The 135594-nt window shown below is 44.3% G+C and overlaps 22 protein-coding genes across 24 annotated transcripts in view; 8 read left to right on the top strand and 14 right to left on the bottom strand.

The window, feature by feature from the left end:
* Nucleotides 1–20965: 20965 nt before the first annotated feature.
* LOC131284620 (GATOR complex protein MIOS) lies at nucleotides 20966–24185 on the bottom strand. The gene is made up of 5 exons (XM_058313487.1): nucleotides 23925–24185; nucleotides 23659–23841; nucleotides 23445–23585; nucleotides 23259–23378; nucleotides 20966–23195 (listed from the first exon to the last, which is right to left on the bottom strand). The coding sequence occupies exons 1-5, from the start codon at nucleotides 24049–24051 to the stop codon at nucleotides 21199–21201; spliced, it is 2568 nt and encodes an 855-aa protein (XP_058169470.1). The 5' UTR covers nucleotides 24052–24185; the 3' UTR covers nucleotides 20966–21198.
* A 391-nt stretch (nucleotides 24186–24576) lies between these two features.
* Nucleotides 24577–27478, bottom strand: LOC131289253 (endoplasmic reticulum junction formation protein lunapark-B). Its single transcript, XM_058318473.1, has 5 exons — nucleotides 27440–27478; nucleotides 26366–26595; nucleotides 25715–26298; nucleotides 25386–25634; nucleotides 24577–25290 (listed from the first exon to the last, which is right to left on the bottom strand). The coding sequence occupies exons 1-5, from the start codon at nucleotides 27464–27466 to the stop codon at nucleotides 25079–25081; spliced, it is 1302 nt and encodes a 433-aa protein (XP_058174456.1). The 5' UTR covers nucleotides 27467–27478; the 3' UTR covers nucleotides 24577–25078.
* A 3048-nt stretch (nucleotides 27479–30526) lies between these two features.
* LOC131293514 (angiotensin-converting enzyme-like) lies at nucleotides 30527–33408 on the bottom strand. The gene is made up of 5 exons (XM_058321590.1): nucleotides 33328–33408; nucleotides 31305–32702; nucleotides 30947–31230; nucleotides 30735–30885; nucleotides 30527–30673 (listed from the first exon to the last, which is right to left on the bottom strand). The coding sequence occupies exons 1-5, from the start codon at nucleotides 33406–33408 to the stop codon at nucleotides 30527–30529; spliced, it is 2061 nt and encodes a 686-aa protein (XP_058177573.1).
* Nucleotides 33409–35849: 2441 nt separating this feature from the next.
* LOC131293513 (17-beta-hydroxysteroid dehydrogenase 13-like) lies at nucleotides 35850–39554 on the bottom strand. The gene is made up of 4 exons (XM_058321589.1): nucleotides 38979–39554; nucleotides 36190–36446; nucleotides 36006–36119; nucleotides 35850–35931 (listed from the first exon to the last, which is right to left on the bottom strand). Exons 1-4 carry the CDS (start codon nucleotides 39552–39554, stop codon nucleotides 35850–35852), a joined length of 1029 nt encoding a protein of 342 aa, XP_058177572.1.
* Nucleotides 39555–45940: 6386 nt separating this feature from the next.
* On the bottom strand, nucleotides 45941–46701 carry LOC131281789 (uncharacterized). The gene is made up of 3 exons (XM_058311140.1): nucleotides 46687–46701; nucleotides 46192–46532; nucleotides 45941–46103 (listed from the first exon to the last, which is right to left on the bottom strand). The coding sequence occupies exons 1-3, from the start codon at nucleotides 46699–46701 to the stop codon at nucleotides 45941–45943; spliced, it is 519 nt and encodes a 172-aa protein (XP_058167123.1).
* Nucleotides 46702–55157: 8456 nt separating this feature from the next.
* On the bottom strand, nucleotides 55158–56220 carry LOC131293512 (uncharacterized). The gene is made up of 3 exons (XM_058321588.1): nucleotides 55759–56220; nucleotides 55503–55651; nucleotides 55158–55410 (listed from the first exon to the last, which is right to left on the bottom strand). The coding sequence occupies exons 1-3, from the start codon at nucleotides 56218–56220 to the stop codon at nucleotides 55158–55160; spliced, it is 864 nt and encodes a 287-aa protein (XP_058177571.1).
* Nucleotides 56221–61030: 4810 nt separating this feature from the next.
* On the bottom strand, nucleotides 61031–62418 carry LOC131281903 (glucose-6-phosphatase 2). Its single transcript, XM_058311267.1, has 6 exons — nucleotides 62357–62418; nucleotides 62113–62277; nucleotides 61857–62042; nucleotides 61507–61801; nucleotides 61317–61432; nucleotides 61031–61250 (listed from the first exon to the last, which is right to left on the bottom strand). The coding sequence occupies exons 1-6, from the start codon at nucleotides 62416–62418 to the stop codon at nucleotides 61031–61033; spliced, it is 1044 nt and encodes a 347-aa protein (XP_058167250.1).
* A 912-nt stretch (nucleotides 62419–63330) lies between these two features.
* Nucleotides 63331–67739, top strand: LOC131293510 (histone-lysine N-methyltransferase eggless). The gene is made up of 8 exons (XM_058321587.1): nucleotides 63331–63511; nucleotides 63846–64213; nucleotides 64276–64405; nucleotides 64484–64627; nucleotides 64710–65005; nucleotides 65072–67130; nucleotides 67269–67390; nucleotides 67489–67739. The coding sequence occupies exons 1-8, from the start codon at nucleotides 63331–63333 to the stop codon at nucleotides 67693–67695; spliced, it is 3507 nt and encodes a 1168-aa protein (XP_058177570.1). The 3' UTR covers nucleotides 67696–67739.
* A 318-nt stretch (nucleotides 67740–68057) lies between these two features.
* LOC131294904 (MTRF1L release factor glutamine methyltransferase) lies at nucleotides 68058–69429 on the bottom strand. The gene is made up of 2 exons (XM_058322957.1): nucleotides 68715–69429; nucleotides 68058–68640 (listed from the first exon to the last, which is right to left on the bottom strand). The coding sequence occupies exons 1-2, from the start codon at nucleotides 69258–69260 to the stop codon at nucleotides 68179–68181; spliced, it is 1008 nt and encodes a 335-aa protein (XP_058178940.1). The 5' UTR covers nucleotides 69261–69429; the 3' UTR covers nucleotides 68058–68178.
* A 274-nt stretch (nucleotides 69430–69703) lies between these two features.
* On the top strand, nucleotides 69704–70398 carry LOC131281283 (protein C10). The gene has a single exon (XM_058310559.1). It carries the CDS (start codon nucleotides 69765–69767, stop codon nucleotides 70113–70115), a length of 351 nt encoding a protein of 116 aa, XP_058166542.1. The 5' UTR covers nucleotides 69704–69764; the 3' UTR covers nucleotides 70116–70398.
* A 1073-nt stretch (nucleotides 70399–71471) lies between these two features.
* Nucleotides 71472–73613, bottom strand: LOC131287001 (FAS-associated factor 2). Its single transcript, XM_058316018.1, has 3 exons — nucleotides 73486–73613; nucleotides 71792–73424; nucleotides 71472–71722 (listed from the first exon to the last, which is right to left on the bottom strand). The coding sequence occupies exons 2-3, from the start codon at nucleotides 72938–72940 to the stop codon at nucleotides 71540–71542; spliced, it is 1332 nt and encodes a 443-aa protein (XP_058172001.1). The 5' UTR covers nucleotides 72941–73424; nucleotides 73486–73613; the 3' UTR covers nucleotides 71472–71539.
* A 970-nt stretch (nucleotides 73614–74583) lies between these two features.
* LOC131289474 (mannose-P-dolichol utilization defect 1 protein homolog) lies at nucleotides 74584–75784 on the top strand. Its single transcript, XM_058318744.1, has 2 exons — nucleotides 74584–74742; nucleotides 74836–75784. The coding sequence occupies exons 1-2, from the start codon at nucleotides 74655–74657 to the stop codon at nucleotides 75516–75518; spliced, it is 771 nt and encodes a 256-aa protein (XP_058174727.1). The 5' UTR covers nucleotides 74584–74654; the 3' UTR covers nucleotides 75519–75784.
* A 28-nt stretch (nucleotides 75785–75812) lies between these two features.
* LOC131293509 (inosine triphosphate pyrophosphatase) lies at nucleotides 75813–76477 on the bottom strand. Its single transcript, XM_058321586.1, has 2 exons — nucleotides 76218–76477; nucleotides 75813–76141 (listed from the first exon to the last, which is right to left on the bottom strand). The coding sequence occupies exons 1-2, from the start codon at nucleotides 76453–76455 to the stop codon at nucleotides 75813–75815; spliced, it is 567 nt and encodes a 188-aa protein (XP_058177569.1). The 5' UTR covers nucleotides 76456–76477.
* Nucleotides 76478–77647: 1170 nt separating this feature from the next.
* Nucleotides 77648–87263, top strand: LOC131283058 (myosin-VIIa-like). 3 transcript variants are annotated; one of them, XM_058312619.1, is made up of 11 exons: nucleotides 77648–77668; nucleotides 78790–78927; nucleotides 79037–79159; nucleotides 79248–80366; nucleotides 80429–80944; nucleotides 81049–81934; nucleotides 83426–83610; nucleotides 83701–85488; nucleotides 85557–85672; nucleotides 85735–85897; nucleotides 85977–87263. In XM_058312619.1, the coding sequence occupies exons 1-11, from the start codon at nucleotides 77648–77650 to the stop codon at nucleotides 87261–87263; spliced, it is 6342 nt and encodes a 2113-aa protein (XP_058168602.1). The 3 variants fall into 3 exon arrangements, with proteins under 3 accessions (XP_058168602.1, XP_058168601.1, XP_058168603.1); XM_058312618.1 differs by having other exon boundaries at nucleotides 83423–83610; XM_058312620.1 differs by having other exon boundaries at nucleotides 81049–81955; nucleotides 83456–83610.
* A 76-nt stretch (nucleotides 87264–87339) lies between these two features.
* On the bottom strand, nucleotides 87340–91283 carry LOC131293508 (uncharacterized). The gene is made up of 11 exons (XM_058321585.1): nucleotides 91119–91283; nucleotides 90904–91052; nucleotides 90473–90854; nucleotides 90310–90397; nucleotides 89951–90241; nucleotides 89679–89868; nucleotides 88620–88916; nucleotides 88158–88539; nucleotides 88002–88089; nucleotides 87615–87905; nucleotides 87340–87533 (listed from the first exon to the last, which is right to left on the bottom strand). Exons 1-11 carry the CDS (start codon nucleotides 91281–91283, stop codon nucleotides 87340–87342), a joined length of 2517 nt encoding a protein of 838 aa, XP_058177568.1.
* A 224-nt stretch (nucleotides 91284–91507) lies between these two features.
* Nucleotides 91508–92943, bottom strand: LOC131281446 (zinc carboxypeptidase-like). Its single transcript, XM_058310778.1, has 3 exons — nucleotides 92791–92943; nucleotides 91820–92723; nucleotides 91508–91710 (listed from the first exon to the last, which is right to left on the bottom strand). Exons 1-3 carry the CDS (start codon nucleotides 92941–92943, stop codon nucleotides 91508–91510), a joined length of 1260 nt encoding a protein of 419 aa, XP_058166761.1.
* A 513-nt stretch (nucleotides 92944–93456) lies between these two features.
* LOC131281134 (zinc carboxypeptidase-like) lies at nucleotides 93457–94998 on the bottom strand. The gene is made up of 5 exons (XM_058310388.1): nucleotides 94843–94998; nucleotides 94627–94763; nucleotides 94093–94559; nucleotides 93728–94018; nucleotides 93457–93656 (listed from the first exon to the last, which is right to left on the bottom strand). The coding sequence occupies exons 1-5, from the start codon at nucleotides 94996–94998 to the stop codon at nucleotides 93457–93459; spliced, it is 1251 nt and encodes a 416-aa protein (XP_058166371.1).
* A 2393-nt stretch (nucleotides 94999–97391) lies between these two features.
* LOC131293507 (uncharacterized) lies at nucleotides 97392–102234 on the bottom strand. The gene is made up of 7 exons (XM_058321584.1): nucleotides 102216–102234; nucleotides 101965–102141; nucleotides 101215–101897; nucleotides 101002–101148; nucleotides 98031–100933; nucleotides 97766–97955; nucleotides 97392–97682 (listed from the first exon to the last, which is right to left on the bottom strand). The coding sequence occupies exons 1-7, from the start codon at nucleotides 102232–102234 to the stop codon at nucleotides 97392–97394; spliced, it is 4410 nt and encodes a 1469-aa protein (XP_058177567.1).
* A 1509-nt stretch (nucleotides 102235–103743) lies between these two features.
* On the top strand, nucleotides 103744–107929 carry LOC131293506 (murinoglobulin-1-like). Its single transcript, XM_058321583.1, has 11 exons — nucleotides 103744–103808; nucleotides 103881–104058; nucleotides 104134–104493; nucleotides 104578–105308; nucleotides 105372–105636; nucleotides 105704–105913; nucleotides 105975–106017; nucleotides 106076–106199; nucleotides 106288–106826; nucleotides 106892–107802; nucleotides 107891–107929. Exons 1-11 carry the CDS (start codon nucleotides 103744–103746, stop codon nucleotides 107927–107929), a joined length of 3465 nt encoding a protein of 1154 aa, XP_058177566.1.
* A 1855-nt stretch (nucleotides 107930–109784) lies between these two features.
* On the top strand, nucleotides 109785–115154 carry LOC131293505 (CD109 antigen-like). The gene is made up of 13 exons (XM_058321582.1): nucleotides 109785–109843; nucleotides 110235–110415; nucleotides 110489–110860; nucleotides 110924–111642; nucleotides 111703–111964; nucleotides 112046–112276; nucleotides 112381–112420; nucleotides 112494–112680; nucleotides 112743–113050; nucleotides 113111–114033; nucleotides 114109–114807; nucleotides 114886–115039; nucleotides 115117–115154. Exons 1-13 carry the CDS (start codon nucleotides 109785–109787, stop codon nucleotides 115152–115154), a joined length of 4173 nt encoding a protein of 1390 aa, XP_058177565.1.
* Nucleotides 115155–115584: 430 nt separating this feature from the next.
* On the top strand, nucleotides 115585–121751 carry LOC131293504 (thioester-containing protein 1 allele R1-like). Its single transcript, XM_058321581.1, has 13 exons — nucleotides 115585–115634; nucleotides 116882–117062; nucleotides 117136–117507; nucleotides 117567–118276; nucleotides 118337–118598; nucleotides 118668–118934; nucleotides 118978–119017; nucleotides 119090–119276; nucleotides 119339–119646; nucleotides 119707–120629; nucleotides 120705–121403; nucleotides 121482–121635; nucleotides 121714–121751. The coding sequence occupies exons 1-13, from the start codon at nucleotides 115585–115587 to the stop codon at nucleotides 121749–121751; spliced, it is 4191 nt and encodes a 1396-aa protein (XP_058177564.1).
* A 4709-nt stretch (nucleotides 121752–126460) lies between these two features.
* The window catches only part of LOC131283026 (thioester-containing protein 1 allele R1-like), a 21437-nt gene continuing 12303 nt past the window's right edge, over nucleotides 126461–135594 (top strand). Inside the window, exons 1-7 of the mRNA XM_058312584.1 lie at nucleotides 126461–126563; nucleotides 128680–128860; nucleotides 128983–129342; nucleotides 129418–130139; nucleotides 130205–130466; nucleotides 130541–130792; nucleotides 130893–130935. Coding sequence (XP_058168567.1) covers nucleotides 126496–126563; nucleotides 128680–128860; nucleotides 128983–129342; nucleotides 129418–130139; nucleotides 130205–130466; nucleotides 130541–130792; nucleotides 130893–130935 — 1888 coding nt within the window. The 5' untranslated portion in view covers nucleotides 126461–126495. The remainder of the gene's footprint in view (nucleotides 126564–128679; nucleotides 128861–128982; nucleotides 129343–129417; nucleotides 130140–130204; nucleotides 130467–130540; nucleotides 130793–130892; nucleotides 130936–135594) is intronic.

Below are 135594 nucleotides of genomic sequence, written 5' to 3'. Positions count from 1 at the left end.
GGGCAACGATCTTTTAATCAGCCTCGGGTTGGCCCGAGCCAGACGAATGTGAATCTTCTAATAATCCAATAAATTAACGATCAATCTGTGCGGAACCAAGCTTACAGCCTGGTGCTGGAGATCGTCGAGCGATGTTTGAGGAACGAGAAAAAAAGGAAATGTTTCATTACAAGGTGCGAAGTGATGATCGATGATTTATTAACGTCTTTAGAAGCTAGCCTTTTTCAGAATATTCGACTATACGAGTATCTAAAACGTTTCTTAACTGGAGGAAAATACTAACAAAAATTCAGGAATCACAAGATTCAAAAATATTTTCAAATCTTCCTTCAACTTTATACCAGAAAGCTGCATTAGTAAATAAAGAGTTTTGTTAGCAAAAGAATTTCGAAAAACTTCTCTAAAACCAGCCATACTCTGAATCAAATTTCTTAATCATTCGCCACTCATTTAATCTTTCTTACTTGTTTTGTCAATAGCTACTATCCATTACAACCGTTTGGTCAATTTTCCAGCCCCATCCTCGGATCGGGGTTTTTCTTGCGTTTGACGTTCGTGTTAGCGTCAACGAAAGAGATCGAACCGTCGATGATGAACGTACGAAATTCAAATTTCTCTTTTAATTACTCTCGAAGTCCACCCGCCCCCTTGCCCATGCGGCCTCTGACCCAAACTCCTGTTCCAGCTCGCTCGATCCAATTCCCCAACATGAGATGCAAAAAATCTGCTTCGATACGCTCCAGGTTTTGTTTGCTCGCCTTTTGCCCGGTGTATTTGTTCGGGTTGGGGCTTCGGTTTGTTTTTCGAAGTGAAACGAAGAGAAAGATGAAGCACCAACCGGGAAGAAGGGACCAGACGACACGGTGGGGAAGTAAATCCAATTAACATTATCTTATAATCTAATCAAAACAATGCCCAAGAGGAATCGACCTCTTTGGGACGGTCAAGAAGAACGCAAGGGAAAAGATCGGTCGTGACCGCCGGCGACCAACCGAAGTGATTCGAGGCACGGGGACGTGAAACGGTTTCCATTCCTGTTCCACGGAGCCCCCAAAGCAGCCGGTTTAAAAGCAAACAAACTTACTGACTCCTCCCAATTATTTTCGGTACCGAAATAGGAAAAAATAAATACTGGCACGTCGCCGAATTGATTATTCCGATTACGCTCGGCATCACTGTTAGCGGGGAAGGAAGGTCCGGCGGGGGAGGAGAACTTACGGAGCAAAAAGAGTTTACCCCAGAGAAGGAGCCTTCAATCGGGCCCAAAACGATTAACCGAGGGAAAAATCTAATAAAACCTTAATCTAATGTCTATCAAATTGCTTTAATGCGGCTTCGCTTTCGGAGTCTGGCATGAGATTAAAGAAAAACGGGGAGGGAAAAACACCAACGGGACGGAAAAGAGGTTTGCTACTGTTCGGGTCGCTTGCCCGTAAGACTCCGTAGCCATGGCTGTCCCCCAATACACAGGCACACTCTCACACACACAAACACACTAGACGAATCCTTTCAACCCCGGCCGATGCGGTAGATTAGAAGCTGTTGGCTGGCCCTCGAACTCCCGGCTTTCGGCAGCTCGCCAAGGGTATGGCAACGCGAATAAATAATAGAGCGGATTGATAAATTAAAAAATTCCACCGCCAAATTAATTGCCTCCGAAAACGGTGGCCAAATGAACACAATCAAACCCCCTGCCCGCCCCCGGGTCCTTGAGGTTGGTGGAACAACGGTTTCTTAACACGGTGGTGGAGTGGCCTCTCTTTTTCCTTTTTGGCCGTTTTCGATCAAGCCAGACGGACGAAGGGGCGTAGCGAAGTAGCCCGTTCGGTATCATTTGTCATCGTCGGCATTTGATCGTGAACGCACCGACTTACGGTTATGACTTATCTATGCTTTGATTAGCTTGTAATTTTTATTCAGGTCGTTTGATCGGATATTTCGCTTTGATCTCCAGGATAACCAAAGATCCTAAGATGGGGAATTTTTGAGGAGGTTAGCTAGCAATAGAACAAAACATTGTATGTATTTTAATTAACGATTCCTGAAAATGAAATTAGGGTTTGAAAAAAGTTCTACAACTAATACAAATATGATCGAGGTGCTAAGTAGCTGCTAGAGACTCATTTATAAAAGAGACTTAATTTCATTGGTTTGGGTGTTGGTACAAATGTATAACAAACACTGTTTTGGTTGGCATGAATTTACAATAAGCTATAATTAAAAGAGAACACTGCGTAAAAAAATAATTCGTCGCAGGTTTGTATTTCCAACCAACAAATAGTAACTTTTGAAATCTTTTAGCACATTGATTTAAATCTTGGTAGTATTCTTTTTATTAAGTAGTAATACGAAAAGAATATCGAAAAATGTGCAGAAATTTCTCAAAATGTAGCGATCGCCTTCATTTTGTTTGTGGTTTGATAGAAAAAAGCGCCATTTGTCGCAAATTCCAAAATTTGTCTTGTGAAATAAATACTTTACTATGATAAAATGTTTTTATTATTAAATTATACGTTATATGCAATCTGTTTTTACCAATTCAATTATGTTGTTAGTTATTGGTTAACTTCTAAAAGTGAAACAAAGTGAAGAAAAGTGAAAAGATATTTATACGAATATTATGACATGGTAAACGTGACTGCGATAATAACCTTAGCTCCGTTAACATGCATCTGAAAAAATCCTGTAAGTTTGACATAAAATAAACAAAATCAGCTGGGTGTATATTAAGATCCCTTTCTATAAATGTGAAGAAACTTTTTCGGTAAGCTTACGGCTAGGAAGCAGGCTGAATACAATTTTGGAAAGAGGTAGAGGCATTAAAAAAGAAATTTAAAAACTCTTTTCCACATTTCTAGCATTCTACATAAAACCTCTGGAAACACTCATGCTTCTTTGATTTATTCCGTAGTGATGACCCACGCACTAGCTGAACTATCAAAAAGCTGTTTAAAATGTGCCACTAAAACACACAGTTTGAAGCTGTGTGCTGTGGACCCCCTTCGGGTGTGAACATTCTTAATGTTTCTTCACTTCAGGCCCATAAACCACCCTCGAGGAACAAGTTTCAAGAGCTCCTAAAATGAATTATACTGCGCGAACAAAAAGGCCAGGGGACAGTTTTATTGCTGATTAAATCAATCACTCGTTTAAACTTTGTGGAAACAAAAAATGTAATTAAAAGGCGAAGTGAAAATTCCGAGGCTTTTCATTAAAATAAATTGGTATGCTCTGAGTTACCTTTGCTTTCAATGAAAAATATATACATTAGTAAATTAAATCATAAATATATCCGTTGTTCCCCGGCATTTTTAACTGCAAATGCTCATTACGGGGCACAAGCTTATTTGCTTCAGATTTTCCAAATGCCCATCTGGTGTGCGATAGCTGAATACGTTATTGCAACGAAGCGCTCGCCTGGGAAATCTCTACAATTGTGCAATTATCCCAGACAATGGGCGAACCGTGTATCCTTTCGTTAGCCTCAAACGCTACCATTTAGTCGACCCGATCGCTTCCTCCGGTTAAACGGTTTCCTTTTGTGTGTCTCGGCAGCGCAACATTACGAGCGCGCGGTAGGGGGTTTTCAATTAGCTTACCTTCAACAATCGATTCGGCCGGTGGGGCCGAGCCATTACCGGGCGCCGATGCATTTACGTGCATAATTTCATATCGTTCGCGGTTTCCTTGGCGAAAAAGCTCGTCCCCCTCCCCACCGGAGAAACTGCGTCCATCTCGGTGCTGCCATAAACGGAAGGTAGGCTTTTAGGTAGACTCGTTTCACGGTTTGCTGAAGCCACTCGGGATTCGAACGAAATAAAGCCTGAAAATGCATACAATATTGATGGGCCCGGTAAAGATGGTAATTAGACAACTTAACGAATGCCGTATTATCGGTTTCTCGTTGCAAAAGGTAGCTCAAGATAGAAGGATGCTTAACATTCGTCGAAAGAAAACCTCAGTAATATGCCTGTCCTAATGGACCATATGGTACCGAAGCATGTTCGCCAATCGGAGGAAGACATTTTTGTAGGGTATGGCCTGTGGGGCAAGTTGGTTGCGGTTGGTTTTTCATGCCGCAGTATCGAGCTACCACAACAATTCCACCTCTCAAACAACTGTTCTGCTACGAGGTCGAATCAGTTAAACAAACATTGCGGTAAGGGAAAGTCACATTTCGAATGTTTTAAATATATCAATTATCCAATCAGATGAATCTTCACAAAAATCTTCCCATGCAATGTTTATGTTCTCTGCCCCTGCTGCAATTTCGGATTGAGGTGGATCTGAAAGATTAAATGAGGTAGAAGTGGTTTGCTTTCCAGTTTGTTACTATTTACCTGTTAGGGTTATTTTGTTTTAATAATAATAATAAGTTTCTGCACACTCAGTATTTGCATACAAAAAATATAATTTAGCTGTTTATCACAAAGATTTAATGTTTCCACAGCTTTTCTTTGTCCAGCAATTATCAAAAAAGATATCGAACTATCTTATGCTTGTTTTGCGCAAAATTTGCTTGTCTCTGTGATTTATAGACGACCAATTACCCTCGTTTCGTGGCATTCCAAAACAAAATAAACCGTAAGCCATAACACTTCCTAACGGGTTACTAAACAAAGCACAAAAGGTAGCATTCTCGTAAGCAGAAATAAATCCGTCAGTGTTCCTGCAAACACATTTGCCACGGTAACAATGTGTGCTACGAAATGAAGGATAAATTATGGAGAAATAATATATGATTCGCCCAGTTTACCACCACCAGTTCCATCCCAACCCCCAATCCCTCCGGGGGGACGGACGACTGCAAGCAAGTGAGGCTCGATTAACGATGACAGATGAACGTGGCTGGACCGCAGCGTCGAACACTTAACCCATTTGAGGTCGCGATCGCACAAAACGAGATCATTATTGCCATTCCGGCCGCGTCGAATTTGTCCCGGTATGGTAATGGACCATGCAGCTGGACGTCCGGCAAAATCACGTCCCAGCCGCAAACAAGATGAAAATCACTTATCGATGTTTTATTGCGAACGTTTTCCCGGGACCTTTAGGGAGGACACAGGAGCATACTGTGGAGCGTGAATGCGGCGAGGAATGGAAATTTGATTATTTATAAAACAAATGACGAAATTATCGCTTATTACCATTACGAGTTTCACTGATTGACCACGATCGTACGAGGATCTCGTTTTCGTTCTCCACATCCGGCGCTGTTCTGCTTAAGGATTTTTTACCCACCGTGGGGCGAGAGGGCGAGGCGGGTGGTGAGCCAAATTGAACTATCGGACCAGGTGAGAAAAGAAAACCACACCGAACCGAAACGGTTTATGAACGATCTGATTCGCAAGCGATAGCGATCGAACAAGGGAGGTGGATGGAAAAACGTGAAAATCGAAACCTTATTGAATCCATCTGACGCCCTGGGTGTAGGAGAACAAGGTACATAGATAGTTGTTGTTTTTTTTTTATTTAAAAAAGAAACCTTTTGGAGAACTACAGAAAAATCAATTATGTGAATTACCATTCGAAGGGGGCACACAGCACACGAGCATTCTCGCCATGAGCGAATGGATCACGACCCAAATGTAAATATGAAAATATTACGATCAGTTTCATCACCAGCCCATCAGCGCAGAATCTCATTATACGAAAGAGCTTTCCCACCCGACAGGATCGGGCACCCTCTACCGGCATAGCGCCCCCCTGTGGTGTGAAAGTGTAATCGATTTTTCGGACATTCCACGCCGGGATGCCGGGATGCTGTTCTATGGATCACCCGCGCCTCCGGTCGCCGCTCCCGTGGTATGATAAATGATGAATGCTTCCCCATTAGGATTAATAAATGTCAAATTTCCCTGTCGAGCACGACGACTCAGGAACACACACACACACACACATCGGCTGTGTGTCACGCGCGGGAACGCCATCCCGAAACGTGAGAGCTCCGTTAGCCGTTTTCCTGCGCGATCCGGGCGAAGATAATTTCCATATCGCTTGCGAGGAGCGCCACCATTTTCGGGCCTGATTTTTCAACACGATCGCTCGATTCGTTAGGAACCGGGCGTTCGCGCGCGCGCGCGTTGTACAGGAATTCCTAATCAACCACGTGTTAACGGACGGGGCATGTCCGGGCGCGCGAGTCGAATCGCGGTGGCCGAAAGGAGCGCGTCATGCTGACGAGATGGGCCATTAAACGAGCTGACAACGGCCGTGGCCACTTTGCGGGATGGAATTCGAAAGTCATGCTCCGCTTCTCTATTTGCCCAAGAAGACGCGCTTGTAGGTTTGTTTTGTCAGTGGCTTTATTGTTCGAGACGTGTAGGATTGCCCGTTAATTAGGTGGATGATTCATTCCGCCGTCGAAATACTGTAGATTTTCTTCTTGCGAGAGAAAGTGCATCGAACGTGTCGAATTAGTTTGCAAACCAATGAGGCATTTAAATCGGAACAAACTGAATTGGGAAGTGCTCTACGAGCGATCAGCTTAAAGGGTTGGCTTGTTAATTTATGAATTCTCTACCGAGTGAAAAACTAATGTTAAACTAAACTACTATATTTTGAAATGTGCAGAACATTACTTTTCCATTAAATGTCCATTAGTCTCAAATTACTCTGAAAATATTCCTCGTGTTCAACAAAACAATTATTGTGATCTCTTTAATTCATATTAGTGCATCAATCTCATGTTTTTACCCTAAAAACACGGCACCACTGTATCAAAACACAAATCAGATCAGATGGATCATTCTCAAATTTCCATAACTAAAGATGCTTTCATTCAAAAGTAAATTCACAAACTAATCACGCATTTGATGAAACTACCAACTTTGTTGCAAAAACATAAAAATAATTCCATTCTAACATGGGCCGAAAGGACGGAACCCTTGAAAGCCCGGGGCCCAAGCTTTCCCTATGATTTTAGCTTACCCCATGATCCACTTTTATTCTTTGACTTAAAATCTAAATGAAAGCCTACAGGCGTGTTAAAGTACTGTTCTGTTTTCTTAAAGCAATAACATAAATTGAGTTAAGTATTCCGACGATTTTTGTAGTATTTAATATTCTTGTGTATTTATGATATTGTTAATAATTGTATGTGATTGAACAATAAATATACGAAGAGCATTTTTCCCATAGCTCCAGTTCATGTGATTTATGATGCAATTTTCCGTCGAATTTTTCTTTTATCAATGCCGCACTAATTATCCTTCAATTCCAAATCTACCTCCGCCCATCGCGTCGAGCTCATTTTAATTATTATTCCTTATGTAAACTCGCCGCCAGCGCAACTCAATTGCGCTCGAACTGGCCCGACACTGGACTAGAAACCAAACGCGACCACCGTTGCGTACATTCGAGTCTCTAATGGTTTAATTTGGCCACCCTGAATCATCAAAGTGACCTTCCTCGGGGGCAATGCTTCCCGGGCTTTTCGTAAGAATCAAAAGAAAGCCGACGCCCATTCGTGCCGAAAAGAGGAAGTGTTCGATAATAGCCGGTCGGTACCGGAAGCAGGTAAACGGGAAGCACCAAAGCCGAAGCGCCGTCACCGGCTTCAAAGCTCCCAAATCACCGAAGAAAGTTGTCTCGCTCCTTGTCGTCTTGCCGATGCGTCCGCATTTCCTGACAGCCAAGGTCTAGAATTATATCATCGCTTTGCTGGACCTTTTGGCGCCGACGGAGCGCCATAAGCGGAGCGCATATGCAACATCTCTCAACCATGTGATCGTCCGGCAGCTTCGTGGTGGGACCAGAGTTTATTGACTTGTGTTTAGTGCACGATCCGTCCCGCAGGACAGATGGTGCCAGGACCTGCCGAATGTTATAGACACCCGCCCCGAAACTCGCAAGGGATCAGCGGCAAGCATTTGACTAAGCAGAAGGATCTTTAATAATAACGGTACATCAGAACCAGATGGTTGACGATTTTTTTATATGGAACTACTTTACCCAAAATTTGAGCATGCAACTCGTGAAGGATAATATATTATTTGTATATATAGGGTAAGTGCTAGTACCTACAGTGGTTATAGTGGAACAAAATTCCAGCTCTAAGACGAAATAAATACAATGGAGATATTTTTTGTTTCGTATGAAATGTGCTTCGATCTTCTGCTGAGTGTTTGAAAGATAAACTTTCTCTTTCTGTAATAAATTAAGGCTCCAAAATTAATGTTTTCCAAACAGGTTGTAATATGCTGAATTTCCCAAGAATATATCATGAATGCCATGACTTTTTTAAGGCTATAAACCACTGCAAAATGCATCGGTTTATGATAAGTCTATGAGCACAATGCATTGGTGTATGACCAAGACAATGCATTGGTCTATGAGTAATTGTGCCGTTCTGTTTGAAATATGCTTCAAAAATAAGTTACAATCAAAAGCATTCAGTAATTTCCAATTACTACCACCACTATAGGAACACGATACCACAACTATAAGAACCATATATAGGAACACGATACCACAGCATTGTAAGAACAACCAACTCTGAAGAAATATACGCTTTTTTTCGTGTATTTTTTCGTGTATATTTTTCGGTACAAATTTTATATTTTGGTACAAATTGATACAAATATGTAAAATATTGTGTTCTTAACACTTATAAATTACATCATATTGTTAGTTACATTACTACTTGCATCACTATTGCTACCGTTCCCCTGTTGAATAGACCAAGTATTTATACTGATTGAAATGCAAAAAAATGAGTTTTCCACTGTAAAGTTATTTTTCATTTCAGATCCATGTAAATATTTGCTCTATATTACTCCTTCGGATATGCATGCATCAATCAATTTATAAAAAAAAAACAGATACAGAAAAAGAAAATGAGAAACACATACCTGTAACTATTGCTTTATCACTAAAATTGCGGCTGAGAAAATAATCAAAACCTCCCTGGCATCTTGCATGCATTTCACAATTGAATAACATCCGTCAATTACCTTATGAAAAGCATTAAATAGAGCACGATTCCGAACGAGTCAGCCTCAACAAATAGGACCGATCAACGTAAATCAAACCCCTAGTACCTTTCGAAACCATCTATTTAATGGTCGGACCGAGGAGTTTTTAGTGCCCCATCATTCACCGGTTACTGCCTATCATATTGCATTACATGGATCAAACAAATAATCCATCGACTGAAACACACGATTTCACAACATGATCAAACACAATCACACACACACAGCACAAACAAATATGATGAAAACCATTTTACGCTCTTCACTCGCTTCCAGGTTGGTTGAATTGATTTTGACTGGGTTTTTATTTGTTCAAACCGACGCGGGAAGCCGATAAATTGGAATGTGCGTGAAAAGATGCCACCATCGCCGATGGAAAGGCATCGGGTAGTGTGTTAACACACATTCCGTCACACTACATCATAAACCATATGATATTTGGTTTCGAAACGGACACGTATTAAAAAAAAACAATTCCATCATATTCTCTAGAAACGATTTACTCGTCGGTTATCAGGTAGTTTAAAGTTAGACCATGAGCGATTCGAATAAAAAATATTAGTATTGATTGATTTCAATCGATTTATTTCATCCATTCATTATTCGCTCATCAAATGTGATGCTCGGTTTCTTCGATTCCGACACACAGAAATTACACGTGCGTGATACACACAAGCCGTTCGCTTAATTCCCCCATTTCACCATTTGTAATTGAGCGCCTCACGCAGCCGGCATCAAACAGATTTATCGTGCAATTAAACTTCAATGCATAAATTGACGTGCATGTACGTGTGCTCTCGTACACGAATTCAATTAATTGACTCCGCAATTAATGTATTTGTATGAAGCCAAGCATTGCGCTAATTCAAACGACATCAGTTGTGGCTCGGACTCCCCTGCAAAGGCGAACGTGGAGTATTACCGCTGCCATTTCGCCAACACCAACATTGCGCCCTCACGATCGCGAGTGTCGAGCGCAAAAACGATGATGGCGTCTTGCTGTGATGCAGCCCGAATCGCACGCCTCGCGTCTCGCTGGAAGGGTCGTTCCCGTGCGATGATGTTAATTTCTACATTCACACTTGGCTAAAAGGCAAATCGTGCGCACGGCACTAGGATCGGCGGGGAACGTATTCGACAGGCCGGACAAACTCAGGACTCACGGGGTGTCCGTTAATTGGAATGGGGGGGAAATAAATAAATCCTCGTTCGCGGAGACCACTTTTGCGATCGGTTCAAGTCAACTGGTTTATACGTATTGAGAGTTGCTGAGAAGATCGAATTTAAATTTGGTTTGCATCATTAGTTTCAGCCTTATATTTGAAATCTTCGCTGTTCCTACCGTTGATCTATCTTCTCAATTGTTTTGCTTCAGTTAAACATGAGCAAAATTAAGTAAACCAGTAAAATTGACCTCCTCTTCTATTCTATGCAAAAATAATTAGAACCACGTTTAGGAAAAAAAGGCAGCCCGTACTTTTCCACTAACGAACCTTCTGTGACCTCAGGAGGGTACATACGGCATCGTTTTGAGCGTCCGTAACGATGGGTGACCGCTTTTTGTGTCGGCTCGCTCCCATCGTTTGACTTGTCAGTGTGAGGTTTATCAGTTGAGGTTGGATCGGCGAAAAAAACGACACCCGTAATACGCTGTTAACACGCTCGTAACGCAGTTCATTTACTTGCGATCCCTGGAAACAATCAGACATCGAAGGGGCGGCAACTTCGCTCCACTCCTTACTTGCCCCTGTCGCCCAAAGGTGAGTAAAAGGAACGGCTTAATTTGAACGGCACCAAAGTCCAATTCCGGTTGGCCGATATTCATTTGCCGCAAACTGGCTGCACGATCGCCCGGCGCAGCATAATCATCATAATCAAATGCATTAAACTCATTAAAGGAACGTGATTTGTCTGTCTTTTTTTTTTTTTTTGGTTCGCTCCCCCCGGTTCCAAGTGGGCCTAATTTGTTGATTAACAAACGAACGTCACGCCGTTGGGTTTTCGAGGGTGGATGAGAGAGAAAACTACTTTACCACGTAGCACGATTTGAAGTGAAACAACTAAGAGTGTCCTTTTTTCATTATATATCAGGATTAGCGAAAAAATAATCCTCTGACATGTAAGTGGATGATAAATGTGTTTACTTATGTTCGTCAAGATCAAGAACAGTCCTACCTAAGTCATGAGACCCGTAATAACATTTATTACCATTAAAAAATTGCGAGTTGGGATAAATCTCTATCATAAAACAATCTTCGGCTCTAAAAGCCATCTCCGTGCAAAACCGCGATCCACTAAAGTGCAAGATGTCATGAGAGGCATGTTTTATAGCCTACAGCCCCATTCAGGTGCACCGCACGATCCCGAGCCAGCATTTCCATCATTAATCTTGCCAACACCTTGACAGCGCAAAACTTTCGAAAAATTGTTGACGACGATCGCGGCCACGGTCACTCACAGGACGCAATCCTTCGGGGACTCCGGGGAACCGCTTTTCCGATCGTTAATTTCAACCGCGGTATCCGCGATCACTTTTCTAAACGGGCTTCTGTTCGTCGCGGGTCGGACCACGGGCGGCTTGCCAACCATTCCCGTGTTAAAGATAAAACTAAACACTAAACCCTGTGCTACCACTCTTTCCAATTCATCTTTTAATTAGATCCATCGTAGTACGCTCGCTTGATCTTATTACCGGCGTCCAAGGCGAAAGCAGGGAGGAGATTGCGGCTCGTCGAGTTCGTATAATCGAAAGCCCAAATATTTAAATTAGAAAACACCACGGACGGGAGCCGGGGTGCGGCGCCGGCGGGGGTTTGTTTGTTCCACACCGATGGTGCCCGGCAACAGCAGCAAGCCAATTGAGATGAAATACCACTTTTTAATTGCTTTAATGATCGTTCGATTCGATTGATCCGGCGTTACGAATGGTCGGTCTAATATGGCGTGCCTGCCAAAGTCGGAGGCAAGATTTTCCTACCCGCCCGCAGGCTCGGATGGGCTTCTTGGCTACGGTCCCGCAATGTCGGAGCATGATTTCCCGTTCTGCGATGCGCTCGGGACGCGTTCTGCTGATTATCGTCTCGATGAAACACCGATAAAAGTCCGTGGGTTTATCTCGACGGGTCGTTGCTTGACCGAGAATTTGATTAATGGACAGCTAATGATCAAACAGGAGCCACTTCAAGACGCCGCAAGTTTGTACACTTTGCCAACGTCGCGACAACGATCAGGATTGTTCATAGGGATTTTCCTTGGCGAAAGTATAAAAGACAGCTTATAGAAACTTCAATCCAAGATCAATTTAATGCTAGCTTATTTTAGGAAGCCGTTTCTATACAAAAATAAGTAATGATGAAATTGTAGGGAAAATTGCTTGTTTCTAAAAACCTTCTTGTCTAGGTAAATAAGAATTTTGAGAAATTATAACACCTGAAACCTGGATGATGGGTAAGTATTCCAAGGAATTGAAATTCGAGACAACAACACTATTCACAATAAAACCAATTTAACATAAAAACAGGAGAAACACATATTACCGGGTAGTTTTTGGTCTTTCGAAGCCATTGGAACAATAACAGATTTTAAGAGGACTAGGAAAAGACTATGCTCTAAAATGAAATAATATTCGCAAAAGGGATTTAAAAAGTTTGAATCCTTTTAAAATCATATTTTAAATCTTTCAGATACATTTTTGTTGCTCTGAACATTGATTTAACTGTAAAAGTGTATGTTGTGCATTTTCATAAACTAAGAAATTTGTCATCTTCATTTAATAAACTAGGAAGTTTGTGAATTTGTGATATTTAAATATGAACTTAAACTCGTAAAGCATTAAATGGAAACGAAAAAACGAAACACAAAAATTTTTATACTTGAATACTTTTAAATTTCATAATTATTCTCAAATTCTCAGCTGCAATGCCTGATAAAAACTTATGAGCAATCTTTAAAGGGCTGTTAGAAAATTAGTATACATATTTGAAGGAATTCTCGATAATTTAACAAGTATTCAAATCCTATGATTGATAATCGTGTGTTTTGGCTCGCCATTTGCCTAACAAAGACCACATGCTATAGTTACTCCACAAACAGTTTTATTAAATCGAACTTTTATAGTTTCGGATGGGTTTCATTGTAACCAACACTAGTCAAATTATGCGAGTTCACTACCGTAAGACTAATTTGCGTCATTCATACCCACGCGTTCTCATAATTAAAAAGCCATTCGTTTGTGTGTCTGAACGCGATCAATCTCGGTCGGCCGGATTATTAATGTCGCATGTAAATGGAACCACCAAACCTCCACCGACCTACGACATCCGAGGGGGTGATTCGGAGCGAAGTGATTATTTTGAAATTAACCCCTCACTTGAGCGCTTTATTTCGCGCACTCGAATTAACTCTACGCACACAAAACTTGAACCGGGTAGGCAAATCGTTTTCCGAGCGAGAGATCCCGAGGGGAAGCCTAGTTTTCGAAGCATTAAGACAATCGTGCTCAGCCAGGCTCGGGCAAGTTATTGGGTTAGAAAGGTGCCATTTGTCAACTTATCAGTGATCAGAAAGCAACCAACTGTTCACGATCGGGTCAACCGAGAGTGGTACACGGAAACCGGGGGACACTCCGGGTCAGAAACAAAGAAGCGACCTGCCATTTTCATTGTTTTCCATGCGAAGGCAGTCTCCCGTCGGCTGCCGGCTAATTATATTACAAGCGAACGATTAAATAATAATTTGCTTCCTGTTGACATTTCGGCCCAGATAACGCTCCGTCGTGTTGTTAGCCGACTGCACAGGTGCGCGTAGGACCCGATGGGTAAAGCTAGCCCGGGGAAAATGGGGAACGAAAATCCATCCAGGCGTATTTGTTCTGTGAACCACCACGGGGGGTGCAATTAGGCGACCTCATTATTTCGATGGTCGGATCAATTTCGGCGGTAACCATGCCTAATGACTTTTGATTATGATAGTTTCCCGGGACTTGCCAGCTTGGACGCGCACACAAACAAACACACAGGCAACCAACCCCAGTTGAAGTAGCTTTGTTTTCGGTGCCGTTCTTCTCTGATGTTGCCGATTGCCGAAGCGTCCAGGCACACCACTGATCGGAGCATAATTGATGGGCCCTTGAAAGGGCAAAAGGGCCGCATATTCCGCTAGATTAGACATTTGACGCGGCACGGAAGTTAATTACACCCGGATCAGCCGCACCACCGTTGGACAAAGGTTTCAACGGCACTGGGCGGTCGTAGGGTGCAGTACCGTTTTCGGTGACAAAACCCCATCGGAAAGCCGGAACTCACTAAAACCTCGGTTGATCGCATTTTCATCATCCGTATGGAGAGCTTTCGAACCGGACAACCTACCCCGGAGCGCCCGGATGGGTAGATGATTAAAATATCAATTTCCGATATTAGAACTAGTACCACCCAGGGCTCGTTCGGTACCTCCCCTCCGAGTACTCGTCAATTACGCGCTTCCACCTCATTTAATCGAGGCAATTACCACGGACCCGGGGCTCGCACTGGGCGGTGCTGAAATGAATCTTGGGAAACACGCTGCCGGTCAACTTTGTCCTCACGAGGCACTGGAAAAAAAGGCCGGGTGGGAAAACTGCGGCCGTTCTCACATTCTACTTTGCCGAACGTGCCCCTCGTACGGTTTGTATCTGGTTCACTACTTTCTAAAAGCAATTCACGCATCGTGCCCTGGCGCCTGGGAGAGTGGACCAGCTTATGGAAAAGTTTATGTTAGATTAAAGTCATCTAAGCTAGTCCAGCTGAGGCTTAATCGCCATAAAACTCGTGTGGAACTTATACCGAGATTCAACAAGATAATAAGCACAATTGTATTAAATCATTACGAAACATTACAGTTGTGTCCTATGAATCTTTCCATATTTTCAAGGACACATTGATGAACCTTTCATCGTATTTTCATGAATCCTAGTAAAATATTAAAATCTACATCCGAAAACAAAATCGTTTTCTCCACATAAAATTTTTACTAAAAGATTAATCATACCATACCTACAATAAAACTATTATTTTATAAAAAATATGTATCTTCCAAATCAAACATTTAAACCAATGTTTTGTAATGAGCAATGAGAAGCGAAAAGAGATAAACAAATTTGACAAAACTAAAGTTTTAGTAAAATTAATTTGAAATAGCAAAAAATACTTTAATTACTAGCCTTGATGAATAAGTAAATTTATGTTTGCATCGGTTTACAGTCTTTTTAGGATTTTCATTAAAATAAGGTGTAAAACTAGTCTTTGTCGAAATGTAAAGTATTCATTGGATAGCATATTGATTCTCTACAACATGTCTTTTTACGTTTTGTCGTATGTCGGTGCGATAGGTAGGGTTTAAATTAAACTTGATGGGGGTACGTATAATTTGTTCAATAACTATATTTTAATAAATGTTTTATAGAATATGTGGGATACAGCACACAAACAATAGGAGTGAAAATAATTGTTCATACAATTATTCAACTTAATCTGCGGCGCTCATACTTAAGCGCATGTTTGCTCCCAGTACGTTCTAAATTAAATTTACTCTTTGCGATCATATCATGAAATGAAATGGTTTATGTTCATGATATGAAAAATAAAAACAGTTTTGTTTTGTCACAGTTTCAAACAACCTCTTCATCGCCTTAATCTAATGGGATCTTCGTCCCTAAATCTTATGCTAGATCCTAAACCGTACCCTAGATCTTATGCTCAATAAATGGAGCACGTAATTGATCAAAGTAAATTTAAACTAAACTTCACCTGAGGGAAACAAGGACAGGTGGCTATTACTAAACGCAATAGCACTTTTTTCGACTTTTGATGGGATGATGCTCAGCGAGATAGATCAGACTCCACAAAACATTTCGCGGTGAGCAAGTAAAAAAACCATTAAATTTACGGTCGTTGGGTCACATTCCCCAGGGCGCACAAATCGTCGGGTGCAGTCACGTTTCGATGTCAGGTTTGAGATGGTTTGTCACGATAAGAATCACAAGGGGCTTAAACAAATTGCTTGCTAGGTACGCTAATGCTCTCATTTGCAATGCTTTTCCTTTTCGAAATGGGGCATTCGGGATGCGGATCTGACTGTTTACTTTGTCAGTAAATGTCTTCATTAGGTTAGAAAAGCTTAGTTTGATGGTTCTATGCATGAGTGATTACGAACGGGGCGAAGAAATACACACCCAAGCATTATTGTACATAACGGTTAACGAATTAAATGACGGCATGGAGAAAAACTTTGTAGTGAAAAGCATGAATCTTCAAATCGGTGAAGAAAAACACATTGCATATTAAAGCAAGGAGCAACTAAAAATTTAAACGAAAAGGAGATAATAACGTACCATTTAGTGCAATCAACAGCTTTAGGAATAGATTGCATTACCATCTCCTCCATAACCATTCATCCAGTTTCCCATTCTCTCGATAATGCAGTAATTTGTTTCCACGAGCGCCTATGATCTTCCGCCAAAAAAACCCAGCGCAAATTAATTTAGGTGTCGATTCAATTTAACAAAACAGGCTCCACCGGCTGCAACCGAAGACGAATCAATTTGCTGCTTAACACTTTAAAGCACCCAAAAATAATTTGCCATAATGGGCAAATCGGCTCCCTTTCGGGCTGCGGCTTTCCTCTTGTGGCTTTTTTTCCCTCCTGGCCCTCCCTCTTCCCGCCAGACGCTGCTTGTCTTCGAACCGAAAGAATTCGGTCCGCCGGTTAGAATCATTTCCGTTGCGCGCGTTTAACCCTTCCCAGCAAGTAACGTTCGTCAATTATGGTAAATATACTTCATGTCTTCCGTGGATGTGGCCAGAGTGGTTTCGGGCGGGTTTAAAACCCCACAAAACACACACACACACGCACATGCATGCTCGGTCGAAGTCATACACACCTTTGATTCTTAGGAAAGTTAATTTCCTCGAGGCCGCCGGATGAAACGGAAATTGACTTATCTTTGCTCAATTTGGCGGTTTAAATCGTAAGCTCGCGATGCGAGGGAAGCAGCCCGTGAGGGGATGGTTGGTAAGACTGGAAGCCTCTTAGTGGGGGGAAAACAAGGAGCTGAAAGTAATCAAACAACGTAAAAGGAAAAACGTTGACTTTTGCCATTCTGACGCACGACCCGTAGGGAATGGTCTCGGATGGGCAGGTTTCATGGGATGGCTCGGTAATGGGAAAGACGGAAACGCGGGAGGCAGAAAGAACGCCTGGAAAATGTAACCTCACCGGGAACTTGGGTCCGATCAAATTGAAGCGTTTATTTTACGACCCTTAAGTGCAGCGAGGGCAGCTTTTGATTGGGAGCCCAGGCCCGGTCGGGTTCGGGAAGCCTTTTGTTTGGTTGTTTATTCTTGCGAAGAGACAAAACGTCGACAAACTGTCGACAGGAGGGCAAGATGGCAAGCGATGGCTAATTGACTAACGAAATTGAATTCAATTTTAACCGAGTGCACCACCATCTCACCACAACCACCGGATACACCTTCCACCGCGGCGAGTGTGTGTGTGTGTCGAGGTCGTTACTTCTTCACACTCCGGACTGTAAAAAGGCTTACAAAAAAAACCAAAGCTGAACGGGTATGGCTAATGAAAATGGATCACCACTTTTTTCCTTCTTGCCTTAATAAACTTCCCGTTTCGTTCGCTCCAACGGGTTGCACTCGATCGGACGCTCGGTTTCCCATTGGATGGTGCGGAAAAATCGGTGCGCCACAGGATGCACCGTATGGGGAGGGCAGTAAGGGAGGGAGCAAGCAGCAGTTCCGCTCGGCTAAGCCGAGAGTTAATTGAAAAATGTGAACGGCTTCCATCGGCAACCGTCGATTCGAAGGGTTTCGGGCAGGGATGAAATTATTATTGACGATAATAAAGCTTCGCCCGTTTCGCGAACCCGGCCGGGGACAGTTTTGGAAGGTGGATCGAGAACAACGAAAGGAAGAAAAAAAACCTCGGAAAAACCGTGTGATCAACGCTGGGACGCGGATGGGTGCGAGTGTTCGTCGATCGGGTAACATAATTGATAATAAATGCTCGTAATGTTATACTCTACTCGCTGTTTTTCTTTTTTGTTCTCTTGCTGGAACCAAATCCCAGGCCAGATGGAGCGAAGAGTCTGTAATTTTCAGCAATTTAAATAATTCTAAACAATGTAATTTCCAGCACCGAGTGCTTCCCGATACCTGTGATAACGCTGATGGTAATGAAGGCAATTTCCCCGTTCGGTATTGAACTTAATAATCCTAGACTATCGTCAATTTGACGCAGATGTCGCATTTGATGTCTTGTGATTCGCTTGTCTTCTCACATAAATTTCATGAAAGTCATAAGTAACCAAACATTTTACTATGATTATTATCTTCATTCAACTTTACCGCTATTTTTAATTTTTTTTTTAAGCTTAATTGATTCCATTATTTTTCCATCAACCTTTTCGATGTTTTTCCTGAGAAAATGATCCGCTAAGACAATTACTCCACACGTTGGTGCTAAAAGCAGCTCTGGAAATGGTTTGAACAATGGTAAAATTTCTCCGAATTCATAAAACTAAAAACGGCCCAGGGCCCAGCCGAAGAAATCATTCTTCTGCGACTTCAAACTAATCATAACCAACGCCACGCATTCATTCTAGATTATGATTTTATGTTGCTCGACAACCCGGCCCGGCTGGTTTTATTCCCCATCGGCAGGAAAACCCCTCGCCCTGGGGGTGTTGTGGCACCTTCTGACGCCATTTTATTCGCACTCACCGACCAGTGTTGGGTTTGGAAGCCGCACGAACCCGTGGCGCACCCTTTCCATTAACGCGAGCCAGGGGAACAAACGATAAGCATTAATTTAATTTTTCCATACTTTAAAACAGCATAAAGATAAACAACGCTATTACGATTTCGTTTTCTTCCCTTCGTCATTCCAACGTTTGCGGCGAGCGGATGCGAAAGGCCACAACGAAAGGCTTGTGCCAGCGGATACCCCAGAGCGCCTATGTACATTCGTTTAATTTCTTCTTGGAATTACATAAAACGAAGCTCCCTCTCGGATGGGGCGCGGGTTTCCCATCCACCCCAAACGAAGAAACTGCCTCCAGAGCAAACCGAGGCCGTCGTTCCTGTCGAAACGAAATGTCGGCGTAATTACGTTAATGGCCGAGCGAACCTTCATAATATCGCCATTTGCATCAAACGCTCCCCGTCCATTGCGTACTGCAAGTCCGAGGACACCGAAGGAAAAGGGTTGCTGTGACTGTATGCGTATGTATGGATGTGTGAATGTGGAGCAGCAAATTGAATCTCGAGTCGGGTGGGAAACCGCTTCGCTCTTCTTTCTGAGCACAGCTTCATCCTGCGACCACGTGACATTTTAGCCGGGGCTCCAATTCCTTCGCCATTTGTCACCCCGACCGGCGAGACCGGGTTGCGGGAAAATTTAATAACGTATTGCCATTTCCATTACATGCGGTACGCTAATGAATGATAAATTTAAATTAATTACTCCCAATCTCAATCAACAGCACCAGGCGTGTCATTGCTCGGATTTCTGTCCCTGAAACGACCTTTCGTCGTTTCGCGCGCTGCTTCTGCTGCTCCCGTTGTGGCCATGATTAACCGGTTTTCCGGCACGATGGCAATTGATTTAACATGCTGTAGTTGCCATTATTATTGCCAACCTTGTTCTCTGTTTTCTTTACCTACAGTTCTACTCGTATACCATCAATTCTCTCCCTAGCGAGAAAAAAAATGCAGCAATGCAATGCAGCGAGAAAAAACAAGTGGTTTTACCGGTGTTTTTAGTTCACAAAGTAAAATTAACGTTTTGGGTGAGGAAAACGTGGTGGTATTTTTGACTTTATAAACGAAAACATGTTATATTTGATACAATTGCTAGAAAACATTTTCGATACTTGAAAACAGAAGTCGTTGAGGAATAATTGAGAACCACTGCTTCAATAAGTCCATCAATTAACCCGTAAAGCATGAAAATCTAATCACCGACGCTAAGCGATATAAATTGTACCCGTTCTTTACGCTACTCCCCCACCTTTTCTCTTCGTCTTCTTCTCATCCGCTAACCTGCACCCTGAACGGCCCTTACATAATTAAAACGCCAGAATATATGCAATTGCGAACACTTCCTCGTGCGCTAAGAAAGTAGGCGTGGTCTGCTAGTAGGCCATTTTTTATTTTTCTTCGCATTTCCTTGGAACAAAAAGATGGCGGTTGCCTGTCTGCATTCAAAAGCGTTTGTTTTCCCATAAATACTCGATGTTTTGAGGAAAAATCTGGGCCTTGATTGATTGATTGTACCATGTTGAATTAATTACCAATAGCTTAAAAGTTAGACTCAAAGAACACCACGTGCGAAACTCATTAAGTTGAAAAACTTGGTCAACGGAAACGTTCGACCAGAGCTATAGATCCAGAAACCACAATCATATAAAATTTGGTCGTGAAAACGACAGTAGCAAGCTGGATTCGGACAAGTGAAAACAGATGATTTGTCCGTATGAGCCGCTAGTGATTCCATGAAGTGCGTAAACTATTCAACACCAAGTTTATCCAACCTTGCTTGCATTGTGAATGCTAAAAATGTATTTTCTTGGAATCGTTCGTTAAGGATAATTTTAACATCAGTACACAGCCGAGCAGTAGAGCAGGTTTGAAAAAATGTTATCGTTGAAGATGAAGATAAAATTGAATCGTTCAAGTCGGTGAACATTGTAACATACTACTGAATATTCATATTTTAATATTTTACAGATACCAGGTTTCGCTGGATTGAATTAACTGTGAACAAAACGTACTATGAAAATGCAGCTGTGTACAAAAATATCACCATAGCTTATACAAAAATTGAACCGTTAGAAACGTTCTTGAAATAGGAGTACAAAATATCCCAAATCAAACATAACTATAATCACAAATGATGGCAAAATATTTCACTTACTGTATAAATTGTTTGATTTTATTAAAGACTTTTTTACAAATTGCATTCCCCATCAATGTATAAAATTTGTCTTTTACGTAGGAAACAAAGTGATTAAAGTAGAACGGACATTCACAAGCACCGTTTAAATTGAAGCAAAACAAAACAGACCATTAGCGACAGCACAAAAAAAAACAAACATATCCTTACGTTAAGAATAGGAACACCGACGATGACAAGAAAGTACTAGGGCTGCCTAGAACAGCGTCGACAGCTGGTGTCAGGAGACACTGTCTTTATCGCGTGGGAACTGCGGCATCGGCAGATCTTTGGCGAAACACTTGCAGTTGCAGGACGTCACCGGACACTCGGTGTTCTGGTTGAACCACTCGGTTAGGTGCTCGGTGTGGCCTCCGTGCCGACAGGTCTGGCACCAGCTGAACCACTTCGAAAACGGTTTCGATTGCCATCCGATCTGACCCTGGGCGACCTGGCTCGGCGAGATGGCGCCCATCGTGGTGCCCATGTGCAGCAGACAGAGTGCGCACCGTGGAAGCGGTTTGCGACAGTGGGGACAGGAGGACAGTTTATGCATACTGGTCGCGTTGGTGCGCATCCGTGCATCGTCTTGTAGCGCCATCGACACATTTTTGCCACAAAAGTTGCACAGCAGAAACACGGACCGGGAGCTACGTGGTGGAGACCGGATGCTACCCAGAGTGATGTCGAGCTGAGCGCGCTGCTCCCACAAGCCCCACACGTCCAGCATATCCCGGTAGGTGGCAATCCAGTACTGTACGCGGTAGTCGGAGAGAAGCTCCGAGGATAGGAACCGGGCGGCGATCAGTGCCACCGTCTGCACGTCCTCCGTCCGATCGAGGTGACTCTGCAGCAGGTTGATGCCATCGTTGGAAGCGCCCGTCAGCAGCAAACCGTTCAAGTCACCCGTTTCGATGCAGTTCGCCACCATGCCTTTGGTGTATTCTGCCAGCTTCACGTCCGAGAGGAAATTGCACGCGAATGCCATTCGATCGCTGAGCGAAATTTGCGTCTCATTAGTAACCGTCTCGAAGCCTTCTTTCTCGTGCGCAAGAAACGAAAACATACAGCGCAAGTAAGGATCGTCAATCTGCGTGCGTGCCGCACCACACTGCTTGCGCCACAGTTCCGAACGTTCGGCCGAAAATCCGGACAGTGCAATGGCTGCCACTCGCAACAGCGAGCTCGGATCGGACGCTTGGTCAGCACCCTTACCGAGAATATCAATCGCTAGACGAACGCGGAAGTGGAAACAGGCTAGTAACGCCGCTCGGGTGTACTCACGCTTGGCGCACAGGTCGTCCAGAAACGCCGTGAAGGAAGTCTCCTTGTCCCGCTCGAACGTCCACCCGCAGAGAAGCTGGGCAAAATCTCGCTGCTCGCTCCGGTACACGACAAGCCCGCTGCACATGCTAAAATCGTTCCATTTCGTATTGACCGGCTCCGACTGAGACATGGGAGGACCATCGAGCGCGCTGCTAACGCCAAGGATCGATTTTAATCCAAGTTTACAATCCTCCTTGACCATGTGACCCAACATTCGCCAGACCGACAGCAGCCCATCGTTCTTCTCCACCAGCTCACCGTTCCGCTGCAGGTCCGCCATCAGCCCGTAGTTCTTCAGAGCTCGATGCTGCATCGTTTCAGCGATGTCCTCCTCACTGCTGTCGATGTTCCACTGATTCAGCGAGTCGGTCGGGGTCGAGGAGCGAGTCGGTGTGGCGAACTGTCGCAACTCGGTGCCATTGTTACCGAACAGGTTGTTGTTGTTGTCCCACGAAACGGCCACCCGCTGGGGGATGCGATAGTCACAGATGTTACCGACGCTCGACAGTGCAAGCATCCGCTCCAGGTCATACGGATGCCACGACAGGTAAGCCATCGACGGTATGCGGGTTGTGGTAAGCGTGTTGGCGGTGGTTTGAAATGGAGAAACAAACCGCTTCACCGAATGTGGCTCACCACCGTCCATCTCCGAGCCGGGCCAGTGAAGGTCGATCAGGTTGATCAGTGGCGAGTCGCGCTGCAACGTGGACAAAACGGAGGATCGCGTCGGGCACCAGGAAAGCTGACTAATGCTTTTCTGCATCTGTATCTGACTGATCGGTTTCTCCAACGAACGGAGGTCCCAAAGATTAATGATGTTCTCGACATAACTAGCCAGGTAACGTCCATTTGGAGCAACGCAGACCCCATTCACCGTTCGGGTGTTTGCCACCGTTGTGATGGCAGGATTTTCTAAAAACAAAGCCAGAAATTACTAACTACGAAACCGACGTTGTGAAAAGTGCGAATACTTACGTCTGATGTCCATCATTTTGATATACTTGTGACTCATGCCTGCAATCAAGACCTGCGGGAATGTTTTGTCCCAGCACACCGAATGGGCCGTTTCCGAAAGGCCAACCATGCTTACGATTGCTTTGAAGGGAGGATACGTGAATTGAAATTACCTATAAATCAATAGCGAGAATGGTGTTTACTTACAAGATTGGTTTGGCACTCCTCGTTCCGTGTCCCAAATCGTGATACAGTTATCCGACCTGTTCCGGTCATGTCCCATGGCCAAGAAATTTGGTTCCAGTTCACTCCATGCCAGGCACGTGCACGCTCTTGATATTCTGGGTGCTATAAAGAACATATTAGAAATGACATTTAAAAACAGCCTTGCCAATGCAACTGAAAGGGGAGAAAAACTTACTGAACTCAACATTATTTTCGGCAACAAAGTTACATAACGCAACCTTCCCGTTAGGCAGGCCTGCGGCGAATAGAATATCGCCTCCGCCGTAGTACGATGGTGCCACCGTACGCACGAACTGATAGCGCGTCTCGAAGGCGATTAACGTGGCAGTGGTGCTCTTCGAGATGTCCAAATTGATGTCTATGGGAAGGAAGCAACAAAACGCAGATGGGTTTATTTTTCTGGTGCGGAATTTCGGAGCCAACCCGTACATTTACACTCACTCGATTTTTCTCCATTGTCGACAAGATCCGGTTTCACCTGGTAGAGATTGATTTCCGAGCTGGCCGCTGTGAGAAACCGGTCCGTGTACTTCGGAAACCAGTGCAATTCCACTACGGTTTGCGACATCGTCCGACCGTTTATACCTGGTGCATGGCAAACGAATTGAACACGGGTTTGTTTAAGTTTACGTCTGGCGCAAGACAGGTAGTAATAATCACTGGAGTCAAAATTGATAACAGCACGATGTTTGTTTTTGTTATTTGAACTGTTTCACGCGGCAGATGGAATAAAAACAACTTGTTTAGACGAGTGACAGCAACCTGCATGTTTATCAAAGCTAGTATATGTGCAGGTTTGGTGTGTGGTAAAGAACTGTCAAACTTTACCACTCATTTTTTCCGTTGCTTGTCGCAGCATTTAAAATTCTTATCAGTAATCACGAACAATAATAAAAGCATATTTAATAGAGAAAACTTCTTCAAATTCTTTTATTGCAATATCTTACAGTAGGATTTTAATTACAACAAGAGTTAAGAACCTTCAAAAACGAATCATTTCCTTTTCCTATAAATTCAACTTCCTTTCCAAGGTGGTGGTCATTCACCAAAATTCGCTCTATTCAATTTCAACCCCACAGGTTGTTCATAGTTCCTCGTTTCCTGCCCCAAAAAATGCTGCTTATACTATGCTCCTACTGCTTACCACCCTTTCAAACACACTAACAGGCACGGTTATTTCTGCGTTGGCAAACGTTTCACTTAAATTACAGTCGCAACTACTTTCACTCGTTTTATAATCGCTTTTTACATGCAAGCTAATCTCTACGACTTGCCCGAAGCAGGGTTAGCCAATTTTGACTAGTGAAACTGTATTCGCCCTCCGTGCTTGTTGCTTCCCTAAATGCTTCAACTAAATAACAGTATGAGTTTAAGTCCTGTGTGGCTATAAAAGCAAATGTATCAACTGGTCTATGAGTGAGTTCATTCTAGTTTCGAGCGTTTGTTGTAAAAGTATCCAAAAGATACGCGGATGAATGGATTGGGAATTGGTTAAGACAGAGCTAAAGAGTGATTAGATAAAAATTGAAATAATGAAAAAAATATCTAGCTTTACAAAACAAAACGTGATCCGACACGAATTGAACTAGTTGAATTCAGTCAATTTTTTTCGATCCCACAGTTTCCGGCCGGCTTGGCACTTCGGATACGGCTGTATCAGTGGGCGTTTTGGTGTCAGTCCTTTCTACCGACTCGTCGTTTGGAGTTGAATTTTCCACCGTTTCAGACCCACCTTCACCCGATTCACCCATAGGATTATCTAGTTGCATTCGTGCCTCATCCTGTGGGACCTCCAATTCAGATTCAACTATAAAGAGAAATACAGCGGTTATCAAAGGCCATTACTAAATTAATAAGAGAAATAAATAAGATAAAATTAAATATAAGATAAAACTTTTTCACCTGGCCCTTCCTCCCCAACACCAGGACTGCGTGGTTCGCCAGACTCGGACGACGCAGAAGAACGTTCTCCATCATCTCCCTCCACCTCCGAGGCCGTGCTTGATTCAGGCTTCTGAGAAAGCCTGTCAAACTGTGCCTGCTCGAAGGGCAGTCGGGGTGCCACAGGACGCTGCTTTTTCGCCGCATTAAATGTGCCACAGAAGGCACACCGGAAAGCAGTATACTCATACTCCTCCTTCAGGGCCATGCCTAGGAACAAGAATACCGAAACAAGCAAGGTAATAATTAATGTTTTATGCAACCTAGAAAGTCGGCCTTCTCATCTTTACCGTTGTGCATGAAACATTCGCTGCAAATCATCGCAAATCGATTCACGGGACCATCTCCGACCAAATAGTCCACCATTTTCTCCCAAACACCCTTCTGGTTGTGGTTAATGATGGGAAAAGGTGTCCTTCTGTACGCCGTTTGACCACCAGAGTGCATCATCTGGTGCTGTTGCTGATGTCGCATGATTAAACCAGGGGCTGTTTGGGGTGTCACAGGCATGGGGCGATTCGGTCGCATTTGCGGGGTGACCGGAGTCGGTGCACGAACCGCCACCGAGGGAGGAGAAAGCCGACTCTGGGGTATGCTCGGTACCGGCATTCGAGGCATCCCGGTGGAAATCGGTTTTGGTGAATTGATGGGAGCCCGCAAGGGCGTCAGGGAGGCATTGATTGCTTGCGTTTGCAGCCGATGCGATTTGTCACCGAATTTGTCCAATATTTCTACCGCCACCTTGTAGGTCTCCTTTTCCATCACCTTTTCGAGGATTTTCTTCTTTTCCGTGCGCAGGTCTTTTAGTTTGTTCGAGTTCCGGAGCACTTTCCGCTCATAGTGCCACGCTAGTAAGCGTTTTAGAACGAAAATACTGTAAATAAAGAATTGGAAAGAATGGTTACCTTAATCCGGAGCCACATGTGAACAAGAATACTCACATTATTGGGCATAGTAGCAACGGAACGGAATATACAATCCGCTCGTTCCATGTCGAAGGGAAGAAAGCGAAGTAGAAAATTAACGACGCTACCACGTACAGTCCGATTGAAGTGACCAAAAAACGTGCCACGAAACGTTTCCGCCGTTCCTGGGTACTAATTGTGTACGCTTCGATGTCTTTTATTTTTTCCTCCAGTGCCTCCAACAGCTGTAAGGTGGTTTTCTCTTTCTATGAACGAAGAAAGCCGGGGCAGAAGAAGAACGGAAAAACAAAATTTGATAGTAAATTTAAGTGCACTCTTGGGGCAACCGAAACGCCTTCTCCTCCATGCTTCGATGCGCGCCAAACCTGGCTGGCCGTCTGCAGTTTCGATTTCATTGCACTACAAGACGACGGTATCGGTGAAGTTTCGCTTTGTATTGATCAGCATCGGTAATGATGGTACCGTGAGCGTTTACCGTCGTTTCCACCAACCCGACGCCGAACTATCTAATTGAATATTTATTTTTGTCTGTAACATGCACACGCTTGGAAAAGGCCGCACGAAATGCCCGTTTGAAATTTACCTCATCCGGTTGTGTGTTTGTTCGACGTCTGCGGAATTCATGCGAATCGGACATTGAATGTCAACTAATCCTGGCCAACAGTAAATCGTAAAATGCCAACGAAGGGCAAACATTCTAACAGGAGTCCTTTAGACAAAAGGTCTTTTAATGTGTTAAGTTTAAGAAGCGAAAAGTCAAAGCTACTGTTATGTTAACAGTTCAAAACATCATATTTAAAACTCCCAGTATCAAAAAGGAGCCACGTAAACCTGCTCCACTTCTGAGTACAAGGTAGCTCAGTCATGTTCAGTCCAAATGCACTTTAATCGTTAAATCTTACTTAGCGAAATATGCTTATCTCCACAGTTTTTATTACCGTTACCACAAACACTGTGCGTCATCGTGCTCAGGTCAAACCGTGTTCAGTCAGTTCCTTGCCTTCTAACCTTCTTTTATCTCGGACTTTCTAGTGGGCCGGCGGGGAAAAGCAAATGCCCGCAAATCCAAAGGTTACTATGGATACTTACCCGAAATCTTGAAATAATAATCCCCATCGTGCAGTATCGGTCGTGCAGTTGTGGAGGGAAAGTAGACCGTCACAAACTGCGTTAAGCTGCGAGCAGATACCACGAGCGCCGTTTCGTTTGTATTCACCGTGCTGTAAGGAAAAGAGCAGGTATTCCAAAATGGTTAAACTCAAGGGTTATCAGGACAGCAAACAAATCAATCTTCACTAGCCATCCAACTGAACCGGCCGCGCTAAATTTAAAATCCATGAATCGGTAAAGACACCAAAAAAGAAAGGTGGGTGTAGGAAAAGAAAACATAGTCAAAAATAGATTGTGCTGTTTCGTGGTCACTTGAACGGAGCAACGTTTTATCCGTGCCGCGTTTACGTTGGATCGACCGCGCGGAAGAAAGATTGATACCGCGAGTTTTACTTTTATTTATGTTGTCCTTCGAAGGTACGCCATCGGATTATTCACCTATCGTCGTCACAAAGACGCCAAAAGATAACACACTTTCCTTACCTTGTCCTATCGACGTTAACGCGGTCAACTGGTAGAAGGATAGTTCATTGATGGCTGTTCCAAGCGTCGACGTAGCTAAATCCAAGCGACTCCTTTCCTTCCGTCTATTGTGCCACAAATGAATGTTTTGATTCGCGATCGACGAGGAACGAAGTTGCCACTTCGACGGTTCTAGCGTTTGTTAGTTGTTGCCAAAGCTAGCACACCAGGTGAACTCATTCCGATCAAATCCACAAATGACAAGCAAAAGTAAAATTTTTAACAATTTGTCTGCAAAATGTTTCAGTTTCCTGTGTATCGGTTGTTGTTGTTTCCGACAGTAGATTTATTTCGCAAAATGTAGAACAACTTTGACTAAAAAGTGGGTATTTTACTTCATAATGCCGTCACAGGTTATCTTGGGTGCTATCCCCGCTTATTATATTCACCTTGGTTCATGCTTTTTAGACAATTTGTCAAAATCAGCAATCCCCGCGTCATCCAAGGCTTGTACAAAGTAGGTTGATGCACTAAGGTTGTAGATGGATATTTTTGTACCAATTAACCGTCACTCGTTCAACCAAAACTACCAAAGTACACGATCCGTCCTATCCGGGTAGCACATACATTTTGTATGGGGGACTCCGTTTTCCTGTACTTAATGTGTACATACCAAATGTCTTTTTATCTAGATGTCGGATCGATTTGAAACTTTCAGTTAAGATACTTGAGGGTGTTTTCGAAGATATTGTATAAATTTAAAATTTAAAAAATTGATTGAGTATATTAATTTGAGGTTCTAGGAAGTTTCATCCTTCACATCTACAACCTAAACCTGTGTAGTCCCTACATTTGACATAGGAGTTTGCATTTTCTCTATTTCAGTATACATATCTTTGGTCGTTGAAATTAAATTACTTGAAATTTTCAGAAATTTATTCCAAATTTGTTTCAAAAATGTTGTACTAATGTTAAAAAAGCATCAAGCCTTTTAAAGTTTATTAGCTTTACAATATTTTATGTAACTTTCCCAAAAATTTCAAGTAGTTGAGTATTCACGACCAAAGATATCAGTACCAAATAAAAAAAAAGGCAATCCTTTGGGTAACATGTATGAACTATACAGGTGAATGGCTCTAGAATTGAAGGGGCTTAAGAAGTGAAGGGTTTTGGAACCTCAAATAAATATACTTAATGATTTTTTTAATGGGATTGCGACAGCCGAGCGGTAGCGCCGGTTAGAAAATCGGCCCATGAGCGCCGGGGCTCACCACCTCGACGGTGTGGGTTCGAATCCCAACCGAGACCGGACCCTCCCCTGTACGAGAGGACTGACTATCCACGTACACAAGGGAAACAGTCTTGTAATCCCTTAACGGGCTGGAATGACTAAGATGGTCGTTACGCCAAGAAGAAGAAGAATTTTTGAAATTATAAAAATTATACAATATTTTAGAAAACTCCCTCAAATATCTTCACTGCATATCGAACGTGCATCCAGATAAAAAGATATTTGGTCTGAAGTACAGAAAAACGGAATCTCCCATACAAAAGGTATGGTGTCAGAGCGGACAATCTGACGTAGGAGATGTGCGCCAGCAGAGAAAACTGGTAGGCGGTTAAGACAACGGCAAAAAATATCATGCGTCAGCTTCAGCGGAGAAGGAACGAAGAGCGGCCAGAACCTCCACCAAGCAGACGGCGGAACCGACGATCGTCAAATGTCGTCGGGATATCGTCGCAACCCTCATCAGGAACACAGTAGGAGCAGGAGGAGCTGTTGAGAGGGTAATGGCGAGATGCCCAACCGAGCAGCTTCCCCGCCCGCGCCAACGCACCGCAGCAAGGATATCTGAAGAGGGCCGAGGCCGGGTTGTACGCGTTCACGTAGAGAAGGTGTGCCACCACCCACCCACCCTTGGAGTAGTCTTTCTACGAAAGGAACCCAAGGAGCGGGATATCGTCTGGGGAGGTTTTAGTCCGGAACCCCATAATAAATAAATTAAAAATAAATACAAAAGGTATGGGCTACCCGTATCAACCGAAAAATGCAAAAAATATTATTTAAATTTGAACAATTTCTTTCTTCGGCAAAACAATAAGCAGTGAGTTTTTCTAGGCATTTTAAAAGTTGAATATATACGACAACCCAATCAAAAGTTATTTAAAAATAAAACTCCAAAAACTACCCAGGAATGCGGTTGAACGGGTGACGGTTATGTAATGTTAACAATATTAACGTGCTAGAGAATTCCCATGTTCGTTGTTAACTGCATGAGGATACACTTTCGATGCATATGAAATAAGAAATACAAATCAGGCACGCGCAATACTAAGCATAATCTTAAAACTCAGTTTCTAATTATGGTATTCACGTAATACTTGTAGAAGATCTTCAAAAATATTTTTCATAGATTTAAAATTAAGACGAAAGATTATTAGTTCATATTTTGAACTGCACAAGAACAGGAATGTGTCATAATTCATTTCGCTTGTTCATTAGCGATGCAAAGAACATTAAAAATAAAGTTCACAATTTATTGAATTAATTAAATTTTTATTATTTACAGTTTATTTTAAAAGCATTTAGGTGAAATAATATTTTCAAAAGTAGCTGTTGACTAACATCGACACGATCACTCCTAGTAGCAAATATCCGGGTACAATCACGGTGGTAGTTTGTGCGCCATTTCTTCCCACCAAAGGCTGGTAAAGCGCCACATCCTCCATCGTAGACCGCCATCCAACGAGCTACATTATAAGATAATGTTGTAATGTTATGAAAATCACGACACAAAAAAGCACAATGTACCTGTTCATCTCGATTTTGCAATTCCAACCAGGCTTCGAGCGGTCGGAAAAACTCCAAAAGTGCATCCACCGACATTCGCGATGTTCTTCCGCGGGTCATTAGCTTGATGAGCTGCTGAGGCGATAGCGATGCTCCCTGTTGCATAACATCGCTGGATAAAACATGCACAAGTTAAGGAAATGGTTTCTAAAGGCTTTCCACATTAAATATACCTCAAAATCCGTCCAGCTTCACGCGACCGGTAAAAGTCACAGGTATGCAGTGGCCCACTGTGTAACGCTGCCTGGCACAGTTCGGAGTAGATCTGGAACTGGAGCACGGTGGCGACGAAATACTTGATGTAGTCCTGATCGGAAATAACATGGTACTTGGCACCGGCATCAAAATGTTCGTATCCTCGAACGGCCGGTGGTATAAGTCCTTGATAGCGGAGTCGAAACTCCCACCAGCGTGCGTTCATCCCGACGGGTCCTTTATCGAAGATATACCAGCGCCACTGTTGGGGATCAGAAATGAGGTAAAGTTTCAATACAAATAGTACAAGTTAGGTGTATTGTGAATGAATTTTACCTTCTCCACAGCCAAGCTGAAGGCCATAAACGGAAGCTTATCTAGGGCCATGTTCAGCAGATATTCAATGTTGATGGCGGTGTTGCCGTTCGCTACCGAAACCGGGCTGTTCAGAAGGCCGATCTTCTGTAAGTGCGCTGGTCCGCCGACACTCAGTGCTACCGCATTGGCTAGCGCTTCGTGGAACGCAGGATTCGGACCCTCGCGGTAGAGGTACGGCAGGCTAGCGTACTGCATGTAGTACTGGATATGCGTCATCTCGTGGTGCGCGTTGACGAAGTCGTCCAATGTGACCTGCGTACACTGTTTGATGCGGAAGTCAATCTTGTTGCAGAAGTCCCAGGCGGATGCTCCACATTGGCCGCCGCCCCCACCATCGGCAGGGGTCTGCAGCATTGAGTTGCGCCAGAACTCGGGCGCCATCGGTGGCAATCCGATCGAGGTGAAAAATTCCTCGGCCGTCTGGAACATTTTCACTGGAGTGTAACCCTGCCGGACCATCTCTCCCGTCACGTCCGGGGTCTCGACGGGTCCGGGTTTCACCAGTCCATAGATGTGCCGCCAGTTCTGGGCCCACATGTTGCCCAGCAAATGGGCTGGCAGCGGACCGTCCGGACGGATGATGTACTCCCCGTACTGGCGCACAAGACCCCTACGTACGAACGTGAATAACTGCCTGTACAGTGGCTGCAGCTGAATCCAGAGGTCGTCGACGGTGAAGAAGAAGTCGCTATCCTCGTACACCGAGCGCATCTGCTCCCCGGCGTCCCGGAAGCCGTGCCGTTCGGCGGCCTGGTTGGCCAGGTGTAGATACCGCATGAACGTGTTACGCATCGGAGGACCCGTCTTCTCGCGCCACGCCACCCAATAGTAGCGCAACTCGGCCTCTGATCGGCTCGTCTCTATTATGCGCGTCAGATCCGGGCTTATCTTGAGGTCACAGTAGTCGGTGTAGCCTGTCACATAATTCGAACTCTTATAAGCTGCCGCCACCGCCCCCGGTGAAGAGAACGTACCGGCATACGATGGCTCACCACCGTGAAACGGACACACCCGCGCATCGTTGTACTTTTCCTTCAAATTGGCCAGGACACGCTGCAGCTCACCATAGCCCTCCTCGCCCAGACCACATCGGCCCTGCTGCACGATACGTCCCAGCTGGCGCCGGATGCTGGTGTCCACGATGCGGGTCGAGTCGAACGCGACCGCCCTTCGCCAGCTGATGCACTCGAACTTGGACGCCAGGTTTTGCTGCTCGCGCATACGCCGTTTGTTGAATTCGGTCGCGTTGGTTGAAAAGCGCCACTCCGCGTTCGCCACTCGGTTACACATTTCCGCCGCCTCACGGTCGAATTCGCGGAGGAACTGAATTGCCTCACCGATGCTATCATTATTCGTCTAAAGAAGAATTAGGACAACGCTTATTTATTAATTCAACAAAACGTGAAAGTTATTGCAAGAAACGAAAACGTGAAGATTCGATTATCCGCACTGTCATTTGCCACATGCACTTTGTAGTAATTAGCATCTTTACTATTTTGTATTATTTTTTCCGAAATTATTGCACTTTCGTGGTTGTTAAAAAAAAGACCTCAACAAATAATCACGTTCGCACCACGTCGCTTAGGGATAACTTTGAAAACAGTAAATGACCTCATCGTCTCTAGGTAGTACATGAATGAGTTTTAAATTATGTTGACAGCTTTTAAGAATTTCAAAAATAAAATTTCATAATAATGGACACCATAATGAAGGCAAATTTCCACAACGATTAAAATAAGGAGTAAAATTTTATAATTATGAACACCATAATGATGACAATTTTTATACGTCTATTTTCGAATAACTAACAGCAATGGATTGTGAGTGATTCGATCATTTCATACAAAAACAACAAACTGTTCAATCATACATTAACAAGAAATTATCTTTACATAAATTGCACTAGTTTTGGTCATTATTTCCATTTCATCTATTCATTTCATTGTAACAAAAACACTATAAGCGACTGTTGTACTTTTACCTCGGTGTACCGAAGATCACTGATCTGGCCACTCACTAGCACTCCCACAAAGATGCAGCTGAACAAAATGCGTTCTAGCATGGTAAGATGGTACGCATCACTGGTCACCCCTAAAACCAACTTATGCACGGACAACTTCAAGTTTTCGCTTGACTTTTCCCCTATTTCCACGGTTTAGCGGTGTGAAACTGTTCGCACGGATGTGTACTCTCCTCGGGTCGGCTGCGTCGGAACCACTAGAACCCGTGTTCACCGTCGACCGAATCCGGTGCTATACTGTTGGCCACATATCGTGTCGTCGAGCTTTGAGTCGACCGTTCGCCAACAACAGACCCTCGAAGGGATTCTCCGGCATTTCTTGGAGCCCGTCTCTTTCCTTCTCCTTCCGAGCAGCTTCTTCCTGGTTGAGGGCCGCCGCGACGGAGTACATTTGATTACGAGGCAGATGATTGTTTCGAAAATCACCCATCGTGACGACGACGATCATGGATTGCGAGTAGCGGATTGCGGTGCGTATGATCAGTGCGGCTAAACTCAAGCTTGGAGGGAAACTGTTGTTTACCCCCCGAGCAAAAAAAAAAACATTCTTCACTTACCTAGAAGAAAAAGGCCATTAGTAGATGCTACAGGGTTTTGTGTAATGATTTTTCCTATACGCATCAGGAAAACGCGAGATGGTAAGAGATGCATAAAAGTAAAATAAAACATGCCTGACACAGTTAAATCGATTAAATGATGTTTTTCTAATCTACAATGTGTATAACTTTTAGAAGTGACATGCATTCTTGTTTAAAATTGCATGTAAGCAATACTAATACCTCTAAAGTGCATTAGAATATGCGGATTTTTCATATGGTTCCACATCAGAACACGCAGTTCTAGTTCGGGAAAGCGGTACAAGCGATTAGGAAATTTACAGCAAGGCATTTTTCTTTCCCCTGTTCTTAGTTTTATTGCCAGGCTTGATGGCAAGAAGAAAGGAGGAAAGCGAAGTTGGAAAGCGCAACCTAGTTTATTTGTTTGATTTTCCCCATTCTATGTGGCCTACAGCGACGTTGTTCTTATGTTGGACTTTTCACACTCCGACTGCCAGCCGAAGCGGTTGGGTGCACTTTGCGCTGGAAAGCAGATTAAGTTTGTCACCATATTTTGGGAAGCAATTTTAACACTTTCTCAGTGTAGTGAATTAAATCCCGTTGTGGACATCAACAGATGAAGCTAAGTTGGAAGCTCAAAATGAAATATTTGATAAACACAAACAATATGTTTAAATAACATTAAAAAAGATCTTACTAATTGATTTTATTACGTTTTTTTCTTGATAATAAAAGTTACAGTACCTTTTACCATTATCTCAAGTTTAAACTTCATAAGAACGCGGTTTCCGAAGTTAGTAAGCAACAATTACACCGACGACTAATCATACTTCCTTCCTCATCCGCATTCCGCCCGATAATCTGTGTGCGACGAACAATGGATCAATTAGGGGTGCTTTTATAGTATTATTTTTTCCCCTTCCATTTGCCATTTCCATCCAACTTTAAGTAATCTACAGGTGACATCTTACGCTATTGACCTCATAAGTTTATCATTTTTGTGTCATACGGAACGCCTCACCGCGTCAGCCACAAATGGCAATGATTTTCTTTCAACAGTACGGTTTTTCTAGCGCACGTGTTGTTATGATAGAAGATTCCTTCTTGTTACAGTGCATGTTGTGACAGAGAAAGAAGCGAAGCTAGGCAGAAGGTCTGGGCGGCTCGATGCTTTGCAAAGCCATTTATGGTGCTGTCTTTGATCGATGGGATGTTACCTGAGCAGATAACTAGACCCATATCAGAGGGTTAATCAAACGTAACAAGGTGTAATACTGTTTAGAAGTGAAAATTGCAATAAAGTGTGGAATAAATTGTACTAAAGAAATATGTTATGCAACAGTATTTATTTCACTTAAATACAGAAAATAACAACGCATCGCTTGTTTGTATGACGTCCTAAATGGTTTCTATGTTTACAATTTGTTACCATGTGGTCGTGTTGTATGTGTCCCCTTTGTTCATTATACTAGCAGTCAAGGAACAAGTCTTTACGTTTACTTATGAATCGTTATGTTTGAGTTGCATTTAAATAGTTGTTTTAAATGACACAAACGAGGCGCTTTGAGCAACGATCGTTACAATTTCGACATATAGATGGCAGTATAGTCGCCGCAAAGAAATGGAATCGTGTGATCGAACGGAGATAATCGTTACTTAATATTTTGAAAGGAAGATCTTCAAGTGGAGTTATTTTAGGTTCTTATTCGTTGTCAACAGTTTTACTATTTTATTCTAATAATAATACATTTTATAGTAACATGAAACGATACTTCCTTATGGTCTATTTCTCTCAGTATAGCATTTTAGGTTTATTTTGAGGTCGAAGTATCGAAGAATATTTACTGGCTACCAAAGAATTCTATCTTATGATGAATCAATCCATCATGGCTCATGGCTATTTGTAAGTACACACAGCTTATCGAATCACGTGTGCAAGTTATTATTCAGCTCATATTCTCGTATAAGATAATCCCGAACGAGCTCCTGAACTGACACTGGGAAAAGTCTGAAACGACAAACAATGATAATGTAATGCACTTTTTTACCATTTATCGCCGACGTAGTGGCGTAGAATCTTACAGCATAAAACGGGTGAAAACTCCAAACAATCTCGGAACGGTAACGACAACGTCGTCCCTGAGTATTCCAGCAACGATTTCCCGTCCCGCCTGGTCAACCGTCAGTGGAGAGAAGCTGTACAGGAGATGGAAGCAGGAACAATCAGAGCAACTGTTTTAGCACCTCCCTCGTCGATCGCACTTACCGTGGTTTCTGCAGGAATTCGACCACATCCTTCCGGGTGGCCACATAGTAAGGATTCACGCAGGTGGTCTTCACGTACTTGGAGTGGCCCTGGATGCGAAGCTGCTCCGACAGAGAAGCCATTAAGCCGCACACGGCAAACTTTGTGGCGGAGTAGATGCCTCCCCAAGGAAAGGCGTACATGCCGGACATGGACGACACGCCAACGATGTGTCCGCGCTTCCGCTCGATCATACCGTCCAGGAACACTTTCGTCATCTGGAGGAACATGTAAATAAAAATGATTTTTGAGGTCCAGTTTGAAAATAATTTTTGCATCTAGAAAACATGTTAAGCATTCCTGTTTCATATAGCTAAATTATGTAATTTCACTTCATCACACTTCACTTTTCCACCCATAAGTAACTTTCTTCAAATGTACGGCATACCCTGATAGATATACGATAGAAAATCGTTTCTATTCTGTAAGTTCATCTTATGTAAAATGGAATTGATCGATATCAGATATCATAAGCAACGCATTATTTTAGTCCAATGCTTGATATTTTGCAGTTATGAAAATTAACTTGCAACCATATGATTCAGTTAGTGAACACCGTATTTTCATTTGGGGTTTACACCTATTAAATGATAATTTTGGCATGTTTCTCGACTGTTATTCGATAGACACATTAGTTGTATATCTTATTTTATTATCAATGTACTGCAGGGACTGGTTCCGGGCACTTATTTTCATGGGATGGAGCAAAATCAACACAAAGGTCCCTTGTGAGTATAAGTGACCCAGATTGCCATACCTCCTAAATTTGTGGCATTATTTTAAGACTCAAACGATTCATGTTTGATTTAAAGACAAAGAATCGATCAGTCCGCGCACCTTTAAACCGGCCACTGTCTATAATATTTATCTGATTCGAGCGGGTTGACTTTCCTAAGCTAGTTAAATGCTTAATCTCGCTGTTTTTTTTACGTATTTATTCCTTTAGTTCGCAATCCGTCGGAGATGTTTTGGCAGTTTTACCTTGTTGCCTTAGGCGGTTCAAGATTGCCGGTTAACAGTTGCGTAATTAACGTGAACCGGTTTTCTAACAAGCTACAAAAGCATTCAAATCCCGACCCCAGACACCGGCTGTGGTCATTTTGAGGTCCTTGAGCCAAAACAAAAATACGCTGTAAGATATTTCTATAGCACTTGATCGATGTAGTAGAATGACAGCCGGGTCGTAAAGTATTAATAATAGGAAGAAGAACAAATACTTGTTTGAACGATCTACACGTCTTTAAGCATGCTACATGCTACATTTGATTGATGTAAGCTGAAGAGCACAGAAGCAAGGCACGGAAGAGAAATATGTTCGTTGGAGAAAAAGGAAAACACCAATGCAAACTTCATCATTATATCAACAAAAATAGAACCTTCAGACTAAATTGGGCTAAAAGAAAATAAATCAAGGCCTCTCTTGTTTGCGTCGTTAGTTCTAACGATTTTTTTTTGTGTCGTTTACATATGAGAGAACAAATTGTATTTTTCTTCATTGCAAAGATCACATCCTCCGGCTGATGAGGAGTTGACGATGAGAAGTGAACAACTGAGTCATCTTCGGAGATTTATTGCCCGCTTAAATAGCCATCTTACGGTGATCGAGCTCTAGACCATGCTAAGGTCGGAAACCGCTTCTTTAACGTTTGAATTATATCGCATCGTGCGTCGTCATGCCAAGCATGAAGTGGCACGCTTTTCGAAGGAAAAACGCGATCGCGATGGTAATAACATTACGATGATTTGACGATTTGGTTTACGCCACACAGACGTTCGAGATGTTCACCAGCGAGGGACGAACGGATACGGACACGATAACGAATCTTTTGGCAAGACGCACTACTGCTTGAATTATAGTAGCCATTAGTATGACCTACGCACGGACGTCCACACCGAACCGAACTGATCGAAACACAGATAGATTTTCGCACACGTAAACCGCCCTGCCGGTGAAAATCTGCCCACCAGTTTTTCTCCTCACTTAGATCCGTTTTTCCGCTCGTGGCTTCGATCTCGCTGATAAATTATTAATTTTATTCGCTTTAGGCTGAATTATGTCACATTTTGTGCGTCACGCCGCAGACGCACTATGATGATGGTGATTGGTAGGTATAGCCATTTAAAACCAATACGTTAAACTTGTTTATTGTATTTAAACTTTCTTTAAAGAGTTATGCGATTTAAAGAAACGAATAAAGACACTCGTTACCCACTCTTTGTACCGTTCGCATCCACATTGTCTAAAATTTGCATTCGTAACTGGGGCTTCGATCCGCGGTTTAAAATTGTATCCATTTCCAACATTTAAATAACAAGAAATAGGCATTTAACGCTGGATTATGCAATCACGTTAGATATGCCACGCTGAGCGGCGCTGGATGGGAGTTGTCGAACATGCCTACGGCGTGCATTTGGGTGCTATTTATTTTCTCCCAGCGCAGCATCACGCAGCTGATCGAACACGCCAAACTGGGATTGGATAGGGCGGCATAAATGCATAAATTTATTCACGCGATTGGACGCTTCCCGACGCACAAAACCACACACACACGCACGCTGACACACCCGATTCCCAATGGGAGAAACCTTCGACAAGCGTAATGTAATGATGTTGACCGTTCGTCCACAACTTCCTCCTCGTGGCCAGCTTGAGAGACGTCTTAATCAAACAATGCAATGTACAGTTTTACGCTCGCGCTTCACTTCACAGAACGGGATGTAGTTGTATGCATGGCATCAGGTGTATTTACCCAGATGTGCGATTTCACGTTCACGTCCACCACGGTTGCCGCACGTTCCACCGAGCACTCGTTGATGAACCCGAACAGGATCAGGCCGGCGTTGTTGACGAGGATGTCCACCGGGCCGCACCCGTCCCGCTCGATGTGCTCCGCCAGCTGCCGACAGTCCTCGTACCGGGACACGTCGACCCGGTAGGCCCAGGCGGACACACCGTGCTGCTCCTTCAGCTCCTCGCAGACCCGCTCGGCCGCGGCCAGATCGATGTCAACCAGCACCAACCGGGCACCACGAGCCGCAAGCCGGTGCGCGATGGCCCGCCCTAGCCCATTCCCGCCACCGGTGATCAACACCAGCTGGCCGCGGACGTCCTTCTTGGCGTGTGGCACGAAAATGGAGTAGATTTCACTGGCCAACCGGGGCAAGCCAAGTGCCACAACCTTCACCAGGTCCACCACGATCAGTAGCACCGCCAGCAGAGGTTCGAGGGCGATCACGAGCTTCGTTTGGGTCCGCGGTTGGGCTAGCTCCTCCTCAGGACTTGGAGAAGTTGGCGCAGGCTTATCGCTGACGGTCCACGAGTTCATCTTCGACGCGAGGTGATAGCGGCGAGTTACAGAGAGAGACTGACTGCATGCGGTTCCCGCGAAACGCGAGGCCAACGTGATGACGGTTGTCCGGCGAAACGGAAGGGGGATCCATGCGGTCGGTGGGCGCCGGAGAGGAAGGCGATTCCGATCGTTTGGAGTTTAGCTAACGCCAGTCGAACCTCGGAACTATGAGCTGGAAGTGCACCATTGCTAATAAAAATCAATTTTCGAATTCTGAAAAATTTATTGACCTTGCGATTGGCCCGAGAAATGCGTATTGTGGAATGAAAAAAAAAAAAATTAAAAAAAAATTGGCATTCACTGTGTCTTTCATTCCATGTCCTTCTGATCCGAGACTAATGACGACAACATATATATCCATGAGAACAATTTACAATCAATTTAAGTATCTATGAATCAGTCAGTCGGCCATCGGCCGACTTAAATTAGAACATTCATATCCAATAATAATAACGGCTACGCCGGTTAGAAAACGAAAAAACAAGATTAAATGATAGTGGCCCACCTCATACCCCTGCACAGGATTGAAATGAGATGGATTATCTTTAAAATATACAGTATTAAACAAAAAATTATCATCAATTAATTATAAAATCAAAATAACATTGTTCGAATGGATGATTTGAGAATCACAAAAATCTTCAAAGTCCTCGTAAGGATGACAGGTTGCAAGATGAAAGAAGAAGAAATAGAAGTACAAGAAATATTATAGAACATAGAAGAAAACCATATCAAATTTATACATAGAGTCGAAGCTTGTATTCTTTTCGCCTTAAAGGAATTAATCAAGCAAACATGGTTTTGTATTTTGTTTGGTTGTGATATTATGTCTTATTTGATAGCATCTTTATTCGTTAGGCTTTTAGTAAATAAGTTTCATACTAAAAAAAAATTATTAATGAAAACAATTGTATTATTTATTTCGTTTAATCTGACCGATGCGTTTGAAAGCTGTTTGTCTTTTACAGGAACATCTGAAATAAAAAAAAACTGGTTAAAAACCTAGCTACCATTTTGACCATTAATCAGGCCATAGTGCAGACAAACCCACCAGACGAGCTTCTTCATAGTCATTTTCTACACCCTTTTTAACCGTGGTCGTCGATCGATGACGTCGCGGAATCGACCTGCCATGACCGTACAATAATTGAGCAAACAGCTCGAGTCCCCCCTCCACTATTAAAGCCGTGGCTTAGGTTCCCGTGGTTTTTTGTTTAGATAAGTTTTGTTTTGTTTGTTCGAAACGAAAAGAGAATCTCAAAACTGACTGGACGGCTGAGCGATACTTCGTCACGGCAGAGTAAATAAGACGCTGGTCCGTCTGATTCGGTTTCCATTTAACTTCCTCTGCGCCACATTCACCGGCAGCATCTTCATCGCCATTCCGCTGTACCGTTGGGGTTTTCGATTTAAGTCCCGTAATTAGCGTCCATTCTGCACCTGCAAACGGAACTGGGTGTGAACAATCATATCAATGTAGATAATTGAAGGTCGCAGAATGTGCCTTCCAAAATACTAATCTTTTGGTGCGTTTTTGTTCAAAAAACATGTGTAAGGCCAAACCAAAGTGTCTGCAGTAATCTTTTAAATCTACCTTCTTTCGGTTTTTGTACATGACCAATCAATGGAGCAGTATTCGAACATCATCAAAACTATCCAGTGACGTAGTTACAACCATGTGGGACATTTGTTTGGATATTCAATATTTACCGGTCGTTTTAAGGGTAGACAATAATTTCAAAGTCATTGACAGCCGAGACGGGGATTTCAATTGTGGTCGGAGACACCCACTTATTAGCATAACATTTCAACGGTCTGAGCATGTCCTCCGCAGGGTCGTTTTTCCACATCATTGCAAGTTATTTTTTATTTTAATTGTTTTGGCTAGCGACTTCTTCGCGCTGACGATTTCTCGCCACATTGGTCCAATTCCGTATTCCGACTATGTCTATCTAAGCCTAAAGCTGGATTTAAACGTTACATATTAATCTGTGCAGATCTTTGACGTCTACAGATTTCCTTTGTTCTCTCGTACCCATCGTCTGTCAAACATCCCTCGAGATATCCCGAATATCTCGGGGATGTTGGAAAGAGCTAAGGAAAAGCTGTAGACGTCAAAGATCTGCACAGATTAATATGTAACGTCTACGGCTTGCTTAAGATGTCTTCAAGGGCCCATCCTGACGGTTCGCTTTTTCACTGCACAATAGAGGGATCGCTCTACATTTCATTAATACCGTCGTTATAGCGGCCTACTCGACCAAAAATGCTCTTGAGCATCTTCCTCTTGAACAAGACTAACAGTTCTTAGTACTAACAATTTCCAGGCTAGTTTCAGCTATTCCCTCCTCTATTCCAGGTTCTCTCTTCCAAGTCGCCTTCAAAGTGGAGGGACTTCTGAATAAATACATATTAATTATAAATAATAATAATAATAAAAGATAGTTTTTCTCGTAACATTTGAATAAACAGAATTGGGGGTCCGCGACAGCCGAGCGGTAGCGCCGGTTAGAAAATCGGCCCATGAGGTTCACCACCTCGACGGCGTGGGTTCCCAACCGCGAATCCCAACCGAGAACGGACCCTCCCCTGTACGAGAGGACTGACTATCCACGTACAACAGGGAAACAAGTCTCGTAAGCCCTTAACGGGGCAGGCATGACCAACAAGGTCGTTACGCCAAGAAGAAGAAGAAGATTTGAAAGAACAATCTAGTTAAACAAAAAATATTCAAAAATATTGATTTTGTAACGGAAAATTCAAATCACCGAATGAAACATCCATCGGCTCCGAAAAGTGGCTGTCGCTAAAACGAAGCAGCAACCGTCCTAAAAGGTGCGGCTATTGCACTAAGCGTGTCCCGTTGGCAAAAAAAAAGGATCGGTCATCTTATTAATGCTTTGGACGTAGTCACGGACGGAGTAAGCATTTTTGCATGCAGAAAGAAAAAGAGGGTATAAGCACGCCGGCCAAACGCGAAGGGATTGGTGTAAGCGCACCTGTCGTTAAGCATTGTGATACCACGAATTGTGCACGGTTAAGTGCTAATAGGTTGGATGGATTCCTTAAAAGGTGTGGCCATCGCGTTAAAATGTGATAATAGGAGGTTCAAGAATTAAATTGGCGTAATCATCTGTAATTTTTTTTTTTATAATAATTTAATATTAAAAAATACTATAAAACAGTGCCACCTCAACTAACAAACATAACTCAAAGCAAGCAAAGTCAATAATTGGTTTTTAAAATAAACTCTCTAATTAAAATTTTATAATATTGAATAAACATGCGGCTGGTCATCAAATCAACTAGGAAATGATAAGAGTCTCTGTTGAATCCAATATAAATTCTGTCGTTTAAAAGAGTATCGCTTGACGTATTAAGAGAGGCATTATAAGATTGGTCACTACTTTATATACTTTTTAAGGTTTTGCTCCATACATAAGGCGCACTTTATAGGACTCCATTTTAATCGTTGTTAGGGGGTTTCGTTATCATTCAATCAATTTTCCGATCTTGTCTTTATAAAGGGTCCTTTCTGAGACCCCATTTTAATTGTAGTTTGAGGGTTTCGTTACCATTAAATCCATGTCGACGTTGTCTTCCCATGCAATAAACAAGCTCATAATGATCACGTACCGTTTCAAATGCAGACGATACTAAAAGCTTACAGAAAATCATCGGTGCATCCGATTGATGGGTTTCTAACAAACCATCCCTTATTTCGTCAATCGTATTCGAATAACAAGCGTTACGATGGACTCGGTCAACCATAACCATAACATTGAAAGAGAAATTTTATAATGCATTTTCCGTTTACTTTTTAAATTCACACTCCAATTGAACGGACTGTACTGTCTGTTTGGATGACCAGGGTGTACCCACAGGTGAAATCACTCTCGTTTTATCAACTTAGATGGCATAACGGAAGTATAGTGTTAAAAGCGAAAGAAAACAAGACCCTAGAAACCTCACACATTATTGGTCAGGAGGTATATTTACAAAAAATTTAGACGTGCTCAAACTACAGTACACTAGAGCAGAGATTGAAAGAATACATTAACTTTCGTTTGAATAGCAAAATTTGTTTTTGGTTATGTAGTTTCACGAACTATAAATTGTATACGAGCAAGAGGACTGAAGCACTGTCAATATAAACGATTTATATAAGAAAGTGATACCCATCATTCTTTTGCACAGGCTGTTTGAGACAAGTGGATGAATAGTGTTCATGGAAAACATACTTAACAAACTACAAGAGCAATGAAAATACAGCTGTGAAGCAACCAGTTATAGTAATTATACACTTTTACTTATCTAAACTCTCTATAAAAAAGCATAATAGCGATGAATTTCGTTAATATTTGAAAAACGATTTCATGTCTTCGATGCGGGAAGACGGAGTTTTTACTACTTACTGTTTCAAATAAGTGGAAATGCTGTCTAAGTCTAAACCAAATCCACCAAATCATAAGCTGGTTTAAGAACATGATATAAACAATCTTGTTCCGTATTATTATAATTCAACACACCTATCATTAGTGTTTTCCGTACAAGAGAGTAATCAAGATCAATAAACATTACATTATTTTACACAGACTCTGAAGATCTATAAAGGAAACAAATTTTAATTCAAAGTACTCGTAGTAAAATTAAACACATCAACTTATTTAAAAAATAAAAATACATAAAGAGATATGTCAATTGATATATACGCGTCCTTCTGCAATTTAGTTCAGATAATTATCAGGTTTGGACAATTCAAGAAACGTACTCTTGATCTCTTGATGGGGGTCCGCGACAGCCGAGCGGTAGCGCCGGTTAGAAAATCGGCCCATGAGCACGGGGGCTCACCACCTCGACGGCGTGGGTTCGAATCCCAACCTAGACCGGACCCTCCCCTGTACGAGAGGACTGACTATCGACGTACAACGGGGAAACAGGGAAGTCTCGTAAGCCCTTCACGGGCAGGCATGACCAAGAGGTCGTTACGCCAAGAAGAAGAAGGGATATTGAATCATTTTATATACCTTATTTTACAAGGTTCACAAGGTTCAAATTAGATGTTATTTTTCTCAAGAAAATTACATACAGCTAATACAAAGCTTGATTTGGTTGAATGCAAATTTGTAAGACGTAATATAATATTTTTAAATTGTAAAAGTCACGATTTATGATTGATTGGTAAATTAAAACCACAGTATACAAAAACCTATTATCATAGATACAACCAATACTACGTTTTGGCTTATTTTGAGAGTAAATGCGGCCCACGATGTCAAACGAGTCACAGACAACACTGCACTAGAGTTTAACTCGAACGTTTGAAACCCTATTTTTAAAAGTAAAAAAAAAAGAGCGCATCCGAGACTCATCACTGAGAGGCAAGAAAGTTCAGCGCCCAATGGTAGGGAAGAAGATTAAGCAAAAGAAATGCAAATTAGATTCCAAAGCATAACATATTCCGACGTCGACCATAACCTGAAATTGTGGAAAGTCGTTGAAACCTTGAAACCTGATTTAATAAGTCATGGATGACGCTATTATCAAATGATCAAAATATTGGAATAATTAAAAATAATAATTACATAAAATTTGAAGAAAAGAAGCTAGTAGAAAAAAACTGTTCATTTATCACAAGGAAATAAAATAACCAAAACCAAAAATCCATGTCTAACATAGTTAGAGCATGCGGCTGAGGCGAGGCAAACGCGAAGGCAGGACACATTTATACGTTACGCATCGTGTTCCAGGGCCACCATGTTGATTTTCACAGAGGATCATGAATTGTTTCATCCATGACAGATTAAACTCATTAATTCACTGCCAAAAATGGCAAAGAAAACGCCTCAGTGACCTTTACTGCCGGAGGTTACAGGGCGTTGGTTCGGAGCGGTAATATATAACACAAGACGAATCCACCAGGTATGATTCTTAAATCAATTGCATTTCAAATTTCTTTTGCGACGTGTGCGATTGAGCGCTGAGCTAACATATTCGGTAGAGATACAGTTTTGTTTGTTTTCAAACTCTCCCTCTGGTTCCTACATTTCCATTTGCCTTTCCATTCAGTTCTCCGGTGTGCACTTCAAAAAGAAACACATTTGCAGTTGCATGCACAATTTACAATAAAAAAAAACACAACACTAACGAAAACAAAACCAGTGCCAGTTATGTACAACCGTCGGGTCGAGGCCGCGCATCGAGTGGAAGGATTGGTAGGAGCGAAGGGAATGGCTGGGCAGCCCCATCCGAGGGGAAGGAAGGAAATGGAAGAGATGAAGATCATTTAGCGAAGTTATGATAGAGTGAACAAGGAACAGAGCGAACGGGAACGAGGAAAGGGTTCCGGTGGGGCGAGGTCCTTAGCAGTACGGGAAGTTCGGGCAGGTGTGCGGGGACACTCCGGCCGGGTACTGGCGGGAGGTGAAGCCTGGCAGCGGGGCAGCCTGGGGAGCGCCAGCCGGAGCCAGGTTGTCGCAGTACGGGTAGTTCGGGCAGGCCTGCGGGTCAACTCCAGCCGGGTAGCTGTGGGAGGCGAAAGGCGGAAAAGAGGACACACATCAGCTTCAGGTTCCCGGTTCTAGCTGATTCTTAGGCGAACTCCGTGACTTACCGGTCACCACCGGCGGTGGGGGCTGGGGCTCCGAGGTAGTTGTGGCTCGGGCCGGTCAGAGCCTGGTACGAGTGCGGGGCACCGTGGTAGTACGGAGCCGGAGCCGGGACGGGGGCCGGGGCCGCGTTCCAGCTGGGCTGCGCGTTCCAGTTCGGGTTCCAGTGGTTGGCGGCGTGGTTGGCGGCGTGGTTGTTGTACGCATGATTCGGGTTGTGCAGGGCCGCGTTGTCGCAGTTCGGGTACGACGGGCAGCGGGACGGATCGACTCCTGCCGGATATTGGGCGGCGGGCTGATGTTGGGGCTTGGCGGCTACCACGGCGGCAAAGGCCAAAACAGCGATCTACAAGCAAACGCACCACACCAAACTCGTTAGAACTCACTAACTCACGGACATCGCACCGATACGTCACACTTGCTCCAGGACTTCCCAAACACGACCATCAACCATCACTTCCCATCTCCCTGCCAGAACACTGCGCCACTAGCACACTTACCACTTTGGAGAACATTTTGCTTGGATGGTTGATTTCTTAGTCGCGCTCAATCAGCTCAAAGATAAAACCGGAAAATTGCACACGAGCAACGTTGGACTTTTATGTTACCGCAACAACGGGTTGATGTTCGCTTAACACAAAACTTCCAAACCGAGTACCGAATACTGATCTCCGAAAGGACAATACAACTCTTTTATAGCAAAAACACCACACCCCGAGCAGCGAGTGCCCGACGTTCGGGTGTTCTAGGGCGCGCATAGACACCCCCACCGCTCGCTAGCCTCCACCTCGTGTGGGCTATTTCCGAGAACCGAGGACTTCGAAGGAAGGAGCCGAACGACGGGCACGGGTATATGGACCGCGTGCACCAATACGGCCACCGGCAACCCACGGAGTGGTCCAATTAAAGGGAAGGGAACGTACTGCCCCTTGGTGAGGCTGGCGGGCTGTACGGCCGGCGGGTTTCTTTCTCCACCGAAATCGCGATCAAGTACCACGCGATCCTACACCCCGCCACCGTTGGTTGGTTTCGCGAATGGAACTCACCCGCTGCACTCACGACGGACACGAACATTCTCCCGCCGCCGGTTTGCTGATCGTGCACCGGTGAGGTTCTTTAGTCGATCGCACTAGCGAAGGCGGGCAGGTATATGCTTAGTGTACAACGCGCCCCGTGTCAACTTCCTTCAACGGCCGCCACACACACGCGCACGCACGCACGGTACACACGAATCATCGACATTCGCCGCGTTCGCGTTCTGTGCCCCCGGAGAGTACGGAAATTGAATCTTGTATCGCAACACCCGCCCACCGACCCATGTTTTGCTGCCCTATCCCCGAAAAAAAAACTCACTCACCCCCTCGTCGGACACCTTCACCCTGGCGTCAACATGCTGGGCCAAACGATACGCTTCCTCGCCGTCTTCAAGAGGTCACACCATTTGTAGGGTCAGCCGTCACCGAGCGGGGTAAGGTAGTGCGACCGGTGGTGGAAATATTAATAAAACGTGAAGCGAACACTTCGCGGTGTGAACAAAAGAGAATCGATGAACCATCCAAACCAGGCGAAAGGAAGATAAAGTTACAGTCTGTGACAAGGCGCGGCGGTTAGAAAACGAAAAAATAGCAGACCAGTTCATCATCATGCTCCAAGATGGTACGAGGCAACCAAAATTGGTTGACATTTGTGAATTTATCAGCATAGTGTAAACACGTCATAAATATTTCAAAATGTTTAAACTGAAAAATTGCTCGTTTTGCGCTATAAATATTAAAATCGAATTGGCGATACTGTGGACTGGATTGCATCTCAAAAGGTGATAATAAGATTGGAGTTGATGGAAAACAAATGCAATAAGTCGGAAATGAATATTCGGTCGACATTATGTTAAAAAAATACAGAAATCTGCAAAATCTGTTACACAAGAGCGTAATTAGTAAATTTGTGTTTAATAGTGAAAGCAAAGTAAATGGTAATAGTTTAAAAGTGATAGCATATTTTATTTTATTTTAAACACTGTTAAGCAAAATGAAAATATAAAAATTTGAAAATTATCATTTCCTACTTTATCTTCGAGTTACGATTAACGTCTTCAAACAGAGTATAGAATTGACACAGAGTAAAGCAACAAATTTAAGTTTCTGGTACAAAAGCGGTTGATTGAAGGTTTTAAGTTCAGCTTAAAATGTACGAAAAATAATATATATGTGACAGTTTACAAAAACAATGTTTCTGGTATCAAATATTGACAAAATCTTCAATTATATGAAATTAAAAAGAACCTTTAAAGAGATAATTAATTTTAATACAAACAAAATAAAAGATAATCTCTTGCATCCCATATTTTTGGAGCGTGTTGTTGCGTGTGGTTACAAAAAGACATAAAAATGTGATAATTTAGAAAAAAATGTTTCTGGTAACAAATATTGACAAAACGTTTAATTAAGTGAAAGAAAAAAGAACCTGTAAGAGAATAATACATTAAGTAAACAAAATAAAACATAATCTCTAGCATCCCATATTTTTGAAGCGTGTTGCCGTCGGCTGCAAAGCTCACGTCGCTCGGCACTTTCCCCCCTTCCACTAACACCATCACCCTTTCCCCATTCTGGGATCGGCGCCAACCCACCCCCACTCGTTTGCTCTGCGCAAGGGGCGGTGTAAATAATAACAACAAGTTGCCCTTGATTGCTGGTCCGGAAAAGTATGATTCTGCCGGTTCGCGCCACCACCTCACGGCAAAACGCGCGTGTGTGTGCTACAGTTTTCTTTATTATATTTTAGTGTGTCTTTCCGTCTCGGGCATCCCCCTTGCCTAGGGGTGCCGAGCCCCACAACACTTCCTTGGGCCCCAACCCGCAAGCCGAGCGGGCGAGTTTCGCTTAAAACAGCGAAAGTGAGCGCCACCGATTGCCAGTGGCCTGGGGAGGGAACCGGACAGATGGATGGGTATGCGGCCGGAGGGAGGAAGGACGGACGAAGGGGGTCCGGACCGAGGTGGTAGATGCAAACAAGATCTGGCGATTCTTTATTCGTACTCGGACTCGGAATGGTGGCACTTCCATTCTGACCCGCGAGGAGAATGGACGCCAAGAAGCGCACACCGCTTGACAGGAGACCCCCGTATGGATGGCAAAGGGCTATCATAGCGAACCCGGAGGGCCAGCGTCGTTCTGCCACGAGAGCAACCCAGCAACGCGGGAGTGTCGTGGAATTCTTTCCCACGACCGTCATTTCCCAGTCGCCGCACGCTTTGGTGGTTATGATCGCGTGCTTGCACATTCGTATGCGAACGAGGCACGCGGTCAGCATTGACACAATCAGTGGGCAAACCAATCCGCGTGCCAAAAACGCACCATCGGCAGACAATCGTTAAAAATTAAAACCGAGCCCATTTTAATGAAGACCAGCCACCCTAACGATATAGATGAGCCTAATGAGCTGCTGGATCAATTAACGGAAGTGAACGGACGGGCTGGCGAGTGCCACGAAAGAAGTGGAACCGTGGCCAGGGCTGCTCCGCTGGAGAAAAGCCATTCCACTTACGAATCGTTTCGCACATGGCGCTTTTCGTAACGGTTTTACTTTCGGTTTCCTTCGGCGCTTCGGGGTCTATTACTTTTACAATCTTTGGCGAACGTAGAAACGAGCTTGTGTAAGGAAGTGCGTGTCCCGTTCGCGAGCCATCGAATGCACCAAGGTGTAAAAGAAATCAGTAGCCATTCACCGGTTTGTCAATGGAAATCGAATCAAGTTTGCGAACTACCGAACGCGTTGAGTTTTAGTTTAACAGACACAAAAGATTTAATTAAACTGATCGAATAATCTCACTCAATTAAGAGCTATGAATTCCACAATCGCTAACAAATAAGTTGAGTCGAGTTTGACATTGAGTCGTGTGAGACATTATTTCGTACTATACGTACCATTAAGAAACCATAAGTAAAGATTACAGCTAAAAATCTTTCTATAATAAAAATGTATTACTTGAAAATCTATTTATGTACTGCAATGTACATTGTGTTTAATTCAATGTATTTTATGCAATGTACAAAAAACAATTCATTCGCTGTTTAGAACACATAATTAATCATTTCATTGCGTAATAAAACTGCCGAAAAGATTCAGACGTGTCGATTATGCTACATATGTTTATTATGTTTAAATTATGTTTATAAATATTGTGTCGTGTGAGATGGTCTTATTTCGTACTATACTTTTATACTTTTTCATGTGATGTTTGGAAAGCATAAGTAAACATTGCAGCTAAAACAACTTCCTGTAGGTAAGATGTATAACTTGAAAATCTATTTAACTGCCAAGTAAATTGTTTTTAATTCAAAGTATTTAATGCAATGTACAAAAACAAAAAACAATTCATACGCTGTTTAGAACAATTATTTAACCATCAATCATCACGCAATAAGCGTAATAAAATTACCGAAAAGATTAAACGCTCCGATTATGTTACTTGCAACGGTTGTGGACATAAATCTCAACAGTACGTTCTTCCCCTTGCGACGCCTGTACAGACGCTTGTCCTTGAGGCAAACATTTGTTTGGGCACCATTTTACGGTTTTTTAATTATTTCACACCTTCTCTGTCCCGACCTGAGACGTCTGTTGATTTTTTATCCACAAATGGTGGCGAAAAATAATACAACTAAACATAAATCGTTCTTACCGCAAGGAAAAAAAAACACATACACAAAATTGAAATAGTTTAAACAACTTCTTAGCGGCAGAGGAAACCATGCATAGCTTATGCCGCACCTTTGCGGCATGTTTCAATCGGGCGCTATACTGCTATGGTGTTCAGGTTCTCGTCGTCCAATCATCGACCCATTCGATCGGAACGGCGCACTAAAGTCACTTCCTCGATATATCGACAATGGTACATCAGCTCGAAAGGGACACCGGGCACCGAAATCACGACATGCGAATTCCTGCTGCGTTCGCTGTTACTCAACCTAATAATGTCCCTGAACTTCGACGCTCCGAAACCGTGGCGGCCGAAGCCGGGCAGAACCAGAAAAATGAGGTGACGATCGACATACGCGACTTCCTCCATCGCGCTCCGCCAACGTGCTCCGGCCCCCTTCCGCTCCAGTGGTTCGTGAGACTGCGGAAAAGTGTCTTGCGCCGGGCGCCGCTGCTGCTTCCTTTTCTCTGCAGAAGGTCTTGCCCCGTCGTCCCTCCCGGCTGGTGTTGGTATTTGTGACGGGGTCAGCAAGATCTGCGCCGGCTGATAAAAAGGCGGTGAGCGCCCCCAGAACACCCGAGGTCCGGCCTGCCTGACTTGGTGGTGTTGCAATTGGAAGAAGCAGAAACCTTTTTGCTCCGGTCAAACAACAACCCACCGATGCCGATTACAAAGTGTTCACTTAGTATACGCGCGCGGGGCCGCTCATGGTCGCCCATGTGTGTGCGCGCCCGCGCGCGGACGAGAGGGTACAGGGGGCCCGGGGTTTGGTCAATCGATCGCCGATTCGACGATCGCTTTCCTTCCCCGCGTGGCAAGACCTCGGAAGCTTAAGAAGTTCAGAAAAGGAAAAGGCAGTAGCGATCTCGAGCGCAGGTCACAGGTTGGACAAAGGAACGGTTCATTTCTTGCGGGCTCCTTGCTTTTGCTACCGAATCTTCGATCAGCTACCGTTGAGACCTCCGCGTGCGTTTTTTTGCCCTGCATTTGCCTTAGCGAAGGAATTGGTTTTCGTGGCAATAAAGATCATAAACTTGTTGGCTCATAATGTATTTTATTGAATCATTTTCCTGAACGATATTAGAAAACATGCAAACACTTTCCCTACTTAATTCTCATAAACGAAATCTGTTTAATCCGATATGATCTTCTTGTTTTCTCCCACTTCCACTCCCACATAATTAAAAAATCGTTTCAAGTTATCTAATTAAAATATAATTTCACATCATTTCATTTAAATATTGGTGACATTGCCATAATTTATTTTGAAATAAGAAGCAACTAGTTAAATCGTAGAATGTTAAATAATCTTTGCAAAAAATATTATGGACGGTACAGAAACAATGTTTTCAAAAGCATCACCACATTTACGTCACACTGTAATAAGTTAAAAAAAAAATCAATACAGTTTATGGTTCATAAATGAAATCTAAAGAGGATGTTATTTGCCAATATCAGACCGGAATAGGCGGCATACACACGAATAAACTTTTGAAAAAAATTCCGTGCGTTTACGAAAAACGAGTTGAAAGTGCAGTTGCAAACCACCGGACTTCCTCAATTCCTTGATTCGAGTCAATCAACGGAGCAGGTCTTCGAGGTGCACTAGCTCGAACGAACCTTGACTGCAAGAATCGATCGTTCGCAAGCCGACGTGGTGAAGACCAAGACATTCGGACCACAAACTAGAAAAAACAACCACGGTTTGCAGCTTTCTAGCTCACGGAACGGTGAGGTAATAACGTCGGTGCCGCAAAGTGCACGCCAAGTCGCGCGATTCCTGGCTCGACGCCGGGCATGCGGGTCCCTTCCGTTGCGCCATATGAGGCGAGGGTTTTGCGGTGCCTTACTGCACGGTACGCAGATCGTTCCGCGCCGATACGGACGACAATTGCCAGTGCTCGGTATTCGTAAAAAAAAACGGGGAGTTGTTCTAAACGCAATAATTTGCGACCGAGCTCGGGGTGAGCGAGGAAAGCTTTAATTTGACCTTCCACCGTGACCCGCAAGGGGGCCCGAACGATCGCCAAACATTCCATTAGCGTTCAAATGGTTTACAATCGAACGGTCCACCGGTACTTCCTAGGGCCTAAGGAAAGAACCTAGGCACATCGACGCGAGGTACGAAGTGTATCGAGCAGGAGCAGGTTTAAATTAAAAATGGGCAATAAAAATACATCAATCGCCTATTTTATTCCACCCAAACATCCACTTGCATAATGACCCTTAGGCTGAGGGACCTGCTGCTCGGGTAGACTTGGGTAAATTATCCGGTTCACCAAATGCACCCAACCGCCGAACGGTGTTTCACGAGCGCGGAAAACCTCACCGCGTCATACGTTCCGCTCGGGTGACTTTCCCGGGCTAATTGGCACCGAAACTTTGTCCGGTTCCAAACCGAACGGTCCAAATTGAAATGTAACTGACTCCGCGCGGTGCAAACGTGACAACGACAGGCCGCACAATTTGATCGATTTCAATCATTCAACTCAATTCAAGGTGTGTGCGCCGTGCTTGCCTTATTTCCTTAGGACCTTACCTTTTCTTCTGCATGTTCCAGGGTAGATGTAATTATTTTATTGCTGCTAATTGAACCTCGTGCGAGGGGAGAAAAAATGGCTTTTGTCACAACAAATATCCTACAAGATGTAAATAATTCGCCTGCTAGCGATCGAAACTAGAGCCTAAGGAACGGTATTAGAATGGGTGCCAATATCCGTAGCATTGCTCGCACACCTATTAATAATCATTATCGCAGCGCCGCTAAACATTACCCACGTTTAATACTTCAATCGTGAGCGACCGTAATCGTTCAATGATATTTCCATTCTGCACCTGCCCACCGACCCCCACATTGGGGGGGATGTTGTAAAAAATCGAAAGAAATCTCTAAACAACCGGTAATAACTTCATTGTCCGTTCTCTTTCGTTCATCCGACTCTGGTCTCTGTTGTGCCGGTGTGTTGGTGTGTGGGAGCATAGGAATTTGAAACATCCAAGTACTTACATCGCTAGCGATCCTTGTGCCCGGCCGATCCGATCGTGTTCGTGGCCGGATAATGTAACAACTATCCGAGGTATCTAAGATTACCCCCGGCAAACACCTTGTTCTGTTCCACACCGCCCAGGGAGCCGTCCATTTGGTAAACGGGATTCGATACACTCACAGTCAACTCCACCAGCCAGTCTGCGCCTACCTAGGGCAGCATCCAAACCCAGCCAGCCCGGCTGAAATCGAAAGTAAGCCACGGCCAGCGGAAACTCGTCCGCCTAGCAGCGAAGGACCGCACACAAAGTTGGCCCCGACACGCGCGGAACTCTCCCCATGCGCCGGCCCTCCGGCGGAACGTCGCGAAAATTACCGCAATTGTCTTTGACGCGAATGGATTCGATCGATGATTGATCGCGTAGTGGCACGCTGGCGTGGCCGTGCGCGATCGTGAAGCGAATTTTTACAAATTGAATTCCACACTGACCCAGGTGTTATGGCCGATGTTGGTGTTGGCGTCGATTTCCGTGCTTGTCTGTCTTCAAAAACACTGCGTAGTGAATGATCACCGGAATGAAGCTGGATTGCACATTCTTCCAGGTTGCGTATAATTAAATATTTTTAAATGCCCAAATTTAATTTACTTTAACCAATGCACTGGTAGACAAGGCATTTTAATGGCAATTTACAAGGAAATATTCTATTACATTTATGTAAACTGATCAAATGATGGTATAAGTATTCTCTTCTGGCTGTAATTAATTTAAATTAAACAATTTATTGTGCTAATTTCGATGCCAATTAAATAAAATATTTCAATACGGCCTTTTCACATCAGAAATTCAATGCCGATATCCATTTCAGCCTCTCAGCGGATTCAACTAACGGTGAATGTAGTTTAATGGGTCGGATTAATGTATGCCCTCCCGGATATCACACGCTAGCAACCTAATTACCACGTCGCTCGCCAACTTGTCCTCGGCCTCCCTAGCAAAAATAAAACAGTTTTCAAAGTTACCAACAGTCCGGCTGGCACGACCGGGAAACATCGACCCTGGTGTCAATGACGTTCAAGCCTGCTTTCGCTCACTCGTTAGGGATTGACAATTCAATCGTTCTTGACGTCATGCGCTTCATCCATCACCTCTTGTACAAAAAACGACAAAAAAATTAATTGAATATGCAATGAATCTTACATGATCTGATTTGATGTAATTTACATCGAATACGAAGGAAAGGAGCGACGCATTTCCTCGTGGTGCCTGCAAACCTTTCGATCATCAATGGGGGTTACGATGGTTCTCTCCCTTCTTGCCAATGACCCGCAGTATGGCGTCTCGCAGATAGAGCAGGTTCGTCGCCTGTATGCAACATTCATCCGCGAGCGGTTCGAGAATCTGCTGTAGAATGGTCCGGCTATGGCGTACCTTCGGCATGAGGTACAGTATCGTGATCACGATCGACCCCGCCAGGATCAGCTTGCTGGACTTGAAGCGCCGGAACGCGGCAGCATCCTTCATGAAAGTCTCCAGGCTACGGAAATAAATCCCCGTTTAAATAAAAACAAGAAAAAACAGGTTTTCTGGATGCGAGGTCTCTATACAAGATCCACCATGCCAACCAACCTGCTGTAGATGGCCATCCGGTTCGCGGTAACGACGCGCAGCAGCTTGATCCCTAGATGGGCAATCGTTTCCTTGCTGGCCACGTTCAGCGGGAGGAGGTAGTCCTTCGAAAATCGTTCGACTGCACCCAGCAACAGCGATGCTCGGCACTGCAAACATAGAGAACAAAGTGGAAGGTATTCGATCGTGTCTCGCACTGCCACACCTTCCCGAGTACAAGAGGCCGCAGGAAGAGTCGTTCCTATTCACGCTATACCTCACTGTCCAGCAGCTTGATCACTTCAAACTCCACAGCGAGCATGTTTTGATCAGCACCATAGTCCACCTTGGCGATTCGCTTCAGGGATGCCAGGTCGAGCTTGATCGATGGCTCAATATATTTGGTTACAATGTCCACCAGCGCCACCGTGTACAGGGGCAAATGCTTAAAAAATACTCGTTTATGGCGCTCTAATTCATCCAGGAATGTTGGCGTCGATTTTTTCCAGCTCTGAAACACGCGCACCAGCAGAAGTTCGAGTGTCTCAACGATGGCAAACTCGATCGCCGGAGATAGGCTGAATTGTCTGGTGAGGTATGATACCGTAGGCACTAGGTTCCGCATAATGCCATCCGTGTGATACTCGTGCGAAGCCCAGAATAGAGCATCTCGGTGGTAGATGGATTTCCAGTCGCTTTGGAACCCTGATTCGTTGCTCAAAAATAAAACGTCGTCCATTTTGAAGATAATTTTGCTTAACTAAAATGAAAAAAGGAAATCTATCAGAACGAGCAATAACATAACAACCAAACCTTTTGGCTCGATTTTTTATTCGCCAAAGTCTTATTGTCTAGTCTAGTGGTCTTATTCATTGGCTTTACTTTCATTGTTTTTACTATTTGTCGAAAAAGACATTTCAATCATTGCCCAAAATAGTTCATTCTGAAATACCTACACTATCTTGATGACCCGACCAACATCGCCCGTGCCCGTGGGTTTGGGTGTAGTACAAATAGGTTCTGGTCGAAGGTATCACTGCCGAGGAAAAACAATCATTCTACAAAGCCGCCTTCATGTTGCACTGACATTTAAGTTCCAATCTGGGAAAGGCCCGGCACTAACCACCAGAGACACCCCCGCAGTGTTGTTACTCGACTTCTAACAGAGATTTTCTACAGTCTGCTTAGGTCATTCTGCGTCACTGCTTTGCTATTACGTCCCTCCCTTAGTCTTACGTCATGTCTAAGTTGGCTTCGTGAAAAGGAGTGGGGTACTTTTATCAAATCCTGATGTAGAAAACGTGTTGTATCCTATGCGCAACACGTTGATAAATGATTCCCAATCGCGCAATCCGGTGCTGCCCTTAAGAATACGTGCGGGTGTCTCCCTAGTGTTTGTTCATTTCCATATCTTTCTTTTCCAGCGAACAAGACCAATCGGAATCCTTTCTATTGATCGAAGTCCCTCCGAGCGATCATTGTCACCTTTGAGCATGTAAAGTCACTTACAGCGCGATACCTAATTTATGAGTGACCTAACAATGGACAAATTTATTGTTGTACATTTAAAATGTATCTGGCAGTTCGGAGTTCTGTTTAAAGACCGTGTGGTTCGGGGCGCATGTCAGATTCACATTCCCGTCAGTAACATGAGATTATTTATAGGCACTACTGCTGGGAAAGAAAAATGAATTAGTGCAATAAATATAGGCAAATAGATCCAACACACGATAATCTCGATTCTGTGCATTTTCTTCTCTTCCTTGCCATGCTTTTTTCCCAGATTTGCGTCAGCGTACTAGTGTGCAATCGAACGCATAGTACCATATTTCCTCATAGCTAAAAACGATCAAGTAGCTTAGGATTTCTCTAGCTGAAAAGTGGGAAACGATACCAGCGCTCCCATTTGCGTAATTTACAGTTATTGTTCGCAGCTCAACGGGAAGCCGAAGAAATTAGAAGCGAGACGTGGCCTTTTCATACGCTCAAATATCAATTAGGCTTTCGCTTTTACATTGCTACTAATATGATAATGCACGGCAGTCGGTATTTGCATACAGGAGCGTATTAAATCACCGGCGAGTCCTAACGATGCATGTAACTGGATCGAACGAGACAAAAAAAATCCCTGCCGCCATTATGAGCGCTCGGAATTAAAGGCGCCGCGTTCGCCGCCCCGCAACGACACGAGTTCGCCAACCTGCTCCGAGGTGCCCATCGACATGGTGCACCGTGCCCGGCCGAGATTTCCAGCGCATGGCTTGTAACGGTTCCAACCGGTGTCCGGAAGCCCCCGAAGGAGACCCACCACGCCGTCATAAATATCACCCGATTAGCGCAATCTTTCATTCCGGTAAAATATTTCACCACCACTAAGTGACATAATTAGTGAGATAAATAAATCGTAGATCGTTTTGAAACACCACACTCCGGTGCGCATATGCGAGGTGCGGGACTAGGGGGCTTCTGTAGACCTCAAAGCACACGCATTTGATTTCAGCGAGACGGTGGAGGCGGATGATGCGGTCAACTAAGCTGTTGAAATGGACATAAAGGAGCAGAAAGTAGCGTGTGCGTCGAGTGGTACACTACCCACCTACCTCAAAGCACCTTTCCTGGGGTGCGCACCTGCTTCACTTTCGCAACTGGCCAATAAACGACAAGAGAACAAGCAAAAAGGTGCACGATACGATCACGCGTTCTCAAAACACACAGCCTCCAACGCGTTGCACGGAGGCATATGGACTGACAAGCAGCTGTCAGATTTCCAACTACTAAAATAGTGCAACGCCTACTGCTAGGCTTGACTAACCTCAAGTTGGCACTGCTGGTCGGTAGACTGTTTTGGAAGGAGTCACAATTTGAACAGTGTTCAACAATTTCCTTGATAGAATTCAAGGTGGGTTCTAAGGGATAGTAATCACTTTGGATAGAATCGTTCTTTATGATGGCCCATTCGTGACATGCCCGGCAGAATTGATTGATATATGAGTACGTATCCAGGCCCTCGAAGGGTCGCACTTCTATTGTTAGAGTATATTTCAGTCATTTTTGAAAATGATTTAACAATTTTAACGGGTTTTTTTTATCGACACAAGTTATCCGGTGAAGCAGCGAGCAAACAAGAACAGTTACAATGCCGCAATCGGTGGCACCGGATGGCTAGGGACCAATTTATCAAGCCCGTTTGCACAATGTTTCAGTGACATACGTGTAATTTTATTATCCCACTATTTACTACCCGTTAACCCCGCAGTAGCCAGCCGCCCGCTATCTATAATTGAGATATAAAACTATACAATTGCCCGATAATCAATAATCGAAACGCGAAAGCCGAGATAATCTCCGGCGTCACGGTGGCACTCGTTGTGTGGCGCAATCTCTTTGTGTGCGTTTGCCCGCTCCTTGTCTCAAGCGCTTCCATCCGAAAGCAACCGGACTACCATGCGAGGAAAAAATCAACCTGCCACCGTAATGTCTAAGCACTCCGAGCGATACCTGCTCGCAGACCTTCACCGACCAATGTAGAATGTGCCGAACGAAACCGGCGCGGGCCAAACCCAGGGCCAGGAAGGATGTTTATTACGCAGTGTGCTGATTAGATTTATTTTTATGGTCAGTAATTAAGTGTCCCTGCACACCTTAGACCGCGGTTGCTTCCCCGAGCGTTAACCGGCCCGGCGTGTCGCCCTGTCGCCGGTATTTATTCGTTTCTTCCGATTTCCTGATGGCCCCGCCCTGCCAGGGAGGAGTTGTCGCGCGTTGTAAGGAGATTCTAGGCAGTGTCGTTTGGAAGGAGATAACATTTGTGTCTCTGTGACCGTTTTTCAATGAAATTCTATATACTGAATATTGTAGCTTTAGGAACACGTACTTCCCTGCCCACCAAAAAGCCACAACGCACGAATCGGCGCTCTTATGTGATCACTGATCCAGCAGGTCGACTAACATTGGCATTGATTTTATTTATGACCACTCAGGTAACTACCGCAAGCAAAAGCGGCGGGAGCGCTGCAATCGTCGGATTACGCGCCCATTTACCGCGACACTCGATCCTGGGCAGTGGTGGACAAGGGTTTGCCGGACAGCTCGCACCTCACCCCACACTGGGCCGGTTCTGACGCAAGCCCGGACGAGTGCAAATACACTCCCTACTCTCGCGTACACACTCCTCCGGCTCCTACCGGAACCGATCGTGGACTAGTTCATCGAATTGCGGGCGGAGGAAAAGGGGGAAAAACGTTAAAACCATTAGAAACGCGCGTCTTGCTTGTCTTCGCCCATTGAACCGCTCGGCTACTTCTTTTGGACACGCCAGATGGTTTGTCCGTCTCACCGTCGGGGTATACAGGGCAACCTTATATATTTTCCCGAATGGCGAGTGACGCTGGTTAGACGATGTTGATCCACGGAAATCCTCTGGCGTACCTTGACGCAAGTGCTTTATGCAGTACGAAGCCTGCACCAGTCGACAAGGGTAGAACGGGTTCGTTTCAAATATTGGTGCAAATTACGTGAACCCCCTACGGGCTGCCAGTTCACCGCCTAAATGCGTCCGAACTCCATTCACTCTGGGACACGGTTGGAGCATGCCTGTTCAAATCCAACCACTGCAACCATGTCATGTTCAAGGTTTTCTCAACTAGTTCCAAGCAAGTGTTCTTTCCTGTATCACTTTCAACAGATTCGGTGTCGCTTCCTCCGGTGAATGAAGCAAGCAGATCTCGACAGGAATCGAACACGCTATCAGGAAAAGAGCAAAAAAATGACCAAGCATTCGCAACCATGCGGAAGTAGCAGGTGTGGTTAAAGCCCGAAAATAAGACAAGGTGTTGTGCTAAGAAACATAAGAACCAGTTTAATATTAAAGTCTTGTAGAAATCTTCGACACGACATCACATCCATTTGTTAGGACCTGATACCTGACTGGGTGAGTGATTCAAAATGTTCCATGAACCTCTTTACTATCCGTTAACATAGCAGAAAAAGGATTTACAGTGCTGAGATTAATTATCTCTACAGAATGGCTTACACCATTTGAGTGGCGATGAGTGGTATTAGGAACGAACATTAATTTATATATAATTTCAATATTATGTGATATTGGAATGTTTACGACCCTGTTTTCACAAGCGTCATTTCGAGATTTTAATAAAAAATCAGAACATGTTTAACAGTTTTGGGCAAGAGAACAAACCATAGATTCCATAGGGCTGCGTTTAATGCTCCACTAATATCATTTGCTAATTCTCTATTTTGAGCAGGCATTTCGTGTGTTTGTGCGAGGCAATCTTAAGTAGTAAGTAGGTTGATTTGTTGTAAGGTTTGCGAGTTTGCTAGTTGCACAGGAGAAAGATGTATTGATGCTGCGATTTCTATGCGTTTGTGTGATATGTGATAATGGGTCCAGAGAAGATCGCACTGGTTAATCAGTTGGTTCGACCCTAGAATATACTAATAACCGAGCGTGATGGCTACTCAGAGAAGCGACGTAACAATTGCCGGAAGATATCACCGCTTGGATAGTTTTTGGTGTAACGTTCTGCTTTTCAGTTAGTTTTCGATTTACGAGACACCCGAATTTCCTGACCCGCCAGAGCCGGCACCCAGCGCAGAAAGCCATAAGTGAATATAAAATTAACGACTAAGCTGTATAAGTAGTAAATCACAACCCCGTAGTAACGTGGCGTATTGTCCAGTGCTATCCATTGGAATGCCAACATCGCCATCACCATAGGAATGCTGAGCTTCATATTAAGCGGTTTGGCCCTACAACGATAGTTGATGCATGAAAGTTAATTTTCAAATCTTCGTATGACAAAACTCAACACTTACTTTTGAACAGGTCCAACCATAGCGAAAGCCAGTAAAGCGCCAGTCAGTCGAATAATGCTGAACACCAATGTAGTTGTCGGTTTCAGGTAGAAAGGATCATCGCACCACTTGAAGGCCTAGGTAATCAAGAAACCGAGACGTAATATGATCTAATTTTGTTTAAATTGTGGCCGTCTCATGTTGCACTGACCATTTTAACAGCCCACTGGGGATCAATTCCCATAAGCTTTTGTATCCAGTAGAGTCCCAGCAGTATCAAACAGATGAGCACGACGAATCCGACTCTCTTCTTGCCCGACTGCTTCACAATGTACTTTTCTAGTCGGTGCGAAAGACACACCTTACTCATGCCTATACCAAGGATCACGCCGAAGATACATTGATGCAAAAAATGGCAACCAAAGTACATCCGCGAGACCGATATAAAGAATAGCGTAGTGTAGTAGGCGATACGCAGCATTATGATTGGGACTCTTCCATATTTTCTGCAATGAACAATAGCCGTTGAGTGAAAGGACAAATTTAACCGCTTTTAATTACCTTAAATATTCCTCTAGCACCGAGAATATCACAAACAGATAGGTCGTGGAGGTCATCAGATGACCGGACGGATTTCCCGGGCTTGGTTCACAAGTTAACTCATTTTGGTAGATTTTGGGACGGTTCAGGGATGTGAATTCTTTCGTTTCGTTCAGCCACCAGAAGGGTCGATCTTCTGCAAGCACCCTACAACAAGAAATAACATTATAAATAAACAGCACATAGAAAAAAAGCTAAATTTGGCGTCATTGTTTACCATTTAGCAAATGTGTTAGCATACTCTGTTAGCAGCACACTAAGCAGCAGCTTCGAGTAGAGCGTTGTACTGAGACCAGCGACGAGCGGAATCACGGTGAGAAACAGTATTTTCGGATCGAATGCCCTGGTGACACCGGCCAGAAATTCTTCGTAGCGAGAGAACCTAAAAGTAAACCATGTCCTCTTTTAAAACCGGCACGCCGAAGAACGTACAGGTACTAGAACGGTCGATTCTTACTTACACATCCTGGACGTACAGAATTTGGTAGATCTCAACCCTCAATAACGAATCGAACAGTTTCATAACTAAAGTAAACAACCAGCTGAGATATGCAAACAATTTGATTCATATACGACTATTCTAACAACTAATTTACCCTGGAATGTAGCTAGCTGCGATGTACAAGTGCAGATGTAACGAAGAAACAACACGAAGATCGTTGTTGACTAAAATGTTTGCCTATCTAGTCACTTTCGTGGTAACGGTTACGGGAATATGGAAAAGAAAGAGAAACAATAGTACGGAAAATTGTCTGTGCCAGTACAGATACCGGAAGACAACGTTGTGGTAAAATAACTAGAGAGCTAGGATTAAGGAGAACCGTCATTTGACACTGAAAAATCAATATTTAATTGGGTTATTTTATTCTGCGCATGCTTCGCACTAGGTTTTAAACATTTCTTCAGTTATCGGATCTACTGAGCAAAGTTGATTTGTGAGGCACAAAAAAAACAATCTGTCGGTTTGGTGGTCCGTTAGAATATTGTACCGCTTTAATCTTTGTGAAAATTTCTTTGAATATGCAAACGAACAATTATCGAGAAAATCAGTTTGAATTCGAAAAAATCAGTGTGGTGTGAATACGTTTATACTGTAACTTTCACTATTCACAATCGATTTCAAACTATGATCAACCTAGTTTAACAATGCCCTTTCGACTACGCTGCAGTATAAACGAATGCCGACCCCAACAATAATCTGTCATTGATGTCAAGTGCCGGTTATTTTAGTTTCTTTTACAAACAATCAAAGAAGCGCTTGAAAAGTACCGTCTTGTTGTGAATCTCTCTGAAAATTCATGATCTCTAAAAAACTACAAATAATATCTGTTTAAGTTGGGAGAAAACGGCTGTAGGTTTAGCTCTGACATCGGTAAGTAAGAATATTTGAATGTGGTAGTGAATTCCGCACTCGGAAACTATCATTTTCCTAGCAATGGATTCCGGCGCCACAAGTTCCGCTGTTTCTAGCAGTGGAGAGAAAACTGTGTCCAGTGAGGATATTGCACAGACTTTGGAAGACGTAATACAGGATCCATCAGACTCGAAGGATATGGAGACCAGTATTTCACTCCAGACCAATGATACAGTCGAGCTAGCGATGGTTGCGACTACAGGTGATGATGAAAATGTTTTGGGGGGAAAGTGTTTCAATATGTGCATTAAGGCGTCAGACAGCATATCCTAATATTAGCAGATTTGTGCAATCAAATCCTATGTTTTATCCGTCATAATTTGTACTGTTATCCTTTTGTTTGTAGCGATTAAACCTTTCACGCCCGAAGACCATATTGAAACATATTTCCTCATCTAAACATCGTATGGATAAATTCTTTTCTCGCTACTGTCTTAGGTTTTTTTCTTATATTTTCTTAACTTCCATGCCATCCGGTTTTTGCAATCTCATAATCTTAACGACAACTATTTATTTCGAATTTCGTCCACCCAAAGATGTTATTTCAACTACCTGTAAAGATCCGGAAAGCGTGGAAATGTGTGATGCTCAAGTACCAGATATCGAACAGCCAGCAATGGAAAGTGGCATAGAAGGAGAAATTAAAGTCGTCGAAGCATCAAACATGCCGGCCTCGGAAAACCTGCATGAGCATTGTACGATGCAGGAATCAATCGAACCGATGGAGACAGACGATGCGCAAAACAGCGCTCATGCCAAATGTAGTAATCCAGTATGCGACAGCATGTCACGAGAAATGTTGCTGGCTCCATTGTTTGCATTGAACGTCTACGAAATTCGAAGGAAGAAAAAGCCGATGTTCATGTGCAGACCATGTTTCGACGTGGCTATTCACCAATTTGAGGTAGGGTATTTAAAATCATCAATGGATCCCGTGTCTAGCAAACATTTCGTTCTTTCCCACAGATCCAGGCAAGTTTACTGGCCGATGGGCGGCCGTTGTACTCAATAGACGTGCCCCGTCTCAATGAGCTGGTGGAAATTTGTGACAGCAGCGATGAAGAAACTGAATCGCAGTCGGATGGTGAACAAAATGGTTGGTCTAAATTTTTTTACATAGAGAAACATATAATAATTGTGAGTATTTATCCGTATTTTGATCCGTTTCAATTAGGCACGGCATTACCGGCGGATATTGTAGCACTAGTTGAGGCAGAACTAGCGGATGTTTTACAGTCGTCATTCAAAAAATACAATTTGGAGCAGCAAATCGAATGGTCCTTGGCAATGAATAACAAGAAGCTTTGTCGCCTAGAAGGTTTGCAACTCAGCACGTTCTCATCTTTTGGACAGGTTTAATTTTTTAATGTTCCTTTTTGTTTTCGTTTTTCAACCAACAGAAGAGTTTCAGAAATTTTCTTCAGAAGCAGCAGCTTTACGTAAAGGTTTTGATACGATTCAAAATACAATGACCGCCTGTGTCAATATTGTTGAAACCAAGTTGCCAGAAATTAACATCGTCGATGTAGATCAATTTTCCAAGCTACACATATCGACCCATGGTCACAAACCTGGAACCACAGGTGAAGTGGAGAGGAAACCAATTCAAGTCAACAATATCTACTTCGGTCTCCAGGGCTCGCTAATGGGCAGCTGGATGGAATGTAAGGTCGTCCAGGAAGTGTTGGATGTAACGGTACGTTTTCTCTCGGAGAAATGTTTGTATAGTCAACTGTAAGTTACATTCGTAACCGTATTCCAGACGAACGAGAAGAAGGGATACCTGGTGCAGTTTCTAAAGGGAGAAGGAACACGGGTGGTACTCAGCGCAAAACAGCTGGCCTACAGCACCTCAACAAGTATTAAAATACCCCAGGGTAATAGGATCATCGCGAAAACTTGCCGAAGGGAGGAGGATTTAGACGTAGAGCATGATGAAACCGCCTTCTACGCGGGTTTTGTAGCGGAATCGCTCCATCAGTACAACGCACATCGGTACCTGGTCATTTTTGACAACGGCAGGACATGCTACGCCCAATCCTGGAACGTGCGGTTGGTCTGCGAACAGTCGGAGCACGTCTGGGAGGACATGGATCCGCATGTGCAGGAGTTCGTGCGCGATTACATGAACGACTACAAACTGTACCGCCCGATGGTGCAGGTGCGGAAGGACCAGCGGCTGATGACGGAACGGGGTGGAAAGTGGCGCCGGACGGTCGTGCTCGAGGTCGATTGCAGCTTGGTAAAGCTTTTGTACACCGAGTTGAACAAAGTGGAATGGATGTTCCGTGGCTCGAAACGGCTCGGACCAATGTACAAAGGGCGAAAGAGAGACTGGCAGCAAATTTCGAAGTTCCAAAAACGTAACATTCCCTCCATCGAGTATATTACCATCGATGATGATGATGAAGATGAGGATGCCGGTGATGATGCCATGGAGAATGCCGCAAATAATGTCCAAAACACGGGAGCGGAAAGCGATGTTGGTAAATCACCTACCGTTGTTCCAACATCGCCCGTTGCCTCACCAGCGAAAGGTGGAGGTGTTGGAGTTGATTCACCACCGGACAGCAAAGCTGGTCTCGCACACTTGACCAGCGTCCTTACGCCAGGGGTTTCGGGAAAGAAGGACGTACCTGGAACTGGACGAATGCCTGCTAGAACACCGCATAAACCGATCATGATGAACAAGAACATTATCTATTGTGACGATCGACCGCAGGGGAAGACGTACATGTACACGACGAAAAACTACCGCGGCCCGGATAAGTACCTTCCCCACGAGTGCAATCCAAAATGTTTGTTCCCGCTAACGTTCGACCTAAAGACGTACAATCTGCTCGCGCGGCCCCTCATCTGCGGCTGGGAACGGCAAATTTGCAAAGCACCCGGCAAGCGGTCGAAAGCGGTCGTGTACCGTGCCCCGTGTGGTCGCCGGTTGCGCTACATCTACGAGCTGCATTCCTACCTTCGCATGACGAAGTCGGACTTGAACGTGGAACACTTTGACTTCGATCCGGAGATTCGTGCACTCGCGACGTTCAAAGCACTCAATCCCATTTTCGAACTGCGCGACCTGTCGTGCGGCAAAGAGCAGATGCCGGTTTCGTGCGTGAACTGCTTCGACGACACGAAGCCCCCGCCGTGTGAATACTCCGCCCAGCGCATTCCGACGGAGGGGGTATTTTTGAACCTGGACGAAGGCTTCCTCTCCTGTTGCGACTGCGAGGACGACTGCTTCGACAAGAATCGCTGCCAGTGCTGGCAGCTGACGGTCCAGGGCGCCCTGGCCAACAACGTGACCACGGACGTGGAAAACATCGGTTACGTCTACAAGCGCCTGGATGATGTGCTGCGGAGCGGCATCTTCGAGTGCAATTCGCGCTGCAGGTGCAAGGTGAACGAGTGTCTGAACCGGGTCGTGCAGCATCCACTGCAGACGAAGCTGCAGGTGTTCAAGACGAGCGACCGGGGCTGGGGCATTCGCAGCCTGAACGACATCCCGAACGGGAGCTTCGTCTGCATCTACGCCGGCTTGCTGCTGACGGAGGAGGCCAGCAACTTGATTTGCAAACAGGACCCAACGGGCGATGAGTACTTTGCCGAGCTGGACTACATCGAAACGGTCGAGCACGAAAAGGAGGGCTACGAGAGTGACGCGCTCGAAACGTCCGATTCCGATTCGGAGACCGAATCCGAACCGGAGACGTTCTTCAACACCAAAACCAAGAGCAGACCATCGCCCAGGGCCGTCAACACGCGTTCCACGTCGAAAAAGAATAAATCGGGCCACGTTAAGGACAACAAAAAGTCAGGAGCAGGTGAGAAACAGGAGAAATCGTGCATTGCTAACGGGAGTTTCCTCTTAGAAGATTTATTTATTATTGCTTTTCTGTAAATGCGTTAGTGCTGTGAACGCTTTCACTAAGATAGATTGCTGTTTTTCTACTTCGAAACAGGTCGGGAAGCTAAATCACCCGTCTCTTCTAAGCCCAAACGACTTCGTCAACTTTACGGTAAACACGAACAAATTTATGTTATGGACGCTAAAAAAACTGGGAATTTGGGACGCTACTTTAATGTAAGTATACGCGACATTTCCAACATTCGGAGTAGTTTGGCTTACTATCACTATTTTCTTAACTTTGTTTTTGTGTGTGTTTTTTTCTCTAACGCCAGCACTCCTGTGTGCCAAATCTGGTGGTGCAGAACGTGTTTGTCGATACGCACGATCCCCGCTTTCCTTGGGTGGCTTTCTTCGCCAAAGCCAATATTAAGGCGGGCGAGGAGCTCACTTGGAATTATGCCTACGACGTGGGTTCCGTGCCGGGTAAGGTTCTGTTTTGCAATTGCGGTGCACGGGAGTGTCGCAAACGGATACTGTAGGCTACTACGTGGATATAATTTTGAAAAATAAACGTATGAACTCAAGCACACGTGTTTCGAGTGTTTCATTTGCTCGCAGCTATTAAAGAATATTCTACAGTCCTGTTCAATTTATAGTTTAATAGTCAATTTAAAGCTTATAAAACATGCTTTTCCGAAAGATCATGCTTCTTTACAAAATCGGATACCATTCCGCAACGTCGTTATTCCACCCATTTCCTTCACCCATCATGACGACCATTAAACTAAAGTTAGTACTCTATCGCCCAAACCGGAGATTTGATTTCATTCCATCTAGCACTGCGGATACTAAACGGAGAGCTTGCTTTAAAGCAGACATGCGAAATTTAATATAATGACTAAAACAATAAAAATAGGGTTTTCTATTTTGAATTTATGTAATTCCCTAGTAGATGGTTGGATAATACGGTATACTTATGCGACCACGTCGTCAACGTTGCTAGCACATCAAAAACGTACCATTCATAGTTTAACAATCTCAACGAAACGGTCCTTGTGAAACAGATCCTTGTAAGATGCTAGAAAGCGAAGTCCCATCAACTCGCCGTGCTTGGTGAGAAACTTTTCAATCACCGGCGGATGTGTGCTGTCCACCTCGAGCCACAGCACACCGTCCTTAGCCAGATGCTTGCCGGCTACGCGAAGAATCGCCTTTATCACAGTCAAACCATCGTTACCACCGTCCAAGGCGCGCAGATCTTCATAGATTTTAACCTCCGGATCGAGTGTTGGTATGAGCACCGATGGAACGTACGGTGGGTTGCTAACGATCATGTCGAATTTCTGCCCGGCCAGCGCATCCGGCAGATCGTCGATCACTTTGTGCCGGAATATTCGAAGCCGGTCCATCAAACCAGTCGCGTTAGCATTCTCTTGTGTCAGCTCACACGCCAAGCGGCTCTGGTCAATTGCTATCGCGGATGCCTTGTTGGAATTGAAAAGTATTGATATTTTTAACCATAGACAGTCGAGTGGATGAAGGTATGAAAGGCGCTTACCTTTGGAGCATGTTTCAAGATGGAAAGGCTTATGGCACCGGTACCACAACCGATCTCCAGAAAGGACGATTCCCTCCCGGTGTCCATCTGCTGCAGGATCAGTTCAACCAACTCCTCCGTTTCGGGGCGTGGTATAAACACTGGTGGAGCCATCTTAAGGGTTAGATCACGAAAATCCCACTCACGGATGATGTACTGGATGGGCATGCGGGCAAGGCGGCACTCGCACAGTTCTTCGATTTTACTCATTTGCATTTCGTTAAGCGACGAGTTCTGATGCTTGCCTACATCACCCGGACCGGCCAATTGCAGCACGTGCGCTATGATGTTCGTAATGGACGTTTCGGGTTCGGGTATGTTTTCGGATTCGAAACGCTTTATCCACTTTTCTTGGGCCGTCTGCACCGTTGCTGGCAGGGCAGAGTGCGCCGCAACGGGACCCGTGCTTCCACTGTAGGGCACCACTGTGGGTTCCAGCAGGCGTACCGGGAGCCGGGAAAATAACGACACGCCTAAACGCGCTGCAGCACGTGACGACAACAGCATCGTGGAGAGTGCACTCTAGTTGATTGATTAAAACACTGTGCAGCTAAATCGAAACGGGTGCAAACTTCTTCCTGCAACAAACAACGTGAGCTGCATCATGCAATCGATCCGGGTCAACAATTCGCAATATTTTGCAAGCAACTCAACTGACAGCAAGGCTGTCAATGAAGCCGAGTTGCCAAATAGCTATTTTAAAACCCGTTAGTCTTAGTGTACGGAAAGATAAGAATAAGGTTGAAATGGATTGCAAATGTAACTTCAATTTTAATTCAAAATTTGCAACCCAACAAAAGAACAATTTTAGCTTTTGAGTGGATTTAGAAAAATTGTTTCAGTGTTTGCCTTGGGTTAGTTTCGCTTTCCCTGGCAACACGGCTCCTGCGTTGACATTAATTTTTCAAAAAGGATAAACAAACCCCTTTTGTAAAGAAATTCAAAACAAAACACGCCATCCGTGCACCAGTTTCATACGTAGCGAAAACGCCCATATTTACCAGCATCGCCATGGCCTATCTATCGAATTTCAACGCCGAGACGGGTAAAACCATTCTGGTGGACATACTGAAAACGGTGAACCAAAGTGAAAACTCAAAAAAGCTGGCCGAAGCGAAGGCAAACTCTGGCAAGGAGATGATCAAAATGATGCAGTACGTGTTTCCACTGGTGATGCAGATCCAGATCGGCGTCATAAAGGACTACGGATTCCCGGGCAATCGGGAAGGGTTGGTGCAGTTCGAACAAATCATTCGCGAGTTCGAACGCGAAGATGTTGATATTGCTCGGCTGCGTGCCCAAATACGGTCGATCTATCTACCTCCGATAAACATCAACAGTACGAACGATGTGCTGATATAGGCTGCTGTGGGAGGGCTACCGGGGATTTCTGATATTATATATTAAGGGTTGCATTTAAGACTGAGTATGATTTGCACGTGAAGGAGACAATGATCAAACCGCTTCGGAACGGTATGCCAGGGAAAGCTTCCGATGGCCCACAACGAAACAAGCAACTGCCAGTGTAAACAATAGTGAAACAGGAAAAGCCTGTTCGTCAAACAAACAATAATAAGTATTCGTAGTCGGTCTAAGTATATATAAAACTTGCTTCGTTTCATTAACATTTCTATCGCTTCAAAAAACCTTCCGTATATTACAAATGAATTTATTTACGCCTACTCGATAAAATAAAGTGATTCTTTTTGTATCAACATTCAGAGTGTATTTTTATTTCCAGAGAAATTCTTACAACAACGCAGCCGAGTTCCATTAAAAATTCAAATAAGTAGATAGTTTTTATTCAAGCACTTCCATAGTATATTACAGTTCACTTCTTTCTACCATTATATTTTCCTCAACTCACAAAAGTGACGACTATCTCCTCAAATAGTGATAACCAAAGTGTCGATCTACATCGGATTCGTTAAGAAAGGCAAATGTAATAATAACGAAACAAAATAATCGAAGTAATTCTATGCATCAATTCGCCGCTGCCTTTCCGCATGTGTGGTGGACAAGCAGAGGACGAGAACAGACGGTCCTCACATTTCACTGCTGACTTATTCGTTTTGTGAACAACCGAATGTACAACTCATAGTAGTATCATCTTCAAATGATTATAGTAAGTATTCACAAGTACTTTGATTTGGTATTAAACATCCTTTTCTTTACCAACGGCCGTTTACAACAAGTTTAGTTTTATGTTTTTCGCGAAATTCATTCACCAACCACGTCCTTCCCAAGGGTCGGTCTTATTCTCCTTCTCTGTGACTGATAATGGTACAACTCCACTATGTAATAGTGCAAGCGTTTCTTTTTCACGGTTTGGGATCTAAATTAAACAAAATTCTCAAAAGATAGTTCTATCCGGTCTGCTACCCGGTCATTTTAAAAACTCGATCGAAAAGGTAATAAAACCAAAGTCCTACATTGCGTGCCATCCTTCAGCACGATCCATCATATCGCTCAGCTTATCACATACCCGGTAGTGATGTGGTTCGTTGACCTTTTTATTGTGCCAAAATGGCAATGGTTGAAAGTTGCCGCTACAAGCGTTGGCCGCAACGAACGAAAATTGGGGAGCAATCTTTAATACTCCCGGTGGTCAGGCGTTTAGCCTAGCAAAGGCGCGATAACTGAAATGGTGCGCTGAATAAACTGTTGTTGCGCTCTCGTTGTGTTCTTCCACGCTCGTTTTGGAACAGTGAGAAGTTTGTTTGACTCAAACCGTTTTAAACAAAAATTTTAGAATGATACAGTTTTGTGCCTTCCTTTCTTCCACATTACGCCTCCAGATCGGCAACGAAGAGAACCTCACGATTTTTAAGACCCGATTGGAGTAGGGTTAGACCTGGTTCGGCACCGGGGGCACGGGCCGTGCACTGTAGCACACGCTTGGGGAAGTTTGTCGTTACTTCGAATGAGTCCGGGGCATCCGGATGGCAGAAGATAAAATTGTAAATATCCTAAAACGTACAAAAAGCAAATGTAAAAAAAACTCAACTACATAATAAAGGATGCGCTAGAATACTTACGTTCATAGTATTGGTATTGTGAAATCGTCTTTCTAACCGTAAGCCACTAGGAAGCTTGAAAACTATGCTGATCGTATCCGGCGCACCTGCTTCAGGCTCGGAAGGCACTTGCTCGGCCAGCTCCAGCTTTAACTGTTCGATGTCCTCTTTGCGCTGCTGCTCGGCGAGCTGTTCGGCCTCAATCGCGGCCTGGATGCGCAGTGCTTCCTCGCGCTCCTGTTGCTTCCGGCGCTGCTTCTCCTGGTCCGCCTGCAGCGACCGCTGGTATGCCTCGTCCTGCTGTTGCCGGAGCGTCTGCGTGAGGTCTCGCTCGAGCCGGTCCTGTCGGGCCTGATTAAGCCACACCTCGTTATCATTCACCACGGTTTCCATCCGCCGGATGAGCTCCTCCGGGCTGCAGTCGCCCTCCAGTCGGCCCATTATGATCATCTTGTTCGCTCGCATTCCTATGATGAGCAGCGTGGGATGCGTGTGAACACTGACCGAGTTCGCCACCCGTTTACCCTCGTGCGAGGCCATATCGCACGCCCAAAACAGCATACGCCGGTTGACGAACTCGATCACCTGTGGATCCGCAAGGGCCCCACGGCAGAAGGCGCCCGCCTCGGACGTCGCCTCGGAATGCAGATAGACTAGCAGAAAGCGAAGTTCGTTCTTGGCGTCGCTTAGCGCCTGCGAGTACGTGCCCTGGTAAAACACCGGATGCTCCGGGTACTTCTCGTTGTACGTCTGTATGAACTTCAGCACGTCGCCGAGCGGATCGGCCGGAATGCTCTCCTGGTCGCGAAACAGCCCGACGATGGTGGTCACGATCGACGAGAACGCACTGTACCAGATATTGACCATGTAGTTGAATACGTACCCTATGAATCCGCCGATGCCGCTCGGGGCCGGTGTGTTATTAGCGCGGACGCTCGCAAATACATGCTGCAGGAATCGATCGTTTACAACGGCGGGGGCACGGGACTCGGTCGCGTACGCCGAGGGACGTCCCTCGCGTATGTTTAAATGCTCCTGGAATGCCACCTCCAAGTCCCATTGGTGCCGTATCAGTATGTCCCGGCACACATTCATATCGTCCAGTCCGGTGATGTCCTGGAACTGTAGGATCTTTTCCGTCTGCTCGTTCGACAAACCGTCGTTATCCATGATGATGCCACTTGTCGCGAGGCGACGATTCGACGAATGATTATCGGTCCGCACCTGTTCACCGACGCCAGCTGCGCTAGTAAGAGCAACCGAGTGATAAGGGAACTGTTGTCGCCACGGTTATTTTTCTTTTCTTACTGTCTCGTACTAAGTCGCTTCCGCGTAGAAATTTCTCCTCAATTATAGAGCAATGCGTTGTGATGTTCTCGATTTCTATGCGAGATTCATATGTGCCGCTTCGTATCTTCCCGTCGAATCTAACCCCCTAATCAGGGGAATTCCGGGACGGCGAGTTTTGTAACTCCTCTGTTCCTTACGTAACTGGGTTATTCCTTGTTCTGGTTTTTGTCTACGATTCTTCGGGAGTTGTTTCTTGTTCAAGAAAGTTTCATCACCCTACCTTACACGGCAGTGGTAGATTTGTAGCAACCTGACCGCTTGTCTTGAGTGAAATCGGAGCACCCTTCCTGCAATGACTGCTAAACTGACCATACAATAATAGCGGTACAATTTATCTTTTCAAATAATGCTCGTAGCTAATTTACCTCTCGATGGTGCGATTTCCCAGTATCTGGCGATAAATATTCTGCACAACAAAACAACTGAACAGGCGAAGAAAGTACGATATTTCTGAGGTGGAATGGATCGCTTTTTCTTTCTCATTTGACATAAGGTTCACGGTTGTTGCAACGAAACACTTTAAAAGGTTAGGTCGTGCTGTATTTTGAAGTAAACGCTCTGAAAGTCGAGATGTGTGGTCGGAGTTGGATTTGTTTATTTGTAATTATGATTTGTTTGTAATTATGATCTATGAACGAATGAGACTTAGGCTGGTCTTAGGCTCTGACGCGTTAGATTTTAACGGACAATATTTTTTGTGTCGTACGATAAAATCAAAATAGCTTGATTTTTTCGGATGATTGTATCCAATTTAATCTATTAACAAATAGAATTTTGTACACCCTGGACCTCAATTTCATTTTTTCACAAAGAAAAAAAATGAACAAAAAACCTTTAACTTTCTTAGAATTTTAGAAATAACAGAAAAATTGAAGAATCTGTCGTCCAACGAAAAAATTGGGGGATTTAAGCACTGACACCAGGCTTAACTCGATCGTTTCGAGCTGCCACGTCAAAGTAGTCGAATCTTTAGCAGGATCCCGCTCGGCGATTTCGAGCAACCGTCCTAAAAACGTCCTAAAATGAAACAAACATCGAGCAGTTTTGTATGGGAAGTAGAACAAGGTTGAACGACTGCTCGAAAACGTACTGCATGTTTTTCACCCCCATACAAAAAAGTAGAACGTTTGTTAGTAGGATGATATTTCGAGCTGTCTAGCGGGGTTTGATTGATGATTGACAGCTAGAATCGATTGGTTTAATTCGATCCGATTTAAATCCGTGCTGATGCTGGTAATAATTACATTGACTTGCCCTCGTGTCTGAATCGAGCTATATTAAATTCAAGTAGATTCGGAAGTCTGAATCAAATCGAGTCCCTAACAAATCAAATCTGATTCCAATTCCAAACGAATCAACTCTGATCCGAATCCGTTAAATCGGAGTCAATCCTTTAGAATCCGTTAAGGGATCAAGTCTTTGGATCTTCCGAATCCTGATTCTGCCAACACTACTGCCAACACCAACTTGGTCAAACCCATTAAAAAGGTTGAAAAGTGTGTTAAGCGGGGATTGTTGTAACAAAAATACTAAAATGGTGGATTACGGGAAACAGTTTATGTTGTATCTGATGGATGAGAAGTGCTACGATAAATACTTCATCGACTTTGACCTCCTCGATGGTGGGTATCCTTAATACGTAGTCTTATCGCCGAAGGATTATTGGTATTTGGTGATTCGTGCAATTAATGCCGGCTGCGTTGTTACATCCGTAGGTGACTGCTTTCGTGCCCTGCTCAGCAAAGGGCTCGGACTAGGAATTATCGCCGGGTCGGTGCTCGTGAAGGTGCCTCAGATAACCAAAATCCTCGCGAACAAATCAGCTCGCGGCATCAGCCTGTTCAGCGTCTGCCTGGATCTGTTTGCCATCACGATTCATATGGCGTACAGCTTCGTTAACGGATTTCCATTCAGTGCCTGGGGAGATACGGCATTCCTTGCCCTGCAGACGGCTATCATTGCTATGCTGGTGCTATTTTACGGTGGATCGTCGGCACGATCGGTTGTCTTTGCCATCGGGTACTCGGGGCTAGTTTACGTGCTGCTTGGTGGCTTGACACCGCTTAATTACCTACTGATTGCGCAAGGATTCAACGTACCCATCTTGCTGCTCGGAAAGCTATCGCAAGCTTTTGCCAACTATCGCAACGGAAGCACTGGACAGTTGTCTGCGGTGACGTGCTTCATGCTGCTCGCTGGATCATTGGCACGCATTTTCACCTCGATTCAGGAGACCGGCGATCAAATGATGATCATTACGTATGGCTCGTCGTCTTTCGCCAATTTGGTGATTGCGCTGCAAGTGTTGTACTACTGGAATTCGGACAAGCAGAAGAAATCGTCCTCGTCGAAGGAAGCCGCAAAGAAGCCGAAGGCCAAAAGCAAGAAGACCGACTAAGGTCTCCGAACATGGATGGAACAATACTCCTGTATGGCATGCACGTTTGTCAATTTCTATATTCTAATGCATTAGCGAATTGTTGTCGTTTCGTGGGGCGGACCTTTAAAGTGACTAGCGCGTATGTTTCAAGTTAAAAGAAGGGAAAACCAAACATTCACTCTGAAAGACTTTTTAAATGACAAAAATCTCCGATGGAGATCACTTGTACTAGTGAAGAAAATAGACGATACGTAGTAAAATAAATAATCAATGATGCGTTAGAACAGTTGTGCGTGTTTCCTTTATCTGTTTTTATGCGTTGTCTTTCGAGAAATATTCTCTAAGTTTATCTAATGCACGGAATCGATGCGAGATCTCGTTCTTCTTTTCCTTCGGCAACTCGGCGTACGTTTGCTCGAAACCTTTGGGCTGGAAGATCGGATCCCAGCCAAAGTCACGTGATCCCCGGGGATAAACTATATCTCCATCTGTACGGCCCTGAAACAGTATAACTTCGCCATCCGGTTCGCTGGCGTACGCGAAGGTACACACCGCTTGGGCCGATTTGTCTTCCCATCCTTCGAGCAGCTTATGCAATCCTTCGGGGCCGAGTTTATCGAGGAACCATTTGATGTAGGGTCCTGGTTGGAAGGAAAACATTCGACCGTTACAGATCGGTAAATAAACTTGGTTTTACAACACTTCCACATCTCTCACCTGGAAGTCCTTTCAGTGCGTTGAAGCACAAACATGTGTCCTCCACCATCACCGGTCCTTTCACCTGGCGTGCCGCTTCCAGGCATTTTCGCTTGCAGATGTCATCGATTTCACCCTGCAGTTCTGGCAAGTCCAGTTTCACGGCAATGATTTCCCGGGAAAACCGTGACCCGAGTATTGCCCGCACTTCCTCGAGTTTTTTCGCATTTCCAGTAACGAACGAAATCGGCCGCGACATCGATACAACGTGTTTGTTTTGTTGTTCTTAGAGTTGTGTAACTCAGATTCAGATTCATGAATCTGAATGAATCTTTTCACAAAACTAATGAATTTGAATCATTAGGCAAAAGATTTTTTAATCTTTAGAGATTATTTATTCGCAAAAAAGGTTCGCAAATTTCTAAAGATAAAATCCCAAAGTTTCATGAATAATTCTGAATGATGTTTCCACAATAGATTCATGTAAAAGAATCTCGCCGAAAGATTCATGAAACCCAACTCTAGTTGTTATGGAAGACAGTGTTGCCAGACGGAATGAAAACTTGAGGATAGTGGCAGTTGAACGATTCAAACAAAAAAGTTGCTAAACACGTGTTAATTGTTTTAAAAAACTTGAAAATCATGAAAAAATTTAAAAATTAAATAAGTTGTGTCGAACACTAACTGAAAATTGAAAATAAAAAGTGATTCATTTCTAAAAGTAATCCAATCACGATACGTTCGTTAACATTTAATTGCTTGTTTTAATCATATTTAAATGTTAAAACACTTAAACAGCAAATAGAAAAAAGCGTACTTCATTGCTTTAAAATAATAAGTTTTGCTACAAGAAAATCCATGAATATGTTATAATATATCGAATTATTTTAAAACTACACAGGTTTGCTTGAAGTTTGTTGGAAAAAATATACTTAAGAAATCACCACCATACACCAAGTATACAGTATCAGAAGTACTTCCACTGATTTCTCTAGCCAGTTTTCTTTGCATGAAAAACTTATCAACGTAGAAGATAACGGCAAGTTGATAACCTCGGCTCTTAGATACCAACGAATCGCACACATAGTGGAACCTTCGCTATCGATCGATTAAGTCCAGTTCTCTAGGTACCGGTGATACAGGTGGAAGTTTTTCGTTCGCTGCGAATGGAAACTGTTAGATTGGTGGGCTAACGTTTTAAATGCCTTGGATTAAAAGCGGTAGGCTTTAAACGTATGCCTGGATGTCTCTACGCAGCAAGTTCAGTGGTACAGTTGAGGACAAAAATTGAGTGTGCAAATTAGAAAGTTCTCGTCATATCCACATAGAGGCAATATAATCGACTTGAAGTTGCTGACGTTGCATTCACATTTTCCGGAACAGTCAGTTCGATGACAGACAAAGATAAAAGTTTGTGAGCTAAGAGAAACTCAAATTTTCCGCTCGCCACGATGGATTCAAAGGAGGAGCTTGTAAGTATCGGCAACGCGACAGGAAGAAACATTCCTGCGGAATTACTCATTGATAAGCGAAAGGGTAACGGATAAGGCGCCTCCACGGGTACCCCACGGCGGTCGAACGCACTTCCGCCAGGTGATTCAAATGGGGTGATGGTGGCGGGAGGTTTTTTGATGACGAGTTCAACTTCGGGAGACAATTGCCACGGCCATTATAGGCCACAATACGGTGTCGATGGTAGATGATAAGTATTACTTTTGATAGTGGTCTGTTTCATCTTGGATGGCGGGCGTGTGTTTGTGTCTGTTATTTGGTCTCTGACGTCGATTTTAGAGTGCCCGTGTTGAATGGTGAAACATGACATGATGGTGTGTATACCACGAACGTTTGATTGGCGTGAAGGTTCCCTGCCGGTTATGTTACGATATAACCTTAATAATAACCAGAGACATGAAACAGGGCAGACTCTTTTGCTGCGACTGTGTGTTCACAAAGATTTATTATCGAACTTTGTTATTTCCTGGAAATTGGAAAGTTTGATGTTCACAAATAATAGTAGAGAAATGTAGGTGCCGTGTAAACCAGTCAATATCTGTTAATCTGATATCAAAGATATACTTGAAATTAATCCGGTTTCGATACATCATGTATTGGTCAATTTCTATGAATTAAGCATCGATAAAAACTGAAATTATATAAACACTAAAAATAGTACTAAAGCGACAGATAAAAAGGCGTATGCATTTATTTGCTCATCGAAGATCAGCGTTATCATTGGCCGAATGAATAAAAACTTGATATAATGTGAATTTAAGTATGTTTGGTGCCAAAACGTCTTCATCGATGGATGACAAATGGCCATACATGATTGAACGGCCGTGCTGACGTTTGATACGGGGTAACCGGATCTTCGAATCCTATCTTGCGTAGAGGGTTGAGCTCGATTAGATTAACGATTTCCTCGAAATATAAAATCTTTGTACCGACTTGCAAGAAGCGCTGCTGCACGTACCTGAGATATAGGTCTTCAATTTTAGTTAATCTTTACTAATCGTGGGATGATTATTGTTTTTTTTAACTAAACTATGGTAAACCCTTTCTGATGGCTTTTTTTATCGCTTATCTGATCATCCAGGGCGAATGGGTTTGGCTGCAGCAAAAGAACAAAGATGAATTCGAACTGCCATACGCCGGGCGAGTTCTTCGTACGCACGAAGGGCGAACCCTGGTGGTCAACGACGACGGTGAGGAATTCTGGGTCAAGGACAAAGAGGTGAGTATAGGCAATTTTTGTTTCGTCGATCATCACCAACTTTTTTTTTAAACCTTGAATGGGTATTTTTTTCTCTCTCCCGCTCTCTCAACCCCCTTATTTACTTTAGATAATCAAACCAATGCACGTGACGTCACAGAAAACGGTGCACGACATGATAACGCTCGGTGACCTGCAGGAGTACGCCATACTGCGTAATCTCATCGTTCGATACCGCCAGAAGCAGATTTATGTAGGTGAATCAAACGCCGTTTACACCGTTGGTTTTGTTTACATTATATTATCTTTCGATTGTTTTGCTGAAATGATTTCGTACCTAGACGTACACCGGTAGCATGCTGGTCGCGATTAATCCGTATGAGATCTTACCGATCTACACGTACAATGAGATCAGCCTGTATCGAGACAAGAAGATGGGTGAGCTGCCGCCGCATATCTTCGCCATCGGGGACAGCGCGTACCAGGAGATGAAGCGCGAAAAGCGTGACCAGTGCATCGTGATCAGTGGAGAGTCGGGAGCGGGCAAGACGGAAAGCACGAAGCTGATTCTGCAATATCTGGCAGCGACCAGTGGCAAGCACTCGTGGATCGAGCAGCAAATCATCGAATCAAACCCGATCCTCGAGGCGTTTGGTAATGCAAAAACGATGCGCAACGATAATTCGTCCCGATTCGGGAAGTACATCGATGTGCACTTCACGACCGAGGGCGTTATTGGGGGTGCACGGATCGAGCAGTACCTACTGGAGAAGTCACGCATCGTGCGCCAGAACAAGGGCGAACGGAACTATCACATCTTCTACTCGATGCTGGCTGGCATGACGAAGGAGGAACGCCGTCGGCTCGACCTGGAGGACGCTCCGAAGGCCTACGCATACCTGACCAGCGGCCAAACGTTGCTTTGCGAGGGACGAAACGATGCGAAGGAGTTTGCCGATGTGCGCGCTGCCATGAAGGTGCTGGCGTTCGATGATCAGGAGATTCAATCCATCTTCACTCTGCTGGCGGCGATCCTTCACCTGGGCAACGTGAAGTATAAGGCCACGGTAGTGCAGAACATCGATGCGGTGGAGATAAATGATACGGTTAATGTAGGTCGGGTTGCGGTGCTGCTCGGTGTCTCCAAGCCCCAACTGATAGCGGCCCTTACGCACAAGACCATTATTGCCCATGGGGAGCGTGTCGTGTCGCAGTTGGCCAAAAGTCAGGCACTGGAGGCGAGAGACGCGTTCGTGAAGGCGATCTATGGTAAGCTGTTCATCATGATCGTGGACAAGATCAACAAGACGATCTACAAGCCGTCAGCGAAGGGACGCCTCTCGATCGGTGTGTTGGATATCTTTGGATTCGAGCAGTTTGAGGTGAACAGTTTCGAGCAGCTGTGCATCAACTATGCCAACGAGAACTTGCAGCAGTTCTTCGTGAAGCACATCTTTAAGGTATGCGTGTCCTTGCAGGGTCATTGTAAAGTAGGCGTACTTAGGTAACGTGTTCATTCCAGATGGAACAAACGGAGTACGCACGGGAAGGTATCAACTGGACCACGATCGACTTTATCGATAATCAGGAGATTCTGGATATGATCGGTATGAAGTCGCTTAACCTAATGTCGCTCATCGATGAGGAAACTCGCTTCCCGAAAGGCACCGATCTAACGATGCTCTCGAAGCTTCACTCCACCCACGGCACGAAGACGGTGTACGTGAAGCCAAAGTATGACAAAGATCCCGCGTTCGGCGTGCAGCACTTTGCCGGCGTCGTCTACTACCGGGTGGAGGGTTTCCTCGAGAAGAACCGTGACTCGTTCAGTGCCGACTTGAAGGAGCTGGTGACGAAGAGCACCAGTGAGTACTTGGTGACACTGTTCGGGACAGACGATTCGCTCGATACGACCAAACGGTCAATTACGCTATCGCTTCAGTTCCGCAATTCGCTCGAGTCGCTGATGCGTACACTATCGTCATGCCATCCTTACTTTATAAGGTGCATTAAGCCAAACGACGTCAAACGACCTAAGGTATGATAAACGGTGTCTAATCCCCGACGGGAAAAGAAACACATTTCCGTGGGCTTGAAGAACCATCAAATCAGTGAGCTTTACATCTCTTTCTATGTTTGTAGATAATCGACAAGTCACTGTGCGTGCGACAGCTCCGATACTCGGGTATGATGGAGACGGCCAAGATAAGAAAAGCGGGCTACGCGATCCGTCACACTTACCGCGAGTTTGTCGAGCGTTACCGGCACCTTGGCGTTGGCATCGGTCCAGCGCACAGGGTCGACTGTGTGGAGTCCACCAAAGCCATCTGTCGGAAGGTGCTGGCCGGTATCCCGGACGACTACCAGTTCGGTTTGACAAAGGTGTTCCTAAAGGAAAGCCATGACTATCTGTTGGAATCCGAACGATCGCGTGTATACTTGCACTATGTGGTGCTTATACAGCGCGCCTTCCGAAGGGTCCTGTTCTGGCGATACCTCCGCCGGTATCGCCAGGCAGCCATTACAATCCAGAAGCACTGGCGCGCCAGAGGCTACCGTGCCGACTACCTCACGATGCGCAACGGATACCGACGGTTGCAGGCCGTCATCAAATCGCGCTCGCAAACGTACGCCTTCGGAAGGCTCCGGGAGGCCATCGTGCAACTGCAGGCCCAGTGCCGTGGGTATCTAACGCGCCGCAACCTTCGAGACAAGATTACGTACAGGGCCCGGCGGATGAACGAAATTATCGCCAGGAAGCGAACCGAGGAAGTCCAGTTCAAGAAGTCGGGCAACGCCCGCTGGCGCGAAGATGCCGAACACAACTACCGGCTGCGGGTGGATGAGCTGAACAGAGAGCTGGCGTACGCGGAGGAGTCCCGGAAGGCGGCACGCGTTCTACCCCAGCCGAGCATCAACCCCGAGGAGGATAACAAGATTGTGGACGACGTGTTCGGTTTTCTGGAAGGTACTACGAGCCCGGAGCCGGTACCGAAGCGGAAACCTTCGTTGGCCGTAAGCAAAATGCGCCTGTACTTTGAGGAGAAGAGTCGTAACAAGAAAATCATTCCGACCAAGCTCCTTTCACGTCCGGTTAACTATTACGAATCATCCAGGCTCTAGCCTTCTTTGTTGGGGTCGTTTATCTCATGTCAATGGTCAAATGCTCTTCTACACACGCACAGCAACACCTTCACAAACACCCACACACACATCCAACATAATAGTTGGATTGGTCCATTATCAGCATAAGTAATAAAGCAGGCAAAAGAACGCACGAGGATATTCAATAGATATTTGTAAATACACCCAGAATACAGGAGACACTCTCTTTGCTAATCTCTAGTGAAAAATAATGGCTCGAACATACTGCATGATAAATAGTCAAATTTACATCGGAACGATAAAAACATGTAAGATTTTGTATATAAACGTAATACTGCATAATAACTCGGACTTATAGGAAGAACACTGTTAATTGATTGGATAGAAAAAAAATGCGATTTCTATGAAAAGGTAAAGAATGGCGAAATGTATCGAATATGTAACATAGAAAGGCATTCGGATCAATAGCAAGCTCCGGTGTAGCAGTACTTCTAGGAAAAAACACCTTCGTTTCAGTCCAAAGGCATATCCGGACTGACGACGGACCCTATCCAAAAGAGAACGAACCAAACGAACTCGTACACAGCACGCCAGTGATTGATAAATCAGTACGATATCAGTCCTTATCGGCCAGCTTTAAAGCCCTTAGCTTACGGTACATGACAATTCCTACACGCATGTCAAGATATCGGATCGAGGCTCAAGGCGAAATTATTAACAGACGATGATTGATCAGCAAGGACGTTTGGCAAAAAAAAAAACAAGAAAAACGAACAGGAAAATGAATAAAATTCACCCTCAACCCCCACTTCAACGCCCTGACTCACGTTCCGATTTGGATACACCTTCCCTTAGGTTTCGTTTCCGCATACCTTTTATAGTGTAATTAATGCTTTAGGGCGAAAAAAACTGGTGCGTTGTAAATTTTTGTAGATATCGTAAAGATAGGTTAAGGATCATAAAAAAACCCAAATACCAAATGGTATGACACATACACGAATGTACACCTACAAACATACATACATTTGGTATCGCTCAATAACAAAGATGACACATACACCCTGCACTACTTGTCCTTCATCAGCAGCACATTCACCCTTTATATAGTTGTAATTGAAGAAATCCGTTCAAAGGGATGGGAACTGATTGGTAGATAATCATTGGTGATCATTGATGCGCTGTACATAAGTCTGCTGTATATAACACATCGTCATCATATATAAAAATGTACCCCTAGCATGACTTCATTGCCAAATTTATCAAATTGTATTCGGTTTTTATTGTTTTTTTTTACATAAAATGTTTTGCATTTGTTCGCGTGATAGACAGCAACGAAGTAAGGGTAGACTTTAATAATGACTTCATAAATTTTCCCACTAGGATGGTGATCCTTCCACTAGGACGGTGGGAGTAGCCGGACAGAGCGAGCAGCACGTGGAGCCAGCGTCGGTTCCTTTCCGTGAGGATTTATCGGACTACAATTTCGCCAAGTTTGCGGCCACCTACTTCGCGAACAATGCGTCTTATCAGTTCAGCAAGCGTAAGCTTAAGTCCTCGCTGCTCGATCTCAGCGGTACGGCCGATATCATATCCGCGCAGGTGAGATAGTTGGGATTGATGTTATCGTGATTGAAATGTTGTGGATTATTTAATTATCTGTTTTATTTATAAAATAAATTAATACACTAGGCACTGTGGATAACAATACTACGATTTATGGGGGACATGGCGGATGCTAAGTACGAAGATGAGAGCGAAGAGTTAAAGCACAAACCGGTAATGCAGCGGGTGTCGGTGACACTGGGCCGTAACTTTGCCAAGACGAAGGACTTCCAGGCGTTCCAGGAGACGCTGTCGGAGCACGACCGCAAGATGATACACAAGACGCTCAAGAAGAAATCGAAGATCCCGAACGAGCTGAAGTCGATCATGGAGAACAACGAGGAGATAACGGACTACCAGGAGTTCCTGAACAGTCGCAGCACCAACCTGGACAAGCTGCACTTCATCATCGGGCACGGAATTCTCAACCGGCAGCTGCGGGATGAAATCTTCTGCCAGATCTGCAAGCAGTTGACCAACAACCCGACGGCCACGTCGCACGCCAAAGGATGGATTCTGCTGTCGCTGTGTGTCGGATGTTTCCCACCGTCCGAGCGGTTCGTAAAGTACCTCCGGTCGTTCATTCGCGATGGGCCCGAGCTGTACGCACCGTACTGTGAACATCGGCTCGATCGCACGCTGAAAAATGGAACCCGGCGTCAACCACCGTCGCTGCTGGAGCTGCAGGCTACCAAAACGAAACAACCGATTCCGATCAGTGTGATCCTGATGGACGGTAGCAGTAGAACGGTGGAGACCGATTCTGCCACCACGGCCGGGGAACTGTGTGAGCGCATAGCCGATCTCGTTGGACTGAAGGATCGTTTCGGCTTCTCGATCTTCATCACTATGCAAGACAAGGTGCTGTCGCTGCAGAGTGGCCGGGAGTTCCTGATGGATGCCGTGTCGAACTGTGAGCAGTACGCAAAGGAACAGGGTGCAAGTGAGCGTGCGGCTGGGTGGAAGGTATTTTTCCGCAAGGAACTATTCGCTCCATGGCACGATCCAGCCCTCGATCCGATCGCGACGGGGTTGATCTACGCGCAGATCGTTCGGGGGCTAAACTTAGGCGAACTGGTTAGCAATTCAGATAAGGATTTGGCGATGCTAGCCGCCCTGCAGTACTACGCCGAGTACGGCAGCGAATTGAACACGAAGACACTACAGGAACGGTTAAAAGATTTCCTACCGAAAAGTGTCCTTCGACCGGAAACGGCGTCCCGTTGGGTGCAGATGGTCGAAAGTGCGTTCAAGAAAAGCCGCTGTGTGAAGGAGTTCCTCCAGCGAGCTGTTGCAAAGGAGGATATTGTCCTGTTCGCAAAAATTACCTGGGGTATGATGTTTTCGCGGTTCTTCGAGGCGGTCCAAACGGAAGGACCATCGCTAGCGTCACCGAACATCATCATTGCGGTGAACTGGTCCGGGGTTTTCTTCGTGGACGAACAGGAGCAGGTGCTGGTGGAACTTTCCTATCCCGAGATCGTTCAGATGAGCTTCGAAGAGGACGCCGAGACGGAAGTGGGCACACTCTACATCGGTACCATACAGGGCGAAGAGTTTAGCTTCAAAACGTTTGACGCTCAGGTAATCTCCGATCTGGTCAACTACATCATTGACGAGCTGAAAAAGAAGAGCGTCTATGCTGTCGTGGTGCAACAATACAAATCTGACACAACAGATGAAACGGTACTGACCCTGGTGAAAGGAGATCTTATTTCTCTGGGGCAAGGTTTCACCGGAGAATCGATCATGGCGGAGGACGCAACTTGGGGCTATGGGGAATGTAACGGTAAGGCGGGATACTTCCCTACAGAATCAATCTACATTTTACCCACGATTCTGCCTCCATCTGGAATTGTGCTGAATTTTTACAAGGTTCGTTAGGTTGTTCGTTTCTCTTTCATAACCAAGTTAATTTTAAACAAAATACATTTAAATTACAGCGAGAAAATGCTGTTAAAGCGAAGAAACATGCCGGCCCAATTTACAACACCATTCAGCGTAAAAAGATGCACAGCCTGCAGCGTTACGGTGCGGAACATTTTCGGACCCCCATTTCGTAAGTATTCGATATTCTAATCCTTTTGGATATTGTCTTTACCGAAGTATCTTTTTATGCAGGGTCGTGTCTTCGTCTACGAGCATAAACAGTGTGCGCAAGTCCACCGTCGAGGAACTCTGGCGACATACTCGGGATCCTATGAAGGCACCGCTACTGCAGCGTATACAGAAAGATCGCGTAAAGTGTGACACCGCTGTGATGATCTTTACTTTTATCATGAAGGTAAGGAGACGTTCATTTGGTTTGTTTTGAATATGATTTACAGTAGTTTTTTATTTAAAATATAACTTCTTTTGCTCAGTACATGGGAGATTTACCGAAGAATCGGGAACAAATCGATGTTGGCAGGATCTTCGGACCGGCTCTCGGAGACGACTTGCTGCGGGATGAGGTCTACTGCCAGATCATGCGCCAGCTGACGGAGAACAGGATTCAGATAAGCGAAGAGCGTGGTTGGGACTTGCTTTGGCTTGCGACTGGCGTCATGCTTCCCAGTCAGTCCCTACAGAAAGAGTTGTTCCTGTTCTTGCGCTCTCGCAAGCATCCAATTGCAGCGGACTGCTTGCTGCGACTGCAGAAAACGATGAAGGTGGGACCGAGAAAATTCCCACCGTACATTGTGGAGGTGGAAGCGATCCGCTACCGGACAGTAGAGGTTTACCATAAGGTGTACTTCCCGGACGACACGGACGAGGCGTTCCAGATTGAATCGTCTACGAAGACGAAAGATCTGATTCATACCATCACGCGTCGGTTGGAGCTCAAATCGAGCGAAGGCTTTAGTTTGTTTATCAAGGTGATGGACAAGGTATTCTCCATGCCAGAGGATTACTTTATCTTCGATTTTATCTACGAGTTGCTGGAATGGATGCGTGAAACTCATCCGTCGCGTTCCAACGATAATCGCATCCAGTGCGAGTACCAGCTGTTCTTCATGAAAAAACTGTGGATTAACGTGGTACCAGGGCGCGATAGCAATGCGGACGATATTTTCCACTTCCACCAGGAGGTACCGAAGCTGCTTCAAGGCTACTATCAACTCACCAAGGAGCAGGCAGTTGAACTCGCCGCGTACATTTTTTGGGCCCAGTTTGAGGTATCTGACTTGGCGCTGCTGAGCAAAACATTCAACCACTTCTTCCCGATGTTGGTGGCGAAGGACGTTGAGCGGTTCCAGAAGCTCGATCACTGGAAGCGAGACATTATCGCCAAGGTGGACGCCACCAAGGGCATATCGGTGAGCGACGCGAAAGTAGCGTTCCTCAAAATCGTCCAACAGTTCCCGATGTTTGGCTCGACGTTTTTCGTGGTAAAGCAAGCAACGGATCCGAATCTACCACCAACGCTGCTGGTCGCCATCAATCGGTTGGGTTTCCATCTGATCGAACCGCACACCAAGGAGGTCCTGTCCAGCTACAGCTACACGGAGCTGAACTTCTGGAGTTCGGGCAACACCTATTTTCACGTGAAATTTGGCAGCATGATGGGTTCGACCAAGCTACTCCTGGAAACGAAGCAGGGTTACAAAATGGACGAGCTGTTGGCATCATACATTCGGCATTTCAAGGCACAAGCTCAGCGGAACTAGCATTCTAAGGATCTAAGACAAATGGGATAATTTTGTGTTGTGCTTTATTGGGTAGCGGATAAAATAAATTGAACGTTTACACGTATCCCAAACGCTTGGCTTCGGCGACGAAGGCAATGAGTCCATTAAGGGTTTCCTGGCCATTAGGAATGATCTGATTGGCAGGCAGCACGAATCCGGTGGCTCCGGTGTCGCGGAACTCGAAGGTGTATCCCAGCCTCGTTCCATGGACTCCAACGAAGTAGTCGACTGTGCTTCCAGAGGTGACGTCTGTGTAAATATGAACAATTTTAATTAGTTTAAAATAAATCCGAATATAAAGAGATGAGAATATTGTTGTCACAAACTTACACAGCACGCTGGCACTGTTACCGTAGGTGTAACGCGTGCCGAAAGTAGCCTGAATGGCGGCAGCCGTTACGGTGGCAATCTGCTGCAAGTCGGCGTTGTTGGACGGCTGAGGTGCTCCGCTAAAACCGAACGGAGTCAACAGGTATTGACCATAGGAGTGGAACGAGAACTGAATGTTGATTCTGTCCGCAATGGTTGCGTAGTAATCGGCCATAGCCTTCGTTTCCGGCTCGGAGAATGGTGCCGGTCCGGCGAAAGTATCGGAGCACGGTACCGAAGAAGCTCCACCGTCTGTGGTTCATCGTTGGAATTATGAATAAAAATAAAAATTAATGTAGAGCGTGAAAATTGTGTCACACCTAACTGAAGGCCGATTCGTTGACTTACTCATCCAGAAGTAGTCGAAGTTGCGGTTCGGGTCAGTTCCGACACACAGGTCGTTCACTGGCTGACGGGTCTTGCGCCATTGACGGTTCTGTAGGCAGTTCATTCACGTTTTCAATCAAACAGTCATTCAATCAATCAATCATTTCAATTACTTACGGTGGTCTTGGTGTAGGCCAAACCGTCTGGATTGGCCACCATGATGAAGTACCAATCGTAGTTCTGTGCCAGATCCTGCACGGCCGGGTTGGTAGAGGTGAGCAGCTCGTTCAGCAGCCAGGTAGCGGTGGCGGACGAGATCCATTCACGTGCGTGAATATTGGCCTCAATGAAGATACCGGGATTGCCGGCCTTTTGCGACAGCTTGATAGCCTTCAAATCGCGTCCTTCGAAGGATCTGCCGTACACCGTGCCGGTCAGGATGGATGGGTTCTGAGCGACAATTTCGTCCATCCAGGCATAGATCTCTTCGACAGTGTAGTAGTCGGTCCAGCCAAAGGTAGCGCGAGTGCTACGGTTCGGACGCTCGGCATCGATCACTCTGGAAAAGTTATTTAAAAGCACAAAGATGTTTTTAGCTTTCCATACGGCCTCCAACATTTACGGCTATTCGGTACTTACTTCTGGAAGTCCTCAATCTGCAGTCGCGTCTTAAGGGCCAGTGCCTTGGACAGTTCCTCGAAGTGGGCAAACTTGTGCGGTGGCACAACGATGCTGAGCCGCATGTTGGTCTGCACCGGCGACTCCCAGAAGCTGTATCCATCGGAGTTCAGTTCCAGCTGCTGCAATGCCTGCAGCTGCCGGGCGGTGTCGATGGAAACCTCATAGACGCGGTAGTTGTCGAACCGGGCCTGTTCGGCGGAGCCACCGGTGGCGCAGGCGGCCAGTACGAAGAAAGCAAGCTTGATCCACATCGTCCTTGTTGTGTGTCACACTCTGTAGCCCAGAATGACCGAAACGTTGTCAAATGCGATCATCTAAAGCGCTTTTATACGCGTCAAGCACAATCAGTGGTACAAATTCGGGATTGATAACCAAAAAACGGTGCTCAATGGAGCCTGAGAACACAAATAGTCTGTACAAGCCCCATGGAATCTTCGATCAGCTGGGTGTGTTTATGTGACGCAAGCTGATCATGATTAGCGAAAAGTTGTGTGCCTCCCGGGTAGATAGTATTTGAACCAATTTCTGTAGTACCGGGAAATCCAACGCATTCAGTCAACGATAAGATAAACCTTGTAGGTCTATCTACGACTAGCAATATAAAGCAATTTGCGATGTGTTGATTGATTTTTGAAAGTAGATATGCCTATTGTATTCAAACAAACCTCATTGTGGAGCGATTGTATATCGTCTACGTCGAGCTACGTCATAATTAGCTCCCTTCAAGTGCTTGAATGCTCTAGAAGAGCACTATAAAGACCTCTTGTATTTTCGGCTAGCGAAGGTGAATAACCCATCAATTTATTAGATAGTGATGTTTTTTGTCAGTCATAGCAAACGCTTGTAAATCAAAAGGTCTTGGGAAAAGGAACCCAAACAAACGATATCGTGCCCATGACATAATGAATGCAAATCTTCGGTCTGATAAGATAAAAAATAGCATACTGATACAGAGTTGTAAAAACTTTTTTTTTATTGTGTTTGCTACTAGCGCATGCTATCATCCATCCCGATTACATGTATCCCAGCACTCTGGCCTCGTCAATCATGGCTATGAATCCTTCCAACAACTCTTCACCGTTCGGTACAATCTGCTCGGCCGGCAGTATAAATCCGAACTCTCCCTGATCACGCAGCTCGTAGGTGTACGACAACGGGATTCCACCGACGGCGAATGCCCAATCAACGGAGATACCCGATGCAATATCTGTGTAGGGGAGTAGAATAAGTAGAGACTCACTAAAATCTGTTTCCTTAAGCAAAATAGTAGAAGAAGGATATGTTCTTACAAAGGGCATCTGCGGTCGTACCCACGCGGTAGGGTTTGTTGTACAGCTTGTACATGTCAACTGAGGCCCGCTGTCCGACCTGCAGCAGGTCTTGGTAGTTGTAAGCTCTTGGTGCATTAGTGTAACCAAATGGAAACAGAATGTACTGGCCGCGAGAGTGAATCGACAATGCCAGCTTGACGTTGGCGGCGATCGATCTGATGAAAGTGGTCAAATTGCTTACTTCAACCTCGGATTCTGGTGCCGGGCCTGAATAGGTATCCGAGCAGGGTGTTGTTGAAGTTCCTCCATCTACAGAAACAAGATAAACAGAAACAATATGTGTGCGTATGCTAAAGAAGCAGAACGAAGAAACATACTGTTCCACTGGAAGTTAAAATTTCGGTTCGGATCTGTCCCATAGCAAAGTAGATTATGCTGAGTTCTGGTTTTGCGCCACAGACGTTCCTAGAGGAAAAAAAAAACAGAATGTTTCAGTTACGCATACCGCTAGTGCATCTTTTACTCTTCTCGATGCCCCACCGTGGTATGTGTGTACGCAAAACCATCCGGATTGGCCACGGGAACGATGTACCAGTCGTAGTTTTCAGCGATAAACCTCACGTTGGGTTCTTCCGACGTAAGTAGCTCGTTCAAGACCCACGTAATCGTTGCCGACGTTATCCACTCGCGGGCATGTATATTTGCGTCGATGTAAATACCCACGTTGCCGGATTTATACGAAAGCTTGATTACTTTCATGTCCCGGCCTTCATACGTTTGACCGATCGTATCCACCGACAGCACCGACGGGTACTGCGATACCATTTCGTCGATCCATTCGTAGATTTCCTCTAGCGTGTGGTAATCATCCCAACCAAAGCCCTCCAGCTTCCTGCGGGACGGACGCTCCTTATCGAGTATCCTAGAATGAAAAAATTTGCCTAAATATCTCTGCTGCCGGATATGCGAACTGCTTGTAGTACTGTTTTAGATTGGACGTAAGCAGTGTTGATCCGATGCTGTGCTTCTTGAAAAGTCTGTCTGCGCTAAACTTTTCGCTCGGTGGAATCACAACTTCCACGCTCGTGTTCACCTGAGCAGGATACTCTAGAAACGTATACTGTAGGCAGTAGAAATTTGTAGTTACTATTATCGGTTGTAATTTTTACAATTTTTTCTTGTATACCCCATTCGGCGACGATTCTAGCCTTTGAAGTAAGGTCAGCTGATCAGCGTTCGTGATATCGATTTTGTACACTCCATAGTTTTCATAGCGAAGTTTCCCATCTACGGTGGCTAGCAAAGCCAACGCACACGCCACCAAAAACACAGAGGAAATTTTTATTTCCATGCTCAATCACAAAACCCGTCTGGGCTACTAATAAGTGACATACAGAAGGAGCTCCTGTGAAGCTGTGAAATTTTATTACATCTTATCAACTCGCGCGGTGTGCTGTAAGCCCATTTGATACGATTATCTTCTCAAGTGCTGCTAGGGTTTTGGAGGTAGAAAACAACAGGAGAATACGACCGTTCAATAGGATGATTGATCGGCATCCAGAATCTATGCGCCGTTCAGGTTCGGTTGAAATAACCCATTGTTTTGGCCTTAGCCAGCATCGCTATCATTGCATCGAGGGTCTCTTCAGCGTTCGGTATAATCTGGTCGGCTGGTAGGACGAACCCGTACGGGCCATTATCGCGAAACTCGAAGCACATCGAGAGTGGGGTTTTGTGATAACCGTGAGACCAATCAGTAGTAGAGCCAGAGTCGACATCTGTAGAGGGGGAGTACATTGTGAATAGTGTTTCACATTTTTGTTTGAAGAACGTTCATGGGGTGATGTCTCAAAAATTGGAAATGAAGAAAACCAATTGATTACTTACACAACACATCTGCGATCGTTCCAAACGTGTACCGTGTGTTGTAGCGCGTGGCAAAACCGGATGCGGCCGCCTCAGCTATATCCATCTGGTCAGAATAGTTGTCCGGATAGTCAGCATCCTGGTAGCCGTACGGTAGAAGAATGTACTGACCATACGAATGGAACTGCAGGTGCAGCTCAATTCGATCGACGATCGTTTCGTAGTACGCGATCGTATTCTTTGTCTCAATCTCCGAGGCAGGTTCCGGTCCGGCGAAAATATCGTTACAGGCCACTGCGGATGCTCCGCCTTCCATCCAGTGGTAAGGGAAGTTCCGGTTCAGATCGACCCCAGCGCATAGGACGGTATGTGGGTAACGGTTCTTACGCCACAAACGATTGGTCGTCTTGGTGTAATGAAAACCGTCCGGATTGGCGACGGGGAGTATGTACCAGTCGTAGTTGACTGCCAACTCCTGCACCGCCGGGTCCTGTGATGTAAGCAGCTCGTTCAGCAGCCAAGTGACGGTTGCCGAGGTGATCCATTCACGGGCATGAATATTGGCCTCGAGAAAGATTCCCGGATTGCCGGGTTGTTGAGACAGCTTAACCAGTTTCATCTCACGACCTTCGTACGTGCGGCCAATGCTTTCGACGGATAGCACCGATGGATATTGAGCGGCCAATTCGTCGAGCCATTCGTAAATGGCCTCCAAAGACTGATATTCTTCCCATCCGAAACCCTCGCTACGTTTCGCCTTGCGGGGAACATTTTCCGCGTCGATGATGGATTGAAAGTTGGGCGTAGCTAGTCGGGATCTAAGGTGTAAATTTCTCTCCAGCTGTCGGTAGTCATCCAATTTGTGAGGTGGCACTAGAATGCTTAGATTCATGCGACTTTGCACGGGAGAATCGAGAAAGAGATACTAAACGAATACCGTTAATGACCATTTCTTTCTGCGACAGCTCTCCAGCTCTTAGGCCTCAACTTACTCCATTTCCGTAAAGCTCCACTTGCTGCAACACAGTTAATTGCTCTTGGGTCGCAATCTCCACTCGATAGAGATGATAATTATCATATCGAACTAGCTCGCTTCTTGCGGCTAGGAAAAGTAACGCGAGTAAAATAAAACTGTTTCGAAACATTATGGACTGCTGGGTGACAAGTGAAAGGAAACCTACCGGTAGCTATCTTTTATACTCATTTTGGTGGTCGTTTTTGGGTCAGGAAAACTCTTATTTCGTTAGCCTTATCGTAGTATACCAATGATACTGGGAACAATTTTTCCCACAGTTGTAAACTTGATCTGATTTGTATCTCCAGTAGAAGATGTCACGACGGTTCACGTGTTCATTGATCGTTATTAGTGGGTTATCAATCGTTGGTTTGTACCAGGATGGGTTATCAGTACGACATCACAGTCAAGTACGCATGACTAGTAGTACAATCATGAAGGAAAGACGGTAGCATTAGAGCTGATAATTATAACACCATGATTCGAATCTATGGGTCGTATTGTGCAACAATCAATGAGCTATGTTTATTGTTTACGTATCACGCCAACAGCTTTTCACGCTAATCTTATCGCTTACAATGATGACTCGGTGTGTGGGCTACGATGGTGGAAATAATAATAAAACACAATCGATCCCGAACGATTAGACGGTGAAGTAGCCAATATCCTTCCCCTTGCGGAAGAAAGCAACCAACCCATCGAGCACTTCCATTGCGTTTGGTAAAATTTGATCCGGAGGTAGGATGAATCCGTGGTAACCATTATCGCGGAACTCGAAGGTCGCAGCCACCGGAGTACCGTGCGTACCGTGGGCCCAGTCGGGTGAAGATCCAGAGGCAATATCTGTTTGGATTGAGGGTGAATTAATTTCAATGTCATGGTTGCATGATCTATGGAAGCGAACTGCTACGTACATAAAACATCGGATGTAGTACCAATTTCGTACAGGGTACCGAATCGGTTATAGATTGCAACAGCTGCAGCTTCGCCCATCTCCATCATGTCATAGTAATTCTCGGAATACTCCGCTCCTTCATGACCAAATGGGAAGAGGATGTACTGACCGTACGAGTGGAACGACAAATAGGCATGGATGTTGTCCTTGACGCTGATGAAGTAGTTCATGATATTCTGCGTTTCAATTTCCGAGCCAGCCTCAGGTCCACCGAAAGTGTCCGAACATGGGATCGCCGATGCACCACCCTCTGAGAAACAATAAAGATCAAGCCTATAACTACCGCTACTGATCACGTTGCTTGAGTATGTTTGACACCCTTACCCATCCAGTGACCGGGGAAGTTGCGGTTCATGTCCACTCCGTAGCAGAGCACACTGTGTGGGTAGCGGTTCTTGCGCCACAAACGGTTGGTCGTTTTGGTATAATGGAAACCATCGGGATTCACCACCGGTAAGATGTACCAGTCGTAGTTTTCCGCCAGATCACGCACGTTGGGGTCAGTGGAGGTAAGGAACTCGTTGATCAACCACGTTACGGTGGCGGACGTAATCCATTCGCGTGCGTGAATGTTAGCTTCGATGAAAACTCCCGGGTTACCAGACTTGTACGACATCTTGACCGCTTTCACTTCACGATTCTCGTACGATCGACCGATGGTTTCCACCGTCAGAATGGTCGGATACTGAGCGACCTGTTCGTCGATCCAGGTATAGATATCTTCCAGAGTTTGATATTCCTCCCAGCCAAACGCACGTCGTGACTTTTTCGGACTTTCCTCATCAATGAGCCTGTATGAAGGTTGGAATAAATAAAAAGTTGCCCATTCCTTGTAAAGCAGTCTGGAAGATATCTTACTGTTGAAGATTCGGAATTCTTAGACGGCTAGCGACTTCCAGGTGACCACTTAGCTCTTCAAACTCGGCAAACTTATGAGGTGGCACCACAATGTTAACTTTCATGTTCGTTTGCACGGGAGATTCCCAAAAGAGATACTGAAACGAAGTGTAATGAGTGTTTTTAACATAAGTGTTACTTTCCACTGGATTTTTACAACGCTCTTATCACACTCACTCCATCTGGGTATCGCTCCAAGTGCTGGAATACCTCCAGCTGCTGCTGGTTGGCAATGGCTACCTCGTACACCCGATAGTTGTCGTACCGGACCTGCTCACCCTGGAGCAATCCGGCCGCTAAACAGAGTAGTAAAAAAGCCGACTTGAAGACCATTTTCGATTGAACAAACGTAACCGACAGAAGCTAGCTCGACGAATGGGCCCTTGCTTTTATAACGATGCTTGGGCTGGGGATTTCAAGTAAGTTATTGCCAGATATCTAGAAAACGAGATAAGGAGAGGTGAATTTGATGGTTTAATATGAATGAAAAGAAAAAAAAACAGGATGCTGAACAGCGTATTACATATCGAGATCGATTGTGAACTGCGTTATCGCAGTGCGCAGTGATAATAATTGATTGTTGAGTTTATAGGATAGAATGTGATTGTCAATCAAACTCAGCCATGGACAGAGGTGGATCTAGCTATGAGCAGGCTGAGCGGCCGCAAGGAGGGGGTGGGGGGGGGGGAGCATTAGGGAGCCCCAGTATGAAAACTTTAGAACCCATATATTTGAGGGTATTTTAATTGGGAGGACGGAAACGATACGAACTGTCAGATTTCTCGTCGCGGTCCCATACAAAAGGTAAACAACATTTTTGAAAAAAGCGAAAAAATGGCTAGCCGCGTCGTTTTGTTTCCGCGCATCGTCTCGACACGTAGGTGGTGTCGTTTTGGATCGTCGAGACGGCCAGCCATTTTTTCGCTTTTTTCAAAGTGTTGTTTACCTTTTGTATGGGACCGCGACGAGAAATCTGACAGTTCGTATCGTTTCCGTCCTCCCAATTAAAATACCCTCAATTATTTCCCACTTATATTTTTCACTTTTGGGCATGCATAGCGAGCGAGATCAAAAATATTTTATCTTGTTAGATTTTGAGTGTTCTTTGATATTGCTTTATCTTTGTTAATTTTCTTAAGCCTTGGTAGAATATGTTTCTTTGCCTTGTTTCGGTCTAATCTTTACCTTTTATGGTAGCTTTGAGCTTTACAAATTAGATCTTGGTTTAGCAGTAAAATAGATTTGAATTTGTTAAAAGAAGTAAAAAAGAACGAAAGGGGAATAAGAAAGGTATTAAAACGAGAAGTTTTTAATAGAATAGTATTATGTCGTCACGGTAGGGTATTTGGATGCCGTAATGGAAAGCAAGATTTGTATAGTTTGGGACATGTTTTTGCATGTGTAGATTGCTTAGGTGAATATGATAAATATTTAAAGTTTCATATTTAACAGTCTGCAATGCATAAGGTAATGTGAATTACGTATCACGTCATACTGTTGATGAATCTATAGAAATGATTCAAAACCAAATCTGAATCGAAATCCGATTGGAAATTATAGAACAATAAAAACGAGTTCGAACTATAGCAATTTTTAAAATTGTTCTCTTGCTATATCCCAAGCGCTTTCTTAGAATTTGTAAACTACTATAGAATTTATTCCTATTAATAAACATAAAAACTGTATGACAATAGTGAAAACATGTATAATTAAGTGCAAGCTCTTATAAAACAGATAAGTTTTACATCTTTAGTTTTTAGTTCAGATATATTTGAGGCATAAAAATGTCTGGAGGGCTCCGATTACTAAACCACTTGGGGCCCGGTATAGATTAATCCATCTCTGGTTATGGATAAGAATACAGTTTTGAGGTTTTCGGGGGTGGGACCAATATGGATTGTCATTAAAGAAAACTAACTGGTTCGTTTTGAAGGTCTAAGGCAAAGGTGTCAAACTCGTTTGACCTCGCGGGCCACATTTCGCCCCAAAATAGGTTCGCGGGCCAAAACGTAAAATTGATTGGATTGATGAAAATATGTTCTTATCAATGTGGTTTGATCCAAACAGTCAATCGTGTTTAACACCTTCAAATTTTTAAAATATTTTATTTCTTCTTGTAAAATTTACAATTTTCAGTAAAGGATAAATTTTTTAACTTTAACACTAATGTGTATTTTGGTAAAGATTTCAAAACAGTAAATGTGCGTTATTACTACAGCTAACTTATTGCTCCACATCTGTTATTTTATTTGAAATGCTCTTGTAGTTCATGACGTTTGTTTTGTATGAACACTATTTATTCGCTTGTCTCGAAAATCTGTGTGAAATCTTTGCTCTTGTCAACCGCAATATTTCGGCGTGATGTGGATCAAAGTTGTATATCACTTTCTTATAGAAATTGTTGAAATTAACGTTCGTTCAGTTCTCTTACAATTCATTCAATTCAACAAAAAAAATTCTATTCAAACAAAAGCTAATACTCAAAGATCCAAACTTTCGATGTATTGCTTCAAAGGTGTCGCGGGCCGGATCCGATGTTCGTGCGGGCCGCATGTGGCCCGCGGGCTGTATGTTTGACATCCCTGGTCTAAGGGTTACGAAAAGAAAGATAAAATGTTTAATTTCATTGAACATTTATTGAACGTTTATTGGTCACGAAGTAGTTTTGAAATGAAAAGATTGATTATTCATTTTTAGCCAAATAACATTGGAGACACTGGATAACTTCATTTCTCGTAGCACTGGCCGTAGTAGGTAACGTTTTCTGTTTTTGCCGTTTCGATCTTCACCTGGTGTCCATCGTATACAACATACAAAGAAACATTAGGTACGACAAATACGACGGTATCGTAGACATAGAAGTATTTGAACGGATAGGTCTCAACACTGCCATATTCGAGGGCGTGCATCAGTTCGCTATCAACCGTAAAGGTGTATTTGGTGGTGGTGTTTTCCACGTGCTTGCCGAAGACAGGTTGCACCACAATGCTGTGGCCGTTGAGGACCAGCTTGAAAGCCTGCAATAAAGTTACGAGAATAGGGGATTTAAAGAGGGAATGATAGAGTCATTAAACGTCAAGAGAAAGTTTTGTTAGCTTACAACGAAGTTCTTCTCCAATTTCTGCACATAAACGGCCCAGGTGTAGGTCGCTGGGTGATCGGAAGCGTACATGATCCATTCGTTGTAGACCGGCGTCTTCGCCACGTCATAGTGGTACGGGGCGTACTCATAGACGGGATTCACCACGCAGTTGTCAACGTAACCATACGATTTCATCACATCAAAGTACCTAGTACGAGAAGATCACAGAGAGAACATAAGAGATCTTTGCATATTTCCTGAATGTACCATGTGGTTTTCTTACTTGGTGAAAACGGTGCTTTCCGGCTGGAACATCCAAACCCAATCGTAGTACGGGACATGATCGAAGGCAACCGTTTCGTAGGCGGACTTAACCACGACATCCACAACGGGGTAGGAGTAGTACATCGGATACTCAACGTCGACGACAAAACGGTTTTCTGGAACGTAGTGGAACTGCTCGATGTCCTGATAGTACGACGGCACAACATGTTTCACCGAGAACCAGAAGGGCTTGACGAAGTCAATGTACACCGGATGCACGTGCTGATAGTCAACCGTGTAATGATACTTGCGAACAGTGGTGTACACGTCCGCACACTCGTACGTAACCGGCACAGAGTAATCCGCGAACAAGGGCAGCACACGAGGTATGCACTGTTGGTAGTAGTACGTCGGCACGGTATGGTACGATGGGGTGTATGGGTGGTGAGTGATATTCTTTTGTACATCAGACTGTACACCGGTCCATTCCATCGACATGACCATATCATCCTTGACGCACTTGTGATCGTACGAATATCCATGGAAGTACATCAGTTTTCCAGTTACTGATTCCGGTGCCACATTCTTCACGAAATCTATGCAAATGTTCATGTTTTTCTCACCCGGTGTCTGGTGGGTGATCTGCACGTTGACCGTCTTGAAGTAAGTTCCATGTTCGTGCGTATAGTACACATTGACGTCCCAGTGGTTAACGACTACGTCTGTTTTCTTGAAGATTGCCGTCATCTTCACGTACTGGCGATGGTCCGGAGTGGTCCATAGTTTGTGCGGCAGCACATCGCTGTCTACCTTGAAGCTAAACTCGACCTTATCGAACGGATACATCTTGCACGGATTAACATAGCCCATGACACCGAAGGTGGTCGGTTGGGGTGGAAGAACGGTCGTGTAGAACCAGGTGAAATATTTTGCAACAAAGTCGAATACGGTGACACGCTCCAGCTCATGGAACAGCTCTGACGTGAGCACGTCGGTGACCGATTTGTAGTACTTCACAGTCGGAGGAACCTCCACGTCAAAGACGGACAGATAGAAGTGAATTCCGGTGTACTTGGAGTGTGATTCGTACAACACGACGTCCTTCTTCTTTGGCACCGGATGAGCGGTAGTCGTATCGTACTGGTGACATACCGGACAGGTCACCTTGAGGTAGTCCACCTCCGTTTCGGGCTTAGCATAAACCTGCGTCTTAACGTGCGACTTGAAACCGACCACATTGAACACCTCGTTCGAGTGCTTGGTCCAGACGAACTTGAAAGAGTTTTGTTGGAAGTTGAAAATTACATCGAACACTAGCGGAACGTTGAAGTCGAACGACTGCACACGGCGAGTTCCCTGCCAGGTGAGGGCGAACGGGTTGTACACCGATACTCCGTAGTATCCGTGCGCCCACATGCGGAAGAAGCTATTGACGGTAAGGGTCACCTCGTTCTGGTTCGTCGTCGACGGAACAACGACGTTGTACTTGAACTGCGTCAACAATGGTAGCTTGAGGTCGATCTTTGTGGGCACACCGTCGAAAGTGGGCGTATACAGCTCGACATCGGCGACATTTAGCACATGCGTGAACTGATACTGCAGCGTCTTGAAGATTGTCAGGTAGGTATGCGTGTAGAACTGCTTGATCGTTTCCTCGTTGAAGTGCTTCGTAAAGACTACCTTGCCGTTCGCCATAAATGTAAACTCAACATGGACCGGGACGTTTTCGTAGTTTTTGGTGATCGGTTCGTTGACCGTTTTGGGATCAACGTTGAAAATCTTAGGCCACAACAGCGAGAGTGGATTATGGACGCCCTCAAACTTCACGTATACCGAGTAGAGATCGTAGACGCGATCCATGACGTACGGCGAGAAGCTTACGTAGAACTGGTTCACCTTGTTATGTTTGACATCGGCGATCATGTTACCGCGGATAATGCTGCCAACCTTTTGTCCGGCATCGACGTAATCATAAAAGAAAGATTTCGTCTCAACCGCAGGATCGTAGTGTACGAACTGCTCAACCACACGCTCCAAATAGTGGTAGAAGTCGGTTCCGAAGTACACGTCCGAGTTGACCAAACTTCTTATGGTGGTTACAAAGAACGAATACAGATGCGGATCCTTCTCACCCTTCATAATGGCCACCACCTTTGAGCAGTAGTGCACATCCTCCATCGAAATAATCACCTTCACCGCAGCAACACGCAACTCGACCGGGATTGTCTCGTCGATCACGATAGGGAAGACAATCTCAAACAGTGCATCATGCTCATGCTCCTTGATTTCCATCAACGCATAGATAACGTGCACCTGCAGATGACGATCGTACTGCATGTCAAGCACCTGTTCACCCTTAACCAGAGGGACCAACAGATCTCCAACCGTACCAAGCTGGATGTTCTTCATACCGTGCAACCAAACGAGCTGATCCTCGAAGGTCTTCGCTTCCTTGAGCTTTTTGTAGTACACCTTAATGTACTTTTCGATCTCCACCGAATGCTGATCGTGCTGGAACGTCTTGTAGATCATAGTACCGAAGGAAAGGATAGCGGCATGGGCTACCTCCGGCTTGACAACCGACTCAAAGTTTACAAAATCCTCCACACTGTGCAGCAGCTCGATCGATGGTGCGCGCACATTGACACCCAGCGAAAACAACATACCAGCGGCGACGGAATCCTTCACCTTGTGGTTCTTCACTATGTCCATTACGAACTGCACCGAGTATTTCGTGCCCACCGAAGGAAGCACCTTGCAGAAAATGTCCACCGCCATCAGATCCTTCGGGGTGGTCGATTTTGTCAGCACGGTCCAGAACTGGCCATAGTTTTCAACGGTAAACGGTTTCAAGATTTCGATGATGCGCGAGATCACAAGGCCATGCTTCGTATCGATTTCTTGGTGCGTGATAGGATTTTCCTAGGAGCAGAGTCGAATAATTTTGGTTGAAAATAAGCTCATAATTGTGTTTCTTCAGTGAATCGTACCTGAAGGTATTGAACAGCTTCATACAGCATCACCTGAACCTTAGGAATAACGGTAGTAACATCAACCGTTGGGGTGATGGTAGAAATGGTTGGGTAGGTTTCTTCGAACACCGATTCCGCTGTCTCGTAGTGCACATAGTGATACATCTGGGAAAGGAAAACTCAGAACGTAAAATACCAATGGGAACAGATCTGTAGCAACGTTTCACTTACGGGGAAGTTGTTGAATTCAAACTTCTTGGTTGCCGGAACAGTAAAGGTGGTGTGTGTGAAGACCAGCGACTGTTTGCTCGTCACAAATTGCTTTTGACCCTCGACGGTGAACGGTTGCACGTACTTGGTGCTTTCGGAGTGCACCTTATACGCCTGGACTCCATCGTTGGAAATGCTAAGTTCGTATTCTACCACCGGCAGGACCGAGTTCCACGCGCTCCAGTTGTGGTACACGTGTTCCGGCTCAACGTTCGAGTAGATACCGTAAGGAAGCTGCGTGAACGTCTGGTAGACGGGTGTCTTGATCACGTGCACCATATCATTGTCCGAATGGACGGCGTAGGTCACGTTCACCTTACCGTACACGGTTTCCTCTGCTTCAGTGAAGACAACGGGTTTGACAAATTTTTTCGTCGGAATCTTGTCCATCGGAAGCTGCAGCATGGCCGCCACTCCCTTCTTTAGGTTCACACTCCACAGGACGTCCGACTTGGTGGTGAACACTTCCTGAGCCATCCCAAACTTATCGTAGGTAATGTAGAATGGTTGCACGATCGCTTCGGCTTGCTGGGCATACTCGGTGTAGTTTTCCGCCGTCGGCTCCATCGGCAACGGTAGTGGGCCCGTGTAGAGGAAAACCTTGGGGTCAACAAAATGCACGAACGTACCATTGCCGTTCGGATCTGTATCGAAACAATAACGCAAATCCTTAACAGAGGTGATCATTGAAGAGCGCTACGCGACCCATACCTGGACTAACGTGCAGATCAGCCTTCACACGGTACATCGAGCCGTATTCCGGTTCCACTACGCCGGTCGTCACATCGAGCACGTACTGGTACACATATTCCTCCTTTCCGGTACCCACGAAGACACTTTTCGGCACGGTCCCCTGGGCCCAACCCGTAGCCACCACAACAGCAAATGCTGTAAGAAGCGAAACAATTGTAGCCCCTCCTTACGCAACACGCTAAGGGGACGAAACGGCGCTGGAAACTCACCTAACACCAACCACTTCATCGTACGGCCGGTTCTCCACTAGCTTCCTAGTAGGGGCACACTTTTTCACCAACGATTTTCCGTTACCTTTCCGATCGTCTCCTAGGGACGCCAGCCGGTCAACTGCTCCCGTGTGTTGACCGAGGGCGTCTTTTAAAGGGCCCAGCTTATCAAGGACACCGGATGCTTGTTTACCCTCGTACGCTCCTGTAGGTCATCTTCGATCGCCGGGTTATAGTGCAGTTTAACACATAATACAAACGCCCGATAGCACACTGGTACGATGATGATACTGGCAACTGCATCCCTGGGATGTGTTGCTGCACCGTTTTGGGGAGGCTAAGAATAAATAATTTTTGGCGGTATCAGCTACGCCAAAATGTTTTGGAGTTTATTAACCTTTGGAAAGGAACATTGTTGCTTGCAGGGAGCATTAACCGGGAGCATGGTATTTTCGTTCAGCCATACATTGGGGTCGAGTTCGTATATTGCGTTCATCTCAAATGATCGGAAAAGTTGGCGTATTGATGGTTCACGTAAGCGAATGACATCGAACTTCATTGTGTTAGATCATGCTTGCCAATGCTTTACGAACGGCTTTTCTGCAGTGTTGTGCATAATTTTAAGCGAGGTAAACTTATTGCTGTTCTTCCAAATAACTATTTATCGCTCTTACCACACTTTAAGGGGAAGCATTTATAAATCGATCGATTTCAAATGGATTTAGCCATTGAGGTAGATACTTTTTCAGGTAAACCGTTTTTATGCTCATTTTTTATCTTTTTATACTAAGCCTTTGAGAATAATTGACATACTTCGGATTATCCACAGGTTTTGTAAGTTATCTGCGGTTGTTTTGAATTATTATGTTAAATAATTTTTTTGTCGAAAAATAAGTTTAATAAGCAGTAGTCCTACTTCCCAGAAGAGAATTCGCCGACTATTTAATTATCTCTGCGTAATGGAAATCTCGCAATAACCAACTACTTTAATCTGTCATACTTTCAGTACTACTTAAATTTCAACTAAACTTTATAATTACAAATTAATAGTGACAACATTACTTTATGTGCGACAAATGATCATAGTGCGACAAATGATTCTTTTGTATTTTTTTTTAGTTCTAAGCATTTCCATATACCTATCAGTTTGCTAAACTAACACTAAATACAATTTTCTATGTTAATTGTACCATTAATTTGCATACGGAAGCTGTACCACAACTTATAAGAAGCTTATCTCTATTTCTTTATGAAACTGTGCATATATTAAAATGAGTGAATAAAACAAAAAACCGCGAGAAAAACGAATACACCCACAGTTGTATGTGTTACTTTCAATTCTAATACGGAAGTAAATCCAGACGTCTGAATTTTTTGTGCTGTAACTGGAAACCGGGGATTCCCAAGTTATCGCTGCGTGATTCATTTGCCATGCGAGCCCCAAACTTGGTGATATTGTTGGAGAGAATTCAGTCTTCGATCGTTCTCCGTCGTGAACGGTTCGTCCTATTTAGCTAATTCGTTAAAGATGCTGCTCGTGTTGTTGGCCGTGTGCTTGTTGTCGGGATTCCCGCATGATTGCGCTGGTCAGAGGTGAGTGCTTTGCGTTGATAGCGACGCGGTGATGTGCAATAATACTGTAATACTACCCTAAACGATCTTTAGGTATGTGATCGTAGCACCACATACGGTGCGACCCCATTCGACCTACGAAGTTTTAGTGACAAATTTGGCGGAACAGGTGCAACAATTTCGATGTGAAATAGTTGACTCCCAAGATGTGCCGGTGCGCACACAATTGGTCCGGGTGGATCCTCAACGGATTGCGCAAGCAGACATCAATGTAGGTTCCACGTTGCAGCGGTAGGAATCGTGGTTAAGTAAGGTAAAGATGAAATTTGAAAACTGTTCTCGGCAGATCGGCTCACTAGAAGAAGGAAAGTACCAGCTGAAGGTGTGGAATGAACATCTTGCGCAGTTGCTCAACTCTACCAGCCTCATGTTTTCGAGTAAAAGCTACACGGTGCTATTCCAGACTGACAAACCCGAGTACAAACCCGGTGATAAGGTGCAGTTCCGTGTGCTTTTTCTTTTGCCCAATTTGCGACCGGTGCTGCGAGACGTGGCCCCAAGCGTCTTCATCACCGACCCCAGCGGCTATCGCATCCAGAAGTGGATCGACGCGAACGTACAGAATGGTGTGTTTGAAGGAAGTTTCCAACTTGCGCCGCATACAACAATCGGTGATTGGTCGATTAGTGCGCTCGTGAATGATCAGGTTCGTTCAAACAACCTAGCATTAGCATGCACTGAGACCGCTGATATGTTAAGAGATAACGTTAGTTCTTTACTCGCACTCTAGCATTTCTCAGACACCTTCAGGGTTGCGGAATATATCCTTCCTGTGTTCAAGGTGGAGCTTAACAGTATACCCAAATCATTCCATTGCGACCAGCAAAACATGGAGTTGCGTTTAGCGGCCCGTTACATGGGGGGCGGAATGGTACGGGGTAATGCTACTATCGTAGCCCGAGCCAACTACAACAACTACCCATCACAAACGAAGGAAGTTGGTCGGCGACATTTAATGCTCAACGGAACTGTGGTGGTTCAATTCCCGACCAGCAACGTTACGGCAGGGTGCGATGAAGAGCGCAACGTGTGGTTCGACGTGGAAGTCATGGATAGTCTAACGGGCGTCAGCTATAATTTAACAAAAAAGTTTAAAGTGTATAGCATACTGTACAACATGGACATAATTGATGATTTTGAAGGTTTTTATCCGGGTTTACCGATAAACTTGAAGGTCCGTCTTTCAGAAGCCGATGGTTCTGCGATGGCGAATGAAGCTGTGACCATAATTTACAAGGTCATAAACAGCGACCAAGATATGGATGATGGAATTCGGAACCGCGAACTATTAAATACAAATAGCCATGGAATTGCACGCCTTCGAATCAATACTACAAGTGAGACGTATAGCGTTCACGTTGAGGGCTACTATAAGAATATCACCTTCCCATTACTCTACGCGGAGCCTTTGTATCTAGAGAAGGGTGTTAAGTTTCTGACAGCTTACGTTAGACGCGCATAGTAAGTGAGCGGTTATCAAATTTGATGTTTAATGCATTACACTCATTATGGTTTCTCCTGCAGCCACACTGTTAATGATAACATTACCATTAATCTGGATTCCAACGTGAGCATTCGAAGGATCTTTTACATCGGCTACTGCCGAGGTACGGTTTGTACCAAAGGAGCGATTGAATCAGAAAATGCCAAAAAACATCACACACTGGTCATTCCTGCGAACTCCAAAATGCCACCGAACATGAAGCTTGTTATGTTCAGTGTCTTGGAAAATGGTGAAATTTTAAGCTACCCTGTCATCGTACAATTTACATCAGTTGGCATTAATGCGGTAAGTTGTCTAGATACGTTTTGAAATTTTATTTAGTGCGAAAAGTTTACTTACAAATGTGTTTCAGTTTAAGGTAAGGTGGACTCAAGACCAACCTGGTATGTACAAGTTTAACATACGTGCAGAGAACGGCGCGTTTGTTGGACTACTTGGGGTAGATCAGAGTATAACGTTGAGACCATCGTCGAATAACGACATAACACTGCGTAAGATCGAAAGTACGGAAAAGGATTCGGAAGACTCCATGGTCCTCTGGTCTGTGCACGACAGTTTTGGAGTAAGTACAAAACAAACGGATTGACCGCTGATCATTCTTATGCATGATGTGTGCTTTTCAGAGCCTAGGAGCAACGCTTCTGACCGACGGATATCTTACAGATGGTAAGTGGAGAACAATAATAACCAGTGGTAGTTTTTTCCAATTTCTATGTTTTTATAGTTGGAAACGTATACCACGGACCGGGTGGAGGGATCGCTGACTATTCCCGAAACAACTTAGATGACGATACTCGCCAAGATTTTCCCGAAACATGGATTTGGGAGTCGTTGACTGCTATCGAGTTAGTGGAAAGCATCTGATGTGATTTCGTATGTTTTTTGTTGATAGATTTTCTTATTTATGTGATCTTGTTTGTTTTCTAGTGGAAATGGTACTTTGCTGAAGCGTATTCCGGATACAATTACAACATGGGTTGTGACTGGCTTTGCTGTTGGACAAGAGCACGGTTTGGTCGTTTTGAAAGAACCAGTTCGCATCAACAATGCTAAGGAAGTTTACGCACAACTGCACGCGCCAGCATCGATCAAACAATTCGAAGTAGTCGATGCGGTCTGTCTCATCCATAATAATGGTAACAATATCACCGTCAACGTTGAATTGTCACCGAATTTTGGGACAAAGCGTAATCTATTCCTGAGAAAAGAAGAATCGAAAAGGATACCGTTTAAACTATTGGCAAAAGCTATTGGCGTGCTGACGGTAGACGTTGTAGTGAAAACACAGAAGGGAGTTACCATCGATACAACGCGACAATCAATAGCGGTACATCCGGCTGGCGAAGAGAAAGTTGCAGACGATGTTCGCTATGTTAATTTCGAAAAATTGAACAGCACCAATATCAGTATGACGGTAAAACAACTAAACTTGACAACATCCTGCAGTGCCACGGAGGTTCAATTTTCCGTTATTGGTATGTTGTGCATCATTCTGTTAGTTTTGCTTTTCCATGCTACTGAATTGGTTTTGTTCTTGTAGGAACACTCGTCAATTTGAACCAGTATGATCTGGAAAGTATGGTGTCCGCTTCATATGGAAGTGGTGGGGAGAGTCTTCTGTTCCTTCAAACGGCGATTTCAGTCTACGAATATCTTAACAAAGTTGAAACTCTGAATCAGGGTAGAAAACAAAAGCTTATAGGCTACATAGAGGTCGCCTACCAACAGCATCTTCGGTTCCGCTTGAACGATGGCTCGTTCAGTATGTTCGGTACGGTGCGCAAGTGTAGCAGTATCTGGCTGACAGCGGCTACGGTGGAAACCCTGGTTAAGGCGCGTACCTACCTTGCGGTAGACAATTCGGTGATAGTCGAAGGATTAAGTTGGCTAACAAAGCAGAGCCAGGATGATGGCAGCTTCAAAGAGAACTGCCCGATCGTGTATCCACACATCCAATCGACAGGAGGGAAGGAATTGTCTCTGGCAACCAGCGTGTTGTTCGCCTTTGTTGGTAATGAATACTCCGAGCGGTATTCAGATTTGATAACCAAAACCGATTCGTTGCTCAGGCGCGAGCCCATAGAGGACGTATACGTGTTGGCCAAAATGGCGTACCTGATGAAGAATGATCGTACGATTCTGAAGAAACTGAATGACAAAATTGTAAAACAAGGCTCTTACTACTTCTGGAGGGTATCGAATCGGTCCCAGCCAACGCCTTCAGAAAATACACGCAACCAAGGAGCAACGGCTTACGCCTTGCTAGCAAACTTGAACCAGTACAAGCAAACTCTGAGTATAGAAGACCTGCTACGGGTGGCGCAATGGATCCAACAGAACATGTTCACCAGTGATCTGCGCAAGACGTCGTTAGAAAAAATAGTCGCACTACAAGCACTGAAATCTCTGCAGGATCGGGTCACGACCGTGACACCAAACATGAACGTACAGGTTTTGCAAAACAAACTTCAGCTTAATGACAAAAATCGAGAATTACTTCAAACGATAAAATTACCGGCTACGGCTCTCGATGTGACAGTATCGGTTAAGGGAACAGGATTTGCTATGTTCAAATTAAGCTACCGATGCACGGTTCCTCCAATGAGCAATGAAGCGAGAAATGAAAAGAAATCCAGGCGAGCAGATCCAGTTGATGTGAATATTACAAAACTGAAGCAACATATGCAGACGCAATGGAATATTTGTGCAACTTTTAGTGTGGTTTTTTCTCGTAGCGCATTCTGTAGGTTCAACATATATCTACCCACTGGATTACATTTGGTTGAACAGTCCTATGCGTTTGATAATCGGACAAGCGTAAGTTTTTACACAGATATACCAGGATAGTTATGATTTTCTTATTTAAACTATTCAATGATTTCAGAGTGCTTCCAGTCAAGATGGAGACACCCGTTTGGAGCTCGTCTACAATGTTAACAATTTTCCTACCATTTGTTTCCCGGTTACTGCGCTGACCTATTATGATCTGGTACACCTGACTACTGGCATCGTAGAGCTGTGTCCCTTGGATGGAACAGGTGATACACGAGTTGTTTTTTGGGACAATATGTTATCTATTTAAGCGTTTCATCAATTTCAGATCAGTGTACTGCTTTTATGCTCGCTTAGACAAAAAGCAACTGCTCACGACACATGCTGCCTTTTCCGGAGTTAAATGCAGCTACGATAAAAGTGCGAAAGCTTCAAAGGTTCACTAAATAAAGTTGATTCAAAAGATGATAGCAATATTATTTACAACCCGTTTTTCTCATTTCGCTGGAAATTCAACTGAATCTTTTTAACTCTTAAAATAAGCACTATATGCTAGCGTATTTTGTAGTAATGTTGATAAGAATAAAACTTCATAGTGATCCAAAGACTTGAAAAAAAGCTATTGGGAGTGGTTTACAGTTACAATAACTAAAACCAACGAAGCACATTTAAAAACACGCTCTTACGTGGAGCTCCTGAAGATATATATTAGTATGTTGATGTACAAAGGCCGGTTTGTCAGCAGTAGCATGCTGCCAAACGTTGAATCAACGTGGATCCGAACAGTAGAAATTATATTGCATTATTAAATGCTATGTGTTTAACAGACAGAGGGCAGTACGATATATCTCATTCCCCATAAAAATGCATTGATCCAATTTACTTCAAACAATTTTGGTATAATTTTGATGTATTTATTTTGTTTTTTGTTTGTGAATCTGGTTGCTCGTACTAGGCAACAAGAAAGGAAATGGCTCAACATTCGCTTTGTTGTCAGAACATATCATTCATCGTTGCTATTTACCAAACTTTTCTGCATGCATGACTGGAGACAGCATACTAATTTACGTTGTACATTTCCTGGAGGCTAACTGAAAATCGAAACGGTTTTACAACGTGTCGCGCCCAACATCCCCCAACGATGGCGTCATATGCAACACGTTTCGTTACTCACTAACACTAGTCGCGGTTTTGGAGGGGTGAATGTTTGTTCCAAGAACCCCCACGATAGTACCTTTCAAACTGGCCGCATGCGCGAACCAATTCTCTGTGTGTTTGCTAGAAAATTGAGTATAATCATTGGCAAAATTTTTGAAGAAAAAATCATCACAAGAAAAAGAAAACTTGCTGTTAAAAACAGCTAACGGGTCATAGATTTTAGAACATGAATTTTTAATTCAAGTATTCGAATTCAGTTAAGCGAGGGGAGGATGATTGAGGAACACTGCCCTACGCTCAGGGAAGTCACGCATACATACAGCGTACATGTAACATTAGCTCCCCAATGCTGGCATCTCCGGAGCTTATAAATATCGCTACATTCGGGTGATGTGAGATAAGTTGAAGCACAGTAGTCGGTCGAATGGTGTCTAAATCAAGTGTTGGTAAAACAAGTGTTAAAACTCTATTTCTTCAGTATTAATTTCATCATGGAATTGGACATGGAGCCATATGCCGAACCAGTTGACTGCAAGAACCGTCCAGAGGACCACAAAAATGGGTAAGTTTTGTTTTTGGATCATACTACGCAGTATATTGTTGTTTTTGCCGGCGTACAATCATCGCCGGCATTTGTGAGGTGGAGAATATTTTCATGGATGACTCATGCGTATACCCTCGACACCGTCGTATATTTGAATGTGTTTGTTTGTTTTGTACTGCTTGTATGGTGCTGGGAGAATGTTTTGAATAGGTTTTTGTTGCATGGAGGGAGTGGATTTTGGATTGGTAAATCTCTAATTTTAAATCAATTAGCAACAACAAATGGATGTTCACTGTAGACAGTAAAAATTGCTCATCTTCTTCATTTTGAAGTTTATAAAAACACACATACACAGATCGTCCTAAAAAATCAGTTCACATCTGTAACGCACATTGTTTCTTTACCACAGGCATTATTCTATCGTTGGGTCAGCGATTCTACGTCCAAACTCCGAATATCGCATATGTGTGACTACGTTCGATTTGAAAGAAGCGATCGAGTTTCGCATATCCATCAAAGATGGTGCAAATATAATTAATAGCGAGGAACTTACGCTGAGCAATAATGAGTCCCGAAACGTTACTTTAGAGGTAAGAATTATACATTATTGTGTTAAAAATGTTCGAGTTGAAGATCATTTATACTTTTTCTATTTTACTTCAGATTGGCAGTATTCCCAAGAGTGAATCGTATGAATTGGTGGCAGAAGGATTGTCCGGAATAATTTTCACGGAGCGCGCCGCTCTTAAATTCGACGACAAGCAGTGCTCGATGCTGATACAAATGGATAAGGCCTGGTACAAACCTGGCGATACGGTTTATTTTCGGGTGCTGGTTCTGGACCGTGGCTTCAAGCCATATGTCCCACCAAGCGCCAACGGTATGACAGTGTTTATTCGTGATGGGCAGGGCAATCGGGTGAAACAGTGGAGCAACGTAGCATTATCAGAGTGTGGGGTTTTCGAGGCGGATGTTCAACTATCCACGGAACCCATAATAGGAGATTGGAGCGTAAACGTGAAAGTAGCAGAAGAGGTGAGCGAAGAAAAGAAAATAATCTTTCCCATGCTTTATTAAATGTCAAATCAAATTCTTTAGGAGCAAGTGAAAAACTTCCTCGTTGAGCGCTATGTGCTGCCAACCTACTCGGTGAAGGTGGAGGCGCCTGGTTTTGTCTTTCTCTCCGACGAGGTTTTGAAGTTAGTGGTGACCGCCAAGTATACCTTTGGGAAGCCGGTCGTAGGCGAGTTGACCTTGTCCGTCAAACCGAGTCAGGAATGGTGCGGTTGGCACGAATCGAACAAGGTTCCTGTGCACAAGCAAACCGTGCCGATCGATGGCAAAACGATTGTCGAATTCAACCTTAAGGAACTGTTGAAAGAGGATTTCTACTTTCGAGAGGTTTCAGTCGAGGCAGAAGTGAAGGAAACCCTTACTGGACGGACGATGCGTGACTCTACAAAAGTGAAGCTACACGAAAAGCGTTACAATGTGAGCCTTGAGGAAGAATCGAGCTATTTCCCCGGTTTGCCTTACCACGCCTGGATTAAGATCACGAATGCCAACGGCAGCCCCGTGCAGGATGCTTCTAACCCGGTACATGCTACTATCAACAATAGAAACATTGATTTGTGGAAAGATAGTCTTACCCTGGATAGTAACGGAATGGCAAAACTCAATGTTAATTTGGATGAGTTGAAGTTTTCTTACCTTACTGTGCATGTGACGTATCTTGGAGAGCGCTACGAGCCAGGAGGTATTTCGAAACCGGATGAGAGTGTAAAGGCCAAAATGAGAGTACGCCCAAAGGAGAAAGTGTAAGTTAACTACTCAGGTATCTTTGGGCAAAACTTTTAAACTAGTTCATAATTTTACAGGTTTACCCTCGGGAATGAGCTGCATTTCGAAGTAGCTTCTACGCATCCTCTGAAACACGTCTCATACTCCTTGCTGGCTCGCGGAGAATTGGTCGCCAGCGGAGTCATCGATGCGGCGGACAGTACACTCGTGCCTATTACTCTACCGTCCACGAGCCAAATGCTGCCACGAGCAAAACTTTTGTTACACTACATTACCACGGAAGGTTATATCGTGACCTCTCACACTAATGTCGCCTTTGACAATGTGTACGAAAATAACGTAAGTATTTTAGTTGGGCGTAAGCCTTTACAAAATTGAAAACAACATTTTATAGCTCATTTATTTCTGATATTGACACAGGTTAAGCTGACACTGTCGCAGGAGGAAGCCAAACCAGGGGAAGCCGTGGATCTGACTGTGCAGACGCAGAAGGATTCCTTCGTCGGACTGCTAGGGGTGGATCTGAGTGTCGTGTTGCTTAAGTCTGGCTTCGATCTAAGCCGGGATAAGGCAACCGAAGAATGGCAGCGTTATGAATCGGCTCCTTCTGCTCCATACCGTTGGGTTGAACACAACGTCAGAGATGCTGAGGTACTGACTCTTAAACCTCAAACTTAACTCTCTCTTAAACCAGTTTTAATCTGGTGCAAAGTATACATCTATTAATTACATTTCAATTTCATTGTTTTTTACAGAGCGTGGGAGCAATTTTGCTGTCAAATAGGTTTCTCCCACGTAATTACATTAAACATGGGCTTGATGTTTTATGAGCAGGAATAATTATTAATTTTTTCATGTTTATTCATAGCACGGCGACCTGCCATAATGTATGAAAGTGGCATTGCATATGCTAGTAGTGCCATGTTTGGAGGTGCAGCTCCAAGAGCAATGAAGATGGCCAAGCGTGGTGGGCCCGTTGCCGATTCAGCAGTTGATGAGCCGCCTGTACGTTCGAACTTTTGCGAGACGTGGATCTGGGAGAGTTTTTCTGTAGGGTAAGAATATGACCGTTCAACGAGTAAAGGCAGCATCTTTCAACAAGCTCTTCTTTACTCAGCAATGAAGCGCGATCCATTAGCAAAACTATTCCGGACACAATCACCTCGTGGGTTATAACTGGATTTTCACTCAACAAAACTCACGGCTTAGCACTGACGGATGAGCCATCGAGGATTACCGTATTCCTTCCGTTTTTCTTATCGATTGACCTTCCGTATTCGGTCAAGCTGGGAGAAACCGTGCGAATTCCGGTGGTCGTTTTCAACTACATGCAGGAAGATCATGAAGCGGACTTGGTGTTCTTCAACAACAGTGACGAGTTTGAATTTGTTGCTGATGACACCACGGAAGCGAAAGTCCTTGAAGGTATGAATTAGAAAATGTTGCCCTTTTTAGGAATGACTCCTTATGGCAAGTTTGTTTTAGATCATCATCGCACGATCAGATCCACGATTGCACGTGACAGCGGAAAAACATTTTCATTCCTGGTAAAACCGAAAAAGGTCGGTCACATCACCCTGAAGCTAACGGCTAAGTGTGCGACTGCCGGCGATTCTATTGAGCGACTGCTGCTGGTAGAACCCGAGGGTCGACGGCAGTTCATCAACAAGGCCATGCTGATCGATTTGCGCACGGAAAAGGAGATGCACCAAAACTTCCAAGTGGAAATACCGGACGATGCCGTTCCAGACTCGAGCAAGGTTGAGGTGTCCGTCATAGGGGATGTGCTGGGATCGTCAATTGAGAATCTGGACTCCTTGATCCGCATGCCGTTCGGATGTGGCGAGCAGAACATGCTCAACTTTGTCCCGTGTATCGTCGTGCTGGACTATCTGAGCGCCTGCGGACGTCTCTCGGTGGAGATCGAGGCAAAGGCGAAGAAGTACATGGAGGTGGGCTATCAGCGAGAATTGACCTTTAGGCATGCGGACGGATCGTTCAGTGCATTCGGGCAATCGGACGAGAAAGGTAGCACCTGGCTGACGGCTTTCGTGGCCAAGTCGTTCCAGCAGGCGGCGAAGTACGTCACCATTGACATGGCGATCATCGATAAAGCGTTTGAATGGCTCGGCAACGTGCAAGCAAAAGACGGGTCGTTTCCTGAGGTTGGAACCGTTTGTCACAAGGATATGCAAGGTGGTTCTGGGTCGGGCATTGCGTTGACGGCTTACACGTTGGGTGCCTTTTTGGAGTTCGCAAAAAATGAAAAATTTGAACAGAAGTACGCGAAAACCGTCGAGACAGCGTTGGCGTATATTAAGAGCAACATTAAAAAGCAAGAAGATATCTATGCCTACGCTCTGGCTGCGTACGTGCTAGAAAAAGCTGATCGTGTGTTGAAACGTGAAGTTCTTTCGGATCCAGCAGTTCCGAAGCCCACGAACGAAGCGATCGATAAAGCTCATCGTGATATAAAATTCGAGGTGTTCAATCTCCTGGAATTGAAGGCGACGATCAAGGGAGATCGTAAATGGTGGAGTAAATCTACAGACACAGCAGTCGATAGCAACCCCAGGTGCTGGTGGAATCGTCCCTGCTCGGTCGATGTCGAGATGAGTGCGTACGCGTTGATGGCCACACTCGAGGCGAAGCCCAACGGGCTGGAGGGGTTACCCATCATGAAATGGTTGGTCTCACAACGCAACGACAAGGGTGGTTTCCAGTCTACTCAGGATACGGTCGTGGGGTTGCAGGCACTCTCGAAAATGGCCACCAGCCTGTCAGGATCGGAAGCAAATATTTCGATCAAGGTAAAGTTGTCCAATGAAGAGGAGAAATCGATGGCCGTCGATCGTGATAATGTTTTGGTGTTGCAAAAGTACGAGTTGTCAAATGCAACAAGAGAGCTTGAGATGAGTGCCACCGGAAGTGGATGCGCCCTATTCCAGCTGTCGTACAAGTACAATATCAAGGACATAGACAACAGCCCGCGGTTCATACTCATCCCGGAAGCTAAGCGAGGATCGTCTGTTTATTCCATCGAACTAAAGATATCCGCCAGCTTCATTCCGAATGCAGACCAAACCGTCTCCAACATGGCCGTGATGGAGGTGGACATGCCGAGTGGCTGCGTGGCCGAAATTGACAAAACAGAGTTCTTGCAGATCAACAAAAAAGTGAAGGTTTGTATAGTCAAATGCATAGTATCGCTTATGTTCCAATGACTGAATGTTTGTGGACTGCGCGTTTTATGTTTGCAGAAAGTAGAAACGAAGCGAAGCGATACAGCAGTGGTACTTTACTTCGACAACATGGATGAAACAGTTGTCACCGTTCAGATAAGTGCCTTCCAGAAGCACGAAATAACAAATCCGAAGCCTGCCAATGTAACTATTTATGACTATTATGATAACAGTATGTATCGGTTCTAATTTGGTAAGCTATAGCCTATAAGCTTGATAATATAGCCATTTCTTTTTTCTATATTTCAGCGCGCTGTGCAAGTTCGTTCTATGAAGTTACAGCTTGAATGTGCTTAGAGTTGCAGGTGGCCAAAGGTTCCTAAGGAATAGTATTCGAACAGTTTAAATGTTGGTTTTTAAAAAAAGATGATCCACTATACATTACTAACTTACAAAATTTTGAAATATATTGAAATTTTAAAATTGTACAAAATTATTTGCTTTCTTATATTGAAAGAAACTTCGTTTAATTCATGGTAGTATAATTCCACCGACGCACCAACTATGGGAAGGGAGCATTATCGTTCTACGAAGCCCGAAGCCATCTAGGTTTTAAGTTAGATATTGAATAGCTCCGTCCATACAACACGTATCTTAAATAATGTCAGAAATTGATATTTTGTTATATCACAACATTTTACAAAAGTTATGCTGTGCCTAAATCAAGTGTTGGTACAACCAGTGTTGAAACTTTGATTCATCAGTAATTATTTCATCATGAAATCGGGCTTGAAATACAAAATCTGTCCAAAGGGCAACAAAAATAGGTAAGATTGGTTTTTGGAGCATACTTCGCAGTATATTGTGTTTTTTTTTTATTTGGCACTACATCCCCTAGTGGAACAAGGCCTCCCTCCGAAGCGAGTTTTTGTGACCGAAAGACGGTATACTATAGATCGGTGGTCAGCCGTTCATAATACGGGGGAGTGCCAGACTCGAGATTCGATGCCACACCTGTGGCGTGGTGTTTCCTCGCGCTACCGCTGCACCATGGGCACCCCTATTTTGGTTTTTGCCGGTGTACAATCATCGCCCGGCATTTGTGGGGTGGAGCATATTTTCATGGATGAGTCAGGCGAGGAGTGGGAATCGCAAGCGGCTGAGTGTACTGGCCGACGAGCCGATACTGCGCCTTTCACGGACCGTCACACACATGGAAGGATCCTCCACTATAAGCGAACGGAAGAAGAGTTCGACACGTGGGGAATAGTGAGCGGCAGAATGTGCAGCGGCACGGATGGTATGGAGGGAGACGGATGTGCACCGGAAGTATTCGCTTTTCTGTAAGCTCAGGTAGAGAGCAATCAATGCAATGCTCCTTATTTCTCTGAATTTTTTATTCTTGTTTAAGGGAATTTTTCCTATTGACTGAAACAATGCGCAAACCCCTTTAAACTTTAAACTTTACCAAGTGGCGCAACCGCAGCACACCTATAGTAAGGCTCGCATGTACTGTGGATCATAGAAAATAGTACAATATGCTGTAACTCGGGTCGAGTTTTTTTGGTAGACTTGGATTTTTTAGCAACATTTTACGATACATCGGTGCTTTTCATTTATGTCGATAGAGGGTTCAGTTAAAGCGAGACATCCTGTGCGTCAAGATCCGGCACTGGTCGAACAGGAAGTTTGCCAGATTATTTCGTATCAAATTTCTATACTGTTGTTTTTGCCGGCGTACAATAATCGCCCGGCATTTGTGAGGTGGAGCATATTTTCAAGGATGAGTCATGCGTGTGCCCTCGACAACGTCGTACAGTTGAATGTGTTTGTTTGTTTTGTACTGCCTCTATGGTGCTGGGTGAATGTTTTGAATTAATTTTTGTTGCATGGAGGCAGTTTTTGGATTGGTAAATCTCTAATTTTAAATCAATTAGCAACAACAAATGGATGTTCACTGTAGACAGTAAAAATTGCTCATCTTCTTCATTTTGAAGTTTAGAAAAACACACTTACACAGATCGTCCAAATCAATCAGCTCACATCTGTAACGCACATTGTTTCTTTATCACAGCCATTATTCTATCGTTGGGTCAGCGATTCTACGTCCAAACTCCGAATATCGCATATGTGTGACTACGTTCGATCTGAATGAAGCGATCGAGTTTCGCGTATCCATCAAAGATGGAGCAAATATAATTAAAAGCAAGGAACTTACGCTGAGCAATAATGAGTCCCGAAATGTTACTTTTGCGGTAAGGTTTATAAATGATTGTGTTAAAAATGTTCGAGTTGTAGGTCATTCATACTTTTTCTATGTTGCTACAGATTGGCAGTATTCCCAAGAGTGAATCGTATGAATTGGTGGCAGAAGGATTGTCCGGAATAATTTTCACGAAGCGCGCCGCTCTTAAATTCGATGACAAGCAGTGCTCGATGCTGATACAAATGGATAAGGCCTGGTACAAACCTGGCGATACGATTTATTTTCGGGTGCTGGTTCTGGACCGTGGCTTCAAGCCATATGTCCCACCAAGCGCCAACGGTATGACAGTGTTTATTCGTGATGGGCAGGGCAATCGGGTGAAACAGTGGAGCAACGTAGCATTATCAGAGTGTGGCGTTTTCGAGGCGGATCTTCAACTATCCACGGAACCCATAATAGGAGGATGGAGTGTAAACGTGAAAGTAGCAGAAGAGGTGAGCGGATAAAAGAAAGTTATCTTTTCCATGATTTATTAAAATGTCGAATTGTTTAGGAACAAGTGAAAAACTTCCTCGTCGAGCGCTATGTGCTGCCAACCTACTCGGTGAAGGTGGAGGCGCCTGGTTTTGTCTTTCTCTCCGACGAGGTTTTGAAGTTGGTGGTGACCGCCAAGTATACCTTTGGGAAGCCGGTCGTAGGCGAGTTAACCTTGTCCGTGAAACCGAGTCGGTGCAGTTGGCACGAATCGAAGGTTCCTGTGCTCAAGCAAACCGTGCCGATCGATGGCAAAACGATCGTCGAATTTAACCTTGAGGAACTGTTGAAAGAGGATTTCTACTTTCGAGAGGTTTTAGTCGAGGCAGAAGTGAAGGAAACCCTTACAGGACGGACGATTCGTGGCTATACAAAAGTGAAGTTACACGAAAAGCGTTACAATGTGAGCCTTGAGGAGGAATCGAGCTATTACCCCGGTTTGCCGTACCACGCCTGGATTAAGATCACGAATGTCGACGGCAGCCCCGTGCAGGATGCTTCTAACCCGGTACATGCTACTATCAACAATAGAAACATTGATTTGTGGAAAGATAGTCTTACCCTGGATAGTAACGGAATGGCAAAACTCAATGTTAATTTGGATGAGTTGAAGTTTTCTTACCTTACTGTGCATGTGACGTATCTTGGAGAGCGCTACGAGCCAGGAGGTATTTCGAAACCGGATGAGAGTGTAAAGGCCAAAATGAGAGTACGCCCGAAGGAGAAAGTGTAAGTTAACTTCTTAGGTATCGTTGGGCAAATTTTGTTAACTCGTTTATAATTTACCAGATTTATCCTCGGGAATGAGCTACATTTTGAAGTAGCTTCTACGCATCCTCTGAAACACGTCTCATACTCCTTGCTGGCTCGCGGAGAATTGGTCTCCAGCGGAGTCATCGATGCGGCGGACAGTACACTCGTGCCTATTACTCTACCGTCTACGAGCCAAATGCTGCCAAGAGCAAAACTTTTGTTACACTACATTACCACGGAAGGTTATATCGTGACCTCTCACACTAATGTCGCCTTTGACAATGTGTACGAAAATAACGTGAGTGTTTTGGATGGGCAAAATTGAAAACAACATTATATAGCTTATTTGTTTCTGGTATTGACACAGGTTAAGCTGACACTGTCGAAGGATGAAGCCAAACCAGGGAAAGCTGTGGATCTGACTGTGCAGACGCAGAAGAATTCCTTCGTTGGACTGCTGGGAGTGGATCTTAGTGTCGTGTTGCTTAAGTCTGGTTTCGATCTAAGCCGGGATAAGGCGACCGAAGAGTGGCAGCGTTATGAATCGGCTCCGTCTGCTATACACCGTTGGGTCGAACACAACGTCAGAGATGCTGAGGTACTGACTCTTAAACCAGTTTTATTCTGGCACAAAGTATGCATCTTTCAAAAATGTTGCAATGTCATTGTTTTTACAGACCGTTGGAGCAGTTTTACTGTCAAATAGGTTTCTCCCACGTAATAATAACAAATATGAGCTCAAAGTTTTATGAGCAGAACTAATTGTTATTTTTCCATGTTTACTAATAGCACGTCGACCTGCCATAATGTATAAAAGTGGCATTGTATATGCTAGTAGTGCCATGTTTGGAGGTGCAGCTCCAAGAGCAATGAAGATGGCCAAGCGTGGTGGGCCCGTTGCCGATTCAGCAGCTGATGAGCCGCCTGTACGTTCGAACTTTTGCGAGACGTGGATCTGGGAGAGTTTTTCTGTAGGGTAAGAATATGACCGTTCAACGAGTAAAGGCAGCATCTTTCAACAAGCTCTTCTTTACTCAGCAATGAAGCGCGATCCATTAGCAAAACTATTCCGGACACGATCACCTCGTGGGTTATAACTGGATTTTCACTCAACAAAACTCACGGCTTAGCACTGACGGATGAGCCATCGAGGATTACCGTATTCCTTCCGTTTTTCTTATCGATTGACCTTCCGTATTCAGTCAAGCTGGGAGAAACCGTGCGAATTCCGGTGGTCGTTTTCAACTATATGCAGGAAGATCATGAAGCGGACTTGGTGTTCTTCAACAACAGTGACGAGTTTGAGTTTGTTGCTGATGACACCACGGAAGCGAAGGTCTTTGAAGGTATGAATTAGAAAATGTTGCCCTATTTTGGAATGATTTTGAACGGCGTGTTTGTTTTAGATCATCATCGCTCGATCAGATCCACGATTGCACGTGATAGCGGAAAAACGTTTTCTTTCCTGGTGAAACCGAAGAAGGTCGGTCACATCACCCTGAAGCTAACGGCCAAGTGTGCGACTGCCGGCGACGCTATTGAGCGACTGTTGCTGGTAGAACCCGAGGGTCGACGGCAGTTCATCAACAAGGCCATGCTGATCGATTTGCGCACGGAAAAGGAGATGCACCAAAACTTCCAAGTGGAAATACCGGACGATGCCGTTCCAGACTCGAGCAAGGTTGAGTTGTCCGTAATAGGGGATGTGCTGGGATCGTCAATTGAGAATCTGGACTCCTTGATCCGCATGCCGTTCGGATGTGGTGAGCAGAACATGCTCAACTTTGTCCCGTGTATCGTCGTGCTTGACTATCTGAGCGCCTGCGGACGTCTCTCGGTGGAGATCGAGGCAAAGGCGAAGAAGTACATGGAGGTGGGCTATCAGCGAGAATTGACCTATAGGCATGCGGACGGATCGTTCAGTGCATTCGGGCAATCGGACAAGAAAGGTAGCACCTGGTTGACGGCTTTCGTGGCCAAGTCGTTCCAGCAGGCGGCGAAGTACGTCACCATTGACATGGCGATCATCGATAAAGCGTTCGAATGGCTCGGCAACGTGCAAGCAAAAGACGGGTCGTTTCCTGAGGTTGGAACCGTTTTTCAGAACGATATGCAAGGTGGTTCTGCTTCGGGCATTGCATTGACGGCTTACACGTTGGGTGCCTTTTTGGAGTTCGCAAAAAATGAAAAATTTGAACAGAAGTACGCGAAAACCGTCGAGACAGCGTTGGCGTATATTAAGAGCAACATTAAAAAGCAAGAAGACATCTATGCCTACGCTCTGGCTGCGTACGTGCTAGAAAAAGCTGACCGTGTGTTGACACGTGAAGTTCTTTCGGATCCAGCAGTTCCGAGGCCCACGAACGAAGCGATCGATAAAGCTCATCGTGATATAAAATTCGAGGTGTTCAATCTCCTGGAATTGAAGGCGACGATCAAGGGAGATCGTAAATGGTGGAGTAAATCTACAGACACAGCGGTCGATAGCAACCCCCAGTGCTGGTGGAATCGTCCCTGCTCGGTCGATGTCGAGATGAGTGCGTACGCGTTGATGGCCACACTCGAGGCGAAGCCCAACGGGCTGGAGGGATTACCCATCATGAAATGGTTGGTCTCGCAACGCAACGACAAGGGTGGTTTTCAGTCTACTCAAGATACGGTCGTGGGGTTGCAGGCACTCTCGAAAATGGCCACCAGCCTGTCGGGATCGGAAGCAAATATTTCGATCAAGGTAAAGTTGTCCAATGAGGAGGAGAAATCGATGGCCGTCGATCGTGATAATGTTTTGGTGTTGCAAAAGTACGAGTTGTCAAATGCAACAAGAGAGCTTGAGATGAGTGCCACTGGAAGTGGATGCGCCCTATTCCAGCTATCGTACAAGTACAATATCAAGGACATAGACAACAGCCCGCGGTTCATACTCATCCCGGAAGCTAAGCGAGGATCGTGTGTTTATTCCATCGAACTAAAGATCGCCGCCAGCTTCATTCCCAATGCAGACCAAACCGTCTCCAACATGGCCGTGATGGAGGTGGACATGCCGAGTGGCTGCGTGGCCGAAATTGACAAAACAGAGTTCTTGCAGATCAACAAAAAAGTGAAGGTTTGTATAGTCATATCCATAGCATCTTTTATTTACCAAAGATTGAATGTTTGTGGACTGCACGTTTTATGTTTGCAGAAAGTAGAAACGAAACGTAACGATACAGCAGTGGTGCTTTACTTTGACAACATGGATGAAACAGTTGTCACCGTGCAGATAAGTGCCTTCCAGAAGCACGAAATAACAAATCCGAAGCCTGCCAATGTAACTATTTATGACTATTATGATAACAGTATGTATCGGTTCTGATTTGGTAAGCTATAGCCTATACGCTTGATAATATAGCCGTTTCTGTTTTTCTATATTTCAGCTCGATGTGCAAGTTCGTTCTATGCAGTTACAGCTTGAATGTGCTTAGAGTTGCAGGTGGCCGAAGGTTCCTAAGGAATAGTATTCGAACAGTTTAAATGTTGGTTTTTAAAAAGATGATTCACTAACTGGTGTTGAAAGTAATTGAACATAATTTCTATATTAAAATAGTTCAAAAATGTTTGTTTTAATTATAACGAAAGAAACTTTTTTTAATTCTTCAGAGGATCGTTGGGAGTAGCATTTTAGGTGGATATGAAAGTTAAGGTGTTCTGGTCGATGATTGGAGTCAAAGAGGGCTTCTTTTTACTTGACGAATCTTATGGTTTCAGAAGACGAATAAAGAGTTTACTTCACTGATATGAAATATAGCTTTACCCGGTTGACAGAAATTTAAATTGTTGGTGCTACCATGTAGTTCCAGCAAGAGTCCCAGCAATCTGCCATGGAAAAACTTGCTGGTACTACATAACGGCTGCAAAAAAATTGATTTTTTGTCAATCGGCTACTCTTCTGATTAGAGTGACAGTCATTGCAATATTTTGAAGTTTAACTACCCGCAATATTTCGGGGATTCAGAGGGATATATTATATTTTAATCACTTCGTGTTTTGTGTGGTAATAAAGATGATGTTGAAGTAATAAAAATGTTTGTTTTACCCTGAACTGTTTCTTCATCACAGGCATTTTTCTATCGTTCTGTCGGCAATTCTACGGTTAAACTCCAAATATTGCGTAACTGTTTTACGTTTGAGGTAATTTTTCGAGAGTGATCAAAAAGCTCCTATTACTTACAGTTCATCATGACCTTCCTTTTTTAGAAATTGACCGCATTCCCAAGAGTAATATCATTTGATTGTGGAACAATTGTCCGATTGTAGGGTATATTCAATCCTGTTGCCAGACACATTTTCGCTTCTAACGCCAGCTGTCACTTCGGCGAAGACCAGTCCGTCCGGTATAAATGATTGTGCAAAAAGAACTTCCCAGCGTGCAAAATCATCGTGCTTTCTCTTTCTGTCTAACTAACCATTGTTAAGAACAAAACGAGACAGCACGATGTTTTAGCAGGCTGGGTTGTGAAATAAAGATTAAGTTTTTGGTCCGCACCACACAACGGCTCCAAATCAATTTTTTTCTTCGCCCTTGCACATGTTATACGACTTCTAACACCTGGTGATATGATTTATTTTCGAGTGCTGGTTCTCGATCGTGGCTTCAAGCTTGGTTCTTTACCAAGCGTCGATGTATGGCGGTATTTTTATGTGCATAACGACTCCCTTTTAGTTCAAACATGATCAAAGCCGGATACTTCTTCTTCTTGGGGTAACGACCTCTTGGTCACGCCTGCCCGTTAAGGGCTTACGAGAATTGTTTCCCTGTTGTACGTGGATAGTCAGTCCTCTCGTACAGGGGAGGGCCCTGTTCTCGGTTGGGATTCGAATCCACGCCGTCGAGGTGGTGAACCTCGGCGCTCAAGGGCCGATTTTTCTACCGCTACCGCTCGGCTGTCGCGGACCCCCAAAGCCGGATTAAGAGGGTCATGATACACGGGAAGTAACCTTTCGATTCGATCATAGAGTGGAGGTTAAAGACGTATAATTTTAGACGCGATGAAAATTAGAAAAAACAATTTTTTCTCATAAAAATTAAATAATTTTGTTCGAGGGTCGTTATACACGGGGGGTCGTTATACACTGCGCCCCAAAATGATAGCCTCACGTAGTTTTTTCTATGCAGGGCAAATACCGAGCATATATTTTTTTTCAAAAAATACACAAATATTTTTAATTATACAATGACTACTTTGCATAAATAATGTTGAAGAAAACGAATGAACAATCCCTTTTGTACCAAGAAACTAAAATCAGTGGTGTCCCAAAATGATAGCCTCACTTAGAATTTTGATTAAATTATCAACAAAAATAGCATAAATGGATTCAAAAGTCATGATTTAATAATCAGTGGGTTCCCCATTACAATTTATTGCTTGGAAAATTCTTGATGGCATGATCTCCGATAATTTTTCTAACGTATTTACTGATAAGGAACGCCAAGCATTTCGGATAGCTCCTATATGGCCTCGTGATGTCTCCCATCTTCATAAATCTCTTGAACTAGCCTTCCACAAACATTTTCTATTGGATTAAGGTCTGGGGAAACGGCTGGCTAAGATATTGTTTCGATACTCGATCGTGCATGTTGAGTTGTCTTGTTGTCTTACTGCTTTACTGTAAAAAAAATAACAGCTAAAATTACCAGAATAAATTGTAACATCTCGTTGCTGGAATCATCATAGCCCTTAGTAAAAATAAAAAATCCTTAAGGTATACAAACACCGGAAACGAAATGGCTAGTGAAAGACCGAGCGGTGAAAAACAAGCAGTAGAGGTAACGCATGCTACCCGGCATCATATAAACAAATATACCATATAAACAAATAAAACTTTTATATACAGCATATTTGTTCGGGCATCGCTAACGGTTCCCAGCTACATTTAAAAATTCCAATCAATTCACAGCGCCTCAAATAAGACCAGACAAAATATTCTTCCGTGGCACAATATTCTAACGAGTGCTTTATGTTTGAGGCGATCATCAATTGGTCCTCGCATACGAGACACCAGGAAATAACAATTTCTCAGAATTGTGAAGTGCTTCAGCAACAAGCAAGTTCTTATCTCGAAATGCAAGCAAGCAGAGCGTCAGAAACAAATACGACACTAGCGTGTTCCGAAATGATTAATGTTAATCTCAACTATAGAAAATCGATGTTAGGGGTGTTTCGTGATACATTTGTTTTTGTATATATTTGGACGGCCAGTCTGTATTTTAATTGATGTAACAAAAATTTTCCATAAGTAACCTAATGCCTTAAAACTAATTGTAGCGGGGCATTTTCTCATAGTCAGCTATAGCTGTAAACATATCCCGGGATACCTCGGCTATTGTTGGCGATGTGTGGTTGCGGGAGTGGCGGGATGTGCTGATGGTAGGCTCGGGCGGTCTGTGTGTCTAGTGGCTGGTATCGTGGTCTTATTGGTTGGTGTGATATGGCGGGCGGTCGCACGCGTACTGCTCGGCAGACGCAAGCGATGGATCTCCCTACCACACGCCGTTCTTTCCTCGAGGATGATTGCAGCCCTTCTTACACATTTATTTACACAACCTAAGGAGGACAGAGAAGAGGAATCGGAAGAGGAAGATTCTACAGTGCGATCCCATATTCTCTGGCATGTTTAAATGTGACCCTTGCTTATTCGAAGTCCTTTTGCCCAAGATGTCACGGATGGAGGTCGCTGGGGGCTTCCCCAACGCCTGGAGCTTTGGTAATAGATAGGGACGTCAGGCGTCAAAATCCCCACATGATAAGAGGATGTGCTCAATGTTGTCGAATCCTATGCCGAAGCCGTATGCTTTAGAGTCAATCAAGCCTTACAATATACAATTTACATTTTTTTTTATTGTATTCCATTTACATTGAAAATAAATACAGGCTACTCAGAAAAAGTTTATTTTCATGTCAGATTCCATAGAACTAGACTTTTCAAAGTCAGGTAAAGGTTAGAGCCCCAAGGAACAGTACATGGGGCTTTATTTACCATAGTTTGACTTAGAAGCTCCTGCTCGACCGATCAGCCTCCAGCCTTGCTATCGGATGCTCACATGTTGTTGAGCCTCAAACACAAAACTAAGAAAACGGAGGAGACGAAATAAGCGATCCGTAGCAAGTTTGTTTTGAACTGTTCGTTTTGTGTTTGCCGTTTGTAAATAAAAACAAGTTCCAGCTTACGGAGCCGGTTCGGCGTTACCGGCGTTTACGAGTCTGTATTGGTGCGTATTCGATCGTCTTTCTTCAGATGTTACTCAAGAGATAGATGATCAAAAGAGAGGTTATAAAAAAAATAAGCGACAGATTATGTTAGCCAAAAAACCCTTGCAAAGCCGAGACAGATTGAAAATTTTAAGTGATTCAGCAAAAGTTGAAACACAACAACTAAACTTTTGAAATCGTGCTACAGTGCAATGGCAATAGCTGCAAAGTTCCCGGCCGCCGAGACCGGTTTCGATCTTTGGACGGCATGATCACGCATACTGATAAACCGCTGATCGCGGCTCGCGACCACCGATATTGTGGGGTCGTTCGCTAGACGAATGTACCTGGAGCGTCGCGTTCGCGGAGAGCGAGAGATCTGTTGTCGCTCGCGCCCCCCCCCCCCCCCCCCCGGTGGAGCTTCCTATAAAGCCACGCCGTCAAACCGGTTGGGAGTTTAGTTTGGGTTCCACCAGCGACGTAGGACGTTCAACGATCGTCCGCTGTCCGTTTGTAAACGGTGTGTGTAGGTCCGCGCGTATTACGGGGTGGCGGAAGCTGGAGTGGATTACTGGACCTCGCCCCGGTGATCCTTCCCTTTTCCGTGCCCGCGTGACGGTCAATCGTTGTGAGCTCATTAGCGAACGACAGCGCTTTCAGTTGTCGATCCGCACTCGTACCACAGTTACGAGCTGGAAGTGCTCGCGCAAAGTGTCCGGAAAAGGGGAATTCCCCTGGCTAAACATTATAATTTTTGTGTGTTGTGTTTGTTACGATAATAATTTTTTCAGCACCTTCGTTGGGTTTAGTAGAAAGTGTCTTGTTTTTTTTTTTCAAGTGTAAGTTGTTTGTTGCTGCCCAGTGCCAAATCGTTGGAACTGCGCGGCTGTAGTGTTTCAATTCGTATTCGTCGCAATAATGCGACACCAAGTGAGCCGCCCCGGGTCCAGGTTGTCGAGGCCGGACTCGATGATGCTGCTGCCGCTGCTCTTCCTAGTGCTCGGTGCAGTGTGTATAACCGGTTCCGATGGTGCTGGGTTAGTATCTTCTTTTTACAACACGTATTTCGCGCATATTTCGGGCACAGTTTCGAGGGCCGATGACATGCAGCTTGGTCGAGAGGAACTCTAGAAGCTTCGTCACACAGCGTGCTGAGATTCGAAGGGAGGTGAACAAAGCGAACAAGGATAAATGGTTGGAGTGTTTTCTTCCTTCCGAGGCAGTTGGTCCGGACCGGACAGCGAGCCCGACTGAGTCGATGACGAAACCGAGCGAAAAAAGTGGTCTAACCACTTTGCTTGGGGCCACAAGCGCACAGCCGGCAATGGCAGGTCGTGTCGTCCGTTTTTGGTCAGGAAGCACAAACAACCTCCAACCAGGATGTTTGTGTGCGCGGTTTGGTTGCCACTGCCCGCCTGCAACGGCGGAATTTTACGGATGGTGACGTCGGAGCTGCGTCGGTGGTACCTTCCGATGGCGAACCATGGAATCCGCTACGGTGACAAACCACGATGACAGCTAACTGTCTCCCCTTGCGCAGTTTGCGTGGGTCATGATTTCGAAGCAATTTGCGTATTGTTTACCGTCCCTTACGCCACTTGCATCCTCATCCACGCCCCCATACCTCTCATGGTCAGTTAACGACACGTTCGGGTAGGGGCGTATTCTACCCGATGGAGGAAGGGTGTTGGTGCGACCATGTCGTCCTACACAAGGCAACATTAGGTCATTGCTGATTCCAGCCAATGCTAGCGCGTACGCACGGATGTCTCTTTACGTACCCGTTGGCTGTCGGATTGGTTTTCGAGCTAGTTTAAACTTCGCCTTTGAAGCTGATTATTCTTTTTCCAAACTAGAATAACGCTTACGTGTCTCTTTGAACGCATGCAATGATTTCTAACAGATTTGAAGACGACCTCTTACGGAACGGTCGACATGACCCTGAAGTGGGGTGCATCTCGTAGACCTAGTCAATCGTATCGCTCGAGCCGATGGTCATCGGGGCTCCACCAACACTACAAAATACCCGGAAAGTGAGAAGGTCATCTTTCTAAGTTGTATCGTTGTGATTATATAATCGTTCCCCAAGATTGCCTTTTGTTTCACGCTTCGGTACACTGTTCGAAGAATTATACATATATGAAATTCTGTAAAAAAAAAACAAATTAAGCAGTGCACATCAGCTGATGGTCCGATTTTGATTAGCACTGTACGCTTTTTATCACCTTTAAGCGAATGTTCATTATAGCTGTAGCAATCGAGTAAGAACCATGCGAAAAGTCCATTTTTCCGTAGCTAATGATTTTAAAATATGGTACACTTGAAAACATTTCAATCCGATCTGAAAATTATTCCAGCGGTATGATGCAATCAAATGCATTACTCATAATTTCTCGTGAAGATTTGTTTGCGTGAAGATTTGCGCTTTGTCTGTTAGAATAAGGAATAGATTAAATTGCTGTACATGCCAGTGTTATGTCGAAATGGTGTGATGTGAACAATTTGATAATTGTTCCTACGGTGAGTCAGGTATGGTTATTCACGTATCAACACGTGATTGTTTGTTTTTAGTTTTAGGTGTTTAGTGTATTACATGTAACTTTCCTAAGATAATGTTAACCGTGTTTATTCCTACAAAATGATGTGTTGGCAATAAGTTGTCTGATTATCTAGAAAATTAAACTTCACTTGGATTATAAATAAGAAAAACATTTTTGAAGGCTTATCTAGCTCCTGTCTGCTAAAATAGCTTTGACTACATTTTCGTTTGCGTCATCACAAGTATTATCATTCAAAATTCCCACAAACTGCGTCAAGTATTGTGAAAATAATTATTACGAATTGCCAATGAATCGTGCGGGGATTTTTGTGCGGAATGTTTGCTGAATTTAATGAAAATCACCGGGAGCTTTATTTTTGTAAACAATCTCTTCGCCCGGAAATACGGGCCCGTATCTTGTTGGCGAGGTAATTAGCAATCAAACGCAGAATAGTCGCTACGTGAGATAATTCAGATTCATTTATGAGGCAGCGCGATGCACCAACATCCGGATGGAGTTGGTTCCTACTGGCAGGCATGTGAAAGAGTTGCATGTCCGGCCACGTGATGAATGTAGAACTAAGTGAATTTACTGTACAAATTACTTTTTCCAGCCACTACTCGATCGTTGGGGCGAAACTGCTGCGACCAAATTCCGAGTACCACGTTTCCGTAACGAATCAAGATGTCGCGGAACCCATCACGTTTAGCTTGGCGATCGTGGACAAGGAGGAGGTACTTCAAAAGCAAGAAATCACTCTGAACACCGGCGAAACGCGTCTGGTGCCGTTTGCGGTAAGTAAATCTTAATCTTTGGCCACCGGGTTATCGCAGTTTGTTTGCGCATACCCTCTATGAATTTACAGTATTGATTTGAACAAGTGCCTGGATTTGGTGTTGGTTTGTTATTCGTTCAGATTGGTGATATTCCCGATTCGTCGTACAAGCTGGTTGCTGAGGGGTTATCTGGCCTAACTTTCAAGAACACCACTGATCTCGACTACCAGCAGAAGAGCTTCTCCGTGTTCATGCAAACGGACAAGTCTATCTACAAACCGGGCGATACGGTGCGGTTCCGTGTGCTGGTGCTCGATCCGAACACCAGGCCGCTGCAGAAGGCGGAGAGCGTTAGCGTGCACATCAATGACGGCAAGGGTAACCGCATCAAGCAGTGGAAGGAAGGAAAGTTGGTGAAGGGTGTGTTCGAGTCGGAGCTGACGCTCTCGACTGCACCCGTGCTTGGCGCATGGTCCATCAATGTGGAGGCAATGGGAACGGTAAGTTACATCCAATTCAGTGCTTCAATTGGTCTTCTTTTATCAACTAATTACGGTCTGAAACTTCACTTGTAGAAACACAAAAAAACCTTTGACGTGGACGAGTACGTACTGCCCAAGTTCGAGGTAACGGTGGAATCCCCCGGCATCACAACGTTCAAGGATGGCAAGGTGAAGGTGATCGTTCGCTCGAAGTATACCTACGGCAAACCGGTCAAAGGGGAGGCGACCGTGTCGGTCAGCCCCGAGTTCCGGTTCCACTACGTGCAGCCGTTCGATAAAGATGTTATCACGCGCAAGGTAATCCCGATCGATGGTAAGGGTTCGGTGGAGTTCGATCTGCGCGAAGAACTGCGTCTGGAGGGGGACTATACGCGTAAGGTCGTAGTCGAAGCGGTCGTCGAGGAGGAGCTGACTGGCCGAAAGCAGAACGCTACGAGCAAGGTGACGATCCACGACCGGCGGTACAAGCTGGAGCTGGTGAAGTCAGACGATAACTTCAAACCTGGCCTACCGTACACGACCTGGCTGAAGGTGACGTTCCAGGACGGCACACCGGTGCAGGATCAGACGAACCCGGTGCTGGTGACACAGTCGGACTATAGTAGCAAGGAAATCGCGCGCAACTACACGCTAGACCAGAACGGAATGGCAAAGCTAGAGATCGACACTGACGGCAATAGCACCTACATCAATGTGAATGCGGTCTACCTCGGTCAGAACTTCTATCTGCAGGGTATTTCAAAGGCCGACTCTGATGTAGACTCCTACATCCGCGCGAGGGTTCTCACCGAGCTGTAAGTATACCAAAGACTGATTTCGAAAAAAAAAACAAAACTTGAACTGAAGCGTTTTTTGCTAGACCCCTGGTAAATAAGGACGTCGTCGTGGAGGTGGCAGCTTCGGTGCCGATGAAGTCCTTCACGTACCAGCTGCTTGGACGCGGTGATGTCCTCCTAAGCAACACGGTGGCGGTGCCAGAGAGCAAACTCCATACGTTCAAGTTTTTGGCTTCGTTCGCAATGGTCCCTAGGGCAAAACTGGTCGTTTACTATATTGCCCCGAACGGCGATATGGTGAGCGACAGTAAGGTGATCACGTTCGACAGTGAGCTGCAAAATTTTGTAGGTGTTAGCGGTCCAACCAACCTGACGGAAGTAGATCAAGTAGCTTTAATTGTCTTCTTTATTTCGTGCAGATGAAAGTGAACCTTTCCAAGGACCAAACGAAACCGGGCCAGGATGTTGAAATTAGCATCAGCACCAACCCTGACTCGTACGTCGGTCTGCTGGGAGTCGATCAGAGTGTGCTGTTGCTCAAGAGTGGTAACGACATCACGAAGGAAGATGTATTTGGCGAGCTCGAAAAGTACGAGGAGCGATCATACGGATCGTACCGCAGGAAAAAGCGTTTCGCATGGCGTCCGTATGGTGAACATAAAGATTTCAATGTAAGGAGGAAAAACTGAATGAACTTGACAATGAATGCACTGAATGAACTTGGCCATTTAGGAAAAGGATCGTTAATCCGCTTCTTCGTTCTCTTTGCAGTCGGTCGGTGCCTTCGTGCTTTCAAATGCCAACGATCCACCACGTAAGTTTGCTATTTTTTTATCAATAACCATCGATGGTATGTTACAACTATGAAATAATCGAACGGATACAGTGAACAACAACGATTGCTCACTTTTAACAGGACGGTGCTTTCAGCATTTTTGTCGGATCACTTCGTTTCAAGTATAATATTGTTCTTGTTCCTTTCAAATAGTTCCAGGGTATATTCTACTCCCAATATTCGAGTCAACAAGTTTTAGTTTCCATTTTACCCAAAAAGGCTTTACACAATTTTTCAATCCTTTCACACGCACTGTTTGCTTTCCGCAGAGAGGTATCCTTTTCTTGCCATCCCAATGCCCATATCTGCGATAGCCCTGAGTGCTGGAGTAATAATAACGTCAGCAAGGCCACTGGTCCTAACGTCGACGGGAGTGCCAGTGGTGGCGTCGACCGACGAGCCCAATGTTGAAGTCAGAACTAGTTTCCCCGAGTCTTGGATATGGGAAACCGTGGACCAGCAAGGGTCTGTAACAAGTTACTTAGGCATTCGTACAATTTCATTGTGTATAAGCTGGACTGTAGTAGGCCAGTGCTTAGTAGCCCCTGCCGGTGTGAATATACCATTTCCATCTACCGATCATTGCTTGTAAATACTCTAGAACCATTGGTCAGACTTCTAGGCATGGATGCTTTAAGTATGAAGTTTAATTCGTCAAAAGTGTGGTAGCCTATCTTGTGAATGACAAGCGTATAAGTGCAAAGTATGTGTAAAACTTCTCGCCACTCCTTTTTTAGCAACGTACTGCTGTGACGTTTTTCCTGAATCAGACATTTCTGAGGCATTGGAAAATCGGGTCGGTATTGCGCTATCCGCTGGTCCTGTCGAAAGCAGTGTCACACCAGTCATTCGAAAAAGTTTTCCCGAGTCTTGGATATGGCAATCGATTGCAAATTTGAGGTTTGTCAGTTTTTACTTGAACCCTATCCTGCCAAGAAAGTTATCTATACAACATGAAACCATGATAAACGATTGTCTTGTTGATTTCACTATTGATAGCTCTGGAAGACATACATCACTCATTTTATTTTATTGTTGCTGGGTGAGATTTTCGGGTGACAGTAGTACCTACTTATACCGATAGTTTAATAGACATTGACACAATTTCTTTGGGGTGAATTTAGATTTGTTGGTGAACGTAGTTTGAAAACCAAGAACAATTGGTTCGAAAGCTTCATATAAAAATGATACTCTTTTTTTAATAGAGATTCCATATATTATTGATATTAGAGTTCCTTACGATATGAGCTTTTATTTTGCCTTGGATGCAGATGTTTCGTCAAGCATAGGTGAAGCACCATTAGTATGAAAACAATTTCCAGAATCTTGGATAAACCATCTAAGGTTTGTCCACTAGGTTACTGGTCTTGGTCACCCGGCAAGCGGGTTAAAAATAGTTATAATTTACTGCCATTAGGCGTATGCACTCACAGTGTAGCTGTGAGTGTAGCTAGCTTTGTTTTGGTTTGCTCACAGCTTAAAGCTGTTCACAAAGTTTAACTAATGTCTGAACTTCATTCTAATGGAAGATAATTTGCAGTGACAAACATTGCATAAACCCATTCAACAACTTTTTAAATTTCACACTAGTACCCTATCTACCAGCCTACGCCGTACCGGAAGCGGTTGCGTTTGCATCTCCTGCCCTGGGAGCGGGTGTCGGTACTGGTGGATTTGAGCCCACGATAAGAAAAGATTTTCCGGAGGCATGGCTATGGTACAGCGAAACTGAGGAAGGGTGCGTACTGTTTATCGATGCTGCTTCGCCAATTGGTTGTGTTTTTTCCCATTCATTTTCTTTCTCTTTTATCCTTCTCTTCGACTTTGGTTTGGTGGAAGTTTTTGGTAGTTTTAGTTGTTGATTATATATAGCATTAAATTGCGGAATGTACAAGCTGAAAAGACGTTTGCAAAGATCGGTTTTGACTAATAATGTCCCAACGGGGATTACTTGCCTAACAAACCCACAGATGATCCATAGTAAGATCATATTATAATTTGGATTATCGTCAAGTCTTCTTGAGTTACGACAGCTGAGGGCTTGCTAATTGTATGTTTCCTTTCGTACACGCAAAAAATAGACCCCTGGTATATCTCTGGTCGACAGGAAGTCGACAATTTATTTTCGTGCAGTAAAAACCCCCACTTCTTACGGTGTTTTCATCCTTAGAGCCAATCGTTAGACGCGTATACAATAGCGGTAGTATCCTGTTCCGAAGTGGTACTCTGGAGGTCGATGAAGTCGATACCCCGTCAGGTGGAAACGAACTCGTGTTACGCAAGTCGTTCCCGGAATCCTGGCTATGGAATTCATATTTCACAGAGGGGTTCGTGATGATTCACTTACTTTTTCTTGATAAATGTCAACATTTAACATTTATAACCCATGCACCGTAGGGTTATATTGTACTTTATATCGGCTGTAACTAACCGCACATTGAAATGTATAAAAACTTTTGAGGCTACTAGCATAGGCATTTTTTCGTTTTTGGTCATCCATAGTCGTCGTCCATTTTATCATCAATTGGATGATAGTTTTGTTGAGAAAAAGAAACTAGTTAGAAAATTCAGATTTAACTATTTTATTTATATTCGTTCCCAAGGCAGGAAAATATATTACAGAACCCGCTTAAGGAGTCGGATAAAGCTTATGAGGACTTCTTCAAGCATTGTACCACGAATTGCTTCTGCGCCTGTGCAAAAAGTTGCATCCACTCCTTTCGCGGAAGCTCCAGTTCGTAAAGAATTTCCAGAAACATGGCTCTGGCAAACAATCGGCCAGAAGAGGTTGGATGTACTCATTCTTTCTCTTTTAAGTTATTTGGTTATGTTTTTATTTCAATATGTGTATGCATCTGAAAATGAAATGAGGCATGGCTGAATGTTTGTTTTGTATGAGCTATATTTGTTATGCGTCTCATATTATTCATCTATGCCAACACAAAATGACGAACTCAAAAACTGTCGGGAAATTAACAAATAATGTTGGTAAGTTAACTTACATTGAAAAAACAAAACGACTAAACAGACCGCTGGAATTCGGATTGTTTAATGTTTATTTCGTCCTGATCCGCTTGTTCATCATTTGGTTGGTGATTCTTTGTATGAATATATATTTATAATTGATTTTTCGCAAATGTGTTTCTCGGCTTCGTTCCGATAAAGTCCGAGATTTCAGATATCGTGTTTATCCTAGGATAGGAAGCTTGCCGAAATTTGGACTGCGAACAGGTAGTGCTCCCGTGCGCAAAGGTGCTTCCGTTTCTCAAATGGAGGCTTCACTTCGAAAAGAATTTCCAGAAGCGTGGCTCTGGAAATCGATGACTCCGAATAGGTTCGAAACATTTATTTATGCACTTTAGGTTAGTTGTGTTTATACCGAACCGATGAAGCTGCATGCGTATGCAACTTAAATCGACAAATTGGGTATGGTTAAATATTTTGATGTGGTTGGTGTTCTGTTTTTCATTCATAGAACAAAAGGGCGAGTTTGACAAACTGATTGACAGAGCTTCAAATCATTCAAATGAGATGAAAAGGAGTTTTAAAATAGCCCTGAAACAGTTTTGTGGAATTTTTGTTTCTACTTATCGTTGCCAATGATGCAGTTCGTAAGGAATTTCCAGAAACAACACGTAGACAGTAAAGGTGGATAATATATGTCATCCCTTTTATTTCTCATGAGTGAGAAGTAGCATGCACTTAAGTGATATTGTTTTTCTATGATTTGGATTTATTTCGGCAATTTGATTCAATGTAATATGAAATTTTCTACAAGATAAAGGTGCTCAAATGAAGTTGCAACTTTGGGATATGTTTGGTAAAGAGGATGGGAATGGGAATGTATGTAGGAGAATATGAATAAAGGATTCACGAGACTATCGCACGATCGCGTAGCACGAGATTCTTGAAGATATCAAAACATGGTTGTTTAGAATTGTTGTACAAAACGGTTTATCTTACGTTTTTTCTTCACGTACAAGGACCTGCAATGATGCCATATTATCATGCAGCTATCATACCCTTGAGTCTGTCGTCGAGTGCTATTGGCATTAAAATGCGGAAAACCGCAACAAAAACAGCTCCTCAAGGTGTCTCAACAGTTGTTGCGGATGCTCCAGTTCGTAAAGAATTTCCGGAAACGTGGCTCTGGCAAACAGTCGGTCAGAACAGGTTGGATGCATTTATTTTTGATCGTTTAGGTTAAAGTGTGTGGATTAAAAAGCATGTTAACTACAATCTGCAAAATTAAATTTGTCGCATGTTTTAATGCATTCAAAATGGTATCATTTTACCGTAACTGTAAGCTGAAGTCATCTTCTTTCATTATATCTTACTATGTGTTTCTGAAATTATATCGTTACACACATGTATGCAGTATAATCTTTCTTGTGAAGCCTTAGTTGAAATTAAATTCTATTCTATAATAATTCTCTCTAGTTGTTGTCCTCTACGAAGCGGTTGCGTATGCTTCTCTAGATACAAATGAGTTTGCTTCTGAGCCTACGATCAGAAATGATTTTCCAGAGGCGTGGCTATGGTACAACGAAACTGGGCAAGGGTGCGTAGCACAAATTGTTACGTTTAGTTACTTTATAATTTTCATAACTTGTGCAAATTAATCTATTTTTTTTTCTT

The sequence above is a fragment of the Anopheles ziemanni genome, chromosome 2 (genome assembly GCF_943734765.1).
Source record: "Anopheles ziemanni chromosome 2, idAnoZiCoDA_A2_x.2, whole genome shotgun sequence".
NCBI lineage: Eukaryota > Metazoa > Arthropoda > Insecta > Diptera > Culicidae > Anopheles > Anopheles ziemanni.
This window is presented reverse-complemented; position numbering and strand designations above follow the sequence as displayed.

Excerpts from the sequence above, each read along its gene's own strand:
- LOC131284620 (XM_058313487.1), bottom strand. The coding sequence starts at position 24,051 with ATGTCGCAAACCGTAGTGGAATTGCACTGGTTTCCGAAGTACACGGAC. Across the intron at positions 23,379-23,444 it reads AGGAGTGCCAAACCAATCTT|CAATCGTAAGCATGGTTGGC; the intron begins GTAAGTAAACAC and ends CTCCCTTCAAAG. Across the intron at positions 23,196-23,258 it reads CAAAATGATGGACATCAGAC|AAAATCCTGCCATCACAACG; the intron begins GTAAGTATTCGC and ends CTTTGTTTTTAG.
- LOC131289253 (XM_058318473.1), bottom strand. The coding sequence starts at position 27,466 with ATGGGGATTATTATTTCAAGATTTCGG. Across the intron at positions 26,299-26,365 it reads TTGCTACTATGCCCAATAAT|TATTTTCGTTCTAAAACGCT; the intron begins GTGAGTATTCTT and ends CTTTATTTACAG. Across the intron at positions 25,291-25,385 it reads TGTTGGGGAGGAAGGGCCAG|TTGAATCTGAATTGGAGGTC; the intron begins GTGAAAAAGTTT and ends TTCTCTTTATAG.
- LOC131293514 (XM_058321590.1), bottom strand. The coding sequence starts at position 33,408 with ATGCTAGAACGCATTTTGTTCAGCTGCATCTTTGTGGGAGTGCTAGTG. Across the intron at positions 32,703-33,327 it reads GTGATCTTCGGTACACCGAG|ACGAATAATGATAGCATCGG; the intron begins GTAAAAGTACAA and ends ATTCTTCTTTAG. Across the intron at positions 31,231-31,304 it reads TCAGCTTGGCTGTGGAGAAG|TGGCGCTGGTATATCTTCGA; the intron begins GTAAAATTCATT and ends GATCCCCAACAG.
- LOC131293513 (XM_058321589.1), bottom strand. The coding sequence starts at position 39,554 with ATGAACTCGTGGACCGTCAGCGATAAGCCTGCGCCAACTTCTCCAAGT. Across the intron at positions 36,447-38,978 it reads ACGTGAAATCGCACATCTGG|ATGACGAAAGTGTTCCTGGA; the intron begins GTAAATACACCT and ends ATGTTCCTCCAG. Across the intron at positions 35,932-36,005 it reads GTTTTCACCCGTTTTATGCT|ACTTTTCCCAGTGTCAGTTC; the intron begins GTAAGATTCTAC and ends TTGTCGTTTCAG.
- LOC131281789 (XM_058311140.1), bottom strand. Across the intron at positions 46,104-46,191 it reads CCCACCGCCGGTGGTGACCG|CTACCCGGCTGGAGTTGACC; the intron begins GTAAGTCACGGA and ends CGCCTCCCACAG.
- LOC131293512 (XM_058321588.1), bottom strand. The coding sequence starts at position 56,220 with ATGGACGACGTTTTATTTTTGAGCAACGAATCAGGGTTCCAAAGCGAC. Across the intron at positions 55,652-55,758 it reads TCAAGCTGCTGGACAGTGAG|TGCCGAGCATCGCTGTTGCT; the intron begins GTATAGCGTGAA and ends CTATGTTTGCAG. Across the intron at positions 55,411-55,502 it reads CGGATGGCCATCTACAGCAG|CCTGGAGACTTTCATGAAGG; the intron begins GTTGGTTGGCAT and ends TTATTTCCGTAG.
- LOC131281903 (XM_058311267.1), bottom strand. The coding sequence starts at position 62,418 with ATGAAACTGTTCGATTCGTTATTGAGGGTTGAGATCTACCAAATTCTG. Across the intron at positions 62,278-62,356 it reads ATTCTGTACGTCCAGGATGT|GTTCTCTCGCTACGAAGAAT; the intron begins GTAAGTAAGAAT and ends GTTTACTTTTAG. Across the intron at positions 61,433-61,506 it reads CCCAGTGGGCTGTTAAAATG|GCCTTCAAGTGGTGCGATGA; the intron begins GTCAGTGCAACA and ends TTGATTACCTAG.
- LOC131293510 (XM_058321587.1), top strand. The coding sequence starts at position 63,331 with ATGGATTCCGGCGCCACAAGTTCCGCTGTTTCTAGCAGTGGAGAGAAA. Across the intron at positions 64,214-64,275 it reads TGGCTATTCACCAATTTGAG|ATCCAGGCAAGTTTACTGGC; the intron begins GTAGGGTATTTA and ends TCTTTCCCACAG. Across the intron at positions 67,131-67,268 it reads CAACAAAAAGTCAGGAGCAG|GTCGGGAAGCTAAATCACCC; the intron begins GTGAGAAACAGG and ends ACTTCGAAACAG.
- LOC131294904 (XM_058322957.1), bottom strand. The coding sequence starts at position 69,260 with ATGCTGTTGTCGTCACGTGCTGCAGCGCGTTTAGGCGTGTCGTTATTT. Across the intron at positions 68,641-68,714 it reads TCTTGAAACATGCTCCAAAG|GCATCCGCGATAGCAATTGA; the intron begins GTAAGCGCCTTT and ends AATTCCAACAAG.
- LOC131281283 (XM_058310559.1), top strand. The coding sequence starts at position 69,765 with ATGGCCTATCTATCGAATTTCAACGCCGAGACGGGTAAAACCATTCTG.
- LOC131287001 (XM_058316018.1), bottom strand. The coding sequence starts at position 72,940 with ATGGATAACGACGGTTTGTCGAACGAGCAGACGGAAAAGATCCTACAG. Across the intron at positions 71,723-71,791 it reads ACAATACCAATACTATGAAC|GATATTTACAATTTTATCTT; the intron begins GTAAGTATTCTA and ends TGTACGTTTTAG.
- LOC131289474 (XM_058318744.1), top strand. The coding sequence starts at position 74,655 with ATGGTGGATTACGGGAAACAGTTTATGTTGTATCTGATGGATGAGAAG. Across the intron at positions 74,743-74,835 it reads CGACTTTGACCTCCTCGATG|GTGACTGCTTTCGTGCCCTG; the intron begins GTGGGTATCCTT and ends TTACATCCGTAG.
- LOC131293509 (XM_058321586.1), bottom strand. The coding sequence starts at position 76,455 with ATGTCGCGGCCGATTTCGTTCGTTACTGGAAATGCGAAAAAACTCGAG. Across the intron at positions 76,142-76,217 it reads CGCACTGAAAGGACTTCCAG|GACCCTACATCAAATGGTTC; the intron begins GTGAGAGATGTG and ends CCTTCCAACCAG.
- LOC131283058 (XM_058312618.1), top strand. The coding sequence starts at position 77,648 with ATGGATTCAAAGGAGGAGCTT. Across the intron at positions 77,669-78,789 it reads TGGATTCAAAGGAGGAGCTT|GGCGAATGGGTTTGGCTGCA; the intron begins GTAAGTATCGGC and ends CTGATCATCCAG. Across the intron at positions 78,928-79,036 it reads TCTGGGTCAAGGACAAAGAG|ATAATCAAACCAATGCACGT; the intron begins GTGAGTATAGGC and ends TATTTACTTTAG.
- LOC131293508 (XM_058321585.1), bottom strand. The coding sequence starts at position 91,283 with ATGGAAATAAAAATTTCCTCTGTGTTTTTGGTGGCGTGTGCGTTGGCT. Across the intron at positions 91,053-91,118 it reads TAGAATCGTCGCCGAATGGG|TATACGTTTCTAGAGTATCC; the intron begins GTATACAAGAAA and ends TACTGCCTACAG. Across the intron at positions 88,090-88,157 it reads TGGCCTACACCAAGACCACC|AACCGTCAATGGCGCAAGAC; the intron begins GTAAGTAATTGA and ends AACTGCCTACAG.
- LOC131281446 (XM_058310778.1), bottom strand. The coding sequence starts at position 92,943 with ATGTTTCGAAACAGTTTTATTTTACTCGCGTTACTTTTCCTAGCCGCA. Across the intron at positions 92,724-92,790 it reads TGGAGCTTTACGGAAATGGA|TATCTCTTTCTCGATTCTCC; the intron begins GTAAGTTGAGGC and ends GTATTCGTTTAG. Across the intron at positions 91,711-91,819 it reads AACGATCGCAGATGTGTTGT|ATGTCGACTCTGGCTCTACT; the intron begins GTAAGTAATCAA and ends CCCCCTCTACAG.
- LOC131281134 (XM_058310388.1), bottom strand. The coding sequence starts at position 94,998 with ATGGTCTTCAAGTCGGCTTTTTTACTACTCTGTTTAGCGGCCGGATTG. Across the intron at positions 94,764-94,842 it reads TGGAGCGATACCCAGATGGA|TATCTCTTTTGGGAATCTCC; the intron begins GTGAGTGTGATA and ends ACTTCGTTTCAG. Across the intron at positions 94,019-94,092 it reads CTTCCCCGGTCACTGGATGG|AGGGTGGTGCATCGGCGATC; the intron begins GTAAGGGTGTCA and ends ATTGTTTCTCAG.
- LOC131293507 (XM_058321584.1), bottom strand. Across the intron at positions 101,149-101,214 it reads TTGAATTCAACAACTTCCCC|ATGTATCACTATGTGCACTA; the intron begins GTAAGTGAAACG and ends TTCCTTTCCCAG. Across the intron at positions 97,956-98,030 it reads GAAAGCACCGTTTTCACCAA|GTACTTTGATGTGATGAAAT; the intron begins GTAAGAAAACCA and ends TTCTCGTACTAG.
- LOC131293506 (XM_058321583.1), top strand. The coding sequence starts at position 103,744 with ATGCTGCTCGTGTTGTTGGCCGTGTGCTTGTTGTCGGGATTCCCGCAT. Across the intron at positions 105,637-105,703 it reads CATCAGTTGGCATTAATGCG|TTTAAGGTAAGGTGGACTCA; the intron begins GTAAGTTGTCTA and ends AATGTGTTTCAG. Across the intron at positions 105,914-105,974 it reads CTGTGCACGACAGTTTTGGA|AGCCTAGGAGCAACGCTTCT; the intron begins GTAAGTACAAAA and ends TGTGCTTTTCAG.
- LOC131293505 (XM_058321582.1), top strand. The coding sequence starts at position 109,785 with ATGGAGCCATATGCCGAACCAGTTGACTGCAAGAACCGTCCAGAGGAC. Across the intron at positions 111,965-112,045 it reads ACAATGTGTACGAAAATAAC|GTTAAGCTGACACTGTCGCA; the intron begins GTAAGTATTTTA and ends ATATTGACACAG. Across the intron at positions 112,277-112,380 it reads ACAACGTCAGAGATGCTGAG|AGCGTGGGAGCAATTTTGCT; the intron begins GTACTGACTCTT and ends TGTTTTTTACAG.
- LOC131293504 (XM_058321581.1), top strand. The coding sequence starts at position 115,585 with ATGAAATCGGGCTTGAAATACAAAATCTGTCCAAAGGGCAACAAAAAT. Across the intron at positions 119,647-119,706 it reads GGAAGCGAAGGTCTTTGAAG|ATCATCATCGCTCGATCAGA; the intron begins GTATGAATTAGA and ends TGTTTGTTTTAG. Across the intron at positions 120,630-120,704 it reads ACCGTGTGTTGACACGTGAA|GTGTTCAATCTCCTGGAATT; the intron begins GTTCTTTCGGAT and ends ATAAAATTCGAG.